The sequence below is a fragment of the Tachypleus tridentatus genome, chromosome 2 (genome assembly GCF_004210375.1).
Source record: "Tachypleus tridentatus isolate NWPU-2018 chromosome 2, ASM421037v1, whole genome shotgun sequence".
Classification (NCBI taxonomy): domain Eukaryota; kingdom Metazoa; phylum Arthropoda; class Merostomata; order Xiphosura; family Limulidae; genus Tachypleus; species Tachypleus tridentatus.
In genome coordinates, this window is record NC_134826.1 from 36,305,010 (window position 1) to 36,449,188 (window position 144,179).

General features: G+C 33.0%; 1 protein-coding gene and 1 long non-coding RNA gene across 5 annotated transcripts; one reads left to right on the forward strand and one right to left on the reverse strand.

Moving 5' to 3' along the window:
* Window positions 1–19,272: 19,272 nt before the first annotated feature.
* LOC143240980 (pyrokinin-1 receptor-like) lies at window positions 19,273–108,991 on the reverse strand. Of its 4 annotated transcripts, none has more exons than XR_013022118.1 (3): window positions 107,766–108,991; window positions 24,436–25,959; window positions 19,273–19,761 (listed from the first exon to the last, which is right to left on the reverse strand). XR_013022118.1 is itself a non-coding variant. In XM_076484341.1 (3 exons), exons 1-2 carry the CDS (start codon window positions 108,628–108,630, stop codon window positions 25,502–25,504), a joined length of 1,323 nt encoding a protein of 440 aa, XP_076340456.1. In that variant the 5' UTR covers window positions 108,631–108,991; the 3' UTR covers window positions 19,276–19,761; window positions 25,499–25,501. The 4 variants fall into 4 exon arrangements, 3 of the variants coding, with proteins under 3 accessions (XP_076340456.1, XP_076340466.1, XP_076340476.1); XM_076484341.1 differs by having other exon boundaries at window positions 19,276–19,761; window positions 25,499–25,959; XM_076484351.1 differs by having other exon boundaries at window positions 19,279–19,761; window positions 25,711–25,959.
* LOC143240987 (uncharacterized) lies at window positions 32,011–32,681 on the forward strand. The gene is made up of 2 exons (XR_013022130.1): window positions 32,011–32,320; window positions 32,420–32,681. It is a non-coding gene; the product is annotated as an uncharacterized LOC143240987 (long non-coding RNA).
* Window positions 108,992–144,179: the final 35,188 nt, after the last annotated feature.

A 144,179-nucleotide genomic window follows, 5' to 3' on the forward strand; every position in this document is an offset into this window, starting at 1 on the left:
AAACTAATAGGAAAACAGGTTGTCTACATACTATTAATAAAACGTTAATACAAACTGCAGAAAAAATAATTGTATCTCGTATATATAAAAAGAAACAAAAAATCACTTGAATTTACTGTCTCTATCTAATAATACAGTGAAGAGTAGAATTGTGGGTATAACGAAAAATACTGAAGAAACTTTTACACTTCGAGTTCACTGAAGTCAGTATATTTTCATTGGAAGTGGATAAAAGCACGGGCATAGCAGATAATGCCAATTTAATGTGCTTTGTAAGATAAGATTATTTTAGGGCACAATTCATGAAGGCTTATTGTTTTGTAAATCACTTCGAACTAGAACAATGGTTAATAAAATTTTTATTTAATCAATAATTTTAAAATTCATAGTGGTGGGAAAAAATGTATTGGATTTAGTATCAATGGTGCTCGCTCAATGGCATGTTCATAAACACGAGTTTTCTAGAGGATCCGAGCAGTGGTACTAGACTGTGAATGGCTGCATTGTAACATTCACAGAGAGGCATTTGTTACCTGTGAAGAAAATTTCCTAACTGTTGAGCTCAACTCTGCAAGAATGTGTTAAATTCATAAACTATATAAAATCTAGTGCATTGAAATTCAGAATTTTTACTGCTTTGTGCAAAGAATTAGGAAATGTCTGAAAAAGATTCATTGAAATGAAGAATGAAGTTATCTTGTTTTTGGAGCAACATCTCCCATCAGCAAAGGATGCAATATTTGAATTTAGACACGGGTTTCATAATTTGCATTGGTTAATTAAGGTGGCCTATTTATGGGATATTTATGGCTTCTTAAATGCATTAAATCTAAATTTACAAGGTGCTAAGATAAGTATTTTTGAAGTCCAAGAAAAGATAGAAACACCTAGAAAAATTAACTTGTGGATACATCGAGTTGAGAAGAGAAATTATAAATCTTTATCTACTTTAAAGTAATTACAAAACCAAGATGAAGAAAGTAATATTCTAGATAGGATTTTCTCATCAATCAAAGAGCATTTATCGGGACTAAAATCATGCTTGAAGGAATATTTTCATCCAATGACAGCAATAAATGTGGATCAGGAACCTTTTTATTGTTGACACGGTACATGAGGAAGGATTACAACTCAGTGAACCAGAAACTGATTGTATTATTGAGGTGTCCTGTGACATTGCATTGAAATACCGTCATAGTCAAGTCTCGTTTATTAATTTTTGGCTGAGTATCCAAATTGATCAGAAGAAGCAGTAATATTTCTTATGCCCTTTGTCACGACTTATAAATGGTAATCAGGCTTCTCAACGTTGCATTTCTTAAAAAAAAACAAGTACATGAACAGATTAAATGTCGGGCCAGATTTGAGAATCAAACTGACTTTTTTTTCTCCTGATTTAAAGTTGTTGTGTGACGAAAAACATCAAAAACCTTCTCATTAGTTACGTTACTTCTCAAAAGAATATTAATAAAATTAATATACAGTTAATGTAAATATTAAATAGCAATGAAGTGTAATTTCTTTTTACACAGTAGTACTATTAGTCGCCTGTATATTTTGTAATCAATGATGTATTGATAGAACTATTGCTCCTGGGTTGATGTTAAGACTTAGCCGTGAGTTATCTAATTATGTATTTGAGGAGACTGGGCTTCATGAAAAATTACAAAAATAAACTGTTCTCTGGCTGGAAAAGTTTGGGAAACGCTGGTTTAATGCATCTAACGTATATTGTTGGATGTGTAATGCGTAAGTCTCGCCTGTTCTCTAAATATGTGGAGGGTTTTCGAGAGTAAGAATCACCAAAAATGATTTAAAAGCTAACTATCGCAAGACATCAAAAGACTGTAATAGAATATTGTTTGGTCGCTGCAGTCAGTGTACTATAAACCTCAGAAGTTATAACTGCGACAAACGCTTATCAATCTGAAAACTTCAGATATTTAACCAGAAACATTTATAGATTTTCAATATTACAAATTTCAGTTAATTAACTTTGGACATTAGTGTTTCTACGAGAACATTAGATATTGTCTTCGGGAGTGTACAGTGTATTAACTCAGAATTAATTGGATCGTAGTGTACCTAGACCGTCGATAAAATATTCATTTCCAGACCAGAATATTGTTTGTGACTTTGTAAAAGTTTTGTATATAAATCATAATGAATAATAACCGTCATTATAAGTTGTATTGTTGTTTATATATTAAAAAAATATTTGTGTTAAGAAAGAAAATTGTGTTTATCAATCTTGCTGACAAATGTTATAAATTTAACACATTTCAAAATTTAATTAACTTCTTAATATGTAGCGTACGTAGCGTAATAAATCGGAGACTAGTCCGAGATAAATTATAACACGCAACATAATGTAGAGTGGAAATTTAATTGAAGCTACTATATGTGAACTGGTGAGTGTAAGTAAGGCGTAAACAATAATAGTTGTCCTGTTGGTTAGGGTGCTCGACTCGCTATCTGCGGGTCGGGGGCTTATATCCTTGTTCCACCAAACTTGCTCACTCTTTCAGCCTTGGAGGCGTTATAATGTGACGGTCAATCCAAGTATTGGTTAGTAAAAGAGTAGCCCAAGAATTGGCTGTTGGTGATGGTGACTACCTGCCTTTCCTCTAGCTTTTTAATTAGTGAATTAGGGATATCTATCCGCAAGAAAAGCCATGAAAAATTTCAAAATTATTGATGTACTTTGATGTGACAATATGAACATAAAGTGTTTAGAGTTTTGTTTATGACCGATTTACAATTATAAGCCTTCCAGTGGCTCAGCGGTATGACTGCGGATTTACAACGCTAAAAACCAGGTTTCGATATCCGTGGTTAGCAGCTCTGTGCTTAATTCAAAACAACAACTATTATATATCTATATTAGTACCGATGTTTGTTTCAGTTAAATATATATTTAGAAATGCATGTAACTTATACTCTTATATACGTATTGCGAAATTCCTGCCTATTTACTAAAGTTGTAAAAGATTCTCCAGTATAAGAATCAACAATATATGCGTGTACGTAAACGCTGGTGTACAGTCAGTATTGTTGTGCAGGCTAAAATATATATAAATTCTCCTCACACCTATAAAACGTAACCATTGCGACACGCCAAGAGACAGTATATGTTATTGGTTTGCTACAGTTGGTATAATATAAACCTTGGAAGCTATAACTGTGATTAAAACTTGTTAATCGGCGAAACTACAGATGTTTGACCAGGAACATTTATAGATTTCTAACAGTACAAACCATTTAACTTCAGCGGATTAACATCGGAGGTTAGTATTTTTACGAAAACATTATATAACTTCAGTGGTGAAAAACGTACATGTGATCAGCTAAGAGCTAGCCAACTCCCTTTTAAGTGAATTGTACCTATGTCAACTCAAAATAGTTTGCTTAACATGAACCCTCGACAAGATATCCAGTTCTAGAGCAGACAGAATACTCAATATTATTTGTAAGTTTTTAAATATAAATCATTATTAGTAATAACTGCTATTATGAATTGTATTATTGTTTGTATATTAAAATATATTTGTGTTAAGAAAGAAAACGTTTTATCAATCTTATTGGCAAATATCATTAATTTGATACATATCAATATTTAATTAAATTATGATTTAAAATTAGAATTTCTGGCTATTTCAACTTTTGATACTTAAGATGTTCTATTAATATAATATTAAAACTTTTAAGAGAAAAGTAAAATAAGTTTAGAGAGTAAGGCCTATTTTTCGTTTCATTCATATGACCTTAGCACATGACATGCTGCTAAGATTAGTACAGTAGAACTTGTTATCACAAATAACATTTCTTTGTATTTAAACCGTTAAGTTATTTAACATTTTTGTTCTCATTACATTTCAAAGTTCTTCCTTCTTTAACTAACATTATTGTGGACTGAGCAATATTGATACACAGAGATAAGTATAAAACTAGAGTAGAAATTATATCTGATATACAGGAACAGTAGAATGTTTTCAACTAATAGGAGGTATCATCGGTAGTAGAACTTGTAAACCTATTAGGCTTATCGCCTATTCAAATGATGAATGGCATTAGAACTTAAAGAATACTTCTTAATATACAACACCATATGTATTGATAAACTCAAAACATCACACAATCTTAAAATACACTTCACAATCTACGAACAACTGAGAGAAGAAACAAAGAAAACTAAAGACAAACTAAAAGCAATAATATTAAAAACATGACCTTCCTTGGATGCAGACTAAAGCTTATCCTTTGAAATTGATCCCAATACAAGCGATAAGTCTGAATGAATAGCATAATGGAACCGGAAGTTGTAGAGTGAAACTACTACTAGTTGTATACCGTTAATAAATAGATAAATATGAACTGTGTTTCTGAGAATAATAAGGCTGCTGACAAAAAAATCAAAGAATAAATGGGCAAAAGTTAGCGAATTTTGTTGTCGTTTTCAAAACATTGAGCTATAATGTGATGCACATTACACGCAGGTGTGAATAAGTCAGATGAATTAACAAAGTCAAGCACAAAAAACTACAAAACATACATGGATATTTTAATAGAAGAATACCACGAAATTAGAGATATTTAATTTGCACGGGTTATCGAAAGAGTGGTAAACTAATTATAAATTATGAAAGTTGTTTTGGTTTAATTAACAGATTTTCCATAATTGAGTTTTGCAGATTTGGAAAATAATATTAATTTCTATCCTGTAAAATCTTTTTACAAATCTAGAAGAAATAACTCGTACTTGGATCAAATTATTATTTCTTTTACCACAATGAACATTTTATATTATAATGTTTATCAACTAAAATACAAACAAACTGAAGAAAAGAGAAGAGCATTGATGTCTGATTAACATGTATCCACATTCATCCTGATTTTTTTCTTTTTGAAATCTAGGTCTTGTAGTCTTAAAACTACATGTTGTGGTCTTTCTTTCAAGTTATGACGTTTTGTAAAAAAAACAATCTGTACAGGATGAAGAAAACTAGATGTCATTTTTGGATTGAACGTACAGGAATTACTGTAGAACATGTAAAAATGTCAAGATTATAAAATTATCATAGTCATGTGTTATAAATGTTGGTAAGAGATACAGTTACACGCTATATATGCATGAGGTTTTTGAACTAGCATTCATTATCAGTGTTGATAAAAGATGCGGTTTCATGCTACGTATGTTTGAGGTTTCTTGAAGTAACGTTTATTATTAAGTAACTTAGAAGTAACCATTCAGAGAAAACGGTAAAAAGAAAAAATGTATTGTTTCTAAATCTTGAGTTTTAATGTTAAAACACGTTCCACACCACTAGTAGGTGTTATAAATATACAATAATTCCCGCTTTTCGATAAGAATAACCTTATAGGCGAAGGATGCTGCATACTGGTTGAATCTTATGGATTCTTCATCCTGGCTTATATCACCATGCGTAATATAAAGTGTTCTTTTGTTGAAAATACCAAATATTATACCAAATAAAAAGATCATATACCATACAGTCAGTATGGGTACCGTATAACCTATGTCTGAAGATAAAAATTTTAAAACTATTGTACAAACATTGTTTTTATTAAGTAATATACTATTATCAATTTACTTGGGAAGATTTGTATAATATAGACACAAACATGTTATACGAGTGTTTGTTTGTTTTTAATTTCGCGCAAAGCTACTCGAGGGCTATCAGCGCTAGCCGTCCCTAATTTAGCAGTGTAAGACTAGAGGGAAGGCAGCTAGTCATCACCACCCACCGCCAACTCTTGGGCTACTCTATTACCAACGAATAGTGGGATTGACCGTCACATTATAACGCCCCCACGGCTGAAAGGGCGAGCATGTTTGTTGCGACCGGGATTCGAACCCACGACCCTCGGCTTACGAGTCGAACGCCTTAACACGCTTGGCCATGTCGGGCCCTGTTATACGAGATATAAGGAGTGGGGGCATGCGTAAAAACGCATGTTTAGTGTGAGTGTTTTCCTATTGCAAAGCCACATCGGCTATCTGTTGCGTTTACCGAGGGTAATCGAACCCCTGATTTTAGCGTTGTAAATCCAAAGACTTACACACATGTTTAGAAAGAGGGGTGCCATATAAAAACTTTGTGTATCAGTGCCTTAGGAAATCATATGTACAGTATTTCTATTGTATAGTTGTTTCTAAACTACATAAAAACTAGAAAATAAAAGAGGAAGATATGTGAAAAGTTTAAGAATAGAATTATTAGGCATAATTCAGTTTCATCATGTTATTAAATATTATTAATTCCAAAGTAAATGAATAATTTTTGCAAATGGTACCCAGCAAGCAACGGTTGTAGAACAATATTATGTTGATCTTTGTTAGATGAGCATGCGTGAACTGCATTGAAAGCGTTTCGAACGGTATACGCGAAAACAACTATAACGTCCACTATATATGTATAGGATATAGTTTTTAATTCTGTAAATAGCCTTAACCCTCAGTAACTGCAGCTTCGATTGAAGCTATAATGGAAATCTGACATGATAATTCTAATGCATGAGTAACAAAATACTGTTGGCAAGAACTGTTAGGTTCTGTCTTCACGAAATAAAATGTGTTGTTGTCTACGGTGTACAGATAACAGTCGTTTTGTACAACATAAAAATTATAATTACTACTCTCTTATTTCGCTAAAAAATATCTAAGTTGTACTGTACTAAGGGAGGCTACTCACAACACAAAGGTTTGAATTTCGCGCAAAGCTACGCGAAAGTATTTGCGCTAGCCGTCACTAATTTAGCAGTGAAAGATTAGAAGGGGTGAAAATCACATTATAACGCCTTCACTGCTAAAAGGACGAATATGTTTGATGGGAGAAGGATTCGAACCCGAGATCTCAGATTGCGAATCAAGCGTCCTAACCCCCTATTCATATTGCAAAGCAAATAAAATCACTTCTGTTAAGCGTATCATTGGAAATAGGATATGCGTCTTTCTCGAAATGTCTTATGCACTCATTTAAGATGTATTTTAATGATGAATTTATAAACTGTAAGACTAGTGCTGTTTAGGTCTACTTTGCAACAGGAAACGTATTGTGTAAAAATTTCAACAAGTGATCCATGTGTTTTATTGTCTATATTCTGTCACAATGTTTGTGACAAGCGGTCGTCTAGGCTCTATTCGTATCATCAGTTGGATGAATAACAATATGTTGGAATCTAGGCTAAGTAAGTGAATCAGATATCATTTTTAATCCGTATTTGGCCACATTTGTCTGCGGTTAAACTTCATACAAAACGATAATTATTAATTCAGTTATTAGTGAGCCACACGAAATAATCGTTAACACCAATAACAAATTAAATACAGCGCGATTTCGTCTGAAAGTGTAAAGAAACTGACAAAATCGCATTAACCTGTTCAGTGCCGTAGACGAGATAACTCGTCCAAGCCGATCGGTAACACAGTGCCACGGACGAGTTAATTCGTTCTCAATAATACCTAACATCAACGCCAGATGTCAGCACCATACATGCACTTGACCTACTTACAAATTGTTTCACTTTCGATCCAAAATGGCGTCACGAAAAACGTTACAAAATGAAGAACATTAGAATTGTATTGTAGCAACTGAAACACTTGGCAGTCAACAGGTTAAGGGAATAAAGAATTAGGGAGTCCACATTTAGGTCAAAAGGCCTTTTCTATGACGGTAATTTGTCCGAATCGTTGACTACTTTATTTGTATATTTCTTACAGTGATTAAATATATTTCTCTATTTCGTTTTTTCTCAGTAAGTTCAGCAAATGTTTTTAAAATTAGTTTCTTTCCTAGAAGAGGAAGTACTAACGTTTTACAGAATTAGTCCACTTCTCTTAACCAACTATATTTGTATCTTATATTATAAAGCTATAATGATTTATTACTGATGTGTTACAGGGCTAATTAATTTTCCATGCGTACTTACATTGTTTGATGACAATGAAAGCTGATAAAACATATCTTTGAATAAGATACTCCAAGCTGCTAACAGAATTAAGTGCGTACCTGTTAAGTCTTTTTATCACCATTTCTAACGTAACAAAATAAACAAAACGAATCAAAATCCATATACATATAATGGTATTGTCTCTTGCCTGTCCATGTAGCAGAATCCTTTTAACATTTGCAGGACGTGGATGGATCTTCACCAGAACTTGTATGAAGGTACATTGGGTCCATGGGAAGTTACCTACAATTTTTGCGTTTTGCCGTTTCAATGGGCGTTTTCGCGTTTTCACTACTACTTCACATCTCTTGTTGATGGATCATCACAATATTTGGTATATAGATGATTTTTTGGATCCATGCAGTTTTATAATTTGAATTTGCAGTTTTTATGGACTTTTTTAGAGTTACACACTTAAGGGAAGCCAGGTTTTATATCACCTGAAATAACACTCCATTAATCATGAATTAACATAACGTTTGCTCAGGGGACGGGTACTTTAGCTAGTAAATAGACAAATTTGGTTGATATTAATATTAAATTATCAGCACAAGAAAACTGTTTTAAGTAGATTTAGTTCTCATCACCTGTGTCAGAGGTAGAGAATATAACACGAAGTTTTATGCGTTCAACGTTACTACTACGCTAGTTATACTTGAGTCTGCAAGACTAAATATTACAGTATACTTCACGGACAGCTTGAAACTCTAATTGCTATATTGTAAAGAATATAATAAATTATGCTATTCTTGACCAGTGGTGCGCAAACTGTGGGACATCCCTGCAACGAGTCGTGGAAGGTCGGTAGATATTTAATTTTGCTTGGTTTGTTTTGAATTCCGCACAAAACTACCCGAGGACTACCTGCGCTAGCCGTCCCTAATTTAGCAGTGTAAGACTAGAGGAAAGGCAGCTAGTCATCACCACCTACCGCCAACTCTTGAGCTACTCTTTTACCAACGAATAGTGAGATTGTTAGAAACATTCTAACGCCTCCACGGCTGAAGGGCTGGTATGTTTAATGCGACAAGGATTCGAACCCGCAACCCTCGGGTTACGAGTCGAACGCCTTAACCCACTTGGCCATGCCGGGCCTCTCGCGGTTAAGAAAATAGGAGGTGTGTGTGTGTTTTTCTTATAGCAAAGCCACATCGGGCTATCTGCTCAGCCCACCGAGGGCAATCGAACCCCTGATTTTAGCGTTGTAAATCCGAAAACATACCGCTGTACTAGCGGGGGGGGCGGAAAATAGGAGGATATACACTATATCTTAAAGAACAAATTTACAAACAAATATATTTTACAACTAGCACACAAGTATTACTGCCTTTAGATATAGTAACAACAATAAACATGGGAAGATTACATATTATACGAGGTGCTAAGGGAAGGGGATAACGTATGTTTAGAAAGGGGAAGTCATAAAATGTTTCCGCACCATTGCAGTTTGTAATATATTATAACTGTAAAATTCTAAATAAGTAAATAATGTGTAAGTTGTAAGCTGTAAATGGAAAGCTAGAATTCTATAAATACGTTTTTAATAATAAAAGAGTTATAAAAATAGGCCTCAAATTATTTTTTCTGTAGACTCACTGTCTTATCAGAATAAATAGTGTGGCTTACTTTGTCATAAATTTTGGGAATGTTGTCAAATTGAAATCTTCAATGTCGCACAAAAATCCCAAATACAATCTCTACATCTTTAGAAATTTGAACTGGCTATTAAAGGTACTGCTACCTTTCGTTAGGAATATTATTTGAATATATCTGCTATAGGACTTTTATGAATAGCTATTATTTTAAAGATTATCACAAAAAAACTTTCAAGTGAAATTGACCCTATGAATTAACCACATTTTATCCAGCTTATAAATAGTTTGTTGTTTCCTTATATGACTGAATAAATGTCATTGTAGTTTATTGTTATATTCATATAACTGATAGTTTTATGCATATAGTTTTATGTGTTATTACATAATAATTTGAATTACGTTTGCCATTTATGACAACATATAATATATTGCAATTTTAAAAATGTATAGAAACAAATAGTGTTTTACTTATGAGCTGTAACTAGAAAGTTTGCTTGTTTAAAGTTAAGCACAAAGCAACACCATAGACTATCTGTGCTCTGTTCAACACGGGTATCGAAATCCGGATTCTAGATTTGTAGAATCCACTGTGCCGCTAGAGGGCGTACGTAAAAAGCTGAAATTCTTCAAATATGGTTTTTAATAACAACAAAGTTAGAAAAATACTCTCGAAGTTATGTTTATTGCATATATATATGGATATATATGTGTGTGTGTATATTTCATTTCATTTATTTGTGTTTTGTTGAAAAAAAGGTATTAGTATGTTGTTTTTTGTAGATTTCTTGTAAAATTATATCCTGAAGAAATACTTTAATAAAAGAGAGATAAAATACAGGAGAACATAATATTCCAGTTTTTCTGAAACGCCATAAAGTAGGTGGTTAAAGTACTTGTTAGGTGGTTCGTCATCCATCCATTTTGCTGGACTTGAAAACTTTTTAAGTTGATAGTTTCCATAGTTAACGAGAATTCTTGCCAGCTATCAATCTTTTTTTTTTACATTGACTCAGCAATTGTTTAAACGGAGGCCAAGCCTACAGATATGTAGCATTGAAATTATTAAACTTCTGTCTAACGTTTGCATAACTGTTAAATTTGCTTAAGTCACCAGGCTTCTATTAAACCGTTGTTACGCGAAAAGTGTTTTACTGTTTTTTCCGCCTTTAAAGCCAACCTCGGCTAATGGCGTTTTATTACAAAAAACTTGTCGAAAAAGTTGTTTCACATGATGTGTTCGGGATCGAAAATCTATTTACCCAAAGCCTGCAAAACAAATGAAGAAATATGGGCTAAATGATCTAACTATACTCGCCACACGCTTCAGGTATTTGAAACATAAGTAACTGACTTGTGTTGCTCGAAAGCAAATCACGTTATTATTAGTATTGCTAATTGTCTAATACATAAATTTTGTGTTCATGTTTTATGTACGTATTAATTGCTGCAGGTAAGTCTTATTTAATATTTTAGCAATTTGTATGAATGTTTTGAAATTATTCACTCAGTAATTATTTCTTAAATGGACATCATCTTCCAAACTGTTTAAACACGTTTATAGAAGGAGAAAGATTGAAGTTTGTAACATAAATCCATGTCAGTAGCTTATACTTTAGCCGCATGTTAATAAAATATCAATGTTTTCTAGCAAGTAGCTTCTTATTAAATGTGACTACTGTAGGGATTGAACCCCGATTTTAGCATTATAATCTCTTAAGCTTACACGATATTTCTCTGTTCTAAATTTTATTTATTTAGACCAAAAGTGCTCAGTAGTTTATTTTGTATGTTACGTTCAATCTCAGGAATTCTTCATTTACCGACAAAATGGCCCGGCATGGCCAGGTGGTTAAGACACTCGACTCTTAATCCGAGGGTCGCGGGTTTGAATCCCTGTCACACCAAACATGTTCGATCTTTCAGGCGTGAAGGCGTCATAATGTTATGGTCAATCCCACTATTCATTCGTTGGTAAAAGAGTAGTCTAAGACGGTGATGACTAGCTGCCTTCCCTCTAGTCTTACACTGCAAAATTAGGGACGGCTAGCACAGATAGCCCTCATGTAGCTTTACGCGAAATTCAAAAACAAATAAAACAAATACCAACAAAACAAATATTTCGTGATTAGACGAAATAAAAATTTGTTAGACGCTGAAAAGAAATGTTGGTTCAATGATGTTTGTTTTTTTTATTCAAATTATTTCGCTCCAATTGCAAAGTGCATAATAATAATAAATAAACAAAGAACGAAACAGATAAAATAAAGTAACTGTTTCAGTCTCTCTTTCGCAACTTGTTTGAATAATTTTACAGAAAGACCGAAGCAATTATCTGAAATGTCTTTTTTTTTTTCGGTCTTTGATAATTTTGATTTGTTCACACCGTGAAATTCTTTTGCGGTAAATAATGAAACGTGTGTTTGCTATATGAAAACCGCCTCGGGCTATCTGATGCGTACACCGAAGGGGATTGAATCCTTGATGTTAGCGTATTAAATCCGATAACCAACCGCTATTCCACCAGGAGACCAATAACAAAATCTTCAGACTGAACGTGACATAAATTTTAAATATAATCAAAAGCAGCATAGGTGTGAAAACATGTGAGTTTAAATGAGGATTCAGTGTATAACTTACAGAAATGCAAGTATTCATTAATTTACGATGTTCAACTTTAGGCATGATGGTAGGTAAAACAAAATACGCGGCTTAAGTAACTGATAAGCGAATATATGTCGTAAAATTACTATCAATGCTGTCAATGTAGCCATCATTTTGACTGCCAAATCTTATTCCGTTCCTTAAAATCGCACGTTCTGTCCTTTTTTGGAGTTGACTTTTTTCACACCTAAGATGTTTTTGATTAGGTGTTATGACTTTTTGTCAATACCCATAAAATATGAAAGTGACGCTCAATATTAACCTTCATTGGCCTTAGGTTTGTTTGTTTTGAATTTCGCATAAAGCTACTCGAAGACTATCTGTCCTAGCCGTCCCTAATTTAGCAGTGTAAAACTAGAGGAAGGCAGCTAGTCATCACCACCCACCGCCAACTCTTGGGCTACTCTTTTACCAACGAATATTGGGATTGACCGTCACATTTATAACGCCTCCACGGCTGAAAGGGTGAATATGCTTGGTGAGACCGGGATTCGAACCCGTCACCCTCAGATTACGAGTCGAACGCCTTAACCCACTTGGACATGCCGGGCCACTCATTGGCCTTAGGAGCGCAACCGTATTATTTGGAACAAACCTGTACTTTACGGAACCAACCAGATTTATAAAAAAATATATATATGGTGCTAGTTTTCCTCCCTAAAACACTGTTGATAAATTCTTTATAGTAATGTCTTGGAATCTAGATTAACGGTTTCATCACCCGCATGCTCTGTGTACAACCGTATCAAACATCATTATTTACTTTAATTTCTTAAGCTAATATCACGTAACGTCAAACGCTCTTTAATTAAGATAATTTACTAAAATTTATCAAATCTGTGCTGAAGAGTTGGCAACAAATAATGAATAATAACCGTTCACCCTATGGTTTTCTTTAGCTTGAGCTAGAAGCTGCTAATCTAGTTTGCTTGGCCTAACCAATACATAAAGTGTATCAGGTCCTTCAATCTCATACTTTTGCTACTGCAAATCAGCCGTCTTTAATCCGAGTGACGAAAACTGAAAACGGTTCCTTTTACTTTGAAGTGAAACTACAGAAAAATTTTAGACTAATAACTCACGTGACTTTTTACGTTGTCGTGAGCAAAATTAGTCAAAATTGAGCGGATTTTGTTGAATAACTTCGCAAATGTGGCTTATATTTGACCGAATGAGGATCCTAGTTGTAGTTGAAAAAATGTATCAGTGTAACACATTAAGAAAAACACACAAATGCTAAGTATATTTTTTCTATCAAATAAAGTTTTAGTACTTTTGGTGAGCAGAAAAAGTAAAAGGAAGAAACTCAATCAAATTGGGGATTTTATAACTTAGGTATTATTTTATGAACTTGCCTTGAAACTTGGTATGTGATGTAAGAGTCGGTAGAGCATTTCTAGTGAAAATATTTAATAGTTTGAGTAATCATAGTCAAAGCTATAGAAGGCGGAAAATCGCTAAACTATCACTCCTGTTACTAACATAGAGAATGTCCAGTAGATATGCTACCGTGTGACTTGATAATATAATTTTAATTTTGCTTATGACAATCAACTCATAAGAAGGTGAAAATGCAGTAAAATGTAAGTAAATAATTCCACCAGGAAAAACAACATCAACAAGAAACACATGTTCGTGGTGTAAGAAGGCATACGAAACTTATTTGAAAAGAATAAAAGTGAAAAGGTTCTTGAAAGAACATTCTTAACGTTCCAGTAATAACATTAGACGTGACAAATGTAATAGGACTTACAGCCCGTGCACTGCCACGTTGAATGGTTGTAATCTGATGGCCAGGCCTGATGAGAGAGAACATTCAACTCTCGTGAAGTGTTAACCAACCATTGTAACCAACAAACATATACACTTTAATCACATAATCTATTAAAAATATTCTTTTTCTGCCATCAAGGTAGCGCTCTAATAATTACACAACTTTTGTTCTTATTAAATAGTTTTGGATTTTCAAACACTGCTTAAGTCGATGCTATATGTTCAGTCATCAAATATCTTAATGAGGTGAGAAAGTACCCTATAAACAAAGGTCAACTATTCTAAGTTACATGTGCTTTAACAGTTTAAGAAAAAATCATACTGTTTAACATTAAGATACACGATTTGCTGCACGTGCAAGAATAGTGTTTAATACGTTTGTAAAGCATCAGTAAAAGATTCCAGAAGAGTTTGGTGCCGAATAAGTGCTGGAAGCAAATATCGACTTCGAAGGAGAAGTGTTATGTAGCTCTCAACAGTTTAAGACAACAGAATGGGTCTTACATAAGCATCACACAAAGTGAAACATTCCTCGCTACTTTGATTGGGCAGGAAACCACAATCAGCTGGTCATCGCGTTCTCTTGACATTACGTCTACAACATTTTTTTTATAAAGGAAGTGGTTTACGCTAGTCAGGTATCGAGTAAGGGGAAATTACGTGAATGTATCTAAGAAGACTTAACAAAGATTATTCCTGCGCTAGTGAAGTTGCGAGTAAGGATAAATTGTGTCAATGTATCCAAGTTTGTTTTTGAATTTCGTGCAAAGCTACACGAGAGCTCTCTGCGCTAGTTGTAACTAATTTAGTAGTGAAAGACTAGAGAGAAAGACAGGTAGTCATCATCACCCATTGCCAATTCTTTTACCAACAAATAGTGGGATTGACTGTCACATTTATAACGCCTCCACGGCTGAAAGGGAGAACATGTTTGGTGTGACGAGGATTCGAACCCGCGATTACGAGTCGAGGGCCTTAACGACCTGTCTATGCCGGGCATGTATCGAAGAATACTTCATAAAGGTTACTCCTGTAACCCCTGAGGTTATAGTAAGTATAAATTGTGTCAACGTGTCCATAAAACAGTCAGAAAGGTTACTCCTGTACTAATTAGGTTACAGTAAGTATAAATTGTGTCAACGTATCCAAAAAGCCATAAGAAAAGTTACTCATGTACTAATGAGGTTACAATAAGTATAAATTGTGTCAACGTATCCAAAAAGCCATCAGAAAGGTTACTCTTGTGCTGATATAAGGTTGCGAATATGGAAAAATCATGTCAAGATATTCATGAATTCTTTACCAAAGTTACTCCTGCAATTTTATAATGGATTTAGCTGGTAATTGTGGGTATTTTGTGTGTAACACGTAGTATAATGTTGAGCTATAGTGATTATATGCCGAAAGAAAAAAATGTTTTTTTGACGTTTAATAAACCATGTATCTCAATATTAAACTGTTTTTCTGGTATTAATTTTTTCAAAAGAGTTTTCAAATGTATTTTAAGTATACGCTTTAAGTGCTTTGTCTTCTAAGTTTGTTTGTTTGTTTTTTAATTTCGCACAAAGCTACTCGAGGGCTATCTGTGCTAGCCGTCCCTAATTTAGCAGTGTAAGACTAGAGGGAAGGCAGCTAGTCATCACCACCCACCGCCAACTCTTAGGCTACTCTTTTACCAACGAATAGTGGGATTGACCGCCACATTATAACGCCCCCACGGCTGAAAGGGCGAGCATTTTGGCGCGACTGGGATGCAAACCCGCGACCTTCAGATTACGAGTCGCACGCCTTAACACGCTTGGCCATGCCGGGCCCTGTCTTCTAAGTCTCAAAATATATCAGTCTCAGAGCTTGAGTCAAAATGGTTAATTAAGTTTCTTTATATATATATTTTTTCTCATCTTACCATTTGGCAAATAAATTACCAGTATTTTTCCATCTGTTTGTTTGTATGTAATTAAGCACAGAGCTACAAAAAGCTCATTGCTCTGCCAAACACGGGTATCAAAACCCGATTTCTAGCGTTATAAGTCCATATAGAAATAGTTAAACATTGTTATTCCACTCTGTAGACCATTGTTTGAACCCTAGGAATCCTGTACAACCAGCAACAAGTAAAATGTAATAATGATCTTATATAAATGAATAAATATAAGAACATGACCTTTTAGAAAGACTGTAAATATTCACTGAAAGACCTTTATTTTGAAGCTTGGAATATTTTGTTCAGATTTAAATAAAATACTCATCTGATCACCGAACATTCTTTCCTCTTCAGCCGTGGGAGCGTTATAATATGACGATCAATCACGTTATTTGATTTGCGCAGCCCAAGAGTTGATGGTGAGTGGTATTGACCAGTTTCCTTACCTCTAGTTTATTACATCAAAATCAGGGACGGCCAATACAGATAGACAGCTCTCTAGTCACTTTGTTCGAAATCCAATAAACAAACATTCACCTCGTGAAATTATTACACAGATTTCTTCAACGTGAGTATTTATAGGTGATTGAAATTAGAAAAAAATAATATAAAATAATGATGGACACTGCTTAAAACCTCTTGTATTTGACGTAGGTTTGTTTTATTATTGTTTATGTTGTGAGAGCTCTTGGAGAAAACAATGTTTGTCATAATATCAGTATTTTTGATATCTGATTTAAGAGAATAATGCAAGTAACATAATTCAGAAAACTTTTGAAAAACAAGCAAAGTAAACTATAATTCTTTAACATAATTTATTCTTAGTGACAAAATTAATTTTGAAATTATACTGTGAGAAATAATAATAAGTAAATAGGTAAAAAAAATGTTTTGCAGAATGTATCGTTGCATGTTGTTAATATCTGATGAATGATGTTTTATCTTGAACAGCCGTGAACAATATTCATCTAATACTTTAACAACTTGCATTTGAGCTAGAAACGAGCTATTGTATTTATGAGTGTATTTTCTTATATTTCAACAAAAATGAAAAGACTAATGTTTTAAGGTAGTAAAACAAGCAGAAGAATATGCTATTTTTAAACACTCTGTTTCAAAATGTACCAACTGCATACACGCATAAATTGGTAGCGATCTAATTAATATACAACATTTACAAAACAATCAATTAATTACTACAAAATCTTAATAATAAAATTATTTTAAATACGCAACTTTAACAAAAGATGAGGTACAGAGACGAGGGCTCAACATAAGAAAATAGCAATCAATACCTTGCTGCTTTATTGATCAATTAGTCTTATTTTTAAAATAAGAACAATGAAAACTCCTTGTCTGGTGACTCATCATTAGAAAAAAATATTGTTTTTGAAAAGTTAAACTCAGATCAATTTTAGAATAATCAAAGTGTCTTAAACAGCTTCTTTTTACTCGAAAATCCAAAATATGGATTTTTTTCCATTAAATGAATTGATAGAAGTAAAATCTTACTTCAACATTATTTGGAACAGAGGGATCTTTGCCTATATTTGTTATCTTCCGGGCATTCTTGTATAAAGCTTATTAGAACATTTTTTATTTCTTTTCAACATACTACCTCTGACTTAGTGGCAACAGAAATAGTAGAGCTCTTTGTAGGAAACATATTCTGGCACGTAGCCCTTTTTAAATTGTTAAAACCAAGAAGAACACATATTACTTTACAAAGAATTCATAAGTACGCCACCTATAATTGGATAAAATCCAAACAAGTTATGATTGCTGTTTGTCAGTAAAGCTGAATCTCTTTAATCATAGTTCCGACAGTTACTATGGTATTAGTGTAGTACACAGTCTATGAAACACTCACAATTCTTGAACTTTCTGTGAAACAAGCCAGAATATTCAAACGTTTACACCTATCGTAGCCAGATTCAAAGCTAGCCTACAAATGCAAAATAGCAAAATATCTGACGTGATACATATGTAAGAAATTTTGAAATAGTGAAACTTATGTACAAGATTTATTATACTGCAATTTATACGAAATTTATGGTTTGTTGGCGTTTATTGGCCATCGTTATAAAATGTAAAAATAAACCAAAGTAAAACTAAATAAACTTTAAACAACTGGTAAAACTTAAACAGAGTTTAAAATGTTTTTAAATATTTAAAAACATTAGTAAGGTGGACAGTGTCGCCGTCGCCAATAACATTGTCCAACGGTTGGGGTGAACGTAGGTCAGAATAATGTCTAAAATACTGCCATCGTTCACGGTTCTAACGAGGGCATGACAGCAAAATGTGGGCTAATGTGACTTGAATGTCATACAGACCACACATTGGTGCATCAGTCCTAGATAAAATAATACGATGAGTTACAAAACTGTAACCAATGCATAGCCTAGCCAGAACAACTTCTTCCTTCCGATCCTTACTGAAGTAAGACGGCCAAAGAAAGAACAACAGAAAAGCCTTCTGGAAAAGCGAAATTTATGTGTTGAACAGATATGTTTTGTAAGAAAAACACTTTAAGTGAGATCTTGCTTATGTAGTAAAAGACGTTAGGCAGATGGTCTGATCATTAAAAACTCCAAAACTCCCCCTGTCTCTTGTCTTTTTATTTAAATAAGTTTCTCTTTAATCTTCTTAAGAATTGTTAAGTGTAATTTTAGGAATTACATATTTATACTTTAAGATTTCAGTATATAAAAAGGAAGCTTGAGATGACGTAAGCAGAGTATTAAAATGTTCCTCGTTCCTCAATATATATATGATTGAAAAATTGGCATAATGATTTTACAACATTTTACAGAAGATGGAATATATTTCATGTAATAACAAGCTTATTAATAATTTAATATTTAATTGACAAAACATGTTGAAATTAAAAATGAAACAGAAGTTATCTTGAACAATAAACTATTTTGCTATTATTAAGTATAGTAATTATTATACTCAATACGTTGTGTGGGCGCTTTCTTAGGAGTGACACGTAATAGTATTCGCTTATTTAGTGAGTTTTATTTTGTTTTTATACCGAACAGTGAAAATATAATATTATACAAGTGAATTATAATAAAAATATGTACTTTTAAATTTTATTTAAAATGATTAGTTCGGAATTTCTTGAATACTTTTAAATGTTTTTTTTTCTTTTTACTTTAGTTTGTTAATAAAAAAATTGTTTAATTTATACAATGCGTTAATATTACAGGATCAATCAATATTGTTTCCATTTGGATAATAATAAATTTTTGGGTTGCACTGAAATAAAGTTTATGCTTTAATCTAGAACGAGAGACATCTGAATGTTTTAATGACTGAAATACAAAATCATTACTTTCTTAAACTTTTATTTCATTTAAATTACATGGTTATCCATCAAGACATTTTATTATTATAATAGTTACTTTAAGTTAATAATAAATTTCAAAACATAACTGGTATATACATCAAACAGATAAATTTAAACAGCAGAGTCTAAGATAGAGCTATATATTACTGTTATAACAGTGAAAAATACTTGCTTATAACTGTTTTCATGCGTACGTTTTTAAATTGTAAACAAAATCATGGAACAATTATATACACAGTCTTGAAATTCAATGAAAGTGAAGAATGGAATGATAAGTAAATGGCTACGAGAAATAAGACTGAACTTATTAATAAACACGACATTAATCAAAAACGGAATAATAAAAATAATGCTCAAAAATATTATACAGATCTAATAAAAGATCGAACTGAAGGAACACACCCTTCATTGCTTTTATCACACTGTAGATGGAGTTGTTTGGTGATGGTGAACAGAGATGAACTCTGTTGAAATCCATTCTGAAATGACAGAAAATCTTCGTTTTAGTTTGCGATAAATCTTAATAATAAGCGTACAGTGAGATTAAAATATTTTAGTTTATTGCTAATGAAAATATTTTAGTTCATTGCTAATGAAAATATTTTTGAGCTGTCACTTTTTTATAGTATAAAAAACTTGTCTATTATTTTTTCTTACATTTTCATATTGCCTCCAGTGAATATCGGAAAATATAACTCTGTGATAAGATTAAACGACTTCCTTTGTTTAGAATCACGCACAAAGCTGCACAATATATGTGGTCCGCCTACCACGGGGATCAAAACCCGGTTTTTAGCGGTAGTAGCCTATAGACATACCGCTGGGCCACTGGGGACCAGTTCGCTTTCTTTGTGTGTGTGTGTTTTCTCATCGCAAAGCCACATTGGGCTATCTGCTGAGTCCACCGATGGTAATCAAACCCCTGATTTTAGCGTTCTAAATGCGTAGACTTACGACTGTACCAGCGAAGGACATTTCCTTTGTTAGCTGCGAAAGTGATCAGCTGTATTAAGATTTTTACTTTGTTATTATTATTTCATCAGAATTTATAAAGTGCTTGCTGTTAATACTTTCCAAAAGGAACCATCGAACTGCCTTTACAACTATTTATTCATCACGTGTTTACAAAATAATTCAATTTATTTTCAGCTTTCTAGATATACCTTACATTTTTTTTTTATAAAATCCAAAGTAAAAATAATTTAAGTTGTCTGTTTTCTAAAAGTTAGTGGCGCGGTATATTTTATACACTGAATTTCTCCCGATCTTTGTATTACTTATTATTCACCAGAAGCGTTTATGATAAATAAATATTTCAAATAAAATTTTCTAATATGATTGTTTAATACGTACGAATCAACTAATTATAATCCATTAAGAGAGTTTTATAAGTTACCAAATAAAACTGAAGAGTTTTAAAAAACTTGACTGAATAAGGGCATTCAAATTCTTTGTAGTTAGATACATCTTATTTACCAATTTGCACAACAGTTACCACAAATAAAATATTGCATCGAAGAATAAAACAAAATATACTTTAAATAATAATCTCAATTCCTTGTGTAAAAACTGATTTGTAAACCTTAGAGTTCTAACTTTTCTCAGACCTACTAAATTTTTGTTGTTCTCTCTTGGATGATAAAATTGCTCGCAACGTGTACTCTTCAGTGGCCAAGTCTATTGTGTGTTTCTAGTATCCAAATTTAAGAACCTAATTCTTAGTACCTCCTCAGGCCTTTCATTCCCCTCAAGCAGGCCTTGAATAAGTTGTTGTTTTTGTATTAAGCACAAAGTTACACAATGGGCTATCTGTGCTCTGCCCACCACGGGTATCGAAACCCGGTTTTTAGTGTTGTAAGTCCACAGACATACCACTGAGTCACTTGGGGGCGTTCCTGAATAAGAATAATTTAATCTTACTGTATATGGAGTTTGTTATAGGGTTTAAATTTGATATATTTACCATTACGTATTATAATCGCTAATCGTTTAAATTACTTCACTAAGTTTCGATAATTTTAAATATTTAAAGAAGGCCACCATACTTTAGAATACTTTTCTTTTCATTGACACTAATTTAAGGATGAAATTTAAAACAATAGAATTGAAATATTAGTGAGTTTCAGACTAAATTTGTTATCATAATGATATTACTCGTTTTTTTCTTTCCTAAAAATGCGTATGTGTGCATACTTCATTTCAACAAAAATAAACAAAAGGTAGAAATAAATATATTTTAGTAAACGCTTTGTACAAGAACATGTTAAAATCTTATCAAAGTTTAAAACGTCTTAGAATAACATTAAAAGTTTATTTACTGATGATATTAAGTAAGGTTTATCTGTGATTAAAATATAGCAAAACAAGTTGCACTGTTAATTTATCTTTGTTGAATGTACTTAATAACGGTGTAACTAATGTTAGGGCTCAAGCAAATGGATAATAGTATGGTTTGTGTTGAATTTCGCGCAAAGCATTTCGAGGGCTATCTGCGTAGGCCGTCCCTAATTTAGGAGCATAAGACAAGAGGGAAGCAGCTAGTCATTACCACCCACCGCCAATTTTGGATTACTCTTTTACCAACGAAAGGGCGAGCATGTTTGGTGCGACCGGGATTCGAATTTACGACCCTCAGATTACGAGTCGAATGCCTTAACCAACCTGGCCATGCCGAACTTTGATTTATAGACTTTAATGTCTATGATTATAATTTTTTTGTATTATTTTAGAAATCTCGTAAATAAAAATGAGCTTTTCGGTATTAATTTGATTGCAAACGTTTTGCAGCTCTCTGGTAGTATTATAAAAAGTTTTTTTTTTTTCGTTTACTTTGTTATGTGTCACATAAGAAAATATAATTTGGCGAATACTGGTCTTGGTTAAGACTAAATGAATTATCCTATCTCCAGATTTTGTGATATCGGAAACTGCGCGGTTCAAAAGATGGGCGAAGAAATCAACTTACTAACTATTTATTTCAAATTCATTTATATGTTCATATTACTTGTTTCATATTGTAACTTAAATTTACTTAATTTACTTAAATTTACCCTAAATTAATTCTACAAATTATTTACATTTCTTCTTCGAATTGTTTATTTCCAGCTTCTTTCCAAGTACACATTTTAGATTTAGAATTTCGCACAAAGCTACTTGAGGGCTATCTGTTCTAACTATTCCTAACTTAGCAGTGTAAGACTAGAGGCACGCCTTAACGCGCTTGGCCATGCCGAGCCACACATTTTAGTAAAGTATTGTAGTTCAAAAAGCTAAAAGTCTGAGATTTTCATAATTTTATCTTTATGTATTTATTAAGAAGGTAGGAAAAGTAGATACACACTGTAATTTTTTAACATAATCTTTAAGAAATCAACAAAACTCTAATCTTACTATTTTAAAGTTTGGGAAACCAAAATTGTCATAATTATACTTTTTTACACAAAATAAAATAGACCGTGGAACATCGTGTGAATCATCATGTTTGATGTTAGATGTGGTTCAGTGAGTCCAGTCGGAATAAATACATCGCAAAACTTATGTAGTTGAAGGCAACCGTATCCCTAGACGACTTTATACAGACCTAATAACAGTACGGATATAAATTGAATGTCATTATATATGTCATCACGATGGAGGAAACATAATATATATCGTTTTACTTATACATTTATCGCAGAGGAAGAATTAATGCGACGTTGTATTACTTGGAGTTATGGAAAGATACATTTTAGAACATTAAGTGTACCACTGAAAGCGTAAAGGAAAAAAAAAAACTTTACGTAAATGTGTGTGTGTAACTAAGCTAAGCAAAAATATCTTTATATATTTGTGCTTCTTATAGGAGGCGGAAGATTTGATTTTGTTTTTCGCACAAAGCTACTCGAGGGCTATCTGTGCTAGCCGTCCCTAATTTAGAAGTGTAAGACTAGAGGGACGGCAGCTAGTCATCACCACCCACCGCCAACTCTTGGGCTACTCTTTTACCAACGAATAGTGGGATTGACCGTCACATTATAACGCCCCTACAGCTGAAAGGGCGAGCATGTTTGAGGCGACGGGGATGCGAACCCGCGACCCTCAGATTACGAGTCGCACGCCTTAACACGCTTGACCATGCCGGGCCAGGGAGGCGGAATAATGATATATTTGTGTAACTGTATGTACCATTTAAGGTGGCACAGTAATCCTTACATAATGTTGTATATAACAATCGTATTAAAATAGTTTCACATGAGTGGTTGGTGGACGCTTTTAATTAAGTGTGTTATTAAAGGCCACTAACTATAAACAAAGTTACATTCATAGCCGTGTGTATAGCTGTGATAGCGGAAACATACCTTTACATAATTATGTGAGAGCATAAACATAGTAGTATATAATTAAGTACAGATTGTGTGTCGCTGAATGTAGAGAAAAGATATTTTTCAGATAACTGTGTGTTAATGCAAGTGTTAAGTTGTTACCTTTGCATGAATACATGTTTCAGTGATAGGCATAGAAAGACACCTATGTTTATGCCATGAAAGGCAACAGAAAATATACTAAACCATATTTTCTGCATATTACTTAAAGTTTTAAAATAGGATTTCATTTGGCGATGATTATAGACAACGTATGTTATGTAGGGCATTGAAGATTACAACATTGATTTCTTTTAACCAAACATGTGGGTATCTGTCGAAGAAGTTCTTTGTTCGTTAGAAGTTTTACTTTTCAGTTTTATATAACCATTGCAAGACTTTTATGTACGTTTTTATGCTACAGAGAATATTTTGAATATTATATTCAAAACGTTGTTATAAGAAATATCGATAAATAAAACGCAACGTTATGTTTTAAAATAAAACGTTGCACCAGCTGATTTTGTCTTTAATTGAACCGTAGCACAGTTCCAATTGCGTCTATTTCAAGTTGAATTAAACATGTACATAATTAAAACCTCGTCACTGAAAGTACAGTTAAATGAAGTCTGCATGTTTTATGTAAAACAGTACCAACACGTGCCACATTAATAACTTGTGAGGAAATAAGATGAACGGCATTATTTTCTTCTATTAGAGGCAACATTATATCAACTTTGAATGTGACATTGACGTATTTTATTCACAAGTTTTACCCCACGCCGATATAGATAATTATCGTTAAAATCTCACCTTCTTGATAGTATTTCTACTCCACCTTTCTGCAGTGCCACCTGTCTGCAGTGCCATGAAACATTTTTATTCTTGTTCTTTCTGTATCTGCAAAAACCTTCACTTGGGGATGTATTATCCAAAGTGTTAAATCCATCATTCTGTTTCCTTTTCGGGTTTATTGTTCTACAATCGTTTCAATTATATGTTAAATAAATGTTCTCATACTTTAAATCAACGGTCTTTAGTTGATTTTCGTAAACACTGATCGCCAAGTCTTCTTTTTTAATTTGTAATAAATATGGTGACGTAAGCGAATTTGCTTCTAATGACACAGATGATAGCAAGAAGAAAAGGTAAGGAAACAAGCCACTTTGTCCCACATTTATGCTAAATGTACAAATTATGATTATAGATGGTCTGATGCCATAAACGGTACAAAGAAGACGGGGATTGATTGTATAGAATTATTTTATAATAGTCCAAGTTAAAGGGGATTATACCCCATTTTTAATCGAGCTAAAGTCACTTTCTTTTTTTCCCGCCAAAAATGTCGGGAATTATATTATATAAAAATTATATTAAATTTTATAAAAATATAAAAATTAAATTATATTATATAAAATTCATATAAGGACAAAAGTATTTTATCGAAAATGTTGTATTAGTATTTGTCCTAATAGAAAGGATTTCTAAAATATATCTTTAAAACATTACCTTAAACATTCCATACGTTGTTAGTAATTTTAAGTACACACACACGCGACTAATTTACGAGAGTCGTTATGACACGAAGTCTAAACTAAACATCGTGAAAAATGAACTTAACAATAGGGTTAGTTGAGGAAAACGTAGTGATAATAGCACGTAAGTTTCCTTTGAAAACGAGCAGTTATAAAAAAAAAAAACACACCACAGAAACCTGAGTAGCTTCAAGCATTTCCTATTATTTTTGAAACTGTTTTGTGTTTTTTTGTGTCGGATTTTCTTATATTGTGTTTGGCCAGAACATTTTATCAACGGTGTCATCGTCATTAAACATTTTCAAATTGTTTGTCAAAAAACAAAAGTGCTGACTATCTACCATCTAAACCGATGACTTCGACATAAACTGAGTATTGAGGGCTGTTTCTTGGATTTCTTTAGGGGTCAGGTTTACATCAGTCAAATATTTAGGATTTCTGACATCTGACATTCGAGAGCGATGTGGACATGTTGATACTACTGTGACGTCAGTGGTTTCAAAGGCTGTCGAACGGTAGGTGCTATTTAAGCGAGACAGGTAGTTAAACTTACCACTCCTTCTTTGTCGGCAACCACAACATTTCGTTATTGTATCTTTGAAAGCTTGTCTGAACTTTACAGACAGAATGCTGTACAGGATAGGGTTGATAGTGGCGCTAAAGTAGTATGAGACGCCGGAAATGTAGTTCAGAACGTCATAAACCTTCTTGTCTGTTGAAGTTGGTTCCGTCACATAAATTGCCATCAAACGCTGGGCGTGGAAAGGTGCCCAACAGATGAAGAAAGCTACAACCACAGCAACTACAAAAAATAACAAACAACGATTCATGTAATTTATTTAAAAAATCAATTTTTGAGTCTATTAAACATTGGCGGGCTCTATATAAAAGCAAATAAAAAGGTTAAATGATGAATACAGCATGATGTATTTTTAAATAATATGACACTCAGTGTTCCTTGTTATAACACTCTTAAAATACTTAAAGAAAGTCCATTTGGGGATATTTTAAATGTATCCATACTAATATTTATTTTAAATTTTAAAGAAGCTAATAATAATGTATTTATATGACACAACTAGATGGATTACACCATTTTTCATGAAAGAGCAATTATAGTCCTGTTGCTCAGATATAAATGTAATACGATATTTCTTAAGTGCGTCAATTATGTGGAAATGTATGTCAATAAATTTTCCATACATCAAAATTACGTTTCAAAATAATAGCCAGTCAGAATAACACAATCTTTCGTAAGGAAACTTCAATCTTTGTTGAGTCTTATATGGATATCTTACAAATAACTGGTTTTACCATCTAAAGTGAGAAAATGCCGACATATGGTTAATTTTATGCAGCTAATTCTAAACAGCTAGCTCTTACAATCTACAGTGAGATATCTCCCATGTATGGTGAACGTTATATGGATAACTTACAAAAACTAGCTTCTACAACCTATATTAAAGAGAACGCCGATATTCGGTGAACATTATGTAGATAATTTAGAAATACTGGCTTCATCAAATTATAGTGAGATATCTTCGATATATTGTGAATATAATGTAGATAATTTAAACACAATGGACTCTTACGACATGTAATAATAGAAGCAGAAATAATCCATCTTTTGGATCCTTAGTGGGCCAGGCATGGCCAGGTGGGTTAAGGCGTTCGACTCGTAATCTGAGTGTCGCGGGTTCGAATCCCGGTCGCACCAAACATGCTCGTCCTTTCCGCTGTGAGGGCGTTATAATGTGATTGTCAATCCCATTATTCTTTGGTAAAAGAGTAGCCCAAGATTTGGCGGTGGGTGGTGATTACTAGCTGCCTTCCCTCTAGTCTTACAGTGCTAAATTAGTGACGGCTAGCGCAAATAGCCCTCGAGTAGCTTTGCGCGAAATTCAGAACAAGAACAAGGATATTTAGAAAACAAATCTAATACCACTTATCTGTCAAATGACTGCTCTGCTTTCTCAGTATATCTCATTCAGGATAAACGTTTAATATTTTAAATACTAAAATATTTAAGATTCAAAGCTGAACATGCAATTGACATTAAAAACTAATCTGAAGCTCGATCTGGATTTATTTATACCAGTTTCAGGGAAGTCCACACCCAATCAGTAACTCATGACTATAGTTCATACAATAGCGGAGTTACTATTTCTACGAACGAGCAGAATCTCTGTAATATTATGTAGCTAATTTTATACAGCTAGCACCCACAATCTACAGTGAGATATCTACCATATGTGGTGAACGTTATATGGATAACTTACAAAAACTAGCTTCTACAACCTATAGTAAAGAGAACGCCGATATTCGGTGAACATTATGTAGATAATTTAGAAATGCTGGATTCCTCAAATTCTCCTCTGTTTAGTACTTATCGATACCTACTTTACAAAGTACGTATATATCTCACGTGATGTCAACAATGAAACACCGCTATGCATGTTATTTTTCCATCCAAAAGTTTGGTGACAAAGCTACTTTGAAGCTTACATTTATTTTATCGTATAAAAAAATATAAAAGGAAACAGTCGACTTATCGCACATGCTCTCTCTGTTTGGTAATGAATGGAACATTTCAAAGCCCAAAGCATTTTCTTTATCAGAAACGATAAGGCTAATGCAATGAACCAGCTATCGAGTTGTGGATATTTTTCGTGATTTTTCTTTTGTGTCAAACACAGTTAAAACTTTTTTATTTGAACCATGCTTTTGAGAAGATATAATTTTATATATTCCAAATGTAGCAACAATTTGTGACGATAGCATTGGCTCAATGAATAATTATTTATTTAAAAACAATTTATTATATTATGTTTTAAAATGTAATAAGGAATTTTCTTATTGAATAAATGGTGTCAAGTGTTTTAAATGGTTTAACGTCAAACTGTCTTACAAGTTATGTAATTTGATTTTTTTTTCAAATAAAATTATTAACCATTAAATAGTGATATGTAATTCTAACTCGCTGGTCATTATGTAAAACACTGAAGGCTCACGAGTCATTTCGTGAGTTCTTTGAGGGTCATTTATCATTATATGACTACTAATTCAATATTTAGTGGTCATTATGTAATTAATTCAAGGTTGGATGGTGGTTATGTAAATAAAATTCGAGGAAAATGGGCTCTCATGTGAGTAATTTTGTGGACCACTGTCCATTATGTAATTAATTTACGTGTGACTGTAAATTATGTAATTAATTCAAGGTTCACTGATAATTATGTAACTGATATGCAGATCACTGTTTATTAGGTGACCAGTCGAAGGTTGACTAGCCTTAAATATTTTTAGTTACTACGAAGCAAAGGTAGCTAGTTATCACCACCCACCACCAACTCTTGGGCTACTCCTTTACCAACGAATAGTAGGATTGACCGTCACATTATAGCGCCCTCACGGCTGAAATGGAGAGCATGTTTGGTGCGACCGGGATTCGAACCCACGACCCTTGGATTACGAGTTAAACGCTTTAACCCACCTGTCCACGCCGGGCCCGGTAAAGAGAGAAAGTACAATTGTAGTTGTATAAACACTTCTCCGTTGAGGTTAATTCAACCACTGAAATCTTTTGAAATGTATTATCCTTCTCAAGACTACGATAACAAAGGGAAAGACATTTTTATTATCTTAGCAATGGAAACGAATTTGAAGCTCTTCCATTCGCCCTCAGTTTGAGCAACGATATGATAGAACATGAATTACGCAGTTTCACAAAAGATGGCGAGCTTACAAATATTTTCCAGTAGCTATCATTACGTTTATAGCTACTAAACCTAGTTCCAGATTAAATTATATAAACAACGTGGAAGTGACAAAAGACTTGGAAAAATATCACTTTATCAAATTAGTGAATGCAAAGCTTATACAATACAACAATATTGGTAGGACATTCGGGGGGAGGGAATAACAATAACACAAAACATTCAACAAATGAATGCCCAAAAATATTCAGAGACGATATAGCAAAACACTAATAAAGGAGTAATGGAAATTTTGCAATAGATAGAAAATTCACAAAGAGCATTCAATATTAAACCATAATGGATGATTATTGAGTCTCTTTCCTCAGTTAATTTTTAAGAAATTCACAAAGAGCATCCAATATTAAACCATAATGGATGATTATTGCGTCTCTTTCCTCAGTTAATTTTTAAGCATGTAGACCACATTTTTTCCAATATTTATTTATAGTCTCGATGTTGCTCTTGGCTTATTGTAACAAGATTAATGATCTAACCTACTTCATTGCTTTTTGGCATTCCGACTTTCCCATGCTGTTTCTAGAACGGAAGCAGTGTTCGTATTGTGTTATGGGTTATTTTCATGTCCAATTTGTTTCCTTAAATTCTTTCTACAGACACATGTCAGGCTGTAAATCACCCCTCTTTTAACTTCTGGACATAATGGGGTTGTTACTTTATTTAAAAGGAATTTTAGTATAGGTTCACATTTAAGTCTTATATCGTACCACTGTTCGAGTGTTTCCTTTCTACCTTTAATGTATGGTAAACATATGTTACTTGGTTGTTCATTATGAAGTGTTGCTTAATTATTCTTCAATTAGCATGTTAGATTGTTGCTTTCCAGGCTCGATTGCTATCCTGAGAAGGCGTTTGTGAAAGGTTTCCAAAATATTTTCCTATATTCAAAATCACGTAATCCTTTCTTTTGTTGCTCATGAGAGTACGTGTTCGTCTTAAACTTCTAACTATTGGCGCAGAGTAACTGGATTTTAAAAAATAACATTTAACGAGAAGGATACACCGTACTCCGTTAGTGTATTTTTTTTATCTATTCAAACCACATTATATGCTTGTTTTGAATTTCGCGCAAAGATACTCGTCCCTAATTTAGCAGTGTAAGACTAGAGGGAAGGTAGCTGAAAGGAAGAGGATGTTGGGTGCGACCGGGATTCGAACCCGCGATCCTCAGAATACACGTCGAACGCCTTAACACGCTTGGCCATGCCGGACCCGTTATATACTATCTGCTGTCCTAGGAATAACGTTGAAGGCTTAAAACGCTAAAATGCGAGTTCGATTCCCTTTCATTGTTTTAAAGCAGATAGTCTATTATGTAGTTTTACACTTAAAACAAAACTAATAAACAAAATCAACATTACAAGCTTTAAAAATCTTTGATGTATTCCGCCCGTAATATAACTTGGGTATTTTGCAAAAGAGTTACTAAATATCATTAGTGTAATAGAGTAAGATTCAAATGAAAAAGTCACACATGACTGTTATTTTTAACTTTAGGTTTCAGGTTAAAGAAACCGTCCAAAAAGAAGAAAACTCAAACTGAGTGTTACTTTAAAAGAATGAAGATTTGTTTTGGAATTTCGCACAAAGTTACTCGAGGGCTATCTGTGCTAGTCGTCCCTAATTTAGCAGTGTAAGACTAGAGGGAAGGCAGCTAGTCATCACCACCCACCGCCAACTCTTGGGCTACTCTTTTACCAACGAATAGTGGGATTGACCGCACATTATAATGCCCCCACGACTGGAAGGGCGAGCATGTTTTGCGCGACGCGGGCGCGAACCCGCGACCCTCAGATTACGAGTCGCACGCCTTACGCGCTTGGCCATGCCAGGCCCCAGAATGAAGAAGAATGACAAAAACAAAGATAAAGGAAATTATAAAGGTATTATGAAGAAATCTGGGTACAAAATAAGAGCTCAGAATTTTATCTCACAAAAACAATAACATTAATAAAGTCCAGAAAACGATGAAGACGGATCTAAACAAGAAACCTTTTGATCAAGAAGAACTGATTGATAAAAAACAGCAATATATTAATCTCCCTCAGATCTCTCTTGACTACCTAATTGTTTATCTGTTATTTTCGCTCTGATCTAATTGTTAAGTCTTTTGACTTGTAATATGTAGGTCGCAAAGGTGCTCGCTCGTTCAGCCTTGGGAGCATTGTAATATATTGATCAATCCTACTTTTCTCTGGTAAAGTTTGGTTGTTTAGCTTGCTCTCATTTTTGCGAAAAGCTACACGAGGTTTATCTGCGCTAGCCGTCTCTGATTTAACAGTGATAGATTTGAAGGAAAGCAGCTAGTCATCACCACCCACTAACAACACTTGGGCTACTCTTTTCCCAACGAAAAGTAGGATTAACCGTCATATAATAGCGCTTCCACGGCTGAAAAGTTGAGCATATTTGGTGTGACTAGGATTCCAACCCACAACCCTAAGGCTGCGAGTAAAGCGTCCTGACCACCTGGCCATGAGTACTAAAGATTTTTGCGTTCCCTCTATTTATCACTTTTAAATTAAAGACAGCTAGTATAGATAGCGTCCACTTCTTATCCTTCAACAGATCCTACTGATGACTTATCTCTATATTCTCAAAGGACATCGCGACAATGTCGCAGATTTAATTATCGTAGTTAACTGGTCTTGAAAATGTTACACATTTGGTAATACGAAACATCCCTGGAAGCTATAGAAGATATAGCTAAAGATTCAAAAATATGAATTGTATTGTTTTTGTAAGGTTTCTTTACTTAAACCGTAAAGATTCATTATGCCATTATACATAACGGATTAAAAGTAATGAACAAAAATTGGGATTTTTTATATGAAGTAATTAATGTCATCCCTTTGTCTTCCAAGGAATAAAAATATCACAAATTATAGTTTTTATGATTATTGTTTATTTATTATTAATTTGTTATTTTCTTCTATTATTAGTCTATTCATAAAGTTTTAATTGCATTAAACTATTAACTCACTTTCCAGCTAATCATTTGCATTTTGAGTAAATTTCTATATTTGATAAAATTGACACCAGCTTCCCTAGCGGTGACGTAAGATACTATTAATACAGAAGAAGAGTGTGTACATTTTTGATCACGTGAGGTTATACGCTCATGACTTACTCAGTGAATACACATCCTGCTGAATGTTTCATTAACAAGAAACGAGTCATGAGACAGTTAATTAATTATTACTGTTTGTTATTCGATATTCTTCTCAATACCGAAAGGCGTTTTTGGAATTTCGTGTTTTCTGTAGTTTTTCTGGTTTTTTTCTTGCTACTATTGCTTGAAATAATATTGACATTATTAATTTCTATGATAAATCGCTTATTAATATTCGCGTGAAGTCTTGGGCAGACGTTACTGACTGTGTTTTGGTAAGTGTTGAATTTATTTCTAAGTGGTTAAATAAATTGTTTTTGTTGAAGCAGCGTGTTTATTTTAGATACATACGTAATTGTTGCTTTCCATTCCAGGAAGAATGTAAATAAATGTAATTAGGATATCTGGAGAATGAAGGAAAAATAAACATGAGGGCCAAGAAAGAAGCATTGGTAATAAAAAGAACTGAAAGTGACTCATCCTTTCGTATTAAGAGGGACTGAAGATGCTGCGGCACACATTCACCCTGATTGATGTGTTTTATACATCATGAATATTGATTAGTCATTGCAAGTGTTCCACCTGTGTTGCAGGTCTGCCACAGTGAATAAAAAAATATACTTTTTCAAATGTTAATATTTTGTTTCTAGACATTTGTTTACCGAACGTGCAATTTTCATATTTTGTTTCTAGAATTTGCTTGCAGAGCGTATAATTTTCATATTTTGCTTCTAGACATTTGCTCATAGAACGTGTAATTATCATCATGTAATGAATGATTGTCATTAATGTTACTTTAAGAGTACTACTGTTCGAAAGCATTGTTTAATTGTTCTGCGGATTTACATCGAAATGTTCGATAATATATAATTTAATATTCAGTCGGTCTGGACTAAAATAGAATTCGTATCTAATTTCGCCAATCTGTGATTCATGTGACATCATTTAATTTTAAAATAACATTTGTATCGCTAAGCCTGGTTACAGTTACTTCAGAGTAGCCGATAGCTCAATACAATAGTGAGCATTTCACGTGAAGAATGCCTGTGGTGATTTTTTTTGCAACACTTCAAGTTAAAACTATTTTCAGTACATCATGAAATGCACATAATTGAAATTCCTGCTCTCAAGATTTGTTTTTTTTAGTTCACTCAAAGCTACACAAGGGCTATCTGTGCTAGCCGTCCCTAATTTAGCAGTGTAAGACTAGAAGGAAGGCAGCTAGTCACCACCCTTCGCCAACTCTCGGGCTACTCTTTTACCAACGAATAGTGGAATTGAACGTCACGTTATAACGCCCCCACGGCTGAAAGGGCGAGAATGTTTGGTGCTACGGAAATTCGAACCCGCGACCCTCAGATTACGAGTCGAACGCCTTAACCCACTTGGCTGCTCATAAGGATTCCTCCATGTTTGAAATATTTTATTAAGCATGACATTTATCATCAGGATACTAGTTTCCAATTATAAGGTGTAACTGAAGAACAGAATTTGAATGGCCAATGATCATAACTATATATTTTATTCGAAGGTCGATAAAAGACTCAAGAAACTGATTCGTTGTAGATAAATTTTAAAGAGGAAGTATAAGTTCAATTGAATAAATTGGAGTGTATTTTCAAACGTAATACGATATTTACTTTAATGAAATTAAACATCATTAATCAATATTTTAAAATTTTCCGCCTTCGCTAATTAACTAAATCGAGAAACCAAGGTCATAGTAACAACGGCCATTAAAGACAAACTTTTTAAAGCTCTAATAAGAAAATATCTAAATGAAGCACAATGTTTCGATAAAAGAAGTTAACAATTGAAGTGAAGTGAAGTGATTGCAGCAATGGACTTAAAAATTCAAATACATAATTTGGATTATCTACAGTACATATATAAATTATTAAGGTATCTATCCTATATACGAGGGCTGTTCAAAAAATACGCGGACTGACGTCATAAAACAAAATGTACTTTATTTAGAAGTTACAGGTCTGGGACCCCTTCAAAGTACTCTCCTCCCCAACGCACACACTTATCCCAACGGTGTTTCCACTTGTTGAAACAGTCCTGGTACGCTTCTTTTGTAATGTCCTCCAGCTTCTTCGTCGCATTTGCCTTAATCTCGGGAATCGTCTCAAATCTTCTTCCTTTCAAGGGTCTTTTGAGTTTGGGGAACAAGAAAATATCTCAAGGAGAAGGTCAGGTGAGTAGGGGGGGTGGGGAAAAACAGTGATCGAGTGTTTGGCCAAAAACTCACGAGTTCTGAGGCACAAATTTCGCATCAACGCGGTGCATCTTCAATTTTTTGGTCAAAATCTCGTAACAAGATCCAACTGATTTCTCACACTCTTCAGCAAGCTCCCTGACAGTGAGACATCGACTTGCCCGCACCAGGGTGTTGATTTTGTCGACGTGTGGGTCGTCAGTTGACGTGGAAGGACGTCCAGGACGCTCATCATCTTCAATGGACTGTCGACCATCCTTAAAACGTTCATGCCACTTGAAACATGCCGTACGCTTCATAGCAACATCACCGTAAGCCGTGTTAAGCATAGCAAAAGTTTCAGTTGCAGATTTTCCAAGTTTAACACAAATTTTCACAGCAAGTCGTTGCTCCTTCAGGTCATTCATTCTGAAATCCGTCAAACGAAAAAATCGCACTTCACTTAAAACCAAGTATATAATACACAAATAAAGATATCTGCAATCGGGAAATGGCGTCGTAATCAGCTGATCTATGCGAACCTAGCGACACCAAGCGGATTCTCCTGGAACCAACTGGAGCCGCGCAATTCAAACAGCCCGCGTATTTTTTTTTTAACAGATCTCGTATTAAGCTACGTTGGATGCAAATTTGTTTCTTTTAATTGTTCGTTTACTTCTCCAACAGTATTTGCTCCTGGCTCTCTAAGAATGCAGGGGTACTATGTTTGAATTGTTTGTTTGGAATTAATCACAAAGCTACACGATAGGTTACCTGTGCTTTGCCCACCACGGGTATCGAAACCCGATTTCTAGCGATGCGAGTCCGCAGACATTCCGCTATGCCACTAGGGACCAAATGTGGCATACATGCTCAGGCACTACGGACAGCAGTGTCCGTATCATAGCAGATGATGTCGACAGTACATTGGAACCTCTGCATATCAAGAAGGAGCCCTAAAACCTGATAGCAGCTTGTGTGTATGATACGCTATTTATGTAATAAATATCTTTTTATAAGATAGGTGTGTGTGGGGGGGGGACTACAAGATAGGAAAAAGTAAAATTTTATTGTAGCTTTTACAGAAAGTTTACATTAAATAAAAAAAAAAACTAATGTATATATTGGTGTCGGAACGTCGCTGAGAGTAAATATTCATCTGTAGCTGCGATGTAAAATACAAATCCGTTTCTGTACGTTTCACAAATAAAAAGATCATGGTCTACTGTAAAAAAAGTAAATCTGCGGTGATAGGAGGAGGAAACTTTAGAAGTAACAGAATGTAATATTCATCCTTGGATGTAGTAAAACAAACAAACACTCGTCTTTGGAGGTAGTGAAACGTGAATATTTTGTGTTTTAAGTAATCGAAGTAAAACACTCGGTTCTAAAAAAAAAAAAGGTAGAATAAAAATATGTTCTGGATATAGCAAAACTTAAATTTTTGCTCTTAGAAATAGGTGAAAAAGTGTTCATTTGTGAACATAATAAACCTAAAACGTCTGTTTTTGGACGTGGCAAAACAAAATACCAATTTAAGTAAATAACACAAAATGAATATCCGTCTCTCGGTACACTAAAAAACGAATATAGTTATCGATATGCGACATGAAGTAATCACTCAATAGAAAAAAGTAATCGTTTGTGTTTGAATTTAACGTTGTTGTTTTAAATTAAGCACAAAGCTACACAATGGGCGATCTGTGCTCTGCCTACCTCGGGTATCGAAACCCGGTTTTTAGCGTTGTAAGTCCGCAGACATACCGCTGAGCCACTGGGGGACTTGAATTTAACATAGAATATACAGGCTTCAAGATCTTGAAAATTTGTTTCTGTATCTAGATAAGATAGAAGTAGCTTTATATTTCGTCATGCATTAAAAAAAAAAAAAATTTAAAGGGCCTGAGTAATGACAAACAATCACAAGACGTGCACCTTTGTCATTCAATGAGTGTCCAATAAACATATATAGAACACCACTATGAGCCATCCCTACCTTAAACAAAACAAAAACCAAATGTCTGAGTTCGAATTCCTGTCCCACCAAACATGCTTGCCATTTTAGTAAGTGGGAAATTATAATGTGTCGGTCAATCTCACTATTCGTTAGTAAAAGAACGATCCTAGAACTGGAGGTGGGTGGTTATGATTAACTGCTTTTCCTCTAGCCTTACAATGTTAAATTAGGGACGGCTAGCGTAGATAGCCTTCGTGTAGCTTTCCACGAAATTCAAAACAAACACTAACTTGGTTTGCACGAATCTAAACAGATCAGGAATTCCAATTATTATAGTTATAATAAGGTAAAACCACTATAAGAGAAATTCCAGTTTGTTTTGTGCTGTGTATACGAATAATATAAGGACTCGCAAGTAAACTTTGTTACAAAATAAGAACGTATAAACTGATGGAGGTTTTTGTTGAGAAAAAAGTGATAAGATTATACAGTTAGAAAGTTAACGTCCGGGGCTCACTTCCCCAAGGTGAACAGAGTAGACATCCCATTGTGAAGTTTTGCTACAAGGCAGAAGCAAGCTTTACCTCCACAGTCATTACTATATTATATAAATTAATTGAAACCGCAATTTCGAAGAGGCGTGAGGCAGACCTTCGAAGTTAGTATATTCAGGCTGAGACGACTTGTTTACGCAAATTTGTAAAGTAAATTTCATTTAGTTATTGAAAGCATCAACTACTTACATACATGAATTGTTCCGATTTACGTCCCGAGGCTTTGAAAAGCAAACATGAATTGTTGCTATTTTAAAACAAATTATCATGTCAAAAGTCGAGTCAAAGAACAGATACAACGTTCTACAAATATCTTAAACGTGAATTAATAAATTATATTAAAAGTATTAAAGACCAGTACAAAGCGTACATCACGTAGGTGGCCAATGAATGATTTAACATCCTATCTCGATATCCTAACGCCCACATTCACCAAGAATCCAAGCTGCGGTTTCGTATCGATTTGGTAATGTAGGATAAAGTATGCACTTTGTCTTACTTACCAGCAAAAGTGCATCGTCTTCAGAAATTAAATACCTTGGTTTGTTTGCTTTTGGGTTTTTTTTTTTTTTTATTGAGCATTGTGATAGGAACAGAAACACTTTAATTGCGAGAGTTCTTGGCAAAATACCAGCATCTATAAAGCTACATGATATCGCAATCCATATATCAGATTGTAGCAGGAATGTTATTTGTACACTTTGATATTCCAGCCAATTTATAACACTGGGCATTTCTTTTAAATGATCTAATTAACTCAGTTTTTATTGCTCAAAGTGAGGAAATCGATTCTTGTTCTGTTCTACAAATATTTAAGGTCCAGCACAGCCAGATGAATGAGGTGCTCGACTTGTAATCTGAGGGTCGCAGGTTCGAATCATTGTTACGCCAAACATGTTCACCTTTTCAGCCGTGGAGGCGTTATAATGTGACGTTTAATTTCTACTATTCTTTGAAAAAAAAGAGTAGCCCAAGAGTTGGCGGTGGATGGTGATTACTAGCTACCTTCCCTCTAGTGTTAGACTGCTGAATTAGTGACGGCTCGCGCAAATAGCTCTCGTGCAGCTTTGTGTGAAATTCAAAAACAAACAAACTAGCAATATTTTTAAGACTAAGTGATATACAGCCACAACAAAACATTAGTCTATTTGTACGTAAATTTTCAAAATATTATTTAAATAAATAATTGTCAGTGGGGCAGAGAAATACTTTTGAACTTGGATGAATCAACTTATGCTAAACTTCCAGAAAGTAGACACGTTGGTTATTATGTTTATTTTAATAAGTGTCTAATCATGTCATAAAATAATAACTAAGCTCTTTTTCACCCTTACTGCCCTTCTCTCGTTCTTTCGAATTGTCTTTGAAGAAGGATGAAATTCTCCGAATCCGGTATAACTCAGTAATAAGTGGTAAATTAAAGGATAAACAGAACTTCATATTTAATTTTAATGCTCGCATACAATAGTTGTTGTTTTGAATTAAGCACAAAGATAATGGGTTATCTGTGCTCTGCCCACTATGAGTATCGAAACCCGGTTTTTAGCGTTGTAAGTCCGTAGACATACCGCTAAACCGCTGTGGGGCATATATATAGATATAAATGTATATGTAGTAACTTATATTTTATGTGTATACTTTATTATCATCATACAAATTGCGTTATGAAATATTTTGTGGTACAGTCTTAATAATTTACTTCTGCCCTTCTCCATAGAGATTAGGACAAATGTTTTAATACTGTTCCACGGAGATCAGAACAAAACTGTTAGTGTCATGCCTGAAACTGATTTGTTTTCAGAATATTAGGACAAAGAAATTTAAAGAACTTTCAATATATATCTGTATATGTTTTAAACTAATAGTTTAAAGAGAAGGCAGCTAATCAACAGCAACCATCGCTAACTTATGAGCTACACTTTTAGTGAACACAGTCCCAAAGCGTGGAACACAATTTTTCGGCAAAAAAACAAAGAGTTTAAACCTTGGGGTTTATAATTTGGCTCTGCCAATCAATCGGCGTAATTCAAACTGCCATAAATCTGAAAAATAAGAAGTTCTATTGTTTTTTATTTGAATATATCATGACATTATTTCTCAAATTGTTTGTGACAATGTTTAGATGTATAGTATTGCTAATAATGAAAAAAACGCACAATTTATTTAAATTCAGGAGTCACAAACAACGACTATCATTAGTACGATGTTTAATGATAAAAAACACAAACTGAATAAATTGTGCAATGAACTAGTATTTCGAATTTCTTTAAACTGAACACCACACTTTGTTTTCTTGCTGCCATTAATTTATCAACGCTTGAATGTTGGTATTACTTCTCAGGATCCAGACAAATTTATCAGTTGCCATTTGGTATTCTCAGTGTATTTATCAGCCCAAATCATACATTTATAACTTTGTCAGTGTCAAACGAGTGTTCCTCCATTGGTGCAGTGCGGATGAAAGTAAGAATACTTAATCAACTGTCACTGTTACATTTTTTTACAGCAAAAATCATAACCAGTTTGTTATTTTTGTCTTACAAAACAAAGATGGAAACACTAAAACTGTTTACTTTTTGAAAACAAAATAGTTTGAGTAATTCTGTCTTGAACCGTTGACTGACACACAGTATTAGTGATTGATAAATAGGTAACCTACAATTAGGAATACTAACATCCATTAATTGTTACTCCAAATTCGAAAACGCTTAAATCGCTACAATAACTTTCGAGCATCGTGAAGGTCCGCTGATGATTAGGGCTTACAACGCTAGAATTCGAAATTTAATCCCATCTGCATCACAGCACTATAAATTGTATAAATCTACAATCAAAACAATGTTGTTTCTAGTTGAGGCTACGCCCAGGAAGAAGTGTGTGTGGATTCTAAACTAGTATTATCAGTTAGCACGTATAGTTTCAGGTTTGTTTGTTTCAACTGTCATCTTATATTATCCAAACTGTTTCTCATCATTGAAAAATGTTGCATTCGCCATCTGATGCCTGTTTCTCAGTGTGATATTCAAAGACTTGAAACATCAATACATTTGGATTTCCAGGTTTGCTCAGACTTTATATCGAAGTTTACGATTAAGGTATTTGTTCTATTTTCACATTTTATTTGTACAATACTTGTTTAGTAGTCGAAAAATGAATTTTGACCTATTAAAAAATAAAAATCAGAATATTTTTTGTGATAAAATTGCAGTATGTGCTGTAATTGATAAATGCACAACACAATTAAGAATATGTCGGGAAAAACATCTTAAAAATACAGTTTGATTGTTTTCTTTATTTTTTCCAGAAAAAATAAAATAAAAAATTTGGCAACTACTATACATTGGAAGTAAAACTTGAAGCTGGTTATCCATATAATAACTATAATAAATTCTAAATCCAACATTCAACGTAGAGAAAACACATTATAACTGATTTAAAACACAAAATTCTTGTACTTTATCAGTGCTTTGTATACCATCTTTAAGTAATAACCAGGCAAGAATTTATATATATATTATAATTATTACTCAGATTATGAGTGAAACGACCTACCCACCTGGCCATGCAGAGCACATATATTAGTGGTATTTAAAAAAACAAACAATGGAGGAACTCATACGTTATCAAAGATCCCGTAAGGAACAAACATACATATGGTAGTCTATTGTTTTTGTTCGTTTCTCTGAAGAGGGATTCAAACTCAGAATTCTCGCATGCAAAACAAAAGCTCAAAGAACTGGGATAAGGATGGACCCAAAAGGACTTTCTAAAAAACTCAAATTAGGGTAGACTGAAAATCAATTTGATGTATAAATAGCTTAGTAGAATACATTTAAAGAGTTATGAATGGATAAGTCCATATATATATCTGTCAGTAGTTTTAACAAGAATCTTGCATTGTGATGGATTACATTTATGTTCCTTTTAATTATAAATTTTGATATATTTTACATGGAACATCTTACTGATTAGATAACTAACTACCAGAAACTACTTCCGACCAAGGTGTGAGATTTGAACATCTTACTGATTAGATAACTAACTACCAGAAACTACTTCCGACCAAGGTGTGAGATTTGAACATCTTACTGATTAGATAACTAACTACCAGAAACTACTTCCGACCAAGGTGTGAGATTTGAACATCTTACTGATTAGATAACTAACTACCAGAAACTACTTCCGACCAAGGTGTGAGATTTGAACATCTTACTGATTAGATAACTAACTACCAGAAACTACTTCCGACCAAGGTGTGAGATTTGAACATCTTACTGATTAGATAACTAACTACCAGAAACTACTTCCGACCAAGGTGTGAGATTTTGAGAACTTGCCAGCAACAGAAGCGCTCAGTGGTATTTATATATAGACTTCAACGAAACAATCTCTTAAAATATACCCCGAGACTTTTAGGTATTGAAATATCACATCTCCGTCGTAAAGCGTAACTTATCTATGAACACAAAACAGACTTGCAAACAAGATATAGTTGTTCATGTGTGTTTTACACTAACACCAAGCGCCCAGGATGTAACATTCGGACAAATTTTTGTCTTGTTTTAAACAAAATGTAGTTTTATATCAACACTAAAATCTAGTTTAATAATTCATTACATATACAATACTTTTGATATTTCTAGAATACCGTTTTTCCTTCACATTAGATTTGTAATAATTATTGATATTTGGCGAATTTAGAAATATCTTACAGTTCAGTTAAGAATTTAATCTTAACCAAACTGAAATGTGCGTCTTCCGTCCTATAAATTTTATTTTTTGTTAAACGTTTATAATTAATCATTACAATAATAACGTTTCTGTGTTTATGAAAAATCCAATTATTCATGAATTATCAGAGCTGAACGCGTCTATAAAGTTTCAACAGTATTTGTTTCTTCTTTGTTTTTTGAATTTCGCACAAAGATACTCGAGGGCTATCTGCGCTAGCCGTCCCTAATTTAGCAGCTAGTCATCACTACCCACCGCCAACTCTTGGGCTACTCTTTCACCAACGAATAGTGGGATTGACCGTCATATTATAACGCCCTCACGGTTGAAATGGTGAGCATGTTTGGTGCGACCGGGGTTCGAACCCGCGACTCTCGGATTACGAGTCGAACGCCTTAACATGTATTAAAATGTAAAATTTTATATTTATTTAAGATATTCGCAAAAAAAGGTATACCACGCTTAACTGACAAGTATCAATTAAAAGTCCACGGTCCGAAGGTCCAGACGAAGATCAGTTTTGTTTTTTTTTAGGGGGAAGAAGGAGGGACTAAATACAAATCTTTTGATTCACAGTCCGTTACATTAACTTCTAGGCTACATCTGCCTTTTTTCCCTTTCTATAAGAAGTGTTAATCTGAAGATGCCCTAAGAAGGTCGAAACATTGTTCTCTGTTTTATTGGTGAAATGATAATACCCAAACCGGTCGTCCTGAGATTCAAGGGAAGTAATTACGTTATACCATATTAATTTTAATTATTTTTATAATTAGTATTAATTTTATATTTCGTTAAAAAGTTAAATCCTTATTGCATTACGTGCTCGAAATTTACTGATTTCCATGAACCAGTGAATGTTTAATTAATTAGACAATAAACACAGAACGAACAAAAGACAGCTTCGTCTCTTTTGTGGTGCATACAAGAGATACTGGATCGTTTGTCGTAATCTAATTAATTAAATAGAATTGGGAGCAGACCTGATAAATACCGCTGGACAAGTTTTGAGGTATTCACTGACACTGATCAAAAAAGAGATGTAGGTTTCTTACATTTATTTTAATTCATGCAAAACCGAGTCTTGCAAATGAAGTTTTGGTGAGTGTTCGATAACAGTCAAGTATAGAAATAAAAGAAACTTTAAAACTGGAAACTGTAGAGAGACTTATCTTTGTAATAAGCGTGAAATGTCTAAATACATGTATTGTGACTTTTCTTCTGAGGAAATTAATGATATGCAACTGAACAAGAATAATGAATATAGAACGGAGGACACTGAACTCTCGATAATGACAGGTATTAGTTCTTGTTTGTGAATGTAATGAATGACCTGAACATGTTCAGGATTTTCTAATGACTTAAAAGTTAAATGATAAATGGTTCTATTTTAGGAACAGTGATAGTTGTTCTTTCTCTTCTTGTTTCGTTTTGAAAGTTCAGTTGATGTTTTGTAAAAAATAAATAAATGCGATTTTTACTAATCGTCTCGTATCCTGATATCCCATCACGTTATCACATGGTTTATCTTCGCTCTCTTATCTTACTGCCTGATTCACATTTGTGAGACAATAGAATTCGATTTTTCAACTTGAATGACAATTTATGCATAAGTAGCTTGAAAGGTTATGGTTTGAAACAAGTCATAGGGAAGTCAACTACTCAGTTCAATCAGTCATCACTAGAACTTTGTAAAGCTCTTTATATCAGTGAATCAATTGATTTTCACATTCATAAGCGCCTAGATCTAAAAGTGCAAAACGAGTTCAACGGTATCACGTTTCGAACCCGGAACTTTTGATTCACATTCATATTTGTTAACCATTAACCACACTCTGCCCCTAATGCTTTGGATAGCTGAATGTGTTACACCAAAGTGAATTTACACACGTATTTTAAATATTTTAAATATTAATTAGACACTAAAAAAACACCTAAAAATTAATTCATCCTTAACTATTATGTGATTACATAACAACACAGCAAGCAATATGGAATAATAACATTTTTTACATCAGTTAGTTTAGAACATCAACCATATAAACTTTTAAAACTTTTCTTTCGTATAATTTGTTAGTTTCCGAGGTCTTTTTATTAAAAAGTACAAGACTTACAAAAACCATTTTGTTTCAGTGTAGAAACCCGGCATGGCCAGGTGGGTTAAGGCATTCGACTCGTAATCTGAGAGTCGCGGGTTCGAATCGTGGTCGCACCAAATTTGCTTGCCTTTTCAGCCGTGGAGGCGTTATAATGTAACAGTCAATCCCACTATTCGTTGGTAAAAAGAGTAGCCGAAAATTCGGCGGTGGGTGGTGATAACTAGCTGCATTCCCTCTAGTCTTACACTACTAAAAATTAGGAACGGCTAGCACAGATAGCCCTTGAGTAGCTTTGAGCGAAATTAAAAAAAATCAAACAAATAAATAAGTTTCAGTGTAAGATTGAATAAAAGACAGTGAAGACTCTGACGAATTCGAAGTTATTACTGGAAACAATTTTAAGCGTATAACTATATGCAAGTTAAACAATTTTATTAAAATCTTACAAAAATGGAAAGATTTACGAATAATATTATTTTTATATACATTGATTGACAACAAATATAAACAATGAATTGAAATTTGTTTAACATTAGAGTCTTGCAACAAAGTGTTAAGTTATTTCTAGTAAAGATACGGAGAATCCATTTTAGTCTCTTCTAATAAAGTTCTGGATGTTTTTTTTTTTATTAAATTTTGAGTCACAAAGAAAGCGCTAATATATCAAATTTTATATCAAGGTAAACAGAATTTCATTCACGATGTGAATGACAACACATAACATACATCACAACGTCCTAAAACATTAAAGACTGTATAACATTATTTAATCAAATTCATTCTATGGCAATTTATTCTAAGTATATATAGTCACGCTATTTAATGCGATCTAACTGCCACCTTGTGATTTATATCATGTAGTCGTAGCAACAAAAAGAAATCTTTTAAATGCTGACAATTATATAAGTAAAGAAAAGCATTAGCTTAGCGGATGATATAAGGTTGTACAAACAAGTAAATATATATTTAATGAAGAGAACATAAAATAATCTAGTATAAGTTTGTTGTTACTTCATATTATATATTAATACCGTTGCTTTATAACAGTGATAAGAAAATACTCTTATTTTTCAGATTGAAGTCGTATTCCAACTACCTTACTGTCCTGAAAATTGTATATATTTGCATTAATCTGAATGGTATACCTAAATGGTATATAGAACATTATATATGTGTAAGGTATATTCTCTGTCAAAATGTTCTAATGATGAGGGTTCTAGTGGTAACCCTCGTAACACATTGTGTAACGGCTGTTAAATTTGACTTTTTATGGCTACAAAGTGTATATTGCAAGGAATTTCACTTTTTTTTTGTTTTAGACTACGAGAAATTATAGTAAGTCGAATAAGTCATAATCAAAACAACACTAGTCTACCGAGTTTTCTTTTATTATAATAATGTGTAATTGCTTTACGAGGTGTCTGGGGGTAAAACAACCAATATTTTACTACACAGACTCGTAAGTATTCACCATCCTTGAAACTCGCATCATTATAAATTTGCTCTGAGAAAACAAGTTGAGTAAAATTTAGAATTATTAAAAGCGTTCGTTTGCGTTACTGTATTCTGTAATACTCAACTTCAAAATAGCACACATACTTTCCAGTCGCCGCCAGGTAGTATTTGAACGATAACTTTGGACATTTAAATGCAGTTTCTAAATGAAGCATTTCTTTTAATTTGTATTTGTTATGAATTAGATGCAAGCCATTTCACCCCATCTTGTGAATCTGTATCGTTCAATCTTATAGGTTTATATGTAAAATGGCTCTAACCATAAGAAATACAGTTCGTAAAATCTTAAACAACGTCTGTCTTTTTCTCTTTTTATAACATTTATTTCAATTAATACAAATTACTTTAGAATGTCTTATTTCAAATTTCTCTGTAACTGAAACAGTTACATGACGTATGAACAGCAGACAATACTGAAAAGTCTCTTCTTTTTATTGTAGAGTTTTACTTTGTAATAGAGTTTTCCTTACAGAGTTTACACATCTTTATAAATTCAGGTCATGAAGGCGATCATTATTTTTACGACAATCCACAGCCTATATTAGCTAATGGATGAATCGCGTTGATATTGTACTGGACTGATCATTGACAGGTAAGTTTGATTGAGCTTGAGCCATCGAAGACGCTCTAACAAACGTGTCTGAAAGTATTGGTAGATGTCCCAAAGTTCTGCCTGATTGAATTTCCAACAAAAACCACAAGATTATTTGTCTACTCTGAGTTAGAAACTATGCGTTAAACGCAATGTTAATGGTCAAAGATTACTATAAATTGATGTAGAGAGAGAAAGAAAAATTCAGTTTATACGCGGTAGAAAGTGTCAACAATAACAGTAGCCCATTGTCTATATTAAAAATTAAAACCTTCAAAATTACAAAAACATAATGTTAAGTATATTAACATTGAAAGTAGACCTCGAGCCTGGAGTCGAGTTAAAGTTAAAAGAGGTGGCAAGAAACAAACAATAAGTTATATTATGTTGCAATAGGAAAATTAATAACAATTTTTAACAAATCTTTTTGTGCGCATGCCAAGTAAACATCTCATCACGTGACGGTGATAATAAGAATCATGACACTTCGGGTGGTGAAGATGCTGGTGTGATCTTCTATAAGAACAGTAAAGAGATACCTGTACAATATTATTCCAAGTCTTCATATCACATTTTGCCGGTATAAAGTGTTGCATAACATAATAATTGTTTTTATTATAAAACAGAACCTTATATTATCTTCTCATTCATTTGTTTGAGACGCATACGTCTCCATGATGATGTTACTCTGAAATACGGGAAGACCAAACGAAGATCTGTGGTCTCATAAAAAAAAATGTTAAGTAGCATGATCAACCTTTATCGGATTGTGAAATCATAAATTCATAAGTTATGACGCTTGTCATGCAGCCACCTACATAAATCTTTCCCAGTTCTCTACAAACCAACAAATACGTGAGGGTTTTATAAAAATAAATTCATAAAGCAAGACAGAAAATGTTGATTTAAATTCAAATATCACCATGTTTATACAACTATTTATCTCTCGCATGTAGATGTTTGTGTGAAGTGGTTGTGTATTTTTAAAAGTAATTATCAGCATAGCAAGTCATAGAAATGGATAATAATAATAGTAATAATAATCTGTATTTATAATTTCTTTAAAAGTTTCGCAACCAAATAATATTTTTATATTATTGCGTGAAACAATCGAAATAGTAACGTTCCAAGTTTGAAAGAATTATCTTCATTTGTGTTTTCTTCACTAAATGCATTACAAGTATGAAAGGATTATCTTCACATGTGTCTTCTTCACTTAATGCAGTTCAAGTTTGAAAGGATTATCTTATATGCATCTTATTCACTGAATAATTCCAAGTTTAAAAGGATTATCTTATATGCATCTTATTCACTAAATGCATTCCAAGTTTGAGAGGAGATTATCTTTTTATACGTCTTATTCACTAAATGCATTCCAAGTTTGAAAGGATTATCTTTACGTGCGTCTTGTTCACTAAATGCATTCCAACTTTGAAAGGATTATCTTTATATGCGTCTTGTTCACTAAATGCATTCCAACTTTGAAAGGATTATCTTTATATACGTCTTGTTCACTAAATGCATTCCAACTTTCAAAGGATTATCTTTATGTGCGTCTTGTTTACTAAATGTATTCCAACTTTGAGAGGATTATCTTTATATGCATCTTGTTTACTAAATGCATTCCAACTTTCAAAGGATTATCTTTATACGCGTCTTGTTCCCTAAATGCAAATAGCATCTAGTGGCACAGTGGTATGTCTACGGGCTTGTAACCCTACATATTGGGTTTTGTTGCATACGTTGTGCAGAGCGCAGAGAGCCCACTGTTTTAAACCAAACTAATACCACAATTGTTTGCTAGTGGTAGTTTTAATTGTAGTTGTCCTGAGGCAAACTTTTTACGACTTAAGAGTTTCGTTGTTTTATCTCCTCACACAAGTCTACGAGCCATATTAAGATCTGCAGCGCGAATAGAAACACGCAGGACATGTGATGATTCATTCATTTATTTAAAGATAGAGAAATATTGCCTACTAATGCTAACAACTTAAAATTATCTAGCCAGCGAAACGTCATCACCAACTATTGACAATACATCACTAATTCAGATACATTCACCATCATTGAAAAGCACGTCATCATAAGTTTGTTCTTTTTAAAAAACGGAGAAAATTTACAATTATTAAAAATACGTGACTTTCTGTTTAACTGCTTTAGGAACTAAGCTACAAAATGGACTACCTGTGATATGCCCAAGGCTGGTATTGAAACCAGATTTTTAGCGTTATAAACCCATAAACTTACAGCTGAGACATAGGAGGAGAGCATATAAAAAGCTAACGTTCTATTTAAGATTGTTTTATCTTCCATTGTTTTTTAGATTAATTTTTTAAAGTCTTGTGTTTCAATCGTTCAACAAATAATGCCAGAAACAAAATAAAAACAAGACAAAACAAGTCACCCACACTATGAACATGTTCGAAGCGGAAGCGTCTTTCATTTGTTTTCTTCGACATTTTACTCTCGATTGTTTGGAAAAGTTATTTTCAAAGCAGGTAAGCATACATTTAGTGGTACCTTTAATTAAGTTCTTTGTTAAACTAATACTTTTTCGTTTCTCTCGATTGAGAAAATCCTCCTTTATTGCTACGTTTTACGAGAAGTTTATTAAAAAATTAAGAAAGAACAACCATTGAATCAAACTTAGTTATAAACGTTGACATTCTGAAAGAAGTTAACAAAACATAGCTGGAACAGCCTTTTAAAAATCTGTCAAACTCACCAACATACGAAACGGTTTGAAAACATAAGTGACTAAAAACAATCAAACACGAAACTAAATTTCAGAAATAAAGTTTTTTGTTATTGTGTAAAATACATCGATGTGCTAAATGTTTTTACCGACGAATACACAAAATACAGTAGAGTTTAAACTATAACTCTAAACACTAGGGTGGGCATACTTCAAACAGCCCATTATGTAACTTTGATATTGGCCTTTCCAAACGCTTTCAATTTTGGTCTTGGATTCTTATATGAGGAATTTTGTATTTTGAACAGTGAACAACACACTGTATGCAGTTCTGTGAAAAACTATATTCTCACTACTAATAAAATAACACAATATCGTGTGTAGCAGTTAGTGAAAAAAAATGGTAAAGAGTTGTAAATCAGCAAACCAGACATGTACTAAGGGTGTTCGACTCGTAATGTGAGGGTCTCGAGTTCTAATCCCTGTCACATGTTCGCCCTTTCAGCTATGGGGGCGTTATAATGTAACGGTCAATATCACTAAAAACAGAGTAAAATAGTAACCCAAGAGAGGGCGGTTGGTGTTGATGACTAACTACCTTCTCTCTATTTTACACTGCTAAATTAGAGAAGGCTAGCGCAGATAACCTTTGTGTAGTTTTGCGTGAAATACAAAATAAAAAAAGACTGTTTATAACCAATTATCTGTTTATTTTGTAATAAAGGGAATTATTACAATTTCTAACATTGAATTAGTGTAAGTATGACAAAAAAATAAACGTTCCTGTTTTATTGTTTTATGAAAATTAAATTCATGTTAATTAATATCTCTAAACGTATGAAATCAGTAATACGCAAGGTTCAAGATTAAGTTTTTAAATCGTCTAGTTTGCTTACAGAAAAATGAGAGATTTACGCTTACTAGAAGTTTTTCGTGAGGGTATTCAGAAATTGATATTTTTCAAAGATTTCCCAATAACTTCTATGCTGTTTTTTTAATTATAACATTACTGTAGTCCGAAATACGGAAGCACAATGATTTTCAATGCATATACGCAGAGCTCTTTGTGAACCTTAAAACATCTCTATACGAAAGAATAGTTGACGTAGTCAAACATATTACCGTTGCTAAACGACGCATTATTAATTCAAGTTTTGCATTAAGTATGCTAGCAATGTAAGACGACCAAACACATTTTGACAAACAAATAACTCTAGTGTTTTCTGAGCTCTTAATTAATTTGGTTAAAACTTATTTTTCTTTTATTACTTATTGTTATTAAGTATTACAAGACTAACCTTATATGAACGATATGTACGTTATGTCAAAATGATTTTTAGAGCTTTACCAAGTAGTTAGAGTACAAACTATCACGTCAGCTCTGCAACGTAATTACTATAGAAAAAGGCTCGTTTGTAAGTCTGTCGTGCTTAAAATACATCAACCTTTTCTACAGGCTTTCCATAATCTATTTAGTGTACGAAGATAAAGATTTATTTTACTAATGAACAGTAGGATTGGCTGTCGCTTTGTAACGTCCTCACGATTTAAAAAGTGAACATATTTGACAGGACGGGATATCCAGCGTCCTAGCTACCTGGCTATACTAGGCCCTGAGAAGGATCTGAAGTGATAAAACAAATTAGTTACAATGCATAAGTACAAAAAAAACAACAATTGAATATATATAATATTGGGCTATTGTGGAATTTTTCGTTCTGTTTTGCGAGTATAAACTAAATAGACGCTATTTAATTTTTTTTTTTACATTTTATATTCTAAATGGGATGTGAGAAAGAAATATCTATAGTCAGTTTTCTTTTGCATTATGTTGAATGGTATATTTCACGCTTGATTTGTTTCTTTCATATTTTAATAGTTGTTTTTAATTACGTTTTATATATGAAAAAGACCTGTCTTTAGATAAAGGTATTTAATTCAGATCAAAACAAAAGATAACATTTACTACTATACTTCTATATAACCATTATATTCTCTAGCTCTTCTCCATAATAATTAAATATTGAAAACCTCTCATTTTGTGATAATAATCAATTAATGTAGTTGAAGTGTAATAAATACAGTGATAATTCTTTTTAAAACCAAACACCAAACAATTCGTTCATCAAAGGTGTTTTAATATTTTTAACACGAAAAAGAAAATGCCAGAGTAGCATTAGTGATAATAAAACACAAGAGTTTTGTCGAACCAAATCGACTTTTGCCAGAACTCTCAAAATGTTTTTCCAGCTACTAGAAATGACTATGTAACCACTCCAACTGTTCCGATTGTTTTCGACATTCATTTACAAACGCCGTCAAGAAAACGTACATGAAAAGCAAAGCTGAGTAAATTTCGATATCCTTACTCACTGTACATGTTATTAAAAGCTGTGAACCATAACCTTTTAAATCCAGTCTCTTTCAAGTCGTAATATTTCATTTCCGATGTAAAATAACTTCCATAAACGACTAACCATCTTAACTACAACCCTGAAGGTTTGTTTCTAGGTTGATATGATATGAATCTTATTTCATGAAGTTCAACTAGATAGTTGTTCACTTGATTTACAACCATAAGCGATGAAAAAATATATAAAATTAAATTCAAACACTAGCTTAACATGTTTTTACCCTGCCGCTAATGAAAATAGATCCATTCAGATATCAGATATATCTTTATCTAATGAGGTTTGTGTGTGCGTGTTACACACTAATCAACGTTCCTAATGTGAAGAATACTGTGCACGTATTATTATTTTCACACTGCTTAATGTTGTTAATGAAAATTACTATGCATGTTTTATTACTTTAAACCCAAGAGGATGAAGCAGCTAATAATATTTAGATTAGTTCTAAATTTACATACTCATCTGTCCCCCACTGATAAGAGCGGTAAGTCTACGAATTTACAACGCTAAAATCGGCAGTTCTATTCCCCTAGATGGACTCAGAAGTAGCTTGATGTGGCCTTACTAAAAGAAAACATACACACGTACATATTAATCTAACAATAAAAAGTAATTTCCATATAGCATTATTGAAAACAAATATATTAAACATTCTAACCAATAGAGTTAACTGTTTGGTTTGTTTTGAATTTCGCACAAAGCTACACAAGGGCTATCTGCGCTAGCCGTCCCTAATTTAGCAGTGTAAGACTAGAGGGAAAGCAGCTAGTCATCACCACCCACCGGCAACTCTTGGGCTACTCTTTTACCAACGAATAGTTGGATTGACTGACCGTTGCATTATACCGCTCCCACGGCTGAAAGGGCGACCATGTTTGGTGCGACCGGGATTCGAAGGTATGGGTAGAGAAAACTAATAGAGGAGCGAACAACGTTTCGACCTTCTTCGGTCATCGTTACGTTCATAAAGAAAGAAGGGGTTACTGACCGGTATCTGATCACATGTTTGAAGGCGGTTGTGTAATTGAGTGTAGTAATATAGAGGGCGTGCTTAGATGTTGGGTATATTTACTAATACAGGTATAAAGATGTTTCTTTGTATTGGTTTATTTTGGTTTCTGTTGATGGATAAGTAGGGTTTCTTTGATTTTGCTTTTGTTTATATATGTTTCCCTGCTTAATATCTGGGTTTTGTCTATAGTTATGTTGTGTTTATTTGATTTGCAGTGCTCAAAAACGTGTGAAAGTGTTTTTTTTTTTTTTGTTGTTCTTTAAATCCACTTTCCATTTTTCTGCTTGTTTCTCCAATATAGAAGTCGTGGCAGTTGTTGCATTGTATTTTACAAATTATGTTGGTGTTGGGTTTGTCAATGTAGTTTTTACATAGTATAGACTTTAGTTTTGTGTCTGGTATTTGAATAAATTTGGTATTAACTGGAATGTCATATTTAGTTGCTAGTTTTTGCCAAATGTTGGTTATTTTTCTGCTGATGTCGGGAACATATGATATGCAGCAGTATATGGTTTCGTGTTTTTTTAATTCGTGGTATATATTTACTTTTGTTAGTTGATTTTGCTCTCTGTTTAGGTGTGTGCGTATAATGTTTACTACGGTTTGTGGGGAAAACTTATTGATGTTGATGAAGTATTGTTTTATTTTGTCTAATTGGTCGTTAATTTTATCTGGTGAGCATAGTTTTATGGCTGTATTTATGTGGTTTTTCAATATGTTGAGCTTTTGTTTTGTTTCATGTGCTGAGTCCTAAGGAATGTGTAGTTTAGTATGGGTGATTTTTCGGTGAATTTCTGTTTTAAATTGTGTATCAGTCCTTGTAATTTTGAGGTTAAGAAATGATATTTGATTGCTTTTCTTCCTATTCTCATGTGAAGTTAATGTTGGGATGTATAGAGTTAATGTGATTGAAAACTTAAGTGTGTTTTCTCTACCCATACCAGCTGTTTTTAAATGTATAACAACAAACTCTATAACTCTTCTTCTTCTTAGATAAAACAGTGATAAGAATCTTAATTTCTCCTCATATGATAGTCCCTTCATCTCAGGTAGCATTCTAGTAACTCTTTCCAACATTCAATATCTTCCCTAAGACAAGAAGCTCTCATATGACAACCCCGCCATCCCAGATACAATTTTCGTAACCTTCTCTAGCAATTCAACGTCCTTCCTAAGATAAGGAGCCTAATATTGAACACAATACTCCAAATATGGACTAATGAGTGAAATTATAACCTCTTTAGACTTGTATTCAATATTTCTGTAGATAGAACCTAATGTCCTATTTACCCTACTATTACCAATAGCAGACTGATTTTATGGCTTAGGAGACTAATCAACCATTAAACCAAGATACTTTTCTTTCATGACACAGTTAAGTTAATTCTCATCCAAATTATGATAACCTCATGCAATATCTTGCATGTATCATAATTAAATCTCATCTGCCATTTACTTGCCCAACCTACTAATGATCCAAATCCTTTTGTAAATCAACAGCATTCTTTTGTAGCTAACAACACCAAAGGCTTTAATATCATTTACAAATTTAAGTAATTTGTTGACTATTCATTCATTTATGTTATTGATGTAAATCAGAAACAACGTATTAATAAAAATACTGTAAACCTGAGGTACACCACTTGCAACATTAAACCAGTTTATCTGAACTACATTTATAATAACCATCTACTTTCTTATATTAGGTCACTTTTCCATCTAGTTAGTTAACTTATCTCCCACACCTGTAGAGATAAGTTTTTTTAGAAGCCTTCTTTGTAACACTTTGTCAAATGCTTTCTGAAAATCCAGATATACATAATCTACACTTTTACCCTTATTTACATTGTAGTAACATTTTCAAAACATGTCAAAATCTTTGTAAGGCAAGGTTTTCCCTTAGTGAACCCATGTTGACCATCGTATAAAATTCTAAACTTTGTTAAATGACTTTGCAAAGTATCTTTTATCAGACTTTCCAAAACTATTCCCACAACTAGGGGCTAGCGAACTACTCTTTGGTCTTTGGACCAACCTCAATCAAATTTGGACCAAGGTGCATATCATAGGGTGGTTATTACCAGTCCTACTTACCCACTACAGGAAAATGTTTGTTTATTAAATCACTACAGTCTTGGGTCAATTTTTATTCCTGAACATTTTGAGTTTTTCTTGAAAAATGTAAGTTACTTTATTTTTAAAAAATCAAAACTTACCACACTTCTGTCAGAAAAAAATGGTAACCAAAGCATAATGTCAGCTCTTTCAAGCAACTCCTTACTTTTCACATGGTTTTATTTATTTATTTATTTATCACCAAGAAATATCTTTATTTGGTCAAGGAAGGAAGAAGAACTAATAATATGGTCTATCAAGAAACATTCAGAGTATCAGGAAATGATAAGACTACAGCAATACAGTAAACTAAAGTAATTGTAAGAACATTTCTGAAATGTACAGTAAAGTAGGTGTGAAATAAAATGTGTGAATAAAGTAATTATGAAGTAAATTGTAAGAGTAACAAATGTAAACACAAATTATTGATTTAATATATTAATATAAGTACTACATTCAAACCCTGGATGTAAGAGCGATCCCTCAACTTGTTATCATGTTAAATAGAAGACATCAAGGAAGAGATACCACTAACGGTTCTTAACTGTCTGGATTCTGATAACTAACATATTATTTCTTCCACATAATTTAAACCATGATTATAATCTCTGATGTAGCTTCTATAAAGTGCAATATAAATTTCACACAATTAAACTTTTGAATATTTTGGTCAAAAATACTGGGAACGTATTTAAAATTGATTTTTATTTATGTCAAAGTTGTTTTTTTTTTATAGTTTGGATGAGTAATATTTCGCATTCGATTCTTTACCATTTTTTCACCGTATATGAACTACAGAATCTAATAATTTTTCCTTTTGACACTGTTAAAGTGTTTGATAATTTATAATTCAGTTAATGAGTATTCTAAAAAGAAAGATATTTAAGCATATTTAATAAATTCGTAAAACATATTACAAACAATTATTAAAGTAACTCTCGTTCAAAAGATATGTATTATCTTAAAATGTTACACTTTAATTTATGTCAAAAGTTACGCAGTCGTGAAATTTAGAACCCACATGAGGTAACTTTTAACATCCCAAAACTTTAACCATGATAGTTTTCATTAACAGCAATTAATATATCATGTTGTGGAATGTTTTAGTCATAAGAACAGATAAGTTTAAGTTTTGTTCTACAGGTATATTATTGTACCACATAAGTGACTGTATGCTATAAAATTAACCTTCCTGAAGCTGTGATTATAACATCTGTAACCCCAGTAACTAGTAATACAGTGTACTCTGTTTTAAACACAGTTGCTTAAGCACAAAAAAACTACAAAAATGGTAATACAGACAGACTACTCTTATGTCAGATTAAAGTTTCCATATTTAGTGTTCTGTGAGTTATTCATTATGTTACTAAGAGCTTTTCACGTAAAGCAACTCAATCTTGTATATAAGATAGCTAGAATGTTATAAGATGCCTTTAATGAAGTTAATGAATTGCTTTTATGTATTTTTTTACCTTTTCTGTTTTATTACTCATTGTTTTAATAAGATTTAAAAACTCCAGTTTCCCATGATAAGTTGCTCGATTGTATATAATACTTGTTGAGTTTTTTAACGTAAAATACAATGCTATTTTACAATGTTTGTCTTGGTAAGAGACTTAGAAAACATGTTAGTTACACATGTGGCGATTACCACGACGTTTTATATCACGACAACGTCCACATGTTGTTGTTGTTGTTTTGAATTAAGCACAAAGCTACACAATGGGCTATCTGTGAGTTGCTTACCGCGGGTATCGAAACCCGATTTTTAGCGTTCTAAGTAAGCAGATATACCGCTGAACCGCTGAGGAGCGTCCATATGTTAGAGAAATACGAAATGGAAATACTGCGTTTATATACATAGAAAAATGACTAAGGAGTGAGTATATCAGAATTGAGCTCTTTTTAAATGAAACAAATTCGATGAAACAACAACAAATAAATGTAATGAAGTCTGCATGTTTCTGTTTTTTTTTCGGGGATTTAATTTTTCGGCGAAAATTGCAAAATATAAGATTGGAAAACTCTGTCTTAGCCGTAACACCCTAAAATCTTGTTTGGTCACGAAACTCTATCCTTTTGAAACTGATACGTTTTCTGATGTGTTACAAGACGCAAGCAAAGAAAATAATAAGGAAAATAGAACTTGTGCTGAATATGAATAGTTTAGAATAAAAAACAAACAAACGTGAGGAATTATATCCACCTATGACCTTCAACACACAGCTACGTTGTAACGAAGTTGTGAATAGAAGACGATTATTCATCTGCTATACCGAAAAATGTGAAGGGTAATTTTTATTTAAGTTTCATTTTTCTCACACAGCTTAGTATCAAGTAATGTGAATATTTATAAAAGATAATGAAATTCCTCGTTCATCTCGCATCGTTTTGTTCCACACATTGTGAATCTTCATTAAAGACATTGAAATTTCTCATTTACCTCGAATTGTTTTGTTCCACACATTGTGAATCTTCATTAAAGACATTGAAATTTCTCATTTACCTCGAACACATTGTGAATCTTCATTAAATACATTAAAATTTCTCATTTACCTCGAATTGTTTTGTTCCACACATTGTGAATCTTCATTAAAGACATTGAAATTTCTCATTTACCTCGAATTGTTTTGTTCCACACATTGTGAATCTTCATTGAAGACATTGAAATTTCTCATTTACCTCGAATTGTTTTGTTCCACACATTGTGAATCTTCATTAAAGACATTGAAATTTCTCATTTACCTCGAAACGTTTTGTTCCACACATTGTGAATCTTCATTAAAGACATTAAAATTTCTCGTTTCCCTCATATCGTTTCGTTCTACACATTGTGAATCTCCATTAAAGGCATTGAAATTTCCTATCTCTTAAAATTGGGTAACAGTGATTCAGAAATATGTTGTTATAAAAGATTTTGAAAGATCTCAAAATAATGCGCGCTTCATTTAATACTAGCTTACATAAATGCATGCATGGATTTGTTCCCATGCTATTTGTATTCACGCTTCACAAAAGCATCTTTGTTTCCTCACATTGGCAAACACTCTAGAATATCACACAGTGTAAGACTATAGAAAGTCATAGTATGCTTGTTCTTGAAAGAGAGGCTAATAAAAAGTTTTATTAAATATTTTAAAGTGTTTTAAACGTAAACTTTATCATTTATTGTATAAAAATATAGAATTTATTAAAGAAATCCTCGAGGTAGAAATCGTTATTAAAGAGTTGTCAATTCCACCTAGTGGAAAATGTTGATAGAGAAAATATATATAAATATTTTGAACAAGTTTTATTATGATAAGAACAAAAAAAATTGCATTAATGAGACAATATCTAAATCTGAGAATCGAAGATAAGTTCAAGAAAATGATGATGAGGATTGTGGATGAAATAGACAACCCATACACAACCCATTAGTAAGCTGACAAATACTTAGTGGGTTGAGAGTGCAAATTTATACTGATTTTATTTATTTGTACTTATAGTCCTTTAACCAAAACGCTAATTATATCATTACGAAGGACCTATACTGTTTAAGTATACATATGAGTAAGACGTCTGATAGTAGATTGCCTCTTTCTTCAATATGAAATGGAACTAAGATACATATCTTGTTATCCATTGGTTTTCATATCAGAAGCTGATGCTTGATTGTTATTGTTCATTGCTGATACCCCACAGTGATACAGCAGCATATCTGCGGACTTATAACGCTAGAAACTTGATTTCGATACCCGTGGTGAGCAGAGCACAGATATCCCATTGTGTAGCTTTGTGCTTAATTTCAAACAAACAAACAAAATTTTTACTGACTTCTACAGATCAACTGAAGAAAGTATAAAAGATAAGTTTATTGGAAAATTTAAAAATAAATAAAAGCTGTGAGAAAAGCAACATTACACACGTAAATAACTTAGAGACTGATGATTACAATAAGTTAACTGCTTATACATATAGGCTATTGAAAAAGATATTGAAGTTGCAAAAAAAGTAAAAACGATATCTTTAGAATTAATTTTCAAGTAAAACTCTTTGTTTGAACTTTAAAATTATATGTATATCAATGAAAGATTATGTAATATTTCAATATGTTTATAGTTTAGAATAATGGGAAACGTGCTATAAACTTTGCACACGTTTAGTTGAAACAACTTAGATAGATGACTCACTCTGATGGGTTAGAAATTATAAGCAAAAATGTTCACATTAGCTGCCACTTTTACATAAAGATTATGAAAAATCTGTAATTGCGAGTATGTGACATGAATAGAAGTAGTCCATAAGCGGGCCTGGCATGGCCAGGTGGGTTAAAGCGTTCGAGTCGTAATCTGAGGGTCGCGGGTTCGAACCCCGGTCGCACCAAACATGCTTGCACTTTCAGCCGTGACGACGTTATAATGTGACGGTCAATCCCACTATTCGTTGGTAAAAGAGTAACCCAGGAGTTGGCGGTGGGCGGTAATGACTAGCTGCCTTCCGCCTAGTCTTACACTGCTAAATTAGGGATGGCTAGCGCAGATAGCCCTCGTGTAGCTTTGTGCGAAATATAAACAAACAAAAACAAACTACATAAGTGACTTATTAATATATTTTGAGATACACTAACAGATTCTTGAACTGAAATTTTTTGTGTTGCCACTTTTGTTTTCCTTTAACTTGTTGTATTTTCTATTGAAAGTAATATTCTACACTTTTAATTTACATCTGTACATTAATACGTTGTAGGAAATCCTTCGCCATAAGTGCCTCATCTAAAAAAAATGCGATCTTAGACATGTTTCTCAAAACCTATTCTTTAGTTCATTATACTTATTTGAACATTAAATGTCTTTGCAAATCTTCAACAAATAACAATTTTAGAGTGTGTGACTCAGCGGTCAGACTTATGACCACATTTTCAAAACAAGTTAAAGCAATTTAACTTATAGAATGGTTTCCAATTTTTAAGATTTATAACAAAACCCTAAATAACTGGTTTATAAAATGTCTTAAAAGATCTGAAGAATTTCTGTGAAACTATTTCAGAAGCATTTCGAATATTTATATAAATTAGAGATATTTAGAATTTCTGTAAAGCTGCTATACATAATGTTTTAAGGTTATAATAGAATAAATATAGAGAAATGGAACATTTACCCAAAATTTTAATAAACATTTTGTGTTTCATAGAATAAATGTACAGGTTTTCTAGACGACAACGTTGAGATTTTTTTATAAAATTCCATCACATTTCCTTGTATAAAATATATATTGTGAATTTTCTTTTGTAAAAAACTGTCTTCTTCCTCAGGCACGCTTTATAAGCACCAGACTAGTGTGGTGTATTATTGGAAAAACCAAACTAATGTCAGAACTAGAAGTGCTATCCTGTTGTTTCAATGCTGGTTTTGGTGTCTAGTTTAAATGCTGTCCTTAAAGATTCATTTCTGGCTAAAGCATGAACTTGAACTCGCTGTCTCGCAAAATGTGGTCATATATAACATGCAGTAATCAGTGGTTTGGCCTATTTCTCTGCTGGCAAAAAGAGTACGCTTGTTTTACATTACTTGGAACACTTCGGGATCGAAATGACTTTCTTAAGCCTGAGAACATGCTCTACAGAGATTACCTACCGTATAATGAAACGATTGTGGACCATTACAATTTGTTAAACATAAAGTCTTTGTCGTCACGTTCGGTCATGTACTGTTTACAGTTTTGATAATACCGTTAACGTAGCTAATCAAGTGCCCATTTCTGTAGGTAGTTTTTGAAAATATCAAAAAGAATATCAGCATATGTTTCATACACAAACTATTATTATTTCAGTTTGAAGAGGAAAATACTGATAAAACGTAATGGACAAATGTAATCCATAATTAACGTATTACGTGCCTAAGCCTACATTTAAACTGACAACATACTATTTGTAACTTACTTCCTGTTGCAAGAGCTCCGCTGTAAGGCTGTTCTTGTCCCAAGCATAACACTTATCCTTACTAATTTTCCATAATCCATATAGTGTATGAGAACGAAGGATTCACAGCTCCTGTTCTAATAGTTCAAACACTATAACATATGAGCACCTTTTCGGACGATTTTATCGGTATGTCTTCTTATGAAATTGCATAAATATTCACTTAATTCTACAGTTATCTGAAGTATACTATAGTTAAATGAATATATCGTAGAAGTAACTAGCGTACACGTGACTTTCATTGCTTTTCCGGATAGAAATATTTCTTGGTTATACTGTGTATTGCAGCCTCAGAAACGTTTTGTGCCAATGTCATAAACTGAGCCCCACGTTATAGCATTTGAAGCCTTTAAGGTTACTGCTGAACCACCGAATGGTATGGTTAACATAAAAAAGCTTTCTTGATGAATAAAGGCTCGGCACGGCCAAGTGTGTTAAAGCGTTCGACGCGTAAACCGAGGGTCGCGGGTTCGCATCCCCGTCGCGCTAAACATGGTCGCCCTTTCAGCCGTGGGGGGCGTTATCATGTGACGGTCAATCCCACTATTCGTTGGTAAAAGAGTAGCCTAAGAGTTGGCGGTGGGTGGTGATGACTAGTCTTATACTGCTAAATTAGGGACGGCTAGCGCAGGTAGCCCTCGAGTAGCTTTGCGCGAAATTCGAAACAAACAAACAAATTGATGAATAAAATGTTTCGAATTTGCCTTACACCCTTAAAGGCTTATAAAACTGCAAATTAAGGATTGATCCCTGCAGTTGGCACTTTGTACATAGCATTGCGTACTGTGCAGTTTTTTATGAAAAATAATGCAACTGCAAACTGAAAAAATTACTAACCAAAAATGATACTGGTCAGAATAATGACAAACACGTTTACAAACATCTTAATGCTACTTTACTTACTATACTTACGCTTTCAGTGATGATGATAAAACCCACTTGTAAAGAAATATATGTGTAAAAACGGCTGGTTTGGGTTGAGAAATTATGTATGTGGAGAAGCGAACAACGTTTCGACCTAACTTCGGTCATCGTCGGGTTCAGATTGTGAACTAAATATGCTCGTGGGGCATTATAATATGACAATGGATCCCATTATTCGTAGGTAAAACAGTAGCCCAAGAGTTGACGGTGGGTGATGATGGCTAGCTGCCATCCTTCTATTCTTTCATTTCTAAATTAAGAACGGTTAGCACAGGTAGCCCTATTGTAGTTTTCCACAAAATTCAAAACAAACAAAAGCATCCCTCAACCTTCTTATCGTTAAACTTCTGTCTTTCATATTTTTTTTCTCAAAATCCACGCAGAACACACATACATGTTTTATACGTGCTGCAATTATTAATAATACGCTAATAACTTAGCTCTGTCACCTCCTATTTACATTTGAACTGACCAGTTCCAGCCTGTTTCTTGCTTCTTTCTCCACCCAAACCCATAATCCTTACACCTGTCGTTTTGAAACATGAACCTAATTGCCAGAGAAAACAAATATAAACTCGAATGGTGTCAACAATAAACGTTTTAACTTATGTATGACTGTGAGATATTTTATTGTGTTTAGGTGATTATGTCTAAACAGAGACCAAGCTGACATACTCTTCCTCTGAAAGTGTAAGTCTATAAATTCAAATAAAAATATGAAGTTATTTACTGATAAGTGAAGCTAAAATTTAAAATACTAAAAAACAACATCACTTGTTTCGCATGTGACGGTGGATGTCACATTGATTTGTCGTTGTTATGTAAGCTGCTTCAAGAAAGTTTCAGTGGTATCTGTTAATCAGGGGTTCGATTCCCCTCGGTGGACTCAGCAGATAGCCCGATGTAACTTTGCTGTAAGAAAACACACACAGTTCTTTCATATATTCTTCCTTGTTCACGTGTTTCAACTACACATGTGTCTTTCATGTTTAGTTCAAATGAAATGCTCACATTCAATGGAAACGGATAAGACGAGAAAAAAAGGACTTTGGAAATGACCTTTCTGAACTTAAAGTATGTTTTAATAGTTCCTAGAAATTTAACCGTAGATTTAACTTATAAACACTTGTTTTCATATTGGCTTTTGAACCTTGAATATCAATAAGATTCTTATTCCCCTTCAGGGACCTCCGGTGACTCAGCAATAAGTCTGATGGTTTATAACCATAAAAATTGGGTTTTCGATACCCATGGCTAACAGAGCACGAATAGTCTTCTACGTAATTTTGTGATTAAGAAAATCTGTGATCACTGAATGCGTGGAATGTGCTGTTAAAGAACAGTTTACTTTATCAAAATCATGTATTTCGTTTGTTGTTGTTAGCGCATGCTCTCATGGAAAAACAACTTTGATAACTAAGCAATACTTCCAGACGACAAATATATTTCTCAGTGGTCAGCAGGTCTTACAGTCCTAAATCTCGGAGTTTGACGTCTCGCAGCAGACAGCTTATTGCTTGGCTTTGGGCTAAAAGAACCCCGTACGACTATCATATTACTTCCTTAAGATCCATATGTGCAGATGTTCATGTGCTTGAAAACTTTCAATGTGCTTCAGTAAGAATCTTGCCACAGAAAAACACAGATAGTTTTCTACTAGTACTGTAAGAAGTTCATGACCATGTTTTTCTTCCAGTTTGTCCTTTTAATTTATTTTGTTTAGAATATCAGTCATTTGAAAACTTACTTTTGAATAATAGATGTTACTTAAGAAAAGAGACTTCTATAGGATCTCTCAACTTTTATTATTATCATATACAAAATTTCATATTCTGCCCAATATAACACTAATATAAGTGTTATATTTATCTCATTAAATGATTTAATTAAATTTGCATGGACTTGGTCTTCATATAACAGTTGTGACGTATGAGAAACTTATAGCCTCTTTAGTCAAAGAGGATTGTATTAATTTGCCAGTCATCCCGAAGCCTGAAATTATGACGTAATTTTAATTATTTATGATTTTTTCTCATCTAGATGATTGAAATTTCATGTCTTAATATAAGAGTCAGGGCAACGTTTCTTGGAAGAAATCAAATACAAACGTACCATAGATATTCTTTCATAATAATAGATTTCTCCTGTCATTACAAGAATATTGAAAATTCTGATATTCATTTGTTTTTATGAGTAATTTCTTGATACACAGATAAACACAATTTCAGTTATTAGCTGTATCTATTTAGAATAAAGGCCCACGATGGCTAGGTGGTTAGAGTCTGAGGGTCGCGAGTTAAATTCCCGTCACACCAAACACGCTTGCTCGTTTAGCCGTGTGGGCATTATAATTTTACTATTCGTTGGTAAAAGAGTAACCCAAGAGTTGGGGGGGGGAAGGGGCTGACTGGCTGCCTTAACCGGTAAACTAAAGCTCGTGTAGCTTTCTGCAAATTTCAGAAACAAACAAACAATTTCAAATGTATAATGAACACGAAAAAAGCGTTCTTTTATTTAGGATAGTTATATGTATCTTTAAAATGATAGTTTTATTTTCAGTGATGTCGAGAAAACGTCAGTGAACCTGACGATGGCCGAAGAAGGTCGAAACGTTGTTTGCTCTTCTATGTAAAATATTTTCTCAACCCAAACAAGCCGTTTTTGCATATATATATAGTTTGTTACAGACCAGTAAATGTTGACCTAAAGATAAACGTAAACACTTGCTGATAAGATGTAATATGATAAAAGAAGCACTTAATACATTGATTCATGTATGCCGTAAGATATTTGTTCAATAATCAAAGCGACTTGTTTAATATACCCTAAATTTTTCAGACCTTGAGACTGTGTGTCGTACAAGCGCTATCTTTCTCTAAAAAGAACGGCACACTGTTGACGTACTTGAGATAAAGTAAAGAAATATACATGAGAACTTGTTAAGAAATAAGTATATGGAAATAAGAATATCACATAACTAATGTTTACAAGTGGAGATCTCTATAGGGGACCATGTATCATGAAACCTTTCTTCTCATGTACCTTTTATGTTCAACTGAAACAAAATATATGTTAACATTCTCTGTAATGGAAGAAGAAAAACCAACACTTTGGACATGACCTTTGTGACTTGTAACCATGTTTTAATAACTGCTAGAGATTTAAACAACTTATTCTAAAAGCAGCTGTTGTCGTCTTGGCTTTTAAACCTCGAATACTAATTAGATGACTATTATAGATTACGCGTCTGTTACATCTCTCATGGTCTGTTTATTGGTAGAATAACAAAATTCAGGTGTCCATGATCATTTTGATCAGAAGAGAAATGAAGGCAAATGAAATATAAAAAGGTTTTATGTTTTATTTTTTTAATTTTGGTTTCATTGGTAAACTAGACGATAATATTTCTGCTATATAAACTGTGGAACATGAGATTTAAAGAAACCATAGTGACATACACAAAGAACAAGAGAGACTACAACAATGGACTTCTGGTATAGGAATTCTGGTCATCGTGTTTAGAATTCTATTAATTGTTTGTTCGTAATTAAGAACAAAGCAACATAATGGACTTTCTATGCTCCACCCATTACGGGTATTGAAACCCAGTTTATAGTGTTGTAAGTCTGAAAACATACCACTGCTCTTAAGAGGAGAGTTTAGATTTATAATTCCTTTTGTTACAGGAATTAGAAATAAATATTCCTCTTCGTCATGTAAAGACAAACCAAGACGATAAATTACCTTACTTAGCTTATTTAACGTACTTAATGCTATAAGAAGTAAAGCGATGTTGTGTGTTAAAAAAGCAGAACCTTAGCATCAGAGAAACAGATGCTAATCATTTTCTCCCCAAATGTGCTTTATAGTTAAAACGACATCGATAAGGATAGAAGTTTCGTCTTAACTCTTTGAATTATCGTTGATGCTACCATTGTGCTTCAATTTATTTTGAAATTTATTCGTCATCTTTTAATATCACGAAGAATGACAAGTCCAAGAATCGATCGTTTGTCTTGTTTACACAACCTACGTTTTTCTTAAGCTTACGGAAAGCAAAAAGTATCAGGGAATGCACATATGAAAAGAAAAAAATGAACACAAAAATGACACACTAAGCACAAAGCTACACAATGGTCTATCTATGCTCTGCCCGCCACGGATATCGAAACCCGGTTTTTAGCGTTGTAAGTCTGCAGATGTACCGTTGAGCCACTGGGGGGCCACACTAAATAGAAAAAAGAAGCATACGTTCAAGTGAATAAAATAGCAAGCAAGTATTTTTATTTTTATAAAGGAATATGAACGACAAGGAATTTGATTTTTTTTGTTCAATAACAGTGATAAATAATTTCTTCTTCCTCGTTAAAGACGATAGAATAATATAGAATCAAGCACCAAACAGTGTTCGCTAAATAAGGAAAACCTCAAGAGAATTCTGCGTTGATGACTTACAACTTGTCACCAACGTGACTCGTTTTATTTATGTGATTCTACCGAGATTTGACTTATGAAAATAATTTATTTTCCTATACTTTCAGAAAGCCAATACCAATTTAATGAAACTAATTAAAAACAGCTTTTCCAATAGACGTTTTTAGTTATATTTTGTAGACGTTTCGACGTATTTTATTGACATCTATTTAACATATATATCTTATTATCATGTATAAGTTCATAAAATCGCAGTATCAACTTTATTAATGAGAAGTGAGTGATCATTTAACTGGAAGACAGCAGTTAGCTTGTGGTTATATCACATATACATTCATTAGTGATCTAATAAATTACTTGGAAGTATAAAACATCAAATACAATGTACTTTCTGTTTCTCATACCTAAATACTGGACATTTGTGATTTGCTACGATAACCGCAAGTAATTATACGTCTAGTAAGGGCAATGAGCTATAATACAAAAAAAATGATACTTAGAAAATACATTGGTCAAGCAGAATTCACGGAATACGCTTTAGAAAGTAAAACGACTCGCCCTCAAACAACGAAGGTCTACTTTGCATATGCACTCGTTTTTTTCTCAGGTTGCATTTGCTTGTTTTTGAATTTTGCGTAAAGTTTCACGAGGATTATCGGCGCTATCCGTCCATAGCTTAACTGTGTACTAAAGCCTGTCATCACCCACCGCCAACTTTGAACTAATATTTTATCAACGAATAGTAAGATTGACCGCAATTTTATGACATTCCCACCGACTGAAATAGTGAGCATGTTTGGGATTCGAAACCACGACCCTCAGATTACGAGTCGAGCACTCTGAGCATCTGGTCATGCCGGGTCATTTAGATTGTGATTTTTAGAAACAAAGTAATTAATTATAAGCCATGATTCATCAAATTATTTATCTCCAAAACCAGCGAAACGCTAAAAATGTGTATGAGTAAATTATAAATACTCCTATTTATAAAAAAACAAACACAAATCGATGAACTAATTCAAAATTCATGTTATAAAAGCTGTACGTGAGTTACTATGTTATTAAAAAATTTCCGTATGAAACTAGACTTAGTGTTTGCAAACTGAATGAATTACTAAAACTAAACATTTAGTTTTTACATGAGAGACATCAAGACCATTTCAGGAAGAACCAGAAATGGTTATTTTTGTTTGTTTATTGTTCAGTACAAAGCAACATGATGGACAACCTCTGCTTCATCCACCGCGATTATCGAAACTAATTTTGTATCATTGTTAAACCTGCAGACTTAACGCTCAACCACCAGGAGAACAAATGCAAATAAAAAGTCTACTGATAAACATAACACAACATACAAAAAACAATTTGACAAGAACCGAATTAGTTACCATGTACATAAAAAATGTTTATCTATTCAAATCTTAAAACCGCAGAAGCCAGAAAATTTAAAAAACATACATCCTATTTAAAATATTTTATTTCTTATATTTCATATTAATAACTTGAAGACAAATTATTTTGTATGAATTACTTGTTACTTTAATGGTGTATAGAGTATTTATTATTTAAAACATGGTGTTACGCAGGTGTATTAAAGAAATAAAGGAAATGGAAAATAATGAACAAGATTTTATTATTGAAACAGTCCCCAGTCATCAGTAAAAGTAAGACATCGAAACACAGACAATGAATTACACTTTTTGCAGTCTCACAGTGTCTTATTTTAGCTTTATCCAGTATGTGCCAGACATGGTCAGTTAGTCAGGGCGCTCTACTCGTCGTCTGTAGGTCGCGGGTTAGAATCCCCGTTCCGCCAAACATGCTTGCCCTTTCAGCTCTGGGAGGTGTATTTGTGTTTTTATAGCAAAGCCACATTTTATCGCTATAAATTCGTAGATTTACTGCTGTATTAGCGGGGGTAAGCTCTAGGGGCGTTATATAGTGTCGTTCAATCCCACTATTCTTGGGTAAAAGTAGTAGCACAAGAGTTGGCGGTGGGTGGTGATGACTAGTTGCCTTCCTCTAGTCTTTCGTTGCTATATTTTGGACGGTTAGTGCAGGTAATGCTCGTATAGTTTTGTGCAAAATTCAGATCAAACTTTACACACTTTAATTTAAAAATAAAAACCAGCATCATCACCGGATCTATCTGTAAGGCAATTATATTTTCACATGCAAGTCTTTCTTCTTCTGAATACTTTTCAATCAACCTTCATTTCTTAGCGGATGTATTTAAAACTTGGTAGAGTTCAGCCTTGGTTTTATAACCTCAGACATGTTTTTCTTTGAATTTTTTTATTAAATTATTTTATGAAGACAAAAGTAAAACAACTCAAACATCTATATTTTGGGCTCTTTTGCACTCAAATTTACAGCAACTAAAATGGAAATTGACACAAATATAAATTTTCCATCGCAAAACATATTGGATTTGTTAATTTTGAGTCTTTTCTTTGGAAAAAGAGGGAAAGAAATCAGAGCTTACAAATAGAGTAGTTATAGGCGCTTTGGTCAATTACTCGTCCATATTTTGACCAATTTACACTGAATTTAGTACAAACATATCTTCTTGAGGTCTCAAGCAGTATTATAAACCGTTTGAGATATTTCTGGTATCAAACTTGGCAGTGTTGGGATACGTGGAGGAAACATTTTGCATTCACTCGTGAATACTGACATCTTTAATTTCCTCACTTTTATCTGGTTGTTTTGTTCTACTTTTATTGATTTCTTTCATTAGATGTTTGAGATAACAACTGATTAGAAATGGCTGAAGGAATAGACTTTAGAGTTTTGATTGTAAATACGCCACTTGACTAGCTATATGCACTAACCGTTCTTAATTTTAAACTAATAGACTAGGGGAGAAGGTAGCTAGTAAACAGCACCCACCACCAACTTTGGAATTGCACTTCTCTCATTGAATAGTGTAATTTGTTTGTGACCCCATAGTCTCAAAGGGCGGAGCGCTATTTTTATTATTATTACCAATTTTTGCAGTAAGTGGATACGAATTACTAGACCAGAGATGATTTATAAGATTGTCATACTTTATCTTTAGCTGGGCACTTTGACACTAATGTACGAAAATGAAATTTTATTTTTCATAAGTTCTGATTCCTATATTGAGTTCTATACACGAGTATTCAATATTTTACCCCAATAACTAACTAATTGATAAACTTGTGCGATTAAATCCCAAAAACTCAGCCTATTGTGTAATTTTGTTCTTAAAAAAACAACTGGACAAGAGTTACGCATATTAATAATAATAATAATATCAATATTTCAATAATAAACACATAGAGAAAAAAATGGTTCAGGTTTGCTATGGTTCAGAATGAATTCTATTTTTGTTTTTCAAGAGAAGTAAAACTATGACTTGGTGGCATTCTAACCCTAAGCTGCTTATCAAGGATTGGCTGGAACATTTGAAATGTAAAACATTACAAAACTGACAATTCTTCGTTCTCACGTCATTCATTGGAAAGGATCTTTTGACAAGAATCTTTTAGTTATTGTATTTACTTTTATGGTTGGAAGTGCCAATTTTAAATATTATTGTATTATCTTTCATGGTTGGATTTTAAATGTTTCATAGCATTCATGTGTGAAACTTTACCCTAGAAAATTCATTATTAAGCGCACGCTCTTTTACTTACACCAATTTGCTTGCACTAAACATGAAACAGTTGTGTTCAGCAAGAAAAATGTGGTTTTATGAGATCTCTTTATGTCACATTACGCATATCTTTACGTAAAATAAAACGAAACAGTTGTTTCCAATCTATCTTTCTTTAAGTTTATTTCTTCTTTGTCACTATATAAAAACATTTCAAAATGTTTTAATTCTTCATGAAAATCTGCAACTAAAGCCGTGAAATATTATTCGATAACAAACTAATTGAAAAATAATTTATTCATTTAGTTCTTATGCACGTGCAATGGTTGAAGAAAAGAGTTGATGAATGAAATATAAAAATAAACTGTCGTGAATTCTAGAGAAATAATTACTTCTTCCATTTGTATAAAAAAATTTAAGTGTGACACCTTGATCAGTGAAGACTGTCATTAACTAAGATTGTCACCTTGATCAGTGAAGACTGTCATTAACTAAGATTGTCACCTTGATCAGTGAAGACTATCATTAACTAAGATTGTCACCTTGATCAGTGAAGACTATCATTAACTAAGATTGTCACCTTGATCAGTGAAGACTATCATTAACTAAGTGTGACATCTTGGTCAGTGAAGACTGATTAACTGAGTGCGACACACTAAGCTGGGAGCAAAAATTCTTTGAATAATACTAATAAAAGAATATTAATACGCTGTAAACCATAGAACAATATATTTGCTTCATATCTCTTGTTTACAACAATCTCATGATCGAAGAATGCACACAAGAATTCTGTTTGGAGCGTTTTGATTTAAGCAGTTATTTAAAATAAAATTTCGTTTCGTTATGTTTTGGCCCTTATATGTATTCTGTTTAAAAATATATTAAGGTGAAAAATTTATCAGATACTGAACCATATACTTCTTGTATCAGTGTCCCTAAAACAAATGTGTTTAATATATTTCTCATTTCTCTAAATGAAAGAAAAACGCTTCGAATAGCTGAGATGAATCACTGATGGCTACAGCTATCCAAATTCGTGAAAAAAGATTAAATATAATATATTGTATTTATGTTTAAAACTGATATGATTCAATTACATTACAACTGATCTACTGACCAATCTAAAATGTATAAAAGGAAAAAAAAAGGTTAGATAAATGATTCATTTATCATTTCGAGAACATGTGTGTTTGACACTATTAAACCTACTAACAATACGTATGGAACACAAAAGGTATCTATAAAAGTAAAATGTATGAGGTATCCAGTATGAAACTAAGCCGTTGTAATTTGTCACCTGAAAACGATGATGGTTTATAATTACTCCTTCAATAGTTATAGGAAATGTTAAGTGAAATCAGTTTGTTGTTTATTGCAAAAAAATGTTTCATTAAAAAGCAGAAACTTATGTAAATCACCGTTCTTTAAAAACAAATGTGTGACACAAAAACTGTGTGATTATTTTGAGCAGTACTCTTTGCGCCTTTTAAGAAAAAACTGTCTTTCAAAAGTCCTCAGAAAGACACTTTAACCTCATTTTTATTAAAATATTTTTATCCAGTTGTATGTTTGAAGATCTTCGAAACAAACGAGAACTAAACTGCGGAAGGAAAGGGTGTTTAGGTATTTAATAAGAATATTCTATCACAGCTTAGTTTTGGAGTCGTCGATCTCAACATTAGGTGGACGTTTCTACTGAAAAGAAAAACACAGGCTGCACCTTTTTACATGAACTTTGGTTTAATAACGAGAAAGCTGCTGTTTTAATTAAACAAATGAGTAATGTTACGTGATTTAAAATTAATTTTTTTCTATATTTAGCACGTGATGGCAAAGAGTGAAGTGTATTCTTGTATAAGCAAAATTTGTTTTTCCAACACGGAGAGGCCCGGCATGGCCAAGCGCGTAAGGCGCGCGACTCCTAATTCGAGGGTCGCTGGTTCGCGCCCGCGTCGCGCCAAACATGCGCTCACCCTCCCATCCGTGGGGGCGTTATAATGTGACGGTCAATCCCACTTTTTGTTGGTAAAAGAGTAGCCCAAGAGTTGGCGGTGGGTGGTGATGACTAGCTGCCTTCCCTCTAGTCTTACACTGCTAAATTAGGGACGGCTAGCACAGATAGCCCTCGAGGAGCTTTGTGCGAAATTCTAAAACAAACAAACCAAAACGGAGTATTGAGTTTTTTTAACAAAATAAATATATCTAAGTGTCAGGCAAAGTGTTAATGTGTAGAACATTTAAGCCTTTTTCATACTGTCATTTACGAAGCCTACATTTGTTTATGCCAAATTGCTGTTAATGTCCAAAAAGAATGAAAAAAGAAGTTTGGAGATCTACTTAGTGGCAGGGCATTTTATATGGTAATTATCTTATCTATAACAGGAGATAAAAATGTTACCTAAGAAAGCCCTCTATCGATAAAATCTTTGAAACATTAATATTTTTAACATAATATTCGTAAAAGCCAAATCATAATTCTCCTACTCTAACATAATTTTCATTATAAGTTTTATTACAGTTTTATGCAATCAGAAACCACTCTATGAAATCAAATGGACTGTATTTCAAAATTACATATGGTGCGTTTCGTATTAATAAATAATGAAAATACTATTTTAAATCTTCAAATAGTACTTGTCGTACTATACCGAATATAATATGTTTCAGAGCTTCAAATGGTGTGTCATTAAAATGCGGGAATATATTATAAAATTTATATAAAATAGAAAACATTAAATACTGTCTCTTCAAAAATTTTAAATTTGTTTAACACTAACCTAAAGCAGTTACCATGATGAATTAAAGATTTAATTACGAATGTTTTGCTGAAGGAAAGAATGTTTCACTATTGTTTGAATATATCTGCAGTTTTCTTTTTATAAACTTTATATAACATGATCCATGCTTTAGAAAATAAGTTTCTAGACGGTCTAACTGGGTGATGTGAAAAAAACAACTTTATTTCAAATGTACCTTAAGATGACAAAATCTTGTCGAAACGTAGATTTAAAATAACGTTTTTTTATTATCCGATCAAGCTGTCTCAAATCTTTATATACTATATTGATAATAAGTAGTTTAATCTGAATTTATGTAATTTGGCCAATTATTTTTTAATGTAATACGAATTCATATTTTGAAAGAAGCCTGTGCGTGAATTTATTTGTTTGTTGTTAAGCACAACGCTGCACAAAGGGCTATGCCAGGGACTAAACTATAAATTTTAGGACTTTAAGTTCTAAAACCCATGTCTTCTATGCCAATCACAAGGATTGAACCCCACGTTTTAGCGTCCTGAGCTCTCAGATTTAACATTGAACTTGGTGCTTAAAAGAATCTAAACTTGTTAGCTGCTGGATTTGTTGCTTTGTTGTTTTCCACACCTGCACGTGTGGTCTTTTTCGCATGCAATCGCTTTAGTATAACGTAACTAAAAATACCAGTGCACCATTAGAACAAATATAACTTTGCTACGTGTTTTACATACAACAGTAAAACCGTTTTTAGTACTAATACTGACAGAATAGAAGCTAAGCAGAAGTTAATACAGAAGTTAGTTACAGCTGCTATAAAGAAAACACTTTTATTGATCAAATTGCAATACGCTTTACTCGACGTAAATTGAAAACCTTTGTAGTTGTTGTTTATTTAGCTATAATTTCTAACTAAAATGATATATATACTTTCCTTGTCTGCAGTGAAACAAATGTAAAAATATAAAACATTAGGACTGCATCAGCTGAATTTCTTATAATTGCATTTTACCATACGTTTGGTTTATTTGTTATTAAGCACTGAACTATATAGCGTGCTATCTGTGTTAAGTTAACCACAGATATCGAAACCAAGTTTTCGGTGTTATAATCAATCAGACTTAAAATACATTCAAATTAAAACCTAAAGTAGATAGTACTAATTTTCATATGCTTTAGACGTTTTACGACACCTTCATTCAGTATTTAATTGTATATGTTCTTGTTCTTAGAACGAAACACACTGTATCGTAATAAGCTTTGGAAATATCTTGTTAGTCATTATTCTAAATTAACAATATTTAAATAATGACATGGTGAATTCATGTTACACTGAGTATGGAACCGTATGTACTGAACCGTCACTTAAAACAGAATGAACAGAAGGAAAATTACATAGAAGGGATAATTCAGTGGTATTTCATACGAATGATATTTCTAACTGTGCACGTGTCATACAAAATATTAAATAAATAAGAGTTACCATGATAATGTCTTAAATGTGGCAAAACATTAAGGATATATGATATTTTATTTATATCAGTTAAGGTTAAGAAGACTCAGAATAAATAAATGTATCAAAAATAGTGAAATCAAACAACGAGAAAAACGACGGAGGTTGTTTGTTGATTTCTAATAACCTTCAGTTGCTGTGTTAAAAATTGTCGTTGTTCTAAAGTATAATTAGTAATACGAGTTCTTTTATTTGTTTGAAGTGCCATTAAGTATAAAAAAAAAAAGATAGAAATCTTTCTTTGCAGCTTTATATCCATATAATTAAACCTGTTAAAGACTGTTGTATTATCGGTGTAGTTTACTTGTTAGTTACACCTTTATAATTAAACCTGTTAATGGTTGCTGGGTTGTTAGTGATATTACTTGTTAGTGATATCCGTATAGTTAAACCTGTTAAAAGGTGCTGGGTTATCAGCGTATTTTACTTGTTAGTTACACTCTTATAATTAAACCTGTTAAGGGTTGCTGAGTGTTAGGTGTATTTTATTTATTAGTTGCTAGAAATCTTCAGCTCATACTGAAACATTTGTAACAGAAGAAAAGTTAAGGTATAGAATGTTAAAATCATATAAATGAGCAATTGTAATAAGAGCTTTGCTAAAACCATAATGGAGTTCTGACCATGGACATCAAAAACCTCTAAATACAAAAATGTTAATTAAAACCAATTTGATTTTGTTTCCTTTCGACAAAATTGTCTCTAACTAGAGAAACAGAAATGTTTGGGCCTTTCACAAATAAACGTACTTTCTAAGTGTATGTAGAAACTACCTTTGATCACGTGCAACCGTTTAAAGCTAAAATTAAATTTTAAAGTAGGTAGGAAGGAAGTTTTGCTTTTTTTCTGTCTCCAAGATGTAACTGACAAATTCTTGTTAAAAGTGATTAGAATGAAAGGCTACTAGCCAAAAGTAACTAACAAATACATCAGATACAAGCAGGAAATAAACAAGCGAAAAGTTATATCTTATTAATCACCGTGTTCATGCGTCAAAAATGTCTTGCACCATAACTGTATAAGTTTTAGTTAAACCACATTAAAGTGGATGTGAATTTATTCCAAATAAAAACAGAAGAAAGGGAGCAATAGATTCGTGTTTTATCAGAAACACTTCAGAAGCAAGAAACCCTTTCTGAAGAGTACATTATACATGTAATCATTCAGGGAACAGTGGTGGTTCTTACATTCAACCACTTAAGTTTCGTTAAATAGCATAACATAATCAATATATACATGTGTGTGTGTAATTCACATTGCTACTTCTATTATGTACACAACTTTGAAATTAAACAGTCTTTTTTTCTTCACGTAAAAAGTCAACTATGTTTGTAAGTCATGCAAGGTCTTCCATTATATATATATATATAATTGAATAACTTACGTTTATATACATATATATAATATGTATTCCTGTTACAATATCACACTTGCTAATTTGTCTGTAGTATTCGTTTCAAAAGTAATACTTTTAACTTTTAGTAGTTGGTGTTGTTCCGCCACATTATAAGCTCGAACTTTACAAATTACCAGAAGTCATTTTCAACATACTATTGTCCATTTTTCAACTTTCTTTTCCAGAGTTTTCTATAAAAAGTCGCATGACGATGCACTAGAGAAAATTAACATGGCAATAATTCCAACAGGTTTATTAATAAGTAACGTATAAAAAAGTTACTTGGATTAATGACAAATGTATATCAAAAGTAAAGATTGACAAGTTTCATATTTAATTACTGTCATCTCAACCTTTGGCCACCAAGTCCAAGAACCTGAAATTTTAGTTGCTACCATATGGCTGGGTGAATTTTGATCTATGCCGTGTTATTAAAGATATATGTAATATTCCTGCAGCTCTGCTAGCTTTTACCACAAATTTCATATCACTGTTTTAACCACATTATATCCTCTGATTCCCTCTACCTTGGTCATATTAATATACATACTAATGCTTCTCACAGTGTTTCCTTTTAAACAAGATTAAAAATAGACTAAGTAACTCAACACATAGCTTCCTTACTGTCCAAGTATGTTTTTTTTATCAAGTATCATAGTGAATGGCGATAACAAAAACGAAAATCACCCGCATTGACTTCTCAATTAAACTTTAGTTCAATTCATAATTATTTTCAGGCCTGATGACCCGTATGATTAAAATTCGGTACATTGAATAGAGGTCAGCTGAAGAATATATAAACGTGCTAATCTGAACAAAAAGACCAACAAAATATACAGCTAAGAGCTGATAGTGAAAGCTAACAGAACCTTGTTTCCGCACATGGATACAATTAATTGACCAGTACAGAAATCTAAAAAATGAGTAATGTCTTATTAATTTTTTTATTGATGCTATGGGCTCTAGCTATCCATGTTATTTTATGAGGAAAATAAACATTTTCGAATTCGAAAACAGAGGTTTAAAGAATATTTGAAAGGTAGAGTCAATTCATGATTCGAAAAAGGTGAATTGACAGCATGTTTATCAAACCAGCACGAAATGTATTAACACTTTGGTACGTGACGTAGTAAACTCTGACAAAATTGTGCTGTATTTGAACCAATAATAGATCATTATTAATAACACATTTTAAAAGTCAATAGAAGATCATCATGAGAACACATTTCAAGAACCAACAGAAGCTCATCAGTGAGAAAACATTTCAGGAACCAACAGAAGTTCTTCAGCGAGAACGCATTTTAAAAACTAATGGAAGATCATTAATGAAAACACATTTCAAGAACCAACAGAAGATCATCACTGAGAACACATTTTAAGAACCAACAGAAGACTATCATTGAGAACAGATTTAAAGTGACAATAAAATTCATCACTGAGAATCCATTTTAAAAACACAGCATGAAGGCACAAAATGAAACAAAGAAAATCTTTTAAAACTGATGATTGATGAATGTGAGTACGCCAAACACACGTACAAAGTATGTGAAAATAACGTCTTTTTTACCAATGAACTCACGTGTTATAAAAATTACAACATCCTAACACACAGATGAGCTTGAATTCACACAGAAGGAAACATACTCATTTGTTCATTCATGCATGAGAGGCATTTCCAAAAAAATTAAACAAGTAATATTTACTGTGTCTTTATTTTGTGTCTAGCATTCAATACTCAGATTGGGTGTAACATGTACGAAAAGAATGGATCCATGATTTCTGTCAAGTACAATGATACAACCAAAGTATTTACGACATTGGAATATGAAATCTGTGGGTCTATATTGTGTATACATGCCTCCACTGGGCGTGACAGTTATGGTCAGACGAAATACATGTAAATATTTCAGACAGAATTGGGATTCATCAAGGAATGATCATCCTTGATATTACTTGTCAAACCTCACATTGTTCACATATCTGATGTATAGCTCAAGACATGGAAACGATGACGTCAGTAATGCTGAGGTAAGCACTTTTCCGTAGAAAGAGAGGAGTAGCTAACTTCAATCAGATATTTCCTTGTTCTAACTGTTAGGCAGGATTGTGCGAAAACATCTTAAAAGTTCGCCTATATTTTAAATCGATATGGTCCTATTAGAAAAGATCACTATTTGGTGAAAAGGAACGTATGGATCGAGGACTTGAATCAACAATACTTCTGGAAGTGTTGTTATATAAATCCGCTATGATATGTGAAGTGTCTTTAGAATCGAAAATGTGTTTTCTATAATATCACCAAAGTCAAATTTGGAAATATTTCTATGTGCAGTTAACGAACGACATTTTTCTTTACTCGCAATCACAGAAAAATAAAATTTCAGCTTGTAGAATTTGAAACTATAAATCGCATTGAGTTGTAAAAATAACTAAATTTCTTTATTAAAATGTCAACTACAGTAATAACAATTTCTATATAAGAAGTACAGAACGAGGAAATGTTTGTCCTCAGAAATCAAGGAGGGAAATTTTGACAAATGAAGAGACAAAAGGGAAGGTGATGGCTTTTTATAGGTTAGTCTTTTGGTTGAAATAAACCTCCAGAAAGGGCATCTTACGTAATTGTTGAGTCACTTGAGTGAAGTCGGGTTTAAAAGGGCTCGACGTCCAGGTGATCAAAGCTCTTTGCTTCGAAATCTGTGGATCGTGGGTTCGAACCACATCACCAAACATGTTAGATCTTTTTAGACATTATAATGTGACAGTAAATTCCCTTTTTTATTGAAGTAACATAAGAGCTGGCGATGATTTATATGTATGTTTTATCCTTTTTTAAGAGCTATTTCTCTTAACAAAATATTATGCCCCAGTAGGATAGCAATAAGTCTTCGAAATTACAACGCTAAAATCATGGGTTCGATTACTCTTTGTGGACACACCAGCTAGCCTGATAGGGCTTTGCAATATGAAAACACCCTTAACTATATTACTAACACATCATGATCTTATAAAACGCGTATGTTCAAGAAGACTTGATAGAAATGAAATAGAAACCCTATAGCCAGAGCGCTTACGAAATGTGGACCTTTCTTCTTCAGGGGCCTCCCACTTTGCTCCTGAAGAAAAATGACCAACTTTCGAAAGCGCTCGAGTTATAGAGTTTCTGTCTCATTACTAACACATATCTATAGTCTATTTTATCGTACATTTCGTTGTACTGTTACTGTTTAAATATGTGTAGTTTTAAACTTATTAAACACTTCTCTCTCAATGACTAAAGTTGTTTATTGTTCCAAGAATGTTGTGAGCTAACTCTGTGGGGTTGTAAACTTTTGATGGAATTTGACACACTTCCAAAACGCTCGTCATTAGGATGTTTTTTTATGTATTCTTGTGTTTTTAATTCTTTTAGAAGACTTCGTTTGAACCTGTTGACAAATACTCTAATCAAGAGCCACGATTGTTTTCCTGCTTCAGTATTGTTTGTTTTATTTTTGAATTTCGCGCAAAGCTACTCAAGGGCTATCTGCGCAAGTCGCCCCTAATTTAGCAATATACGACTAGAGGAAAGGTAGCTAGTTATCACCACCTACCGCCAACTCTTGGGCTACTCTTTTACCAACGAATAGTGGGAATGGCCATAACATTATAACACCCCCACGGCTGAAAGGGCGAGCATGTTTGGTGCGACGGGGATTCGAACCTGCGACCCTCAGATTTCGAGTCGAACGCCTTAACCCAGTTGGCCATGCCGGGCCTTTCGACGATCTATAAGCAAGCTAAGTTTCATCAAGATTAGATATTAGCTTCAAATATTTCCGTTTTTATATATCATGTGCTTGAGACCTTGATGACCTCATATGTGATAGGATTAATTAGGTCATTTGTATATATTGGCTCCCCAAAGCGGATTTTGGATATATTATAGAGATAACAACAATAGCTTTTTAACAGTTTTTCCAGGTCTAAATATTCAACTAAGACTGATTTTTAAGGGGAAAAAAACATGGTTTTAGGAAAGTGAAATAAAACCATCCAAATGACGTATATTATTGTGAGTATATTCTTTATCAGTTTCTATTTTAATTACAGGATACGCAATATCTGTAAAGCTCTTCAGGTGAGATTGCCTCTTATTAAGCTATTTTTAGAATGTAAATTATTTAAAGGTAGGATTAATTTATTATCGTTTTTAACACTACATCGATCAAACAAATATCAAGCTGTTAGTACGTAGTAGTTTCTCCTGTATTTTACTTCATTATAACATTAGCACACATTCTAATGATATGAAGTTTTGAAGTGTACACTCGAGGCTAGAATTTACTGTCATATATTACCAAATTCGTCAAGTATTAGTGTCACGCTATTATAATATCATCTCAAAATGAAGTAATTACATATGATAACTAATTTATCTATCAACTATGTGTGTGCTACATTTATATTAATTAAGATGAAAGAGTGATACCGTATTTAAATTTCTTTGTTAATTTTTCAAAAATTTTGTTTCAGTGTATTCTACCTTCGCTATTCAACAACATTAAAACTTCAGGTTATCGTAAGATTTTTAAACAATCATTTATAAACTTTTCTTTGTTTCAGGTCACATATTTTTCAAACATTTTTACATACATCGTGAGCTGGCTATTCATATTCCACAAAAATAGTTCATTATTAGAACAATAATTGGTAGAAATTATTTGACAGAATGCAACGCAAGACATTGTAAATTATAAACATTTCTAGGGTTATATAATGTATTATTTGGATTTACTGTCATTTCCGTGTGTGTTAGAAATCTTGAAATAAATCTATTTTGATTCTACACTTGAAATTAGTGTATCAAACCTACTCAAGAAAAAAACAAAACAGCCTTCTCCAAGACGTTTAAGTAAAGGTATAAACTTAACAGGCACTCAATAGAGCGCACACCTCAGACATGCAACGTTGATTGGCTGTGGTTATTATCGAACACAGACTATTTTTATGGGACAATGAGAAATTGTCAACATATATCCACCAACTTTAATCAAAATCCGATAATAGTTGATTGAACTATAGGAAAGAAATATTGTAAGAAATCAGCCCTTAAATTTAACGGATTGAGATTTTTGTAGTTTCGTGGCCTTAATATGACCTAGATCTTTGATGTGTATCCTCCAAAAATTCAACACTCTTGATTTATTTGTATTTCAAACTTACATAAGCTTTCGTCCAAATCCAGTCAGCCGTTTTTGAATATCTTGCTGACAAACACACACACACACAGAGGTGAAACGTGACTCCCATCACATTTCGTGATATCAGATGAGATTCTGTGAATGAACATTATTTTCAAGAAGGGAGAGTGGTCAAAGTCAGTGATATCAACAGGGCTTCCCAATCTTAACAATTAGGAATCCTCGTGCTGTGGAATCAATCACCAACACGAAACGGTCGCTAATGTTACATGATAATTTCAAATGCTGTCCAATACCATCAAAGTTTTCTTAATAGCATGGTCTGTAATAGCAGAATAGCTAGTCCTCACCCCCAGACAATATTGCACAACGCCAGTAGAGAGCGCTACAGATGCTACTACATCATTTTTCTGTTTTAATGGGCGCCAAAAGTATTTTCTAACGAATCCAGACTTGCACAAGACTCGACAAGTGGATGCATCTAGGTTTGTCACTATCCAATCCTCCTAGAAATGTTTGTGGCGTTGTTAACAAATGAAAACAGTTACGTAACGAGTGTAACCAGGAAAGGCAGTGTCACACGTGAGAGATGAGGCTCCTGTTCGTTCAACCCGAGTCACAGATCCGTATTAATAGCTTTGGATATAAAACATATGTTATATTCAACCCCGCTCTGAATGAAACATGAGCAGGCGAGGGTCAAAATAACCAGCAAGCCTTTATTCCCGCCTGTTTACTGTGTACTGAAAATAGCTACCTGAAAATGTGATATTTTAACAAACTGGATATTACTGGGAACTATAAATTAACAAAACAATCTTCATGTGAAGTCACAACAAAAAGGGCGGCACAATTTATATTTGTAAGCAAGGTTGAAAGGTTTTGACACAGAAACGGTTTGTAGACGAATTACCGGGAAACGCAGCCGCAGATTGAAAAAGAAAGCTAATATTTTTAGTTAGACATTGTGGTATTTGAAGGAGAAACTTTCTCTGAAAGCGTGTAACTTTTCAGTGCCAAATTTCCAGATAAATATAGGTTTGACTTACAAGTAGGTACATACAGTTTACTTTCCAAAACCTCAGTGTTATACTTGGTGCGTCATAAACTGTCATATAATGTATGATAAATTATAAATTACTATTATTGTTTGTATATAAAGGCGCTCATAGTAAGAAGTTGCTATGATAAAATAAATTATAAATTCGTTTTTTTTTAATTTTGCGCGAAGTTAAACGAGGGCTATCTGCGCTAGTCGTCCCTAATTTAGCAGTATAAGACTAGAAGGAAGGCAACTAGTCATCACCACACACCGCCAACTCTTGAGCGACTCTTTTATCAACAAATAGTGTGATCCACTGTAGCTTTATAACGTCCACATGACTAAAAGAACCAGGATGTTTGATATGACGGGAATTCGAACTCAGAACCCTCACATTAAGAGTCGAATGTCTTAACTACTCGGTCATTCCGGACCAAGTTATAAATTACTGTTATTGCTTCTATATAAAGAAGATTATAGTGAGAAGTTGATAAAATTGATTGCTTTACTCTTCAGAATCCTCACCCCCTCGGTTTTACCGCTAAAAGTAATCTTTCAACTTCATCTATTTCCCCAACATTAAGTAAATAAATATATATATATATATATAGGAAGAAATCAATCATTTCCACGAAAGCCACATTTTCAATATGGACTCAAATGAAATATTCCGGAATCTTAGCCATAATAAACAGAGACACAGTTAGTGAGGTTAAAAAAAATGGGGCTTACACTCACATGCACACAGACTGAAAAAACTGAATTTTTTATCGAGATACAAAAAATGCAAACACAGCGGACGCATTTCTGTGCTATGTCTGTCTTATTACCCAGTTTCAGCTAAATGCTATATATATATATATATATATATATTTAGCTTGTGAAATTTATGCTTTATTAGATTATGTCCTATTTTTCACAATACCTTCTTATTAGTGCACAACAAAACAGACTTGTTTATGGATAAAGTAATGTACTATCGCATCTACCTTTCGGCTAATCTCGTTATAAAAGGAGGTATTTGTAATAGATACGTATATATATTAATGGCATGTGTTGGTTCCATGTTTTCTATTTCAATCCTATTTAAAATTCTTCTTTCACGCATAGAAAAATCTATTCAGGAACCGCTTTTTGTAGGCACTTCACTTCCATACACTTAGAAAATTTTATCACAGAAAGTTATACAATAATATATACTAATAATAAGTATAAGTTGTATAATAATATATACTACTGATAAGTATAAGTTGTATAATAATATATACTACTAATAAGTATAAGTTGTATAATAACATATACTACTGATAAGTATAAGTTGTATAATAATATATACTAATAATAAGTATAAGTTGTATAATAATATATACTAATAATAAGTATAAGTTGTATAACAATATATACTAATAATAAGTATAAGTTGTATAATAATATATACTAATAATAAGCATAAGTTGTATAACAATATATACTAATAATAAGTATAAGTTGTATAACAATATATACTAATAATAAGTATAAGTTGTATAATAATATATACTACTGATAAGTATAAGTTGTATAATAATATATACTACTGATAAGTATAAGTTGTATAACAATATATACTAATAATAAGTATAAGTTGTATAATAATATATACTACTGATAAGTATAAGTTGTATAACAATATATACTAATAATAAGCATAAGTTGTATAACAATATATACTAATAATAAGCATAAGTTGTATAATAATATATACTAATAATAAGTATAAGTTGTATAACAATATATACTAATAATAAGCATAAGTTGTATAACAATATATACTAATAATAAGTATAAGTTGTATAATAATATATACTACTGATAAGTATAAGTTGTATAACAATATATACTAATAATAAGCATAAGTTGTATAACAATATATACTAATAATAAGCATAAGTTGTATAACAATATATACTAATAATAAGCATAAGTTGTATAATAATATATACTACTGATAAGTATAAGTTGTATAACAATATATACTAATAATAAGCATAAGTTGTATAACAATATATACTAATAATAAGCATAAGTTGTATAACAATATATACTAATAATAAGTATAAGTTGTATAATAATATATACTACTGATAAGTATAAGTTGTATAACAATATATACTAATAATAAGCATAAGTTGTATAACAATATATACTAATAATAAGTATAAGTTGTATAATAATATATACTAATAATAAGTATAAGTTGTATAATAATATATACTACTGATAAGTATAAGTTGTATAATAATATATACTACTGATAAGTATAAGTTGTATAACAATATATACCAATAATAAGCATAAGTTGTATAACAATATATACTAATAATAAATATAAGTTGTATAATAATATATACTACTGATAAGTATAAGTTGTATAATAATATATACTACTGATAAGTATAAGTTGTATAACAATATATACTAATAATAAGCATAAGTTGTATAACAATATATACTAATAATAAGTATAAGTTGTATAATAATATATACTAATAATAAGTATAAGTTGTATAATAATATATACCACTGATAAGTATAAGTTGTATAATAGTATATACTACTGATAAGTATAAGTTGTATAACAACATATACTAATAATAAGCATAAGTTGTATAACAATATATACTAATAATAAGTATAAGTTGTATAATAATATATACTAATAATAAGTATAAGTTGTATAATAATATATACTACTGATAAGTATAAGTTGTATAACAACATATACTAATAATAAGCATAAGTTGTATAACAATATATACTAATAATAAGTATAAGTTGTATAATAATATATACTAATAATAAGTATAAGTTGTATAATAATATATACTACTGATAAGTATAAGTTGTATAATAGTATATACTACTGATAAGTATAAGTTGTATAACAATATATACTAATAATAAGCATCAGTTGTATAACAATATATACTAATAATAAGCATAAGTTGTATAACAATATATACTAATAATAAGCATAAGTTGTATAACAATATATACTAATAATAAGCATAAGTTGTATAACAATATATACTAATAATAAGCATAAGTTGTATAACAACATATACTAATAATAAGCATCAGTTGTATAACAATATATACTAATAAGAGGCCCGGCACGGCCAAGCGTGTTAAGGCGTGCGACTCCTACTCTGAGGGTCGCGGGTTCGCATACCCGTCGCGCTAAACATGCTTGTCTTTTTAGTTGTGAGGGCGTTATAATGTGACCGTCAATCCCACTATTCGTTGGTAAAAGAGTAGCCCAAGAGTTGGCTGTGGGTGGTAATGACTAACTGTCTTACACTGCTAAATTAGGGACGGCTACCACAGACAGCCCTCGAGTAGCTTTGTGGGAAATTCAAAAAACAAACAAACAAATACTAGTAAGTATAAGTTGTATAGCAATATATACTAATAATAAGTTGTATAATAATATATTTTTCTTAAAGATCAGTAAAGAATAAAATAAACCTGATTAGCTGTATCTGAAAAATAACCAACGTATCAAACTGAAAACTTCTGGTTCGAAAACTAGAGACATTAAGCTAAACATAAATTGTGTATTTAGAAAGAAATTTTACTATACATAGTTTCTTAACGTTTCTTGAAAATAGTCATGTGATATAAAAAAAGTTTGTGAAATTTATATGAACTGACTAATAAAGATTTTTACTTGGATGTCCTGATAAGAACTTTCAAATACGTTATCTAAATAAATGACATAACAAACTGTATGAAATAATATCGTGCATCGCGTAAATATAATGACATCATGAATTGTATAAAATGAAGACATACATTTCATAAAATAACGAAATAACACACTGTATTTCATTTTTAGTATCATAAGAAAATATTCAGGCCAAAATATAATTAACGATAGGGAACTCTAGACAGTGGGACTGTTTTGTCATTTATGAGATAGTTCATGTTTTCTTTTCACTTCAAGTCAATACGAGTCAAAGCTTGTGAAAATATTGTTGAAAGATTGTTTTTGTAAGTCAAATTTATTTTAATAAATTACTTTTTTCTTTTCAATATGTGTGGATGTGTATATTTTGTGTGTGTGTGTGTAATATATACTTGTTTCCCTTCCATTTAGAAAATCGTCATATTGATGAAACCAATATGAATGAAAAAGTTCTCGTTCACATACAATCTTCAGGATGGTGAGTTTGGTATAAAACCAGAGGTTAACATGTTTTTAATGTTTTAAAAGTTTGAAGGTGAAATGTTAGTAGCAAATGATTTTTTTATAAGTTAGTATGCACCTAAGACTTCATTACATTGGTATTACTGAAATTGGTACTTCTTTCTTAATTTAAATTGAATAGTTTTTATAGTAGTATTATAAAAATAAATTATCAATAAGTTGCCTTATATTCATCAAATTGTTTAAGGTTTAAGGAAATGCTTGTTTAGAACTGAAGAATTTTATCATAATTCATATTATAAAACTAAAATTAGGGATACTATTAATTAAGACATTTTTATATTGCAGTAATTGTTTTTAACTAAATCCTCAGTGCCACAAATGGAATGTATATATTGTGGCTCTCCAAAAGTGAATATTTTATTACTCAAATAATTTTTGTTTTCATTCATTAGAAGACTCGTACATTTTTAATAGTTATTATTAATTTTTGATTTGTTTAATCATGTTAGTCAGTGTGATACTACTAGATATTTGACCTTCTTAAATAGGCTTATATTGCATAAAAATGTTTTAGTGAAATGTATTTTTGTAAGTCATATATGAGAATGTTCTAATTTTTATAAAATCTGTTTCTAAATTTTGATTATAGAGAGCAGGATGAGCGTTGATGATGTTGATGAAGGGTCAACGTGTCTCAGTTGGTCAGTGTTAAATTAATATTTCGATGAAGCAGCCACTGTATTTTGTTAATCAGTATTAAATTGTTAATTAGTTAATATAAAAGCATGAGAGACCCAAATAGTTTCCCTTGTAAAGTAAAACTTCTATTTTTGTTTTTTAACACTATAATACTGAGGAAGTAACTAACGACCTCCTATTTTTTAAATGAATTTATGCAAAGTTGATTCAATGAAACTCTGGAACAATTCTGTAATGGAGAAAGAATGTTGACCTGTAATTTTGGACTTTCTACATATATTTATGCAAAATATGGCAAACATTTAGTAAATTGTTGTACACTAAAGATTAGATGGTGTTAAAGTATTTTTTACTGAAGGTGTCTGTGATTCTCTGAGGTAGGCTGACAACATGGTATAACGTAATATTTCACAAATACTCAATTCTAGATGATACTTGAGTTTAGATTGTTATTATTCGTTCATCACTTACGTCAGTTTATAATACACCAGATGGGAACAGTATTAGTTTGTCACTTTTTATGAAATGTGTCGTGAACGTCCTATTGAACAGCTCTAGATATTAGGCTTCATATAAGATACGTTACACTTAAGGTCGTTTCTGTCATGAGGTGATGAAAATTAAAATTATCTCTTTCAAGGATGTTTGTAAATATTCCATTACTACAAACTACTTTCTTATATAATTGGGTTGTAGCATAGTCTTAAACATGTTCAAACCCGTTATTGATGAAATAAACTTAGACAGAACCGTCAGTTTGTTGTAAATGTAAGTAGTAATAGAGAAAGGCTAACAATGATGCCAGCTTTCTCGTCTTTCAAGGATGTTTGTAAATATTCCATTACTACAAACTACTTTCTTATATAATTGGGTTGTAGCATAGTCTTAAATATGTTCAAACCCGTTATTGATGAAATAAACTTAGACAGAACCGTCAGTTTGTTGTAAATGTAAGTAGTAATAGAGAAAGGCTAACAATGATGCCAGCTTTCTCGTTTCAGTTAATTAAATTTCAATTTACTTTTACACTTAAACATCACTTAATTTTAATAGCGAGCGACTTGGATTGACACTACTGGTTTTAAAAAATTCACCATCCAGTAGAATGGATCGTATATAAGCATAAACTATTTCCCATTGATATAAAAAAGGATAAAAAATATTTTAATGCAAAAAAGAAACCTTTTAAGATAAAATAAAGTTAAATACTCTGGTGAATTTAGCCGAATACTTTAGAGTTAATGGACCAGGTTGGTGTATACTTTATCCCATTTATTGATAAATCAGACTCGCTGTCTCTTCTATGAGTGTTAGAAACTCCCAGATTTCCATTAAGCCTTGGTTTAATCTCAAGAAAAACTTCTGGGGAAGACAGAAATTCTTCTACTTAGCATACTAATCGCAAAACAAACTTTAACCCTGAGGTAAATTTACATTTTTGTACTATTACTACGTGGAAACAGTACGTATGTCAAATTCAACGAAAAACAGAAGCGAAACTTACAGTAATGCTGTTGCAAGAGTTGCTTTCACTTGGGATAAGGTTTTTCCTCTGATGAGTATCGAAGAACAAATAAATGTCAAGGCGTTTATTCTTTGAAAATATATTTTTCAAGAATGTCCTACATATCACAATAAGTTCTGATGCAAATTACGTCTTTTGAACGAAAAAAGCCTCAAAAAGTTTCACGAAACAAAAGTAAAATACGTTACAAAAAGATACAACTCTTTCTGGCGCTTATGTCAAGTACACTAACAGGTTTAGTGTTCTTTACACTTTTTAGTTAGACTTTTATTCAGATTTATAAAAATGTCTATAGATCACTCGACAAGGATTTTGTTTTATCTCCTGGAAGTATTTTTATGGTATTTTGTATAAAATGTGTTTACATTTGCACAAAGTAAATCGACCTAAACATATTTATGATTTTAGATATATTTATTTATTATATATTAAAGGAACCGACCCGTGACCTAACGGCTGACTTACCAGACTTGGACGATCAGAGCCCATGATTCGCGTCCCGTTGCCACTTTGTGGTCGTTAATGATAGTTAAATGCTACAATATCCTTAAAGTAGCTTAAACACTGGCGGCGAGTGCTCTTAATTTTATGCATTTCTTCTAGTTTATAAGCTCAAAATAAGGAATACCTAGCAAAGATAGGCCTTTTGTTGGTCTTTGCTATTTACTGAAGCAAAGGCCAGGCATGGCCAGGTGGTTAAGATATTCGGCTCGTAATTCGAGGGTCAAGGGTCCGACTCCCCGTCACATCAAAGAGTCGTGGAGGCATATAATTTGACGGTCAATCCCACTATTCGTTGGCAAAAGAGTAGCCCAGGAGTTAGCGTGGGTGGTGATGACTAGCTGCCTTCTCTCTAGTCTTATACTGCTAAATTAGGGACGGCTAGCGCAGTTAGCCCTTGTGTAGCTTTCTGCGAAATTATAAAATAAAACAAACAATACTGAAGCAGGAAAACAATCACATTCATTTGATATGTCCACTTTCAGATTATGGTAATTCAAATTTTGTTTTTAAGTGTAAAATCCTCATCTGAAAAAGGTAAATTCTTTATGCTTATTGTAACGAATGCAAAGGTATCGCTATAAAAAAGGAAAATCCAAAATTACTGTAAAAAAAATCCAAATTTACTGTAAAAAAAAATATATAACCAACATTTCAGCCAAATAACGTTCAACGTTTACCACTAATTTCCTTTAAAAAGTTTTGGCTATTTCTTTCTACACCCTTTTCACTGTGCCTTGTAGATTCGAATGTTCTTAGCCAGAGGTTTGTAAAATTGATTTAAAACCTATATATTGCAATCATGTACACACGTTAAATCATTAGTATGATAGAATTTTTTGTCAATTTTTTTATTTTAATACTAGTTCATTTTACTTTTTGAGAATTGTACTGACAGTATGCTATGTTACTGTTACATATTACAACCGCATGCAAAACTTGGAATACCTTTCATAAATTAGCAAAGTAATAAGAAATTCTCAAAAGTTGTGAAACAAATACTGTGAATTATAACTTCAGTTACAAAAACCTATCCACGTCTATAACCTGTGCCCATGAGAGAAATATTAAGAATAAGCTCGTATAAATATGGTGATACACTAAGTCTTATTATTTTCCACTTGTTTCTACTTGTTTGCACATTAGGTAATATATTACTATATTTAATTGCATTTGTAATCTCCAGTAGAGGGGTTCTGAATTTTGTTTAGGCTCAATACATGTTATGGATAATTGTGATGCAAATAACTATTGTCATCTAGTTTTTAACATTCGGGTTTAGATTCTCTACGGTAAACAGAGCTAAGATACGCTTTGGTCTAAGAGTACAATAGAAATCTCGTGAAAAGTAGTTCGAAGAAGAATTTGAATTTCGCGCAAAGCTACTCGAGGGCTATCTGCGCTAGCTCTCCCTAACTTAGCAGTGTAAGACTAGAGGAAAGTCATCACCACCCACAGTCAACTCTTGGGCTACTCTTTTACCAACGAATAATGGGATTGACTGTTACATTATAACGCCCCCACGGCTGAAAGGGCGAGCATGTTTGGTGTGACGGGGTGCGAACCCGCGACCCTCAGATTACGAGTCGCACGCCTTAACCGACCAGGCCATGCCGGGCCCAAAGTAGTTCGAAAAAACAAAACTTAAACAGTTTCGAGTTTTTGGTAAACATGTGCCCACAGTGGCATAGCGGTATGTCTGAGAACTTATAGTACTAGAAACCGAGTTTCGATACCCTTGGTGAACAGAACACAGATAACCATTAGTGTAGCATTGTTCATAACAAATCAAACTAAACTGGTAAACAAATAAGAACTTTATGATACTTGATTTAATTTGTTTCAATTTAAAGCATTTTGTTCGAAATATTAAAAATCCATCATTGGATATAAATATATCCTTATACAGGGTGGCCGTATGTCTCTACCCATCCATACGTTATTATGTTATATTCAATTACGCATATATTATAAATTTGTTTCTTTTTTTTGCAGAGAAATACGGCCAATGTAAGCCCATTTACACTTGAAAATGTCTCGCAGAACATGGCGCCGCATAATATTATGCAGCGAGAATGAGAGGACAACACACAGATACATTGGATACATAAGATATATGGATGGGTAAATAATTACGGGCCACCCTGTATATTACTCCAGCGCTTCGCTTTATTTTTGATTGCTTTTCATAACATAAATAATCTAATTTGATTAACTTTTGTAATGCTCAAAACTATCTACTATACATGTCACTATGTTTGCTCTGTGGTTACTGAAGAGTCAGTGAAATATGTTTTCTAGGTCTGTTACGTTTCTGTATTAGTTTGATTCATTTTATTACTTGAAGCCTGTAAAAGGTACACTATGAGAAGCAGTTTCTTTCTTTCAGTATATAATTGCTAGATTGAGTCTTCACGGTATCATTGAAGGCGGAATATCTCTTGATCTAGTGAATTTGTTAAATCAATTCATTGCAATATGTATCTAATCTATAAAAAAAAATGTGTTCAGTATTGCCGCTGCACAACACAGTTTGTGTAACGGGCAAAACTTTTCAATTTGACGTAATAGGTAAACGTTATTAAAAATTATTTAGTTGATATACATACAAAGCGCTATCTGTGCTGTGCCCACCACGGGTATCAAAACCCATTTTCTAGCCTTGTAAGTCCGCAGACACACCGCTGTGCTACTGGTGGGAGTGTGTAATAAAACTGAAACTATATTACTTTATGTAATAATATCCTATTCTCTATGGGGTATACTGAACAAAGGATATTGTTTGTTTTGAATTTCGCGAAAAGCTACTCGAGATCTATCTGCGCTAGCCGTTCTTAATTTAGCAGCGTAACACTAGAAAGAAGGCAGCTAGTCATCAACACCCACCGCCAACTCTTGGGCTTCTCTTTTACAAACGAATAGTGGGATTGACCGTCACTTTATAACGCTCCCTTGGATGAAAGGGCGAACATGTTTGGTGTGACGGCGATTCGAACCCGCGACCTTCGGTCAACGAGTCAAGTGTCTTAACCGCCTGGCCATACTGACCACCTGGCCATGCTGGGCCTGTAATTAGTATTGTTAGAATTTCCTCTTATTTTCTCTGATTTATCTTGACCCGTCTTGAAAAATGCTGTCAACATTGAAGAGGGTCATTTTCATAAACAATACGACTTAGGATTTAAAATAATAAATCTTTGTAAGAGAAATTTTCATACCATTTAATGTGAATATGGCCCGACATAGTCACATGGTTAGGACGCTCGACTTTTAATCTGAGGGTAGCTGGTCCGAGTCCCTCTCACACCAAAGATTTTCTTTCTTTCAGCAATGGTTGCGTTATGAAGTGACGATCAATTCCACTATTTGCTGGTAGAATAGTAGCCCAAGAGTTGGGAGTGGGTAATGATGACTATTCCCTCTAGTCTTAAGGATGGCAGATAGCCCTCGCGTAGTTGTGAGCGAAATTCAAAACAAATTCTCTGAATTTTACAGACATATTTCTCACATCATTTCGTTCTATACGGTTTAAATGTTAATAAGTATTTGGTTCCTTGTTAACACTTAAATTCCAGCCGTTTTTTAATCACATTTTCTGCAAAATACAAGTGCATCATTTAAATACAGGTTGTGGGTTTACTTATGTAAGATACAGGAATGGTAAATACAGGTTGTGGGTTTACTTGTGTAAGGTACAGGAATAGTAAATACAGGTTGTGGGTTTACTTATATAAGGTACAGGAATGGTAAATACAGGACTGTTATTCAGTGAGCATGTATACTAGAGACGTGTGCAAAATGAACCTTTACACTTGTTAATTTTAAAAACAACGCTTTGAGGCGGCAAGATTAGATTTTACTTTTGTTGTAATTAAGCACAAAGTTACATAATGGGCTATCTGTGCTCTGTCCGCCACGGGTATTGAAACCTGGTTTTTAGCGGTGGCACTCTGCATACCGCCGTGCTACTGGGAGACGATAATTTTATTTCCAAATGCAAACTTATTAGCATGTGATTTACAACGTGAAGCTATAATTATTTATCAACTTATTATTCATCAAGTGAAGCTGGAAACAAATCAGAGCTACTCGTAGATGTGCCAACTTTAACCGAGGTCTTCCAGTTTGCAGTGAGGAACATGTAACAAAATTATTAAAGGAAATGGAAGGTGGTGATTCACAGAAAGGATGATGATGCATATTGTAGCTTATGGAATATTTCTGAAGGTATCTACTTTACAAAAGTCAGTGAAAGACCGTCTGAGTAAGGAATTAAACCGTCATTACCGACTAACGGATACAAACGTCTTGTCATACATATTGATTTATTAGACTACACTCTGTGAGTATTATGTGTTACTATTTCTTGTAGGATAACAGATTTGATATAGTGCAGTTGTGTAAATGTATACTTTTAAAAACGCAGTAAGCCTTACATAGCTTGTTTGTTTGTTTTTCTAAATTTAGTTTTGATGCAAAATCAATACATATTTTTTACATAGCCAAGAATTAGTTTCGGCATTATCCAGATCTTTCGGTATCAAAATTTACAAATTAATTTGAAGTGAAATAACCTTTATTTAATTGTAATGCATAATAAGAGGAATCATTTTCAGCTACAATGTCCAAAGTTGAAAGTTATTATACAATGAATATATCCAAACAAAAAAGAGCTAAAATTAATTGGTTAGTTTATGAAGCTAATTTAATATCCTAACTAGCAGTATACAGTGTCGTTAAACAAAAACTTATAAAGTTTAAAATATATAGATTCGTTTGTTGGATACTCTCGCCTTTCTCGATAGTTTTCTGTCATAAGTTCTCATAAAGTCCAACCATCTTAGAAGAGTTAAGCTAGTTCTAAACTTATATACCAAGTTAACTGTGTAAAATGTAGTTTTTAGTTTAGAAAAACAGACATCTATATATCTATAACTATCTAGATAGAGATATTTAATAAAGATACTAAAATTAATGTATTACATATGTTAAATATGTTAACCAGTAATGTTAAAAAGACGAACATTTAAGAAAGAATATATAATTAATGTTTCTCTCTCTCTCTGTCTTTGTGTATAGATGGATATAAATACAAAATGAAAAAAAATACTAAAAAGTAATTTTTATACACTGCTTGCCAAAATCTTAAGGTCAATCAACATAAAGAAAAAATATGCATTTTTCGTTGTTAGACTCAACCACTTCTTTGAGTAGAGCTTCGAAAAAAATCACAATAAGAAAAGGGAAAATAAATAAAAACTTGTTAGCATTTAATAGGGAAAATGTGAACACTATGAAATTAGCCTAAATACTAACTGGTCAAAAGTTTAAGATAATACCAAATAGAAGTCCTAAATAGGGTATGAAGTGCCCAACAAGAGGTCTCAGTAGTGAGTTGCATGGCCGTCATTGCGAATAATTTCAAACATTCACTTTGGCATGGTCGATATAAGCGTTTGCAGAAGGCTGGCTGAAATGTTATTCAAAATGGTGAAGATGGTTTCACGAAGATCATGCACTGTTTGAAATTGACGTCCATTTCTATAGACTTCTCTTGCCATCCACCACTAAACATTTTCAATGTGGTTCAGTTCGGGCGAACACGCTGGATGGTCCAAAAAATCACGTAATTCGCCATGGAAAAGTTCTTTGTCCTGCAGATATTGTGGATTGTAGCGTTGTTCTGCTGAAAGATCCAGTCATTTCCACACAAGTGAGGGCCTTCAGTCAATAAGGATGCTCACTCCAACATGCCAATGTAGCCAGCTGCTGTTCGACGCCCCTGTATACCCTGAAGCTCCATTGTTCCATGTAAGGAGAAAGCACCCCAGATCATGATGGAACCTCCTCCACTGTGCCGTGTAGAAAATGTCTCCGGTGGAATATCCTTATCGTGCCAGTAACGTTAGAAGCCATCTGGACCATCCAGGTTAAATTTTTTTTCTCATCAGAGAACAAAACCTTCTTCCACTTTTACGTCTCGTTTTTGGTGCTCCTCAGCAAAATTTAACCGAGGTGTTTCGTGGTGTGGAAGGAGGCGTGACCTTTGAAAACGTTTACGGTTTTTAAAACCTTTCTCTCGTAGACACCGTCTTATTGTTCTTGAGCTGCATTTTGAGTCCGTAAGGGCCTTAATCTGGTTCAACGATCGACTGGTATCTTGCCGGACAACCCGTCGAATCCTCCTGCTCAACGCCGGCGAAATTTTCTTGGGCCTACCACTTGAAATTCTCGTTCCGTATAACTCAGGGTCTTTTAAGAAATTTGCGACAGCAGTTTTACTACATCCAATCTCACCAGCGATGGCACGTTAAGAGAGACCTTGCTTTTGCAGCTCGACAATTCGACCATGTTCAAACTCTGTTTACTGTTTAGCCTTTGCCATGTTTTTACCCAAAGTAACACAGAAGAGGCCAGTGAAAGATGTTGACAACACTAATGCTTCAACATAAATGAATAAATTTCGTTACGTGTTTACCGATTAACGCTTCGTTTCAGTATGGTCTTAAACTTTTGACCAGCTAGTATTTAGGCTAATTTCATAGTGTTTAAATTTTCCCTATTAAATGCTAATAAAGTTTTTTTTTTATTTTCCCTTTTCTTATTTTCATCTTTCGAAGAATTATTCAAATAAGTGGTTGAGTCTAACAACGCGAAATGCATATTTTTTCTTTATGTTCATTGGCCTTAAGATTTTGATTAGCAGTGTATATGTTAAATAATTTAACCAGTAATATTAATGAAACGAACATTAAGTAATAAATGTAAATGGAGTTACAAAATACATAAATATTAGGTTGTTGATTCTCCCACCTATCTTTTAAAAAATGTGACATCATGCAGTGTACATATTATATATCATGAAGGGACTTCAAAAGAAAAACATTTTCGTGATAAGTTACTATCATTTAATCTGGTTTCTTATTCACCCTTTTACCTTTATAAACATAGTACAATAACCTATCTTTAAATTTGTTCAGTCTGTATTTTAACTGTAAATGTTGTGCATAATATGGTTCTTTCAGTTTATGAAATACATGATTTTTTTAATAAAATGATATATAAACCTTAACTTTTGGTTTTGATTAAACTTTTGCGAGGCGCAGTCTAGACGTTAGCTGTTGGAAAGACCAAAGTTCGGGGCCACAACTGCTACAGAATATATTCTGTACTTTCACCTCACCTATGGACACATTATATCTACAACAGCTAACTCTGTGACTCGTTTAAAGATATCCGTGTAGACAGCGGATGGTGTCAAGTAGTTTCCTTTCCTTTGATAAATAGTTTTTAATTAATTAAGAATGGCTATGTCTGAATCGTGAATTCAGTTTGTCAGTTTTGTGCGTATATTTCCTAATGTTCTGTTCAAATTAAGAAAACCAAACACCAAGTTGATTTTAATTAATAAGTATAAAATTAATGTGTGTGTGTGTCATTTTCATACATGAACGATGTGTGATGCTATATTTGCAAGTTGTGAAGTCAGGGAGAACATGACTATTTCATATTTAGTTCATATTGATCGTTGGACAATACAACGACACCAAAGGCAAACTTATGACTGTAAAGATGTCACACAACCTCTTCTCTGAAGGATATTCATATTGAAATATTATAAAGCAATGTAGGGTGAAAGGGCATAACGATTAGAAAGGAGCTCTTAATGCTCCCCATTGACAAAAATACTATAACAGTGTTTGGAACAGCGTTTAGGTGAAAATGTGCCATTATTAAGATAGCATGATGTATCTACAAAATTAAAAGTATTAGTTGTACCTCCAGAATGGCCAAATGGCATAAAATGCCGCTATCCTAGAAAAGTAAAAAGTAAGTCCTTAATTTAACCATTAATAAAAAAAAAACAGTAGAATAAGCTGAAATGTTCACAACTTGTCTTTCTTTAAGTGGACTGCACTGATGTGTTTGTCGTTTTATTACTCCTTCGTTGTCTGTGCAGAACTAAAATGCATATACATTAATATTAGGAATTATTCAGACGTACTTTCTGAGCTGTCTTAAATTTCGTTATGATTTGTCATTAGTACAAATATCCTAAGTATTTTATGTATAAGAAAACAAAATTAAATGATAGATTCAAATACGTGAACACACCACAAAGTTGTAAGCTTAGCAGCATATAAGCACCTTTAACGCCTTGTTCTTAACATAATACCTGTGCTGTTAAAACATGTTATTTATTACTTAAGCCTTTTGAAAACACTTTGAGAAACTGTTCGTAAAATATTTACAGAACGGACTAGAGCAAAAGTTGTTATGCGTACAAAAACTGACCTTCAAAATACACTTATATACAGATATATGATTTAATATAAACAACTAGGAATGCAATGTACAAGTTTCATTAGATAACATAAATTAACTTTTACCTTGCTATATTGCATTAGAAATTGTTATCCATTTTCCTATTTCTCTGTTGTTTGGTGATAATCTAGAGAAAATGCAACGCTTGCCGAAAGGCTAGGATTAACTGCGCATGTGCAGTAAAGTTGCTTTAAGACATCCTTCATTGTGTTATCTCGTGCAGAAATACAGCAAGTATCTCAAAGGCTACGAATTTGTACAACCCAGAGAATTAACATGAACACATGGAAAATTTTGTTGATATGTTATTTTTGAATATTTCATCGATAAACGACTTTCATATCTACTTATCTTCTCTCGAGAATGCACAGTGTACTCAGTAAGAAAACAAATATATGGTGGATATTAATCATATTTTTATTACAATAAGGAGCACACGAGAGAATTGTAACGTGATATATTTTCAAAGATACCTATTTAATGTGTTTTCACCGATGCCAAACGTATTCACTCCAGTGGTTAAGACCTCATTCTTTAATAATAGTTTGAATAATATCAGTGTGGATACATATCGTTCCATGTTAGTTTCATAATTCCAACTTTTATCTCAGTTAAATGTATTTCATGACTATATAACCCAGTACAACATGTTTAGTGAAATGCTAAAATACAAGTTAAACACCCTTTTAAGAATTAGTTCCAAAATGGAAATTATGAAAATAGGTCAGAGAGAGAACATGAGTTTACATTCACTCAAATAACCAATTGAAAAGTCACAAATCACTTTATTGGTGGAATTGTAGTGGTTTTAAGAACAAAATTACAGCAATTCTTAAATTAAACATCATGTTTATCTGCCAGAAAATAAATTAATTGAAGAAATGTATATATAGTAAATACATCTTCAATGTGTTCACTCTGATGTCCGCATATGTTTTTCAGTTTTACAAATGCTGACACTTTAAATTATTTAAATTTTGTTTCATTAAAATTGTCTCTCTCGAAAATCATAGGATAAAGATGTCATATTCTAGAAATACATATGTGTAACATCAAATAGCTAAATGCTGAGAGAATATAAGCTAAAATGACATGTAAACAACACAAAAATATAATTAAAGAAACATGGATATACATATATAGCTTTCAAAAACACATATAATGTACTTATGTTTTACCAACACGAAAAGAAACGATTAAGAATATCCCCTTGTTTAATTCTAACGCTTAATGTTTATACCGAAACTAACTGTAGGGGTCATGTTTCCGTCATTATAATTACAGAGAGTGTTGTAGATAAAGAAAGCATCTACACATTTCTATGGTTCTTTCCTAAAATATGCCAGATATCAATTTCGGTAAGTTTAACGTACGGGTAATTTTCTCTCTGCTTCGAGTTTTTGTTGATCAATACACTTTCATTTTACAGTTTTCTCACTCTGTAGATTGATCGTATATAATATGGTGCAACATATGTAACGGTGATGTAGAATATTTTCCATTTTATAAATCATCAGGCGTGTATAATTCCTTATATGCTTCCAATGGAAGTTTTTTTTCTTTCCCCTTTCCAAGTAGACCTACTAGTCGTTAACTTCAAAACGTTTTGTGCTAATGGTAAAGATTAAAATAATAAAATGCGTGTCCAAAACCAGCATGATATAAAACATGTCAAAAATTTGACGAGAAAACCATTAAATAATTCGTTACTAACATTTTTTTTTTCAGCTTATATAAAGTTCGCATAATATAAAAACGGAAGTAAGAAATCTCAGTACAACGATATATATATACTGGCAAGTAAAGTCCCAACATACATCAAATAACAAACACTTTTAAATCTATATTAAGAAAATACAATAATAAGAAGTAATATAACGTCTATGGAGCTTATGTACAAGTGTTTTTCTTCCAATCTTTAATCTATTGATGTGGAAAAAAACACATCAAACAATGCACGACACATTTTAATTGAGTTCGAAAATGAAACATAACTTTCTTTTTTTCTGAAAACATACCAACTAACTGATTTTTTCATTCTGTGACTCATTCAATTTCTTATGCGTAATATTTAGTGTATAGGTACGTATCAGGAAAGTGTAGATATTCTGAAACAAAATACGCAAGTCTATACTTTTCAGACCAAAACAAACCCAGAAGAAACCAGACAGTAAGTGTTGTCCAACTTCATAATCCTAACGTTCGAAATTCGCTATTTTTCTCGTCTATGATGCTTTTCTTGACTAATACGTTAATTTGAACTGAATGCAATGATATAGAAGCTGGATAAAAAGTAGGAAACTTGTTAGTTTAATTACACTTTACTCCATAATTAGAAGCGTTAAGTATGCCTAACAGATACATTTTGATATCTTTATGTGTGTATCTGTTAAATCATTAAGATCTTTAACGATCTTTAAAGATCTTTTAGCTTGTGATTTAGAACAATTACTAAAAATGTCACATTGTAAATATGCCGCTCTGAAAATTATGGAAATAAATTTTCAAATTCGTTTCAAACACCAGAAATAAATTTTAAATACACAAATTCAATTACGACTCTCGTAGCTAATGTATGTTTGTTCCAGAATTTTTTTAAATAATTATTCGAAAGGAAATGTTTTCAGATGAAAAGCCATCTGTTACACTTCAACGTAATGTTTCCCAAATTTTATTAAAACTGAACAGAAATGCTGAAACAAAACTCTACTAATTAATGATAGAACTGTTGGTGTGTTAAATTTATTATCTAATTTTCCTTCAACATTCCTGGTGTGTTATACATAAACTAAAATGTCAGTCGTAATGCGGTTTTGCTCTCTAGGAGTTACTATGTAGAAAGCAAGATTGTTTCCAGGCAAATCCACTTATGTGAAGTGCACTAAGAATTGGAGCAGAAAATTAAATATTAGTAAGACGCAATAAAACAGTATAAAATATTATACTGAAAACTAAGTTTAGTGTTATTGGTTTTAAGTTCTACAGTACGAAAGAACGACTTACTATAATTATTTCTAGAATAATAATATATTATACTGAAAACTAAGTTTAGTGTCATTGGTCTTAAGTTCTACAGTACGAAAGAACGACTTACTATAATTATTTCTAGAATAATAATATATTATGCTGAAAACCAAGTTTAGTGTTATTGGTTTTAAGTTCTACAGTACGAAAGAACGACTTACTATAATTATTTCTAGAATAATAAAATATTATACTGAAAACTAAGTTTAGTGTTATTGGTTTTAAGTTCTACAGTACGAAAGAACGACTTACTATAATTATTTCTAGAATAATAATATATTATACTGAAAACTAAGTTTAGTGTCATTGGTCTTAAGTTCTACAGTACGAAAGAACGACTTACTATAATTATTTCTAGAATAATAATATATTATGCTGAAAACCAAGTTTAGTGTTATTGGTTTTAAGTTCTACAGTACGAAAGAACGACTTACTATAATTATTTCTAGAATAATAATATATTATACTGAAAACTAAGTTTAGTGTTATTGGTCTTAAGTTCTACAGTACGAAAGAACGACTTACTATAATTATTTCTAGAATAATAATATATTATACTGAAAACTAAGTTTAGTGTCATTGGTCTTAAGTTCTACAGTACGAAAGAACGACTTACTATAATTATTTCTAGAATAATAATATATTATACTGAAAACTAAGTTTAGTGTTATTGGTTTTAAGTTCTACAGTACGAAAGAACGACTTACTATAATTATTTCTAGAATAATAAAATATTATACTGAAAAGTTTAATGTTGTTGGTCTTAAGTTTTACAATACAAAAAAGCGACTTATTTTTTAATGAGTGACATTAGAAGAGTTTGTTTGTTTGTTTGTTTTTGTAATTTCGCACAAAGCTACTCGAGGGCTATCTGTGCTAGCCGTCCCTAATTTAGCAGTGTAAGACTAGAGGGAAGGCAGCTAGTCATCACCACCCACCGCCAACTCTTGGGCTACTCTTTTACCAACGAATAGTGGGATTGACTGTAACATTATACACCCCCACGGCTGGGAGGGCGAGCATGTTTGGTGTGACGGGCCCATTAGAAGAGAATATGGAAAGTTCGTGAATACTCCAAGTTGAATATATATAGACACTATTCATCAAACTGAAGCAAAAAACAAAAAAGCTAGAGAGCCACGGTAGTCTATTTGATACATTTAATGTTGAAAGCATTTTTTTCTAATTGTAGCTGACTACACGTTTATTCAATTGAATACTTTTAGCAAAAAGATACAGGCGCACACGTCTAGAAATACGAAAACTCTTAAGTTTACTACGAATTTTTAGAGCACTTTAGAGAAATCAGTTTACCTTCAATACTATCCTCATGTCAATAGTTAAATTCAAAACATCCGTCTATATAGCTTAATAACGTGTTAAACTCGTGTATATATTTATTATAATAAAATTCAGAAACGAATAACATTTCATAATACGCAACTATAATCTTCATTTAAGCCAATCAACAGTCGTAAAAGTCACTGCATATGTTTCAACGTGGTTTTACGTCATCATCTTTACCGAATACAGTGCTTATGATTGTTTTTCTCACTCTTATAGAGAAGATGACATGAAGCCACGTTGGCACGTGACTTTAATAACCATCGATTGATTTAAATAAAGATTTCAATTGTGTATTATAAAATGTAATTAGTTTGTAAATTTTAGTATTTTAAACTTAATAACATATTTTAAAACTGCTTGCCGTTTACCTCTGCAATTAAAAGTAAAAAAAAAAAACAGAACTGATGAACGTTTTATGACAAAAGCAAAGTCTATATTAATTAAAATTAGACACTATTTAGAAATAAGTGAGTAATTATAATATAAACACGTTTTTATAAATTAATGTCAAGTCGAAACCGTGAGCACATCTGACTATTTAACTTTCCCAAACTAAAGCAATTTTTTGTTTTGGTATTTTCAAACTATAAGTTTACATTTCACTGTTTTATTTTTGTTTTGTTTTTTTTACTTGTTTAAAATATTGGATGTGACTTTGATCTCAAGAGAAGTTTATAAAAATTAAGCCTATTTCACAAGCTTTATACACCTATCTGTTTGTGTATGTGTATGACATATGATACTCAAGTATAAACGTTTTGTGCACACATACATACTTGACACCAAATACAGGGTTTTTAACGTATGGTAGAATGACAAACACAACAAGCTGTTGCTACTTAAAAATGGGTGAACTTAATAATTTGCTAACCAGAATTTACAATATTTTTACGTGATAAAATGTAATGTATGAAGCAATTTATCTTTTCAGAAATTTATTAATAATCTTCAAGTGATTGCGAACAAATTACTTGAAAGTTTTAGGGTTATCATAACAAAAACTGCTTATTCGGTGAAACACGTCAACCCAAAATTATTTCAGTTTACTTTAGTATTTCTCGTAAATATGTAGCTGACCATACACTAGATGTGAAAATCTATCACCAGATGACACTGTGATGTGAATTTTATGTTTTGTTCGTTTTTAAAAAGCTACACGAGGGCTATCTGCGCTAGCCGTTCCTAATTTAATAGTGCAAGACTAGAGGAAAGGCAGCTAATTATCGGCAACAACCGCCAACTCTTGGGCTACTCTTTTACCAAAGAATTGGAATTCACCATTACATCATAACGCTCCTATGGCTAAAAGGGCGAGCATGTTTTATGTGACGGGGATTCGAAGTTGCAACCTTCAGAATGTGAGTTGAGCGCCCTAATCACCTGGTCATGCCAGGGCGTATATTTCTTAATGTGTAAGAGCAAATTAACTATTATATGTAATGTAAGAAATAGTTTTGCTCGTGATTTGTCCATCTAATCACAACAATTAAATTAAATGATTACCAAGCTTCATTTTAACAACTAATTAACATCATCATTAGTTAAACGACATCAGTTGTCTGCTTTCCGTCCTAATTAGTAATAACCATAACGCACTAAGGCTGGGTGTGGCCAAATAGCGGGCTTAAACTGTGAGTTCAATTATCACAGCTCGTTTTTGTTTGCTTGGTTATTGTTGTTTTTTAGCTCAACGCTGTATAATTTGATATTTGCGCTCAGTCCACTGTGCGAACTCGAACCCAGAAGTTTCCTTCGACCCATAAACGCTTATTCCACACATTGGGGCCGTGGGTGTGTTATAGGAGTGACGATCGATTCTCATTATTCAGTCAAATAAAAATAGTCCAAGGATTGGGACAAGTGGTGTTGATTAGCCAGCAACGTTCCCTCTAGTATATCACTTCAAAATTAGGGACAGATAGCGCAGTTAACACTTGGGTAACTTTGTACGAAGTCCAACTAGGAAAATAAACAATGTTTTTTGTGCAGCAGACTTTTACTTGAAATGCATTTTTTTATTATATACTAATATTAAAATTCTCAACACTATGAGAATAAGAATCCTCTTTATCCCTACTTGATTGGTTGAAGCCAAATATATACCAGTAAGGTAATTAGAAATCACAAGGATGAATATGAACCATCTTCTTGAATAGGGGCACTTATATCTTATATCAAATGAGACATAATAATCATAAAAAACACACACAAAAAAACGATTAAACTTTAACTTATTATCTCTTTCGTTAAGATAGCAAAGATAGAATTATATTGTTTCTCTCTTTCAACATACATTAAGCCATAACTAATACGATTAAATGCCTATCTTGAAAAATATTCTGAAACTAAGTCAGGAAAACATAAAGGCGTGAAAAAAATTAGATGTTTGGAACGATTTATCAGATCTAGTTCCTTCCAATGTCTTACAATATTCAAGATGTATAGTTATGTATAAGGAGATATTGTTAGATACTTTATCTTTCCATTCCAAGGTTTTGTTCTTTTTATACCAACAGGCGTTCACCCGTATAGGACATGGAAACTATCCAAAGAAACTTAAAGATGCAGAAAGTAAGGCAGAAAATGCTTTTCGTTTTATTGTCGCAAATACCTGTTTTGTAAGTATCATTGTTGTCAGCTACCGATGCTCTAGCATGAGATACGTCTGTAGATTGTTAGAAGCTTGAGCACGTTTTATTTATGTGTGTGTTTAAGTAATTCTATATAACTTATAATTGAAAGGAAAGAAATTGTTGCCTTCAGATATGTGGTTGTTGCCACACAAACTCATGTTAATGGGTGGAACTTTGTAAACTCGTTACAAACATAGGATTATATATTAAATAGATGTTTCCGGTTTGTGGCGTTTTCATCTGGACAGTCCCTGACGTAATTTCTTCATCTCAATAACGAATACCAAATATAAGTTCGCTTCCGAAGATTACATCAACAACTCTCCAAGTGACTTACTAGAAAGTGACCAAACATGAATCTTAAGCTACATTCCCAACACTATTCTATTGAGGTAATATACACGCTGACAGATACTTAACTTACAAATCAAACAATCCAATACAAATAGAAAAGTCGCTATAAAAATACTAGCCCACAGAACCATCAACGTCTCTTCAAAAGAAACCTAGCAACAGAAATTAGGTTTCTTTACGAGAAGTGCAAACAGAATATATTTCGTAAGAAATTAATCAAAGACGCAGTGAAATCCGTCTTCAGCAGTACTTCTTCAGTTTCTAAAGTTACAGACAATGATAAAATGATTACTGTATCATAAGTATGAATTATTGGGGGGACTGTGTTTTTTTTATTTGACATTTAAACTATCTTCAAAATTATTCTTACCCCAATCAAGAGAACTCCAAGTGGGCCAAATATGTGTTTTACGGTGCCAAATGTGAATGTTCAAATCATACTGGCGAAACCAAGCTATCTGTTGACAACCAAATATTTGAACCCTAAATAAATATCAAAAACTGTAATACAGATACGTTAATGGTAGCCAAACATGCCAGAGAACACAACTACATCTTCAACTAAAAGAAAGCAAAAACAAAAAATAGTACCCCTCTAGAACAGCGGTAAGTCAACGGACTTACAGCTCTAAAAATCAGGGGTTCGATTTCCCTCGCAATGCGATCTTGCTATAAAAACCACAATGAAAATTTTGGATAGGAATTCTAAGGTCAAGAAAAGTAAACTAACGAAATCATAGCCATTAAAATACTTTCTTCTCTCCATCCGACACAAGACCATTTACCGAAAATTGTTCTTTTCTTCTTTATTCAAAATAAAGTACAGTTCAAAGATATACTCACACATAAGCATATTAACCTTAACTCCTACTTTTGGAAAACTACCATTATAAAGAACGTTTTGTTATATGTGTTTTAGAAAGTTCAGTAATTATAATGTAATTTCTTCACTTCGCTGTACCGTACCACATGTCTTCTTTGCTTTGAAATGACAACACAAATTAGGCCTACATTAACTTAATTTTGCTCGACCAATGATCTAGCACCGAAGATGAAAGATTACGAAAAAAACTGAAACAATGAATGGAACAACGTCTGTGCATTTTATTTAACTTACTTATTTATGTTAATATGTTTTCCTAACACGTAAAAAACAAACAAAAACGTTACTTCTAGATTTCTCTAAAACGTTATCTCTTACAAACATCACATCAAAACTTTTATAAACAAAACAGCTATCGTCCTGGAAACGCGGACATTAGTTCGTAGTTGCTGTATATTTAGAAATATCAGGGGTTAATATTTAGTTTCTTTTATGTCCTGTCTTCCTATAGTTGCCTTAAAATAATTACAGTAAAAATCTTATTTGTTGCTGTATTCCAATGTGTGTGTTTGTTTGTTTTGGATTTCCACAAAGCTACATGAAAGCTATCCGTGTTAGCCGCCTGTAATTTAGCACAATAAGACAAAAGGGTTTGTTGTTTGTTTTGGTTTTTGAATTCCGCGTAAAGCAACACGAGGGCTATCTGCGCTAGTCGTCCCTAATTTAATAGTGCAAAACTAGAGGAAAGGCATCTAGTCATCAGCACCCGCTTCCAACTCTTGGTCTATTCTTTTACCAACGAATAGTGGGATTGACCGTCACATTATAACGCCCCAATAAAGCATATTTCATACTAAAAGTATCTGGATGAGATACTTGAAAAGGCAGTGGCCGATAATTTGACTGTTGTGTTCAATTGGAAGGTTCTCTTTTGGCATAATCATTCTTTGATTTCTAACACTTGCCACCAACGTTTGGTACGCCTGTAATAGAATAACAGCCACTCTTCATCAAAGCAGCTTGATGTGGACTACAATCTTAAGGCTGTTTTTTCTGGCTCTCAGACAGTGTTTTACATCGTCTCTGTGACTTGGTGGGTTTGTTTGTTTTTTAACTTCGCGCAAAGCTACACGAGAGCTATCTGCGCTAATCGTTCCTAATTTTGCAATGTAAGACTAGAGGGGAGGCAGCTTGTCACCACCACCCAGTGCAAACTCATGAAATACTCTTTTACTAACGAATATCGGGATTGACCGTCAAACTATAACGCCCCTACATTTGAAAAAGCGAGCACATTTGATGTGACGAGGATTCGAACCCGCGACCCTAAGATTACGAGCCGATTGCCCTAATCACCTAACCATGCTAGGCCTGATTTAGTAGAACTCAGATTGATGCAATGAGTGACCAAAACAAACTGCGTACATTATTCGACTTAAACTCCTACTGATCCCAGCATGGGATATAACATATGTTTCGTCATACTAAAAGCAGGATAAGCTTTCCTTATCATATTCCATTAATAAATTAGAAAGTCACAATGTATCAATGCTTCGTAGTCACTCTCCTCAACAATTTCTAGTAGACTAAGTCCAAATCAGCTAAAAACAAGTTACAAAACAAAAATCACTTCCACTGGAGTCCACGTTTGAGATGATAGAGCTGTATCCAATACTTTCTTCAGGTTGTTGTCAAAATCAGACACTTTGTAATCAAGCAAAGAATAAATAGTGAGATCCGTCGTATGTCACATGATAGTTTGTCACTGCTTTTCATGTCAGTTTCATCTTTCAAGATGTCATATGATTTGACACGTTGAACTCACAGCTGTGATGCTCAGCTTATGAGCTGCAGCCTGTTCACAAAATATGTGCAAGACAGACCTGCTCATCTGTAGTCTTGCATTTCATTAAAGTCCTGGGTGACGAGTATAATAACATACTGTTTTCTATCTCAACATGCTCTAAACTTTAAACGAACTTATAGTAGTTAGTTGCCTGAAACTGCTGAGTAGTTTTCCATTTATTTAACATATCATTCTAATTGAAAAGTAATCTCATGTTATCTGTGGGGTTTTGAGTCCGTTTTACTTCACCATATAGTAATTTAATTAATTTAGGTATGCAAATAACATTATGACATTTTGTCGAATTCATTATTTAATATTATGCAGCAGACCAACTCTTTAATGATTGTGTGTGCATACAAGTATCATTCATCCTTGAATATCTATTGTCATTCTCGAAACAGATTAAGACAGGCTAATAAAATCTCCATCAAAATAACGAATAGCTTATAGAAGTTGCATTAATATGTGAAACTTGTCGAAATTCTTATCACGATTTTAACACAAAGAAAAATGTGTAGATATTTGAAATGTAAGAAATTAAAAAAAAGAAGTTATAAATCTGGTTTTACTTATTACATAGCATGAACATTTTGTAATAACAATATTAAATAGTTGTAAATGTTCGTATTCTAAAATTCATCTCATTCTATCCATGAATGGGTCCCGTTTATTGGTGCATCCATAATTAATAGAATTACGATTTTTATAAGAATTTTCAAATTCAAATAATCAAGTTTACCAAGTTCAGCTCGGCCTAAACCTTTTCGTATTAGTGTATTTGATGTTTAGATCACGCCATTGTAAAGATTCGTATAGTAGTAATTAGGTAAACAATGTAAAATAAAGTGTTTTAACCTCTGTTGATTGAACTAATTATCTAAACGGTCGTTTATCAACCATGAAACATAATCCCTTCATACTTTTAAACGAATTACATTTAAATGAACCATTTGAAAATCTCAAAAAAACGAATTCTCTTGTATGCATTTTTAATAAAGGAAAACAAGTACAGATACAGTTATAAATACCTGAAAGTTTATATCAGGTTTACTAACATTTAATATTTATTTTCACTTTCATTTAAAATGTGAATTAAAATATTATCTATACATGAAGTTATGGTGATGGTAATTATCACACTTATCACGTAATGATAAAAAGACCATTATCTAGATTAATGAAAAATTTCTCATGATTTGCTGCATAACTATTGAAAAGCTTTATAGTCCGTAGCTAAAATAAAAGCTTTGGTCTTTGCGGCGGACACAGTAAATAGCATATTGTGAAGCTTTATGTTTTAAACAAACCGAACAAACTTAGGCGATTCTGTAATGCTTTGATATTTAGTATTTTCAACCTCTCTATTAACAGATAATAACAAATGTGTTATTGGCATACAATACATTATTTTTTTGAAAACAAGTAAGCTCATAGCAAAAAAAGTAGTAATTGTTGTTTGTAGTAACGCACAGAGGGCCGTCTGTGCTCTGCTCACCACAATTATCGAAACCCGATTTCCAGCGGTATAAGTCCAGAGACATACCGCAGTGCCTGTCACCGGTAAGCAAGAAATAGTAATATTGTGAGTTATATACGTGGTCTTGAAACATCAAAAATACATATAAAAACCCGGGGTTAAAATCAACACTTTCTTTGCAATGATAAACCAGGTAGCAAGAGCACCACTCGTATTACCTTTTATGAAAGTAATGTTTAACTAAGAAATTAAAATATTTCTACTTACCTAACATTTTCACTACAGCTCTACGAGAAGACTGGTTAGAACCTTTCACAGACTGTCTTGTCAGTGATTTTGCTCCGTTTAAGGTGTTGGAGGTGGTTTCACTGCGATCTAGTCCAGTCGGTCTCCTCAAGGTGTGATCTAGTCCAGTCGATCTCCTCAGTTTTATACCGATGAGAACATACAACACAGTAATGAGGGTCATAGGAAGAATGAAGAAGAGAAAAGTTGAGATTTCAAAGGCGTGACTCAGGGGCGACTTTAACGTGCAAAAAACGTGGACAATGCCGAATTGGATAGCCAGGGGCACGGCACACATAGCACTGACTAGCCAGATAATTATGATGGCCATAACAGCTCGAGATAGCTTTGACATAGTATGAGCTCGGAGTGGATGGCAGATGGCCAGATACCGTTCTACTGTGAAAGCCGTGATGGTTAGAATAGAGGCATTAGTAGAACTCTCTGAAGTCAGTCCTCGAAATATACAGAAGAACTCACCAAAGATGTAAGGATAACGCTGCCACAAGTGATACATTTCCTGAGGCAGACCCAAGATAAGCAAAAGAAGGTCAGACACTGCAAGACTAAAAAGATAGTAGTTAGTAGCAGTGTGCATGTATTTGTTTCTAGCAATGACCACACACGTGCAGATGTTACCTACTACCCCAGTGACAAGAATAACAGTGTAGATCAGTGTCATAGGAATGACCGTTGATGGGGGATCTCTTGTTGGACCAAGAATACTTTCATTGCGACTTTCATTGTTAATTATGGGTATCAAAGTAGTCAACAACACGTTAGTCAAAGAATAGGAACTGCTAGGCGAAGGTATCAGTTCCGGACTGGGTGGACTACTGTCAGCCATTCTGAATCCGAACGATTTTCGTACAGTTAAATCAGTTGTACTTCTAGTAGAAGGTTTTCGTTTCTAAGTCCGTGCACTGACGTAGTTCGTATGACGAAATTCTTCATTATATTTCAGACTGAAACAGAAGTAGTATGACTGAAATTCACGAACGAACTTAGATTATAGGGAAACTAAATTGAAGAATGCAACCAAATAAAAGGATAAAATAAGTTTCTCTCGAATCAGGATAAAGAAATGTAAATTATTTAAACTTAATTATGTGGCATATTATATAAAGCGATTTCTGGATGAAGGCTGAACGTTTAGTCCACCTTACATGAAACTACTACTCCGAAAAGTTCTACTGTATCACACTGCTACTTACTCTGCCGAGGCCGAAGTTTTTATTTCTGTTTAAGAGTATCAATGACGTAAGCATTACGTCACGAAGACATGTGACTTTGCTTGAGTCAGTTTCTGGCGTCTGTTTAGCGCGTAACAATTAAATTCGGAAAATGTTATTGTGCAACTTAAAACACCGCAAGATTTGATTTTATTAGTATTATGTTTATATCATGAAAACCGTTCAAAGCTTTAGAAACCCAAAACGAAAAGTGATAAGTATACTATAAAATTTAAACTTTTTGTATTGAAAGTGGAATAGCTCACCTGAAGATCTACAATAAATATTATCTGACATTTCTTCCTTATTTATTTCCTCTTGAAAAACGTTAATCGAAGAATCATTACGAAAATATATTATCTGACTTACAATATTAAATGCCTGAACTGTAAAGGCGCCATCTAGGTTGTGGCAATTTTACGTCACTTTCTCATCAATCTGTCAGACACTAATAAGATCATGTTTTAACAAGCTGAATGTTTTACACACTATGTTCATATAGTCTATTATAATTCTAACCCTAAAGTAAATGACAAGGCGTTTGTTGATATATAATAGTATATATACACACATAGCTAAGTATGGATGTCACTCATCTTTCCTGATCCCCCTGTAGCATAGCGGTATGTCTTTTCCCTTCCACCGTTATAATACCGGTTTCGACACTCGTGGGGGACAGAGTACATATAACACATGGTGGAGCTCAATTAAAAATACGCTTTTGCTGGAGATTAGTACCTCTGGTTCTCAATCAGTAAGTCACATTATGATGTCATTGCAGGTTTCACAATATTTTGCATTGAAAAATTGTGTACCTGTGCATGACATCTTAAAATGAAACATTGTTCTTTTATGCAAATTATAAAATAAATAAAGCTGTAAAATTTTGTTTGTAACCACCAGATCTAACATGATTCCGTGTTAGCTATATTAATAAAATGTGTATGTGTATTTCTTAACCAGATCTGACATAATTCCATGTTAGCTATATCAATAAAATGTGTGTTTATTTCTTAACCAGATCTGAGATAATTCCATGTTAGCTATATTAATAAAATGTGTATGTGTATTTCTTAACCAGATCTAGCATAGTTCCATGTTAGCTATATCAATAAAATGTGTGTGTGTATTTCTTAACCAGATCTGACATAATTTCATGTTAGCTATATTAATAAAATGTGTGTTTATTTCTTATAGCAAAGTCACATCGGGCTATCTGCAGGGTCCACGGAATGAAACCGAACTGCTGATTTAAGCGACGTAAATCCGCACACTTAACACTCTCCAAGTGGTGCACATCAATACAATATAATAAATAAATGAAAAATATGGTTACGACGTACTTTAAGATTCTTGACATAGGATTGCACACTTTCTGAACGACAAAATTAATTTATTAAGCAATGTGACTTAATACTCACGAACTAAGTAATTTTAACGTACATAATTCTATCTTATAAGTATATTATAGAGAATCAAAACAAAGAAACAAATTAATTAGAGTCAGTACGTTTTCTAGCTATCTATTTTGAGAGCATAGTTTGTTTGTTTGTTCTTAAGCACAAAATCATACAATGGACAATCTGTGCTGTGTCCACATGTATTGAAACGTTTTTTTTGTTTTTTTTTAGCGTTATAAACCATCAGACTTATCGCTAAGCCACTTGGGGACGTTGAAAGCACAGTGCAGAAATATTTCGATAAAATACAGCACTGGGTTTGTTTGTAATGCTGGCAAGTCACGTAAATTCAATATACTATGCCCGGTTAAGAAATCTAGCGAAACAATGTGAAAGTTAAAAGTGTTAATTATGAGGTAGAAGAAGAAAGCTTTACAGATTGGGATTAAAAAAAATAGAAACTTCGAGATAAGTGCAGTTGAAAGTAGTTTAACTTCACTATCTTCGCACACAAAAAGACATCTAATAACAAGGTACAAAATACGTGAAATAATTTATCACAAACCAAAATAAAACCTAAGAAATTCAAGCAGAAAACACCATTATGTCTCTCAAAATATGAAAGACGAGTAGAATCATTTACAGCAGTAAAATAGTTGTTTAGCATTATTAGTTTCATTTAATACCAGTGTATCCATTGAAACACCCTCTGTATCCATTGAAACACCCTCTGTATCCATTGAAACACCCTCTTTGATCCTTAAAAGTGATACATCATTATCTTTCGAACTAATTTTCAAAATAATTTTGGTGATTCATCGCATAAACTTAATCTATGTTGTTTTGTGTTTGAATGCTTTATCCATGTTAAATCATTTATTTTGTTCCATAATCCTGGATTTTAAGACTCTAATTGTATAACCTGCACGTCTAAAAGTTACTTGTATATTGATAAATAGCCTTAGAATTTAGCAGTTTTTGTATTTTATCTATTACACAGAAGAAGTCTTTAATTCGACACATATGGTTTAAAATAAACATTAATCGGATTTGTTTATATATCCTTCTAACTATTCAATCAAGTTTTTGTTTTCAAAATTTGCGTTCTATAATGGCCAAAGACATGAACAGTTTCTCTTTGATAACTGTAATTTTTATATCTAGAGATGTAGATATCAAAATAATCTTTAATAAATTTGTTTATAACTTTACATGTAAACTCTTTTTTAATCTAAAACTTCCAGACGTTAGTAAGTTATTTTACTTAACCAGTAAAGTTAATATTTATCTCATAAACCCTGTGTAATAAAATCCTGACTATCGCATAAATATAAACCTGTAAAGCGTATTTTTATGATATTCTTCACATTTATAAATCGCATTTGTATTTCTGTCCAACAGCAGCTTATGTTCTTTTTATGTTTAAGTGCAAACTTTACTGTTTAAATAATTTAGAATGTCGTGTAATATGTTTATGGTATCTAAAACAAGGGAAATGTCATTAATATGTCTTTTGTAATAAGTTCGAATTTTCTATGATAATATAAGAACAGATTATCCAGTATTGACGCTTGTCTGCATCACATAACAATTCAGTTGACGCGTGTTTTTCTTATGGTAAATCCACATCTGGCAATCTGCTGTGTCCACTGAGGGGAATCGAAGCCTAATTTTAGCGTTGTAAATTCATAGAATTGCCGGGAACTTATGTGATTATACACCTCTTGATTAATCACCAAATACATTTACTTTATTCCCGAGTCTAATAGCCTTTTAAATTATTGTTTATATAATCCACCTTTTTTTCACTCATTAAAAGAACAAATAAAAACTAAATTATGTATTTCATCCAATATTATGTTTATAAATATTGATTCAGTATCGAAGCTAGGATAATAACAACACTGTTTTTAAAATTTCTTTTTTATGATAATTTGACAAATTATCGTTATTAATGTTTAATGACTTAATATACTTCATAACCACTTTCCATCTTATGATTATATATGTACCATTGTTAGGAATAATCGTTCTGGTATGGCCAGGTGGAGCAAGGCGATCGACTGGTAATTTGAGGGTGGCGGGTTCGAATCCTCGTCGTACCAAACATGCTCGCGCTTTCAACGGTGGGGGACGTTATATGTGACGATCAATCCCACTATTCGTTGGTAAAAGAGTACCCTAAGAGTTGGCGGTGGGTGGCAATGATTAGCTGCCTTCTCTCTAGTCTTATACTGCTAAATTAGGGACGGCTAGCGCAGATAGCCCTCGAGCAGCTTTGCGCGAAATTAAAAAAAACAAACAGAAAACACGTATAAAACAGAACGTACATTAAATAAATGTAAAGAACTATCAAATAACATTATTTTGAAATTATTTCTAAGGCTATTGATGAATTATACGTAAGAATGAAAAAGGTTTTTAATAAATATATGTAAACTGAAACCTAAGGAAGGAGGTTTAACACATCTTTGTTTCTCAAATTAGTTAAAAGTCGTAACTAGTGTGAGTGAGACGATCGCCGAGTCATAACTTTTAATTGGTTTTCTTTAAGTCTCTTTACTAAATATTTTCACTTGTATAAAAAATATAAACTTTGATCAGTTTATTCAATAATATAAATTATGTGTTTTTAAAAACTGGATTCAAACATAATAAGTTGTTTTTTTTTGGAATTTCGCACAAAGCTACTCGAGGGCTATCTGTGCTAGCCGTCCCTAATTTAGCAGTGTAAGACTAGAGGGAAGGCAGCTAGTTATCACCACCCACCACCAACTCTTGGGTTACTCTTTTACCAACGAATAGTGGGATTGACCGTAACATTATAACGCCCCCACGGCTGGGAGGGCGAGCATGTTTAGTGCGACGCGGGCGCGAACCCGCGACCCTCGGATTACGAGTCGCACGCCTTTCGCGCTCGGCCATGCCAGGCCTACAAACATAATAAGAGGGGAGGTGTTCTTCGTGTAGTTGGAGGTGAGATAAGACGGTCTCCTCTCGTAAAGTGGACACTTGTGTATCATCAGTTACGACTTACTGCCATCTAGAGTGAATTACATATAATTATTGCTCAAGACACTGGAGTTAAAGCGTGAGTGTTAATACTCAAAGGATGAAATAAAAAGGTTTATTTGATTTTGAACAACGTTGACCTAAAATAAACACTTTGAAATTTTTATGGTAATAAAATAGAAATTTCAGGAAATTTTATTTTCTTCATTTCAAACAATGAAGAGCTATAGACAGTTAAATACGCCAAACAAAACACAGTTCAGTTTCTCCAGTTCACTGTTGTTACCGTATATACAAATATATAACGTGCGGTTGGTTTCAGATTATGGCTGAGGTACGGCGCGTTGTTCCTCTGCTAAGATGTCTAATCCCACACTAGTATCTGTTACGTTGTTCCAGATAATGCGCAACTTGCGCATGATGGTCTTCACAATCCTTGTCTGGAATATTTAAAATTGAATTAAGTGATTTAAATACAATCCATATGTGCAGCCTCCACTTAAAATTGAAGTTGTTACGAGTTGAATGGGGATTATTTTACACGATCTTGGCTTATCTTTACCCAATCTTATTCGTATAACGGTTTCCAACCACGAGAAGTGTACTTTTGTCACTCATCTTAATTGGCGAAAATTGTATTCAAAGTTGATACGGTTGACACCCCACCTTTCCATACTGTGCTAAACATTAACACAATTAACGCAATTGGGGTAACAATCTTTATGCTATATTACAATAAATAAGATGTAGGAAAATGTTAGTGATTTTTTTATGATGAAAATATCAGGCTTCGAATATCATAAGATGTTAAATAAATAAATTTTGAGAAAAATTCTAGTTTTCAAATCTCACATAAGTTAAATATTTGACTTTTATCAAAGAAATAAGAAGATATGAGATGCACCAGTAATTCAAGCTGTTTCCAGTACGTTTGTTTGAAAGAGAAATCGAACTGTTATAAAAAAACAGATGTAGTAAATTAGATTCGTATGGAAGAAGTAAGATAAGACATCAAAATAGGTGTCAAGTATTCTTTATTAAACAATAAAGAAATATTTTCAAAATAGCAGTCGTAGGAAACTGTACAAAATATTTCAATATGTGAATTGATAAAATCAAAAAGTCTATTTGCACACACACACCTAACGGAAAAAATTACTTCTATAAAATAAAAAAGAATACAAGTAACTGTTACAGTTCTGAATTTAGAGGTTATTTGACGTAAAGCCATTAAATTTTAAGATTGTTTTAACTGATGTGCCTAAATTAATTAACAGAAAATCACTAATTTTAAGCGAATTACTTTGGTTTACTCTGAAAAAAAAACACGCAAATATGTTATTTAATCGCAAAACCCTACAGTGACGCAGTATTCTCTGCGGGTTGCTTGTTTTTGAATTTTGCGTAAAGCTACACGAGGACTATTTGCGCTAGCCGTCCCTAATTTAGCGGTGAAAGACTAGAGAGTAAGGCAGTTAGTCACCACCACCTACCGCCAACTCTTGGGCTACTCTTTTACCAATAGTGGTATTGATCGTCACATTATAACGCCCTCACAGCTGAAAGGGCGAGTATGTTTGGTGTGACGGGGATTCGAACCCGCGACCCTCGGATTACGAGTTGAGTGCCTTAACCACCTGACCATGCCGGGCCTATCTGCGGATTTCAAACACTGAAAATCGGCTTTCAATAACCGTGGTGAGAAGAGCGACTTTGTGCTTGACTTCAAACAACCAATCATAAAGAAAGGTGTACAACATAATATCTAAATTTCGATGCGAGTAACACATTAACCATATTATTTTTTTCTTGTTCCATGCTGGAGAAAGTATTACAAATATCGTTAATTGTTTTTGTAGCATAGTGAATGTTAAGTGTGAACTCATTCTACAACTAAAACCCCCTTGAGCTCCGGTAAAATACACACTTCTCTGAAACTTAAGCCGTGTTTACTTGTCCAATGAATATTAACATTCATTCACGAACCCAAAGATTTCAAAATGTGTGACAACCACTTTCGTGTTGAGTTATCTTGTAGTTTACTTTTTTTATTGAGTGACAGTCTGAGAAAACGAAATAGAGTACTGCAATCCTTTCAGTCACGGTGTTGAATGTTTTTGATTCTTAGACATGTGATAAACAAGTAAAAGTTTCATTTATAGTAGCTCTGACGCCAGGGGGCTAGTCATCATTTTGCTCTTATGTGTTTACGATAAATTAAGTCAAACTCTTTTGGAATCAGATCAAAGAAACTGTTTGTATCAGAAATTCATAAAAAAAAGATAATTCATGTTTACAATTTTTTCTACTTCAATACTTGGAATAAAATAATAAAATACTGAATTCTACACTATTTTTGTAGGCTTGCATTTTATATAAGTGTTTCGAAGATTGACATATGTCATTCATTGGTATTCCGGAAATGAATATCGTTTTTTTACATTAAATGATTTTTTTAGAAAGTAAGTAAAATTTAAGGTATAATCATAAGAAAACTGGTGGTGCATTTAAACTCTTCCAAAGAAAAATAAGACAGATTGTTAATGTGATTATAATGAGGAACATCAGACGAACTTATATCAAATTTCTAAGTTTATAAAATAAATGGAAGGATGCCAGCAAAACATTAAGTTTGTATTTATGAGTTAATTTTGGACTGTATTTCATTAATGGGTTACTGGAAGGGATAAGTTAATTAAAAGTTCTAAAAACTTAATGAAAAATTTACTCATTGTTTGAGACATTGTGTCGAAACATAGGATCGTAACTGCTTGATTTTTTTAGCTTGGATATTACCATAAAAGTATTGGTCTATAACACTTCAGGTTTGTACACAGTATAATTAATTATTCAGTTATTTTATAGCTTCTTAAGTTCGCATTTTAATGTTAAAAATATTTTTTGGTAAAATGTCTTATTTTAAAATTCAGGACAATTTCAGTTCAAACATTATATCCCTGCTATGTCGCTTCGGGAATCGAACTCTCAAAATTTGCTGCTGTCATGTTAGAGGAATTTAACAGTTTTGTTCAAAATAGCTTTTCATGTTTTGCTTTTATAAGTATTATACTTATTTCCTAAACAATAGCCCGACATGGCCTGGTGGTTAAAGCATTCGACTCGTAATCTGAGGTTCGCACGAAATTTTATTTGCACGAAATTAAAAAAACAAAACAAAAACAAACAAATCTATTTAATTTATAGGTATGTACAAAACTAACGTCACTTAGATAGTTTAAGAATTTATAAGCACAAAATATCATTCATTTCTTTTGCATAAAGAGCAAGCAGATATTGTCTTGGCATAGTGAGAACCTTGACAGTTTGTCGTATATCCTTTAGTTCAGTTTTTTAATTTCATCTCAGATAGAGCGTTCTAGATATATTGCAGCTAGCCGTGTGACTTCAGCTACGAGTTTTCGAAAACAACGCTCCATATTAACTGCTGAACATTTTATGTTGCAAAGTTTTGAATGTGAAAAAGTCTTATGTTCAAAAGTTTTTAACGTAAACACTAATATACGTTTTAACGGCAATCGAAAATCAGTATTTTGTTGATTTATTAAATTAAGTATTCTAGAATGTTTGTATAATTGTTTTGAATTTCGCGCAAAGCTACGTAAGGGCTAGTTGCGCCAGTTATCCCTTAATTTGAATTATTAATAGAAAAGCAACTACTGAACACATCTGTTGACTATTCTTATCATACTAAATACTGGAATATGACCGTCGCTTTTTATGCACAGAACTTTAGATCCCTGGTTCGACACTCTAACCGCTAGACCATTGTTAGAATACATATTACCAATGAAATACGATTGTTTTGTTTTACCACAGCACAGTTCTTAAGGTAAGTTGTCAGTTGTCTTTATTATGACAATTCACAATGAAATATTGTTAGTAAAAGTAGTGAAACTAATAACAACCACATATATATGGTTATATATAGTATAACTATGGAATTAAACATTAACTTGTTAATGAAAGTAATTAATTACATTTATTATAATACAATATGATAAACCTACTGCAATTTTAACATCAAGTTTTAATTTAATCCATTAGGAATTTTCAAATGTAAATTAATAGTATTTAAAATACACTATATTCGTTATATCTATCGCTTATGACAAGTTTCTTTCAGTCGTGAGCAGCTGAGATATAACAAACATGATAAAGAAGAGCTCTGTATGGAGGAAACGTGCGGTTAATTGATAATTTTATGTGATTCATTGATGGTTTTAGTACTTCTTTCATTATTCCAATTCTTGAAATGTCCTAAAGGATTGTCTCCCAGTGGCACAGCGGTACGCCTACGGATTCACACAGCTAGAAACCGGGTTTCGACACCTTAAGGGATTATATTAAAAATGTAATAAGTCTAATATATTTCTTATGACAATATAATTAATTATAATTAAGCTTGGTCAGCTTGTAAAAGTCGACTTCGCTATAATAATAGTTGATGTAGATATAAGAATAGAAAATTTGTGAAACGTGTATAAAGCACAATACACACTGTACGTTAAAACGGTATATAAAAAATTTGTGAAACGTGTATACACACTGTACGTTAAAACGGTATATAAAAAATTTGTGAAACGTGTATACACACTGTACGTTAAAACGGTATATAAAAAATTTGTGAAACGTGTATACACACTGTACGTTAAAACGGTATATAATTAATTACAAAATGACTGTAATTCATATTTTCATAGAATATTTCACATATTCACGTATTAAAAGTCTGAAAAATGTTTAGTATTCCGTTATTAAATTTTTGACAAGATAATTATTCGATTTTTTAGCAAAAAGCTTCAGTGGGCTGACTATCTACTGTCCTGCTATCCACCAATAGGAACGAAGAGGAATCCAGTTAAGAATTGTAGTTGATAGTTTGTAATCTTACCACTGATCCAACAAGAGACTCAATAAATAGCGTACACAGTATGCTACGTTCCTGACCATGAGAAGAGAAAATCTCATTAATTTCGTTTTTTGAGTGGTTAATTAATAAGCAATCAGCTGCTATTTTTGTTGCTTGCAAACAACGTTGCATTTTCTACGTCAGCACATGCGCCAATGCTAAGGTAATTAATCTTTTCTATCTACGATTTTATAACACTCACAATAATAACCAGATCTGCAAAACTAGAATTCTTTATCTGCTCGGCAACATTACAGTTTTAGACCAACATCGAAAGATGAACTATTACAATTATAAAGAACAGCCAGTAATAAACAGATAAACGTTTTATGACGAAATTTTCTTAAAGATAAACTAAATAAAATGGGGAATTAGTATTATATTAATGTATCTCACGTTCTAATTTTAACCTCATAACAAAATAAATGCTCTAAGTACAACGAGAAAACGTTTTCTATTTTCTGAAACTCACCAAGACTGAGTGACGTAATAAATAACCTTAAAAAGTTATAGTCATCTCTAACAAAAATAAATCTAAGCCTTTCGATTATATTATATATCAAGAAATGTGCTTCATAGAATGCTGAATAAGGCTGTTTGAATAAAGCATGGTTACTCTTTAAGAAGATTTGTAGGCTTACTATAAAGTTTGATATTTATGTATCGATATCAAAGTATTCTCAGAGCACCGGGCACCACGAACTGTATATTTATATCATATATTTTAAGAGGTTCGTTGTATCCCAGGCTTTGCCAGTTTTATGATGTTTCTATTTACATATCTTGCATTTTAAAGAAAGTAAAGATAGACAAAATATAGTAGTTGGGAATGTTTATTTTGTTGAGTCAAAAACAGTTTTCTAGAAGGATCTTTAATTTTTTTAAAAATAAATAATCATATTTTGACATTTTTCTTCATGCTTTATTATCTGCAACCAAACGTATGAAAAATAAACATTTCTATACGTTAACACTAGTGACAGCTTCAATAAGTAAAATGGAAAATACTGGTTTTATGTTACTTATATATTGAAATATTTATTAATGATGATTAAGCTAAGAAGTTAAATAATTGTAACACAAATAACGTTGTTGACTTTAGTACAAATACGGTAATTCACAAAAATAATCTAATTTTTATGGTATTTCATCTGTATTGACACTTCTTCCAGGGGCGAATTATATTTTTCAACCACCTACTTTTCCTCCCAGTAACCGCTGAATTTATCTCCCAGTTTATTTTACATAATGAATTTTGTTAAATGACGGTTTCTCACATACAATTAATCAGATATTCGCCATATTCTTGTAATTAAACCTGTTATTTAAAAAGCTGTTTAAATTAAAAATCACATTCACACCTTGCAGATATAGTTTTGAAGTCTGATTCTCTCATCCGCGAGTCTGAAGACAATCAAATATCAATATGAGAATTGAAACAATGAAAACAATTTGTTCATCGTATCATTAATTATTATTTTTATATTTACTTTGTGTTCTTTACTTTTGTATGAATGCTGTAGTTTAGCTGTAAAACTTTTGTTCTTTCAAAGTAATCTAGTTTCTCATCCGTGTTCGTACTTTCTGTTTGTGCTATTCCTAATTTTGAAAAAAACTGACCACTGTTAAGGCAGTCAGTCAGCTGCATCCTACCCCTTCCCCGATCCACGCTATGTGACTGACCATTACTATTCATAATACATTTGCATTTTAAAAGGGCAAAAAACATTTTGTAAAATCTCGCAGACTAAACCTGGCTGTTCGGCTCCGAAATCTAAAACTTTACCATAGAGACAGACAAGTTTTCATCTTGTTTTTTTTATTGTTGTTGAGTAAATTCTCTCAGCTCTGAGACCAAAAAATTAAAAGCAAACTTACTGAACGTTAGAGAGCATTTCAAAAGTCTCTGAACTTCAGAATTTTGTTTTATCCAACTCCATAGGTTAGGGCTTAAACTCATATTTATTTTAAACTTCATTTACTACAAAAATGGACCTAAGTGGTACCGCGATATATCTACGGGACTTACAAAGCTTGAGACCAGGTTTCGATACCCGTGGTGTGCAGAGCACAGATAGCTCCTTTTGTAGCTTTATGCTTAAATTCAAACAAACTACAAAAACATCTTATTTGCAAGAATTACTTTTTTAGGCTGTTGTTTAGGGTTGGTTTGTTTTTTAATTTCGCGCAAAGCTACACGAGGGCTATCTGCGCTAGCCGTACCTAATTTAGTAGTGTAAGACTAGAAGGAAGACAGCTAGTCATCACCACCCACCGCCAACTCTTGGGCTACTCTTTTACCAACGAATAGTGGGATTGACCGTAACATTTTAACGTCCCCACGGCTGAAAGGTCGAGCATGTTTGGTGTGAACGAGACTCAAACCCGCGACCCTCAAATTACGAGTGAAGTGCTTTAATCACCTGGCCATGCCAGGCCAAATTAAATATAAAAATATATGTATGAAAAGAACGATATGAAATATACATCTGTTTTTTTCGCGTCGACTCTTAACCTAGTTAGGAAGCGTTTGTTTTGTACACGCCTATAAACTGAACAGGAAAATGCATATATGAAAAGAGCAATATACACCTAGCTGCGTCTTCTATATCAAATCTTAACCTAAATAGGTGAAGCTGCATTCGTAAACGTTTAAAAATGAAACAGAAAAATGAAAATATGAAAACAGCAAAACCAATTGTACCACATCTGATTCTGACGTATTAGCTCTTAATTTATTTGGGTGACTTCGTAAAGAAACCATATTCTTTTCCAATAATAAAATTCGGTCACAGTTTATTACTTTATTAGTTAAGATTAGCTTCTCCACCCTCATCAGTGACTCAGCAGCTTGAACAAACAAAAATATACGTCGGACTGTGATCCGGTGCAGATCCACAGATAAACCTCAACTGGTTAGCAGGAAGTTTGAAAATAAATGTTCAATTTAAAACATTTATCTTGAAATATATTGTCTCACAGTGTAATTTTAAAGTGTTTTAAGTTTTTAATATTGAGCAAAACTTTGCATGGAATTTTGAAGCAAAACAAGCTAGTTCTTAATTTGAAAAAGGCGGGAAGCCGTTGGTGTCGTATAAGAAAGTAATACATTTGTCGAGGAATTTGGTCTGCAATTGGCCCACATACGTCAGAAGAGAATTTTGTTGATAAATTTGTCGTATGAGTTCATCCTCAAAATATTCCATGAAATTAGGATTATGTTAGTAAATGTGTCGTTTGAGTTTATTCGTAAAATGTTCAATTAAATGAAGATTCGGCAAGTGTGCAGGTAAAATAAGGTAACTGAAGTGGTCGTAATGTACTTCAAATCAATTTCCGACAGACATGGTGAATTGTTGCATTATAGTTTTGGAATAGCTGTCGTCTATTAGGGTTAAAATATAGTGCTAAAAAGGTGGCCTAGTTGAAAAAACAACGTTCATGTGCTTTCTAAATATTATTTTTTGCAGTTTAAAAAAATCGAAGGACTAAACCTTATATTTAAAAACTTTCCCTGTTGTCAGTAAAAATAAAGTTTTAAAATATAGCTACTGAAGTGTATTGTTTTAGAAGGCATTTTAGAAGGTTCCATCTTTGTTTGAAACAGTTCTTGACTCTTGGGATCGGATCCCGTAATGATGAGTTAACTATGAAGATGCAAAATTTACATTGATTTTACACGCATAACATATAAGTATGTAGTGCTTGTACCTTTTGTTAGGCCACTGTTGACATTTGTTATGATCATGTCCTTCTCACAAAACTTTCTTCTCTTAATACCACTTGGAATTAAGCTCCATTATACATCTGGTACATTTTTAACTTGAGATTTTAACTCCTTTGTTTTATTGTTAAGCACAAACCTCCATATCATTCAACAACAAAAATTTGCTACTGGAGAAACTCAGGTAACTTGGGGTAGTTTCATGAAGCTGATTCAATTCAAAAAATGAAGCCAGAATTGTCCATCACTTGTAAATTTGAATTACTGGAATTTTTCAATATCTGCACTGTGTGAAATACCAGACGATCAACTCAGTACAATAGATTTATACTGTAAAACTAAATTAAATTGGACAGATTAATGGGTAAAAGACATATTTTTCATACCTTCAAGCACTGTTTGTATTGTTTTGTATCAGTGTAAAATCTGTTCATATATGCTAGTTGATTTTAATATAACTGTAACGAGTTGTAGAATTTTTCCTTAATTAAATTCTGCAAAACTTTCTTTTTCAAATATTTTAAATTTTATTTCTGTAAACATAAAATATTATACTTTTTTTTTTTAGAAAATCATCTAAATGATGGCTGCCTTCAGTTTAAGTAAAACCTGAAAGTGAAAACTTACCGAACAGTTTCTGCTACATTTGTTAAGAATGTGTTAGAGTTTCACAAAAGAAATATATCGCATACAAGGTAAAAGTTGCTCACTATGACCAATTTGAGTGAAAAATTCGTGACAAAATAAAACATTATGCTCCACATGCGTGTCGTACAGTTTTCACATCTGGCTTGACATAGTGATTGAATAAGAAAAGGAAGTATGTCATTTGAAGTTCCCGTGATATGGCATGAACCCCAAAGATCTTCTAAGTTAATATTGTTTTGCATGACTATTGTTTCTGGATTTTTTTACCAAAATACATTAAATATCCAGATATTGTATCTGCAATGAAACCAGTACCGGATAGTGATGGTCTACCGGTACCACATCCACCAACTAATTGAGAAACAGGAAAATCATCCTGTGAAGATGTCAATGAATAATCTTCATCCTCTTCAGCTAGTAACTCTAATCCTGCTGCACATCAACATAAATTGCCTCATCTGAGTACACAAGAACAACTAACTGGTCTGATTTGCGACTTGTCCATGTTAAAGCAGCATGAGGAATTTCATGGCTTTTGTTTACATATACGGAATTTATTAACTTCAAGAACAAAGGTTTCAATGTATAGAAGCTACCATAAAAGTCATTTTTCTCACTACAGTGTACACTGTAGTTTGTGCTTCTATATAAGTTAAGATACAATAATGGAAGAATTAGGTACTGAACGTTATCCTAAAGAACAGAGACTTTTTATTAATTGAAAATTAGTTTAAAAGCTGTAGTTTTGCTCAATTAAGACATCGATTCCTGTTTCTCACGGTGTGAGCATGAAAGATTTTACTTTAGGAAATCACCAGAAGAGGAACATATGTGATGATCTTAAAGTTACTGCATTCAGTCTAAGCCTGCAAAACGAGTATACCAAATATTGTTGTTTCAGGTGTCTCTTGGACAACCTAGATGATAAAAAACAGCATTTAAAAAAGAAGGAATGGCCAGTGAGAGAGAATAACACACCAAGGAAACAGAATGTCATCCTTTAGTGGGTCCTCAAAATGTGTTTCTGCTTCCACTTCATTTTAATGTGGAACTCACTAGGAATTCTGTAAAATGGATAAACAAAGATGGTAATGGTCTCAGATATCTGTCTTACAAGTTTGTAAAAAATAGAATAACAATAATGAATGGAACTATCTTTTTGAGCCACAGATTCGACAAGTACTGATGGATGATGATTCTGAAACAGAACTCAGTCAGAAAGAGATTACTGCCTGGAAACCAAACTGGTTGTCAAAAATTGATTGGTAACTCATAGAGATGACACTATACTGCGATGTCTGATTATATGCTCGAGAACTACAAAAAAAAAAGTGATATGAAATATCAGTAAACAAGACTTTCCATTAGACTGCTTTACAAATGATCTAGGTGCAACGAGCGATGAGCATGGTGAGAGCTTCCACCAAGATATTTCTACAATGAACAGCGATATCAAGGACAAAGGAATTATTTAGCGATGGGAAATTAATGTTGATTCTCTCAGTGTGTTATTAATCACAGAGTTACACAAAGAGCTGCATGTGTTCTACCCACCGGTTTCTATCAGTGTAAGTCTACAGACGTGCCACGGAGGGAGGATCTCTTACAGTGTGAAACTTAGAACATACAAGAAAGACGAAACAAGAAATCAAATATTTTGTAACAAAAGGTGGAAGATAAAAACATGATGAAAGGTTTAAACATGGCCTGCATGTTTATCATTATATAATCGTATTATACTCGTTGCTTCTTTCAAACTATTCTTGTTATTATGTATTGTTTTTGAACATTCTTAAATGCAATGTTCAATAGGTAAATAAAGTTATTAGAGAAAAAATTATTTTCACGATAATAAGAATATTTTGAATAAATTTATTATAACTTGAAAACTATAGGCGATCAGTGATTTTCAACATGTTTTGTTTTTTTAAATCTTCGTTGCTAAATAGCTGAGAAAAAATTGAACGTTTTCTGATAGCAGAGAAATTTTTGTTGCACTGTATAATGGGCTATGTGGGGTCTGCCCCCCCGCAGGTATCGAAAGCCGAATTTTATCGGGTTTTTATTACTTTTTAAAGTCACATTGAGCTATATAGTAATTCCACCGCAGGGAAACAAACCATGAATTTTACCATTGTAAGACCGTAAAGTTACTGCTGTCATAAGCCTTCATACTTATCTTTGAATCACCGACGGATAGAATAGGGCAATTGACCTTCACATTGTAACGCCCTGACGGTTTAAAAGGCGAGCTTGTTTTGTTTGATGGTTATTCTAAACCTCAATCCTCAGATAATGAATCGAGTGCCTTAACCACCTGGCCATGATGGACCGCTCATTTTAATAAATAAAAGCACAAAAGACGTAGATATTTAGAGTATGATTGTTCATGATAACTTACAGGATATGTTATCAATATCAGATGACAATTTGAAAAGTATGTTTTCGGTGTCAACTAAATATGAAAAAATGTACTCATTTAAATACAATTATATATATATAGTATAGCATTTATTAAGAAAACAAAAAGAGCAGAGCTAGAGAAACGTATGAAAAATCGAACAGTTATCATAAGCTTCGAAAGGTATACAGACTTTCAAACCATACTAACAATTGTTATTGGGTAACTGCAATTTGACTATATTCCACAAGGTTACTTTACTACAAAGGCGTAATAAATTGTAAAAATCCTGTAATTTTATGTTTATTTGGTAATTGTTTGTTTGTTTTTTGAATTTCGCACAAAGCAACTCGAGGGCTATCTGTGCTAGCCGTCCCTAATATAGCAGTGTAAGACTAGAGGGAAGGCAGCTAGTCATCACCACCCACCGCCAAATCTTGGGCTACTCTTTTACCAACGAATAGTGGTATTGACCGTAACATTATATCGCCCCCACGGCTGAAAGGGCGAGCATGTTTGGCTCAGATTACGAGTCGCACGCCTTAACACGCTTGGCCATGCCGGGCCTTTATTTGGTAATATCTATTTGAAAATAAGTGCATGTGTGACGTCTGGGAAACTAAGGCTGTATTAGGTTCTACGTATAAAATATTTTATATTTTTTAAATTGATTTTGTATTACTTATATTTATATCATTCCTATGTCCACAGTTCTATTTTTGTATATTAAAATGTTTTAGTTTATAAGCAACTTTGAAACGTATAAAAACCTTCCTTCACTCATATTGAAAGTGATAAACAAAACCATCACATTTCGATCTGCCTCAAAAAAAAAATCAAAAATTGCTCTCAGGAAAAGTAAGAAAATGTAAAAAATATAATTAATCCAGAACTCGAGCATCCAGAGCTCTAAAGCAAGTTTTGGATCCAGGATGTAATGTGTGCGCTTATTGACGTACATTCCTTCACTTTGATCAGTCAAATAAATTTTGCTCTCCCACCCTCCAACACATACACACCTCGGTGCGGTAAATTCACTTAACTTTGATTGTATTTTCAATCTTACGGTTATTTGAGTGATTGCTTATCAGTTGTTTTAGAACAGGTATTTTTTTTCTTTAAAGGTGCATTGTTGTCCCTAGCAGATTATTACAGGCCAGAGCTTTATTTCAGTGCTAAACAGAATACCTAAATCTGTAGAATACTAAATGCACCAAGTCATAAAACACATTGACCGATAAAACATCAGACTGTGAAAGCAACACTAACTGTATAGACATCTTCAAATATAAAGGTTTACAGTATCAATATTTTTCGAGTGACTGTTTGTTTGTTTGTTTTTGAATTTCGCGCAAGGCTACTCGAGGGTTATCTGCACTAGCCGTCCCTAATTTAACAGTGTAAGACTATAGGGAAAGCAGATAGTCATCACCACCCACCGCCAACTCTTGGGCTACTCTTTTACCAACGAATAGCGGGATTAACCGTCACTTTATAACGCCCCCACGGCTGGGAGGGTGAGCATGTTTGGTGCGATTGGGATTTGAACCCGCGATCCTCGGATTAGGAGTCGAACGCCTAAACACGCTTGGCCATGCCGGGCCTCGAGTAAATGAGTTGATCATTTCGATGGTACATTTCACTGATCAAAGTTGATCAGTTTTGTGCATATTTATAGGAACTAATGATATACTATTCCCAAAATCGCTGACTGAATTTACTGTTAGTTCATTGTTTTGAAACTTCAATGTTTTTCTTCGATATTTATGAGTTATCAATATTAACTGTTGTCCATCCCTAATTTTAGATAAAAATATTAACCACGGTTAACATTACTTTGAAGAATAAAGAATAAAAGCTTGTGTTTTCGAAACAATGAATTTACAAAACAATTAACTCTCTCTTAATCGGTATTGGTTAAATTACTTTAATTGCTTGTTGTTCCCCTGAACAAATAAAATCACTTTAATTTATTTGAAAATTACCATTACGTTTTCATAATCCAAAGTCACGAGGCAAAGTTTAAATAATTAGGCTTGGTTTGAAATCGATAAAATATTGGTCAATATCATTAGAAAAATCTACGTTCCAAATTAAGTTGATAGTTGATAATCAGAAGTAAATTATTTTAGTGGATTAACGATGTATACATATGATTCATTTGGTGGCGCTTAAGTTAATGAGGGTTCTATGCACACTAAGTCACTGTAATTAGGCCTTATCTATTTTTTACTATCCAAAAGCGATATTGAACTGCTAATAGAAGATAAGCTAGTATAAACAAGCGCCAAATATAATTGCGATAATTATAACCACGTAGAGTAAAATGAAATAATAAACAGCGTGATTATTGTGTAGGTTAGGGATTTGCGAAATGATATATTGATTGAAACTCTGGACTGAATGGAGTTATAGTAACCTAATAAATATTAAACCTTAAGTTGGCTGATAATATGATATTAATTTTGAAGATGACGGAACTATGATTACTGACGAATCAACAGATTTACTGACAAAAAACTTAGGAATAATATAATACAACATCTCGGAACACTTATACTACAGCATTACGCACATATTACTATGTTTATATGCTAAAAATTAATTTATCTATTTGTTCATTATTCAGTCACCATTAGATTCCATCAAGGAACATAGGGCCGCAATCGCTTGCGGATTCTTCAACGGATATTTAAGTGAGTAGATTGTTAGCCCACTGCACCGAGCCGTCCCTAATTTGGTAGTGTAAGACTAGAGGGAAAGCAGCTAGTCATCACCACCCATCACCAACTCTTGGGCTACTCGTTTACCAACGAAAGCAGCTAGTCATCACCACCCATCACCAACTCTTGGGCTACTCGTTTACCAACGAATAGTGGGATTGCCCTTGACATTATAACGCCCCCACGGCTGGGAGGGCGAGCATGTTTGGCGCGACGTGGGCGCGAACCCGCGAATTACGAGTCACACCCCTTACGCGCTTGGCCATGCCGGGCCTATATCTATTTGTTACTTGGTAGCAATAATGGTCTTTAGCTTCAATGTATGTGTCGCCCTCTGTTGATTTCTAAAATTTTGGAAACAGTATTTTGCGTATAATAAATCTTGTGAAAGTCTCTTTCTTGTCAACTCTCCCAATCCTCAAACTCGTTAATCTAGTTTAACTAGAGTCTGTTTCAATGCTGATACGAAAAATCCTTTTTTATTTTTCTAAAGATAAAACAATTCTTGTGGGTTTTTTATTGTTATTACGATAAAACTAATGCATTTGCTGGTAGAGTTAGTATTATAGAAAATTTCCAAAATTGATAGGTTATGTGTTTAATCTTGTATTAACCAGGATCAAACCTAAAACTGCCCAAACTTTATATTAAAAGTATGTTATAATATTTTGTCGCTTCGAAATAACATTTGTTACGGAGAACTGGGGATTTATTTGTTTGTTTTTGAATTTTGCGCAAAGCTACACGAGGGTTACTTGAAGTAAAAATGTATCTCACGACGACTGGTATGGGTATTAAAACTTTTATTAAAATAAAGTAGAGAACAACGTTTCGACCTCTTAGACCATCTTTTTAACTTGAAGATGACCTAAGCAGGTCAAAACGTTGTTCTCTACTTTATTTTAATAAAAGTTTTAACACCATACCAGATATCTTGAGATAAATTCGTACCTAATTTTGCAGTGTAAGTCTACGGAAAAGACACCTAGTCATCACCAGCTCTTGGGCTTCTCTTTTACCAACGCCCCTGGCGGGGAGGGTGAACATATTTGATTTGACAAGTATTCGAACCCGCGACACTCAGATGACTAGACCACCTCGCCATGCTAGGCCTAGAACTGTAGGAAGGATCCCTCGGAATAAATTATGCAACCATACTCGGAAAATTAACAATTTCTTAACTAACATATCATAAAGCACTTAGCTTAATTTTAATTTGAATTTTTCTGTAACGTTGAACACTATTACGTACAATAATTTATTTCGGAGAAGTTTGCGATTTATTTCGTTACGTATTACTATTTCAAATAACCAAAAATTTTAATTTTAATTTAGAAATATTGAAGGTTAATATATATATTATTTATGATATTTCCCAAATAGATTAATACACACAGTTTTCTTTCTTAATATAAATATATTTTAATATACAAACAACTATGCAATTTATAATAACTGCTATTACAAATAACAACTTATATACAACGGTTTTACAAACTTACAGACAACACTGAGTCTTATATCCGGTCTATAACTAAATATTTTATTGACAGTCCAAGTCCACAAAATCAATTCAGAATTAATCTGCTCGTAGTGGACCTGGATTGCCAATAAAATATCAATTTTAGACCGGTTATAAGACTTAGTATTGTCTGTAAGTTTGTAAAACTGGTCTAACACTTTTACAAGCTGACTTTTTCCGGTGAAGATATTTAATGCGTTCGTTTAAATAATTGTTTGTTTGCTTTTTGAACTACTCGCAAGTCTACACAAGTACTATCTGCGCCAGCTGTCCCTAATTTAGCAGTGTAAGACTAGAGGGAAGGCAGCTAATCCACTACCAACTCTTGAGTTACTCTTTTACCAACGAAGAGTGGGATTGATTGGAATATTATAACGCCCCCACTGCTGAAAGGGCGAGCATGTTTGGTGTGACGGGAATTCGAAACGCGACACTCGGATTACGAATCGCATGCCTTATCCATCTGGCTACGCCAGGCCCGTTGAAATAACAACGTCCGAAGTAATTCATTGAAAGTAAACGGTTTGTAATGTTCGAAATCTATAAAAGTTCCTGGTCAAATTCTGTAGTTTTCCGATTAACAAGCGTTAATCACAATTATAGCTTTCGAGGCCTATAACATGCTGACTGTAGCTGACTAACAGTAATTCTCTTCTGCCTCTCGGCTAGCTGCTTTTCATATGAATCACGTGGGTTTCTCGACGTTTCAACAATGTTCGAAAATGTACTGTTTTCAGATATTGTTAATTCTTACTCTCAAGAATCTTCAACAAATTTATAGAACAGGCGGAACTTGCGCAATACACAGCCAAAAATATACATCACATGCAAAAAAAAAAAAAAAAAAACTATACTAAAACGAGGGCAAATTTTAAACCAGAAGTATAATGGTAAATCCGTCATAACAGAAAGTTACACAATGAGCTATTTGTGCACTTCTCACCTCGCGTATTAAAATCCGGTTCACAGCGTCGTAATTCCGAAGACTTTGCAACATCATGAAAAACAGTTTCACACTTTTCAAACAGGAAACTTTATAATAGAGCGAACAAGTGTCGGAGGGAGAGATGAAACATTTTATGTTACACACTATGATCTTATAAAGGGTAGATAGACTTTTAGGATATACATTAAATTGTATTATTTATCCAATATTATTGCTCATTTCCTTATTATTGCTAGAATGTTTAATTAATATGATTTTGATTGATGTATTAGAAATACAAATATAACTTAGAGGTAACGTAACTACGTAACTAAAAACATATTTCAGAATGCGTAACGTTATTCTTAAATATAATTCTTCTAGTATTTGCTGAATGTGACAAGTATAACCCGGATAAGTTTTACTGACATTTGTAGATCATTATTCCAAATCAACGATGAGTGAGGACAAGAATGATTAAACGTCTTAGTATTAAATATTAGCAAATATTACACTTCACAGTCTCGCTGTTCTTTTAATATTTCACATGAAAAAAAAAATGTTGGTTTTTTCATATCATATTGAATGTATTAAAGTACTAGTTGGGTAAATTGAAAACATCTACTGTGATAGAAGCCATTAATAAAAACTACAGTTACTTTTTAAACACATAAATAAAGAACTACTTGACCCGGCCTTGCCAGGTGGTTAGGGCTCTCGACTCGTAATCCGAAGGTCGCGGGCTTGAATTCCAATCACACCAAACATACTTCCCTTTCAGCCGTGGGGATATTATAATGTAAGGGCTAATCTCATTATTCGTTAATAAAAGAGTGGTCCAAATGTTGGCGGTAGGTGGTGATGACTAGCTGCCTTTCCTTTAGACTTATACTGTTAAATTAGGGATGGCTAGTACAGATAGTCCTCGCGTGGCTTTACGCGAAATTCAAAAAATAAACAAACATAACTGCTTTGAAGAGATATAACGCAGATTTAATAACGTTTTTGCAGTATATTTAATTGGCAAATTGCAATATATTTATAGTTTTGTTTAGTTTCGTTCTCCAAAATTTCTACTGAATGCCTAAAAGAAACTTCATTATTCCTGTTGACAGAAAACCCATTTGAAATAAAAATGTATCTCAGAACAGCTGGTATGGGTATTAATACTTTTACTAATAAAGCAGTGAACAACGTTTCGAATGTCTTTTTTAACCTGAAGATGATCTAGGAAGGTCAAAAAGTTGTTATCTACTTTGTTAGTAAAAGTGTCAATTCCCATACCAACTGTTCTGAGATACAAACTGTATTATTCTTAATACATAAAATATTATTCTGTCACACTGCCCATTTTTAATCTAAAGAAATAAACGGTCTCATTAATCGTCACATTTTTCTTTTATAAACAAAAAGGAATCCTTAATAGCCGCAACACCTTAGATTCTTTTAGACAGGATTAGAGACCATTACTTTCTTTATTGTCTATATTTTTGTGCACCAGCAATTCCAGGCTTGGGGCGCGTGTATATCCGGTTCGATTTTATTACTCATCAAGATTTATATCAGCCGACACTTAAACTGAATTCTTTTTAGAGCAGAAATGAAGTAAATTAATCTATGATACCCTGAACGCGGTTAAATAAATCATTTGAAAGGTTTGACCTCCCAGGTCCAAAACTGTAATTACATCTCAAATCGTCCAAGGGATAACGGACTAGAAGCTAAAAGTTTATAATTGAGAAAAAAACAGAAAAAAACTTGGAGCCAATCTACGAGCCGCAATGCCGTGGCTAAAAATGCTAGATATCACCATAATTTTGTCACTTTTCTATGTAGCCCAATATGGAACATTTTTAATGGTAACAACCTTATGTAACTTCAGTTTGATGATCCTTGTAATACGTTTTCGACAGAAACTCAAATAAACTGTTGATTGAAGTTTCCTTTGCCACTTCAGTATTTTCGAAATTGAAGCATATAATTCAACATTGTAAGACAGTTCCAAATTTTTAAAAACTAAATTAAAACGTTAATTACAATAATGTCTGAGAAATGTAAGTATAATTATCTCGTTACTGAGCATTTGTTTCAAAATTTGAAATAAGAATATATTTAAAGTATTGCTAAAATGACTATTATTTTTGTCGTTTGAGTAAAGGTCGCTATTTCATCTTCTAAAAAATTTCCAGCCTTTAACTGAAAAAGAAGGGAACATATTATGGTCTATTTCCTAAATAATGAAGGAGAAATTATAGAAATGCTGACGTGATATTTCTTTGGCTGTGAAATATAGTTACATAAATCAACCTTCCTTGCCATATATGTAGATGAATAGTCTTATAAAATGTAGCATATTAGTCATCAAATGTGACACGCTTAGTGTTTGTTTGTTTTTTGAATTTCACACAAAGCTACTCGAGGGATATCTGTGCTAGCCGTCCCTAATTTAGCAGTGTAAGACTAGAGGGAAGGCAGCTAGTCATCACCACCCACCGCCAACTCTTGGGCTACTCTTTTTCCAACGAATAGTGGATTGACCGTAAAATTATAACGCCCCCACGGCTGAAAGGGCGAGCATGTTTGGCACGACGGGGATGCGAACCCGCGACCCTCAAATTACAAGTCGCATGCCTTAACGCGCTTGGCCATGCCGGGCCAATAGCAAAGGAAGGATAAGGTAGAAAGCTGTGATAATGCATAGAAAAACTCACAAGAGATAAATATAAATAAACATCCAAACACGAAGTAATCAGAAATACAAGACAATATTCATTATATTAGAAGAACTGATTAAAACAAAATGTTAGGATGAATGAAATGTACAAAGCTAGAATGAACAAAAGAAAATCGGTTTGTTTGTTTAACAACTATGAGCTAAGAAGAAATTTATCAAACTTGTCAGATATGACGTTGGAAATAATGTTTGAAACGAACTGACATGAAACAGTTGAACTACTAAACATGCAGTCATTGTCTGGTTGGAAGCTTTGGTAACCATTACTTCATAAACTAATTCGTGTTTAAACGCGTGAAGGTTTGTAAACATTATAATATAATATAATATAATATAATATAATATAATATAATATAATATAATATATATTATATGAACGTATATATGATACTAGTATTTCATATTTCAATGTACGAAATTTGATAATCATTCATTGTGATACAACGTAATTCATATTTCAGTACACTAAGTTTGGTAACTGCTTTGGACCGGCATGACCAGTTGGGTTAAGGCGTGCGACTCGTAATCTGAGGGTCGCGGGTTTGCATCCCCGTCGCGCCAAACATGCTCGCCCTTTCAGCCGTGGGGACGTTATAATTTTACAGTCAATCCTATTGTTTGTTGGTAAAAGAGTAGCTCAAGAGTAGAGGTGGGTGGTGATGACTAGCTGCATTCCCTCTAGTCTTACACTGCTAAATTAGGGACGGCTAGCACAGATAGCCCTCGAGTAGCTTTGTGCGAAATTCAAAACAAACAAAAGTAACTACTGATATATGAATTATTTTATATTTCAGTACGTGAACTTTGATAACATTTGATATGGTGTGTTTCATATTTCAATACTCGAACCATGGCCATATAATGCATTTTCTGTTTCAACTGTCAAATCAATTGACAGGTAAATAACAAAAGAATCGTAGCGATGTAAGTCAATAGGGAGGCTGAAACCTGACGTAAGAACATAATATTATAAAAATACTGCTTGAACTGATGTGTTACTGTATACAATATATTCTGAACAGGTGTTCTGGGTTGGCTTTTGTTGAATAATTTTGCACACGTGCTTATATTTACACCAAATGAGGCTCCTGATTGTATTTTGTAAATATCTACCAGAGAACCGAATTTTAAAAAATCCATAAGTCAAGCAGGTTTTCTATTAAATAGTTTCGTACATTTGGTGCGCCGAAAAGAAAATCGATCAAAATTGGAGATATCTCAGGTATTTCTTTATGGATTGCACCAATATTTCGTATGTAAAGTAAGACATAAATAGAGTACACTATGCGATAGTTTGGATTATCAGAGTTTAAGCTACAGAAGGTGGAAAATAAGTAAACTTTCAGTCCTGTTAATAACACACAGTGTGTCCTGTAGTAGGTTGTCTTGGTCGCACGACACACTACTGTTTGTCATAATAAATGGTGTCAACAGTAACACTAAAAACCATTTAAAGTTACAATATGATAAAGCAAACAACACGAAAAGTAACACTAATAAGAACTGAAAGTTACAGTGTGTTACAACAAACACCTCAAACAGAGCATTGATAACCATTCAAAGCTATGGTAACACCAAATGGTGGAGTCAGTAGCACTGATAACCACTCAAAGTTATTGTAACAACAAATGGTGAAGTCAGTAGCACTGATAACCATTCAAAGCTATTGTAACAACAAATGGTACAGTCAGTAGCGTTGATACCCACTCAAAGTTACAGCATCTTAAAGCACAGAAGGTCGACAGTAGCATTGATAAGAATAAAAAATTACGGTATGTTATAATAAGGGTACATATAGTAGCGCTGATAACAATCAGAAGCTTTGGTATGTTATACGAAACGACGGAAAGGTAATCATTTAAGATTACGGTTTGTTACAATAAAAGGTGCTGACAGTACCTTTGATAATCAAATCAAATAGTAACAACTATAGAAAATAAAATAATGGTTGTCAATATTGAACTTTTCATTTTTTTAACCTATGGCTTAATTATACTTAAAAACGTCTAACCGAAAATCCTGTTTAATTAATTTGAATATAAACTGCAATGTTTATCACTCAAATGAAAAAGAAAATATATTTTGATTTTTTTTCTCGAATCAGTTATTGATGAGAGACAAGTTTTAGGACAAAGCTCTTAATAAGTTTATAAATAACTATTTTTAAAATACAAATAAAACGTTTTTAATTTATTATGTCAAAAATGTCAATATTTCATCTGCTAACAATTCACATACATGAATATTTTTTGAAAAAGTTCTTTTCAGCAATGAGATAAACTCCGAACACACTGAAACACCTTACAGTTGGTCCAGCATGGCCAGGTGGTTAGGGTGCTCGACTCGTAATCTGACGGTCGAGAGTTCGAATCCCAGTCACACTGAACTTGCTCGACCTTTCAGCTGTAAGCATGTTATAAAGTGACTGTCAATATCACTATTCGTTTGTAAAAGAATAGCCCAAGAGGTGTCGGTAGGTGATGATGACAAGCCGCCTTTCCTCTAGTCTTACAATGCTAAATTAGGCATGGGTCGAGAAGCTAGTCCTCGTTTAGCTTTCCCGAAATTAAACAAACAAACAAACACCTTACACTCAATCTCCTGAAATATTCTAATATGCTTTTAACTAGTTATTTTTAAAATATCTGATCAGTTGTAAGCGTTTTAGTATGAATTACAGCAACATTTTGGGAAACTAAAAGAGGTTTATAGAAATAAATAATATTTGATTTATTTAACATAAGTTTAGTTTAAACCCAATGAAACGATAAAAATCTGCAGTCTATGTGTTCGTTTCTTTAGAATGCTTTTCGAAATATTGCTGACTAGAGGACATGCATGCTTGAACGACACGCGTGGCTTGAAAAGAGAGCTGATAGAGAAAAACCATGTGTTTTCACCATACTGGTATTACAGAGCTGGCTTATTATCCATGACGTGTTTCTGGAGTTATTTTGTATTCTATCACGGTATTTACCCTTCATTTAAAATGACATCAGCTGCAACTTGCTTACAATAAAGCATAAAAATGTGGCTTTTGTTTTATTTCCACCTTTCCTCCATGCAGTTGAGGAATGACACGATTGGTATACAAGTATGTTTGTGATACACTAAAGGACATGGAACTCACATTCCAGTAGGATACGCGTCCATGCTTTCGTGAAGGTTTCTTGATACGGAATGGTATCCTTCAAACAAATGCCATGTTATTGAGAGAAATATCACTAAAACTACTTTTTACCTTCCTTAAAAAAGTGTTTTTTTGTTAAAGGGAAAAGCTTGTTATCGGATAAATTGACTTTCAAACCACCACTGAATGCTATGGTATTTCTTTAGCAACTTAAAGACTGCAGTGATAAGTTTTCATATTTTTACGTCTCTAAAACATCCCTTCACTAATCCTGTTTGAAAAACTTGCACATGTTTATAATGTTTCATATTTCGTGGCCGTCAACATTTTTCTTTGCGTCAAGTGATAAACATATTTTTAGACGTTTTATATATTCTGTTTTTAGATATTCTATTCCTTAAATTTGACTAAACACTTCAACAAAGTCCTTTTCATTTCTGTCCACATTTACATACAATGCTAAAAAATCCTGGATTTTTTTGTTTTAGAGCAAAGCCACGTCAGACTGTCTGCTGTGTCTACTGCGAGGACTCGAGCTCTGGATTTTAGCGTTGTAAGTACATAAGTTTACCGCTGACCCTCCGCAGTTAGAAATGAAATGGGAAATATTAAGAACAGAGTAACATAAATCAGAGTAGTTTGTTTGTTTGTAATTAAGCACATAACTATAATATGGGCTGTCTGTACTCTGCCCACCATGGGTATCGAAACCCGATTTATAGTGTTGTAACTCCGCAGATATGTAGCTTTGGTGCACTATTAATTAGAGCAATGTTTATGGTGTTTTGGAAACATAATTATATATTTGATGTTTAAACAGTAACTTCAAAGGCTTATAGAATGAGGGTTTGGTACCTATAGTGGTAGTAGCGCAGATTTTGTCGTTTCGAACTTAAAAATAATGAAACGATATTTCTTATTTTTGACTGAAGGATACTCTGATATGTTACAGTTCAAAATACATATACCTTAGCTTTGGCACTACTGACTGCAAATTCCTCACGAAAAGCGAGTTCTAAATCATATACAACACTCGAATGCCGAAAACGTGAGGTCGGACATGGCAGAGCGGTTAACAAGTCGAGAGATATTAGTCGAACGGCCAGCGGTTCTAAACGTGATATTATACTTTGAGCAGAAGGGTCGTTAAATCAGTGGTAGTAAATCTCGTTACTTGGTTAAAAACCGCTCAAAGTTCTTGCAGAAATTGTTGCTTTTGGCTCTTTGTTTTCTCTCTGGCCAGTAATTTTAAACTAGAAGTCTCTAATACAATAAATTCCATTTAAGCTCGAAATTTCAATTTCATGATTGAAACTAAATATAATAGCAAATCTGAAACGAAAAACTTGAAACAAAGTTTTCCAAAGCTCATTGAAACTTAAGTGGACACTGTGAGATTGATTTTTCTTTGGAATGTGTGTTTTCATTTGGCAAAGCCACCTCGGGCTATCTGCTAAGTCTATCGAGGGAAACCGAACCCCTATTTTTAGCATTGTAAATCCGTAGACCTACCACTGAACAAGCAGGGAACTATTCTTTGGAAAAAAATTATAATAAAAGGTATTGCAATCTAGGCATAATGAATGAGTCCATACATACCTGAGATTAAATAATGACAAATATCAAAACGTGATTTATGCTATTCCCTCAGAGGGAAGAACTCGAGCCTTTTGCAAAGGCATTCAGTTTCTATTGATAGATATGCTTCATATTTTCATGCCGAAATGGCCAGGTGGTTAGGTGCGCTCGACTCGTAATCTACGTAACAGTCACGGGCCCGAATCCTTACCTCGTGCAGCTTTGCGCAAAATTGAAAAAAAACAGTGATATTTATAATGCCCCGCAAGCACATTGTAATTACTGATAGGAAACAACCAGGTTTAATACATATTGTTAGAAAAGTGGACGACATCACGAACAAGTTAAGAAATATATTGCTAAATAAATGTAGTTATAATGAATCGTTTGGAAGAGTATCATTGGTAGTATTGTTCTAATTCAAAATCATCTCTGGCCAAATTAGGACTGGTTATATTAACGATATCAAAATTTCTTACGAATTTATCTTAAATCTAACATCGGAATGTCCAAAAACCCATCTAAATTTATGACTACTTTTCCTGTAGCCTTTTCATTTAACTTACTGCTCAATAAATATAATATAAAGATAAGTAGTTCATAGAATATAATTACCAATGCTTTACAAGACCAATGAACTTCGAAAAAATATTGTAGGTTCTGATATTCGCTAAACCATTTTGTTTCATTTCTGAATATGAAATGAGTTTGTTTTAAATTAATTAACGTCTTGTTTTTAAAGTATAATGAGTAACCTAAATGAATATAAATTGAAGTTAGCAAGATTCACTCTGTGTTATTAAACCAAATATCTCGAGATTGCTCTGTAAACTAGCACGATTTTGTAGAGTTCATATAATTGGAAATATTTTCACTTCGTGTCATATACAGAGAGAAGCGTTATTTAGACTTCACTGTTTTAACAAATTTTATATTTGACTTCGAATGTGCAACGAGTTTGTAATATTTCTACCAGATGTCTCACTTCTAATCTTCAGCTGAAAAAAAAAAGTTTTCAACAAGCAGTTTCTATTGAGAAAAATAAATCATAGGTCTTTAGAGACGAGATACTCATTATGTTCTTCAATGAAGTTCGCATGAATAGATTTTGCAAGCATTCTATACCTCGGAAAGACTACAAGTTTTAAACCAATTGTGTACTGGTTGCTCAGCCTGTTTTCTAATTTGTTTGTTTTGAATTTCGCGCAAAGCTACCATCCCTAATTTTGCAGTGTAAGACCAGAAGAAAGTCAGCTAGTTATCATCACTGACCGCTGACTCTTGGGCTAACCAACGATTAGTGGAATTGACCGTCGCATTGTAACGCTACGACGGCTGAAAGGGCGAGCATGTTTGGTGTGACGATGATTCGAACCCGCGATCTTCAGACTGCAAGTCGAGTGCCCGAACTACCTAGAAATGCTGGGCATTTTCTCTAATTTTGATATTATGCATGCATGTTTGGTAATTGTTTCGAAATTTAACTACATAATGCCAGATTTTAAAATAAACAGAAATCACACAAATAAAACTCTATCATCCATAGAAAAATAAGTAAAAATAATTGTATCTGACTTAAGTTCGCTACGTTTAGTAATAATAGGTCAAAAGTGTTATCAACCTATTGTACCTAATTCAATCTTTATTATTGTTTCGTCTTAGAATCGCCCCCCCAGTGGCTCAGCAGTATGTCTGCGGATTTAGAATGCTGAAAACCGGGATTCGATACCCATGGTGGTTAGAGCACAAATAGCCCATTGAATAGCTTAATTCAAGACAACAACGATGTGTTAGAATCATGTGACTATAAACTATTTTTCACGTGCCAATGGAAATCTGACAGAACGTTTTGTCGCGATATTTAAAATAAAACTTGTTTTAATGTTCAATTTTCAGTTTTTCATAACAGATTAAAGAATTATGAAATTTGTACACGTGATAGTTTATTTTACGTGTGCAAATCAGTTGTTTTCTTTAGATAAAGAAATTAAGAAAAAATAACTATTTCTTTTGTAAATGTAATACGATTAAAAATAATTTTGTCCTTCACAGATCGTACTGTAATTCGTACAATGATCTGCGTGGGTCTATATTTAGTGGGCCTGGCATGGCCAAGTGGGTTAAGGCGTTCGACTCGTAATCTAAGGGTTGCAGGTTCGAATACCCGTCGCACCAAACATGCTTGCACTTTCAGCCATGAGTACGTTAGAATGTTACGGTTAATCCCACTATTCGATGGTAAAAGAGTAGCCCAAGAGTTGATGGTAGGCGGTGATGACTAGCTGCCTTCCCTCTAGTCTTACACTTCTAAAGTAGGGACGGGCAGCGTATATAGCTTTCGTGTAGCTTCGCGTGAAATTTTAAAAAAAAAACTATATTTAGCGTGCTCGAAATTTAAGTACGGGATTATGGTTCGCACTCCAATACTTTGGGGCCGTAGGTGCGTTATAAGAGTGAAAATCAAATCCCACCATTAGGTTGTACAAGAGTTGCTTAGGATTATCAGCGCTTGTGTTGACTAGTTGCAATCTCTCTCGTCTACGTGTCCAAACTTAGATATGGTTATGATAGCAACTGGGTAGTCTTGTGCTAAGTTATGAAACCTGCAATCAAACAAAATTCTTTGAATTAGCATTAATTAATTTTAGACAACAAAAATTAACTAAATAATTAAAGAAAACTTTCCTTATACACAGTTGTATCGCATATTGATGCTCGTTTAATATAGCATCTACAGTCATGTGAAAAAAGTTAGGACATCCTATAAAAGCCTGTGTATTTTTGTAACATTTTTGGATATATAGATATGTAATCTCAATTGTAACAATACTGAGAGATTATAGGAATATAACTAAACAATTAAAACTAAGAAAAGACTTTTCAAGATCTTCTGTAAATGTAATTCTACAAAAATGCATATTTTAACTGGGAAAAAAGTTAGGACATCTCCACATTTATTTCCACTTAAAATGGCTCAACTCACACACAGGTGTATCACACCAGGTGTACATGATTAGAAGATCGTTACTCAGCATTTTGAATGAGGCTTGCCCTATTTATACCTCAAACATTTAGTTTGGTGTGCTCTTGACTATTGAAGTGAGAGTGAGCACCATGGTGAGAGCAAAAGAGCTGTCTGAGGCCTTCAGAAAGAAAAATGTACCAGCTTATGACTCTGGTAAGGGATTTAAAAGATACCAAAGGATTTTGAAATCAGCCATTCCACTGTCCGGAAAATAGTTAACAAGTGGAGGCCTTTCAAAACAACTGCCAACATGCCCAGGTCTGGTCGTCCAAGCAAGTTCACCCGGAGAGCAGACCGCAAGATACTAAAAGAGGTCTCCAAACACCCTAACATGTCATCACAGGACCTATAGCAGGCTGTGGCTGCTGTTGATGTGAAAGTGCATGCTTCTACAATCAGAAATACACTGCACAAGTTTAACTTGCATAAGAGGTGTGCAAGGAGGAAACCTTTGCTCTCTAAGAGAAACATCAAGGCCAGACTGAAGTTTGCCAGAGAGAATGTAGACAAAGACCAGGACTTCAGGAATAATGTTCTTTGACAGATGAGTCCAAATTTGAATTATTTGTACACCAAAACAGAGGACATGTTTGGCGTAAACATGGAAGTGTCATGGTTTGGGACTGCTTTGCTGCAGCAGGACCTGGACAGCTCAGAATCATATAATCCACCATGAATTCCACTGTATATCAGAGGGTGCTTGAGGAACATGTGAGTTCATCTGTAAGAAAATTAAAGCTGAAGCGGAACTCAACCCTGCAACACGACAATGACCCAAAACATACTGGTAAATCCACCAAGAACTGGCTGAAAATTAAGAAATTGAGAGTCCTGGAATGGCTGAGTAAAATCCCAGATCTTAATCCCATTGAGATGCTGTAAAGTAACTTGAAACGGGCTGTACATGCAAGAAACTCTTCAAACATCTCACAGCTGACAGAATTCTGTATTGAGGAGTGGGACAAACTTTCTTCAGACCGATGTCAGAGACTGGTAGATGGCTACAAGAAACGTCTCACTGCAGTAATTTCAGCCAAAGGGGGTAACATTAGCCATTCGGGGGTAGAGTGTTCTAGCTTTCTCCTCAGTTAAAATATGCATTTTTTGTAGAATTACATTCACAGAAGATTTTTAAAGGTCTTTTCTTCAGTTTTAATTGTTTAGTTATATTCCTATAATCTCTCAGTATTGTTGGAATTGAGATTAAATATCTATATATCCAATTATGTTACAAAAATACACAGGCTTTCATAGGGTGTCGTAACTTTTTCACATGACTGTATATAGTAATTTTAGAGTATATCTACACTCAGAATATTCTTTTGAATAGCTCTTTATAAATTGGAATTTCGGACACTTTTAGTTCAATTTTTATATGGGTAGGATGATGGCAGAGTTGTAATCTCTCACGAATAGGTTCACTGGTTTACATGCAAACTGACATGGTCATATAAGAAAGCGTTCATAATCAGTTAAATGGTTATAGCATAATTTCAGGTTCAAATCAACAGAATCATTGTAACCTAACAAAGCAAAACTCAAGTAAGCCTGTTGATGCAATTACATTAAGGTAAATTGTATAAAATCGATATACACATAATAAATATGGAGTTCACACAATGTATTTAAATACACACACTTTTGAAATGAAAACAGCAAAAAACTTATGTTTATATCTTATAAACAATCAATTGTGTAATAGGTTACACAAACAGTTGTTTGGAAAATACAGTTTGCCTTAACAAATATATATATAATCCAGTTGTTTCAAAAACATTCAATTTAGAGTCTAGTGACCATAAGTCATGTGATTTTATTACGTTCTTGGGAAGTTCTTCAATTTTATTACTACCTTTTAACCTAAAGTTTTTTTTTATTTCTGTTTTCCAAACGTATACCAGTAATCTTAAACAAGGATAGTAATCTTTAGATTTAAGCTAGGTACTTCATATTTAAACTATAATATTTATGTTATATGACATAATTAGAAAAAAATACGTTCTGGTACGTGTGAAATATCGTCAGATTTGTGAAACCTTCCACTCAGCACAGAACCACTTGAGTAAGACAACTTCATGAATAACGTAAATCGGGTAAACTTTAACATTTTGTGCTGGGTCGTAATATGTCAAGATCTGGATGATAATATTATGTTTTTGACATTTCCTTGAAGTCAAACAGCTTAGAGTTGTTTATCACTACCCTGGATAACTGAGGCTACATACATAGCCTTAAGTAAATAAATATTTTAGCCAGTTGTCATTTTGTGAGTAACTTGTGTAACGCTCATGTTAATTTAACTTTGTATTATTTTTATTGATTTCCTTTTAGTGTATTTAATTTTTTTATTTTCTCAAGGTGTGATTATTTGTTTGTTTTTTTTTTTTCTCTCTTTTGAGAAAGGAGTAGACATTTGATGAACAAAGTTCGCTGAACAAAAGCATATGCCCTTCTGAAAGTTCTTTATATATATATATATATAGAACTCCAACTTGACATTTCCTCACATCTGAGCTTCCTAACATACGATTATAGAGGGGTCTTAGGAACTGCTCGATGAATTTACTTAAGACTGAAAAAAAAAAACAAAAAAAACGTGAATTGTTGTTCAAAACATGATTTCCAAAAGTTCTTCCTATGAACTTACACGGGCTATTTTTCGCTGTGAAATGTCTAATGCAGATTTGTTTTACATCAGTAAATTTCTATTTTGTATTATAATTGTTAAGGAGAAAAGTTAGGTAAAAACATTTGTTTCTTTTGCTCGGTATTTCAAAATAATTATATTTCGCAGCACAAACAATTAATCAAAATAAATCCGCCGACAGAAGTCGTAGACTGGAATTGAGATTTCCTCAGAGAGAAAACATTCATATCTCCTTTCGTAGAGGCCATAAAAAGACACTGTCATCCAACATTAGGTCTGGCGACTTTCCATTTTTTCAAAATGTCGCAGTGTTTCGTTACAGATCCTACATATAATTCTCTTGTGTAGTGCCACGACAAAAGATGACATTGAACACGACAGAACTATTTTTCACACATGTTAAACATTTATCGTCAAAGATTATTCGCAGCTTTGAGATATTTCAACACAAGAGCTATTTGATACTATAAGTCCTCCAACTTATGCAAATATTTAGATCAAATATATATATATATATATAGTGATTAATAAAACTTTTCACGTCTTCAATTTACTCAGCTGCTAATGGTGTAAGGGTTTCTTTCTGTTCGTGAATCTAAGTTGTTTTGCTTACGGAAGTGGAGTACATTTCTGCGTAGAGGAAACAGATCGATCAACATCAATTACCAACGGAACGAAAAGAGCTACAAACATAACAATGACAACGTGCTGATCTGCACCACCAAAGCATTTTTTTAAATGTTATCTATGAACGTTATGTTTCAT

Coding starts and splice junctions, on each gene's coding strand:
- LOC143240980 (XM_076484341.1), bottom strand. CDS start 108,630: ATGGCTGACAGTAGTCCACCCAGTCCGGAACTGATACCTTCGCCTAGC. Junction 25,960..107,765: donor AGCTGTAGTGAAAATGTTAG/GTAAGTAGAAAT, acceptor TATTTTTTGTAG/TTGCTGTGGTTGTAGCTTTC.